Source organism: Gordionus sp. m RMFG-2023, chromosome 2, assembly GCF_954871325.1.
Source record: "Gordionus sp. m RMFG-2023 chromosome 2, tfGorSpeb1-WG-v2, whole genome shotgun sequence".
NCBI classification, from domain to species: Eukaryota; Metazoa; Nematomorpha; class Gordioida; order Chordodea; family Parachordodidae; genus Gordionus; species Gordionus sp. m RMFG-2023.
In genome coordinates, this window is record NC_088776.1 from 54970505 (window position 1) to 55092400 (window position 121896).

At 27.3% G+C, this 121896-nt stretch overlaps 9 protein-coding genes across 10 annotated transcripts; 8 read left to right on the forward strand and 1 right to left on the reverse strand.

Annotated features, from left to right (window-relative positions):
* The first annotated feature begins 2186 nt into the window (after nucleotides 1-2186).
* Nucleotides 2187-17846, forward strand: LOC135925224 (lysine--tRNA ligase-like). The gene is made up of 15 exons (XM_065460447.1): nucleotides 2187-2236; nucleotides 2475-2640; nucleotides 3232-3472; nucleotides 4470-4574; nucleotides 4630-4710; nucleotides 5537-5640; nucleotides 6054-6179; nucleotides 6674-6793; nucleotides 11198-11360; nucleotides 12828-13118; nucleotides 13912-13997; nucleotides 14484-14569; nucleotides 16950-17076; nucleotides 17199-17342; nucleotides 17687-17846. The coding sequence occupies exons 1-15, from the start codon at nucleotides 2202-2204 to the stop codon at nucleotides 17768-17770; spliced, it is 1959 nt and encodes a 652-aa protein (XP_065316519.1). The 5' UTR covers nucleotides 2187-2201; the 3' UTR covers nucleotides 17771-17846.
* Nucleotides 17847-31074: 13228 nt separating this feature from the next.
* LOC135923525 (synaptic vesicle membrane protein VAT-1 homolog-like) lies at nucleotides 31075-43366 on the forward strand. Its single transcript, XM_065458324.1, has 10 exons — nucleotides 31075-31187; nucleotides 33387-33635; nucleotides 34323-34452; nucleotides 36897-37112; nucleotides 37667-37812; nucleotides 38816-38919; nucleotides 39128-39244; nucleotides 39585-39736; nucleotides 42136-42210; nucleotides 42817-43366. The coding sequence occupies exons 2-10, from the start codon at nucleotides 33448-33450 to the stop codon at nucleotides 42925-42927; spliced, it is 1239 nt and encodes a 412-aa protein (XP_065314396.1). The 5' UTR covers nucleotides 31075-31187; nucleotides 33387-33447; the 3' UTR covers nucleotides 42928-43366.
* Nucleotides 43367-50839: 7473 nt separating this feature from the next.
* Nucleotides 50840-56503, forward strand: LOC135923623 (density-regulated protein homolog). Its single transcript, XM_065458469.1, has 2 exons — nucleotides 50840-51541; nucleotides 56239-56503. The coding sequence occupies exons 1-2, from the start codon at nucleotides 50891-50893 to the stop codon at nucleotides 56407-56409; spliced, it is 822 nt and encodes a 273-aa protein (XP_065314541.1). The 5' UTR covers nucleotides 50840-50890; the 3' UTR covers nucleotides 56410-56503.
* A 9672-nt stretch (nucleotides 56504-66175) lies between these two features.
* Nucleotides 66176-70524, forward strand: LOC135924476 (uncharacterized). The gene is made up of 4 exons (XM_065459532.1): nucleotides 66176-66275; nucleotides 66642-66793; nucleotides 68577-69914; nucleotides 69965-70524. Exons 1-4 carry the CDS (start codon nucleotides 66176-66178, stop codon nucleotides 70415-70417), a joined length of 2043 nt encoding a protein of 680 aa, XP_065315604.1. The 3' UTR covers nucleotides 70418-70524.
* Nucleotides 70525-74913: 4389 nt separating this feature from the next.
* Nucleotides 74914-75345, forward strand: LOC135924477 (uncharacterized). The gene has a single exon (XM_065459533.1). The coding sequence runs from the start codon at nucleotides 74914-74916 to the stop codon at nucleotides 75343-75345; it is 432 nt and encodes a 143-aa protein (XP_065315605.1).
* A 7670-nt stretch (nucleotides 75346-83015) lies between these two features.
* Nucleotides 83016-84129, forward strand: LOC135924726 (signal peptidase complex subunit 3-like). The gene is made up of 5 exons (XM_065459831.1): nucleotides 83016-83225; nucleotides 83270-83343; nucleotides 83388-83464; nucleotides 83507-83637; nucleotides 83721-84129. The coding sequence occupies exons 1-5, from the start codon at nucleotides 83071-83073 to the stop codon at nucleotides 83863-83865; spliced, it is 582 nt and encodes a 193-aa protein (XP_065315903.1). The 5' UTR covers nucleotides 83016-83070; the 3' UTR covers nucleotides 83866-84129.
* A 3027-nt stretch (nucleotides 84130-87156) lies between these two features.
* Nucleotides 87157-87531, reverse strand: LOC135924478 (uncharacterized). The gene has a single exon (XM_065459534.1). The coding sequence runs from the start codon at nucleotides 87529-87531 to the stop codon at nucleotides 87157-87159; it is 375 nt and encodes a 124-aa protein (XP_065315606.1).
* A 4155-nt stretch (nucleotides 87532-91686) lies between these two features.
* Nucleotides 91687-95753, forward strand: LOC135923971 (STING ER exit protein-like). Its single transcript, XM_065459010.1, has 5 exons — nucleotides 91687-91860; nucleotides 92075-92237; nucleotides 92467-92620; nucleotides 94050-94139; nucleotides 95409-95753. Exons 1-5 carry the CDS (start codon nucleotides 91740-91742, stop codon nucleotides 95607-95609), a joined length of 729 nt encoding a protein of 242 aa, XP_065315082.1. The 5' UTR covers nucleotides 91687-91739; the 3' UTR covers nucleotides 95610-95753.
* Nucleotides 95754-99492: 3739 nt separating this feature from the next.
* Nucleotides 99493-114349, forward strand: LOC135923426 (zinc finger CCCH domain-containing protein 18-like). Of its 2 annotated transcripts, none has more exons than XM_065458159.1 (15): nucleotides 99493-99552; nucleotides 99618-99800; nucleotides 99908-100157; nucleotides 101094-101143; nucleotides 101451-101561; nucleotides 105783-106294; nucleotides 106867-107248; nucleotides 107328-108190; nucleotides 108520-108635; nucleotides 111854-111926; nucleotides 112441-112500; nucleotides 112746-112795; nucleotides 113231-113355; nucleotides 113605-113712; nucleotides 113963-114349. In XM_065458159.1, the coding sequence occupies exons 1-15, from the start codon at nucleotides 99508-99510 to the stop codon at nucleotides 114236-114238; spliced, it is 3204 nt and encodes a 1067-aa protein (XP_065314231.1). In that variant the 5' UTR covers nucleotides 99493-99507; the 3' UTR covers nucleotides 114239-114349. The 2 variants fall into 2 exon arrangements, with proteins under 2 accessions (XP_065314231.1, XP_065314233.1); XM_065458161.1 differs by having other exon boundaries at nucleotides 106870-107248.
* Nucleotides 114350-121896: the final 7547 nt, after the last annotated feature.

Below are 121896 nucleotides of genomic sequence, written 5' to 3' on the forward strand. Positions count from 1 at the left end.
ATAATAAAAAGTTTTTTTTATTTAATATTTAGTTTTTTTAATAGTTCATTTTTATAATAGTAAGTAACATGTTCCTATTTTCACGTAACTAGTAACGATAACGCGTTGCTTTTTTTAAATATAAAAAGTTAAGCGTTTCTTTTTTGAATAATGTCTATAGCATTAAGCCTAAGCTATGAAGATATGTAAGAATAAATTTTACTCTTAAATTAGATAGTAAATTGCATTATACATCATAAATAGAGAAAAAAAATTCAACTTTAATATAAGACTGGTCGTCCTAAAAAAAGAGCATTTGGTAGCCTAAGCACTAAACCAAAAAATTTAAACAGAATATGCTACACATGCTCTAAAATCACCTTTATAAGAATTATGTTTTATATTCTTGTATTTCATATTTTAATAACTTTACACACAAACACTTAGCTTAAGGTCATCATATTATATTTTGATTTTGGTGTCTTTGATTGCGCAGATCAGACTAAACACTAAAGTATGATCTAATCGCACAAATGCAGAGGACCAAATACAAGATACGCACTTCGTAAATATAAAATTTTATCTAAAATTCATTTAGTGCATACAATAAAATTAAAAAAGCCTTTAATGTATAGAAAAATCAAATGCCAGAGTGATAAAGGCTATATATCATATCTTAATACATATAGAAAGTTGTTGCCCCCTATCGTTGAAGGTTCATTAAAGCTACGCTATATATTCCTCATTTCCATCTAACTGAAATAAGTTTGTTAGGTGTAAATTTAAAAATGAGTAACCCTTTACACGTATGTGTACAGCCATAGGCGTAGCCAGAATTTTCCTAAGGGGGGGGGGGGATTATAAAATATCTGGGGGCTTCGTCCCCAGACCCATATGAAATATATTTTTATTAGTTTATATAAAATATATTTTTATTAGCTTATATAAAATATATTTTTATAATAAATTACTTGCATATACATTAATATAAAAACATGGTAATAATTTATTCCAATGAAGTATAAGAAATTTATTTATAAAAATTAGGTTGACATATAGTTGATATTCCACTAATTAAAAATACCAGGTAAAATTCCACATTTACAGACATTTTTACAGTTATATAATATATTTCAGTTAATATTTTAATAAAATTACTAATCAATGCTCTTAATAATAAATATAGCAACATTTTGCATCCAATTATTTAGCCATCTATTTATTTTAAACCACAATGTCTTTAAAAGATATTTTCTGATGTCCTTATCAATATTTTATAGATTTGTAAAATATATATTTCGCTATATTGCTAAAAATTATTTGATTGTCATATTATAATTGATAAAATTAGATATACTGTAAATCTACGACATATAATATTCCACTGTTTGTATTGTGCTTTAATTTTTTTATTTAATTTATGCTTTAATTTTATCAATAGTTTTATAATTATATTTTACTTTTATTAAATATAAATTAAAATTACTCACTCTTTAAAAAATTATATTTGATTATTATGACTTATCTTTGGCTTATATTCTATTTCTTAAAAAACATTTTTGGTTCACTTTTTTATATATATAAATGCTTTTTCCAAAAATGTATAAATTATGATAAATAGTTTTATAAAAAATATAAACTTTTACATTCTTTCTTTCAAATAGTTTAAGTTATATGCATACATTTTAGGGGGTCAGGGAGTGGGGGGAGGACTAAGGGGGATATTTTTTATTAGCTTAAAATGATATTTACAAAAAGTGATAAAATATTGAAGGGGAGATTTCCCCTTGCCCCCCCCCCTTTTCTACGCTTATGTGGGCAGCCATAAATACTTGTATGCACATCAGTTCAAAGACGGTTATTTAAACATCTATAAGCTGGGATATAAATAAAGGGGCAACAATGACTATACCCGTGTGTATATATTTAACTACTTATTTTACCATATCTTGTTATACAATAGGTAACAAAATTTTTTATTACCGACATATAATAAAAATTTCTTTATCAAATTATTTAGACAACATGTATGTAATCATGAGAAGTAAGTCAATAATATAATAGTTTTACGATTCTTCATATTTTTTCAATATTATTACAAAAATCTCCATTTTATAAATAAAATTCGATATTATGGTATAACGATAATATTTTCATCATAATTTTCAATTTCCCCACATGTGCTTTGCGAGGTTCTAAAAAAAAATATTTCAATTATCGTGATGGAAACTACGGGTGATACCAAAATTAGTAAAAAGTATACCTATTTTTTAAAAATAATATATAACAAACTTTTATTAAGTTCATTTTTGAACTTTTTATTTACAAATGTATAAAATCATAAAGATTTCAAATGATTTTGCAAAAACATCAGCTTTAAAAAAATCTACTTCAATTTTAAGATATTCTTACTTTAATCGGTAAACTTGTTTTTAACAAGCATCTTATTCATTACAATAATATTACAAATTTAGATAAAATATTTTTATATACAGTGAACTTAAAAGAAGATTAAAAGCTGAACAAAAAGCTAAATCTAAAATTGAAATAGAACAACCAGACTTAAATGGTCCAACAAACACTATACTTAACTCAAAGTGTAAGACAGATGATTCCAAAAATAAATTAAAGGGAGATGAAGAAGAAGCCATTGATCCAAATGTAATATTTATGAATTTACTTTACAGTATGATATAATAGTAAGTTCTGGGTACTTCTTTTGAAGGGAGGTGGTTATGAATCAAGATTATAATTGAGATTGATGTGTTGGAGGAGGTATAGGTTTGCCATTTTTATTTAGATATCCTTATTACATTTGGAAGGTAACCAAACTAGAAGCAGCCAATAAGTTTCTAAAGACAGGGTTCAGGCTAAGGCTCACTGACCTTGATACCTGTTAGTTAAGATTGCAACAAAAATAAGGGTTGGTGTTTATATTAGATAATGAGAAATACTAATTTTATTAAATATCAAACCCACTAGATTTGGTAAAATTTAACAGATACTTAGGGTTTAGCAGTATTCTAAAAAAATATTATTATAAAAAGTTATAAGATTTTTAATTTCCTCAAAATAAAATATATATATAGTACATTGAATCTAAATCTTTTTTTAAAATGAGTCAGTAAATATTATGCATGATTTTCAACTTTAAAAGGCTATATTGTTCCTAATGGTTTCTAAGCTTATAATCCTATATTATTCAATTAAATATACATATCCTATCTATATACATACATATTTATTTCATAGGAATATTACAAACTTCGAAGTTTGGCTGTTCAAAAACTCAAATCATCTTTCTTAATTGATTATATGAAATCATTTGATAGCAACATTAACAAGAAAGATACCAACTATTTGGCCAATCCTTCCTCTCATTATCCCTACCCACATAAATTTCATGTGTCCATATCTCTCAAGGGCTTTATCGACAAATATTCTTATTTGCAAAATGAACAAGTGCTACAAAATGAGATTGTCAATATTGCAGGTATTATTATGATCAATTTAAAAAAAATTATTGATAAAATTTGTTCTCATTATACACCTAATTGAATAGGGGAAATATCATTAGACAAACAATAAAACCTAAATTTTTCCCATTTACTAAACTAAATTGATTTTGCACTTTCTATTCATATAATTTCGTTTCTTGTGTTGTTTCTTTCACAACATTACTAACCATTGTTAAAAAACCTTATGATTTAAAGATGTCGCTGAAACTATTCCAATTTCATGTAAAATGATTACAATTTCGCTATAAAAAATCCTATTTAAGAAAAATTAAAAAACAGTTTTTACCACTATCTGGATGCAATCCATTGTCCTATATTGAGGCCTGAAAGGGAAAAGGAAGATTATGTCAGGTGTTAATAGAAATAAAAAATTTAGAATAAGATAGATTTTAGTATGATGTAAATATAGATCATAAGGAAAAAAAATGAAGTCTCAATTTAAAGTGGTTGTGTGATAGAAAAAAGGTTAATTTGAAACTGATAAAATTAAGTGGATAAAATTTAATGTGGTAAGAGGTAAGATACTTAATTATTAACCACATTTGACTAGATGAACACCAGTAGGAAAAATAATATGAATGATTAATTGAAGGATCCTAAAAATGACATGCACACTTTATATATATAACGCTTATAATTAAATAAAAGTGTCATCACTGATAGTTTATTTTAATTATTCTTTTTGACACAATTTAACAGCTGATGTATTTTAAAATCCATTTATGAGTTCAATTTTTCTTTATCAAAATCAATAAAAAAATTTAGATTATTTATCATGAATAAAATTAAAATAATATTGATCTTTGTAAAAGATTTTTAAAAATCAATCAGCTGTTAAATTGGATTGGAAATCACTATGAATCTCTGATTAAGCACTGGTCACCTTACAACATTTAATTTTAAAATGGCCCTGCAGATTAAATTATTATGCTTTTGTTTTTTATTAATTAATAATTATAAATTTGAATATAGGCAGAATTCATTCCAAAAGAGAATACGGCGCCAAATTAGCCTTTTATGATGTCAGAGGAGAGATTGATGCCAAACTTCAAATTTTAGCCAATGCTTCATACTATGGTTTTATATTTTTTATTATTGTATTATTTATTTTTAAATTATTTCATTTATTTAGCTGACAGTGAATCATCTGCTTTTGCCGATATAAACGAAATATTGAAACGAGGTGATATAGTGGGTGTTAGGGGATATCCTTGTGAGTAATAATCGTTCTTTTAAAAATATTTTATAAGCTAAATTTCATAAAGTGACTAAGGTTAATTTAAAGTGCTTATCTTGTAAATGTCATATATTTTGTTGCCTGGTTTAAATTGTTGGTAAATATTTTTAAGGAGGTCACAATAAAGTGGCATTTATTGAGAGGTTTTTATACATATAATTTATTTATTTACTAATCAATGCACCATAAACAAGACATATTGGGTCACACTCATTAAAATGAAATATAATTTAAGTGCTCAATAATTATGAGTTAATATCTTACATTATGTACGAGGTTGGCAAACATTGTAACAGATTTCTCTAAAAACGAATAAATTACGATTTTAACCAAACATATTACTTAAGCCCTCAAAAATTTGCCAAAAAATGGCAGAAAGATTTGGCTCTCTTTTGGCAAGACCCCTGAGGCTCAGGTAATATTTGTTGAAAATATTTATTAATTGAAGTTTTTATTAACACTACCTACGAGATAGAACAATAAAAGCTTTAGATGGAAAACTTTGCATAATATTTTTATGGAGCAAGCAACAAGTTCAATTTTTTTAACCAAACTTAGGCAACTTTATGTTTTTTCCCTTCATAAAAAATATTACTGTCCAAACAACTTGTACAACATTATTCTACAGGCAAAACAATTCACCATCTGGACTGGAACCCCTTTTTGGAGATTTTTATGGGCCAGTTTGGGCTGGGCCTTGCTGACCTTGAATACACATATTGCAATATAATTTTGTGTAGTAATTATATTTATATTATATTCCTTCGTTCACATTTAAAAATGAATAATTTAATAAAATTAGCTCGATCTAAGAAAGGAGAATTGAGCATAATCCCAATACAAATGACTTTGTTATCTCCGTGTCTTCATCAAATACCTCATTTACACTATGGACTTAAAGATAAAGTTTTGCAAACATATATTTTTATATTATGAACTTGAAGAATAAATATGATAGAAGATAATAATATCGGTATTAATATATAAGTGCTGGATTTAACTGGGATGGAAATAGTGAAGTATCATTTTTAGAAGTACGGGCTAGCTCAGGGGTGATGAGAATTTGTTAACGCTATATGTCTTTACATATTATTGGGTTGATTTCTATTATATTAATTACACAATGAATCAATAAAACCCTAATTCAGGATTTTGATATGCCTTTTACTCCCCAATTCTATTTTTTTTATCCCTAATTTTTGTAATTTTACTGGGAAACAAAAATATTATTTATACAATTTTTAAATTTTATAACTTCAATGTGATTACGTTTATAAATTATATTATTATATGGAATCTATACATGTATATAACTCAAGGAAACCCGGTTTAGACAAAGATATCTGGACTTATTAATCAACCCATCTGTGGCTAACAGATTCGTGTCTCGAGCTAAAATTATCAACTATATAAGAAGGTTCTTCGACTCTTTAGGATTCCTGGAAGTAATATAATTTTATAATAGCCTTCTTTTTTTTTGAATAAATTTTTGTTAATTTTACAGTAATTTTGCTTGTATTTTTTGCAAATTGTTTCGAAGGGAAATCTGAAGATATAATTTCACAATTGATTAATGATAAAATTTTATTTTTCCTAAAATAGTCCTGTCCCAGAGGTTTAATTTACTTTTGAAATTTTTAAGCCCAGCTTGAATTTTTTTAACCATATTTCATTCTGAGCTGAGCCTGCAGAATGTGGCTTAGTTGGCATCCATTAATATAATTAGTAAAACCTGCGTTTTTTTAATTTAATGAAATATCCCTTAAATTTGCTGAAAGTCTGAGACCAAACTGATGCCGAAAAACTGAACCCAAACTAAAAATCGATATCAAAAGACCCGTAAATTACATTTGAATTAAAACAATGAAAGGGGACAGTATAAATTGTGATTTATTCATAATAAAAATTAAGTGTGACAAATTTGAATTTTATTTTAAAGGTCGAAACTCCTATGATGAGCACTATAGCTGGGGGTGCTGCCGCGAAACCATTTGTAACCCATCACAATGATTTGGATATGCACCTTTACATGAGGGTCGCACCTGAGCTTTATCTAAAGGTCACACCATATTTATAAATTTTTTAACTATTATATTTAGTCGGAAATATATTTAGGGAACAAATTATATGCTATATATCTCAATTAAAAAGTTATGTTTTTTTAGTGAAGTACTATGTTTTTTTTCTAAGTTTTATTGCTAAGTTTTTAAAAATGTTTTGCTATATTTTATAATGTTACGTAATTAATTATAATTGCAAATGTTGATTTATTATTTGCCATAGTTTAATAATGCAAATATGGCAGATTATATTTTTTAAGTTAAATTTTTTACTTATAAAATTGTTTATTTAACTTTATTTTAATCTCAATGTTATAGTTTTTTAATAATCATGAGAATATTAGATATGTGTTAAACGGAAATAAGGATAGTTTAAGTGGAAAAAATCTTTAAATTATTTGAACTGAGATTAAAACCGGGAGTAATCATGATGGATCTGAAAACCACAAATAACTTTGCTTAGCATGATTGAACTTAGAATTTTTTTAAAAAAATTTAGGCCATCAATCATCAGTTTCGGCGAGCTGGGGGATTGGCTAAACTTTAATTCCACGTTACAGGATGAACCTTATCAATATTATATAATATTTCTTGTGATAAATCAAATTTCACTTTTTTTTATCTTGTTTGAATACGAATAATACAAATAATTTGAAATCAGGGCAATAAATGGATATTGTAAAATATTTTTATTGTATTTGTATCACATAATAAAATTTTAGTATCTTCGATTTCAGAAAAAATTCGTTACTGATGAGTATTTTTAATTCTGAACAATTAAGAAAACAAAATTTCGCGAAATAATATTAATTTAATATATTATTTTTATAAATTTATACTGTTCGTGTTCGATAATTTCTATTTTATAAGTATTTATTGTTTACTCTTGAAATATTTCCCTTCTTTTTAAGTATCTTTATTTTCCAATAGCATATGGGTTACAAATATTCTCTTTTTTTTACACACAAAAATTTCTTAATGATAAAATAAAAATACGCGTTTTTATAAGCTTTTCTTTATTTATTTTTGGTATTACTATTTTTACAAAAAAAAATAACAACAAAAAAAAATATAATTCTTTATTTATTTTCGGTATTATTATTTTTACAAAAAAAATAACAACAAAAAATAAATAAAATTCTTTAATTATTTTCGGTATCATTATTTTTACAAAAAAAAATTAATCAAAAAAAATATAATTCTTTATTTACTTATAAAAAAAATAATCAAAATTCAGCACATGTTCCCACCAAATGAGATCCAAATCCTATCACTACAATCCCAATAATTCTTCCAATTCCTGAGCTGACAGTTCTATCATAGGCCAGCTATCTCTTCCATCCATCTCAGAATCATTATAGTCTCCCCAATGTAGGGTTCCACGACAGCCATCGGTATGATTGTATCCGGCCCGCTGGTTCCCCTAACCTCCGGCGTCCTCCGTCTCGTTACTGGTGGTAATACCTTACGTACCGGCCGTATTTCCTCCCGACTGTCGTCTCGGCTCCTCTCCCTTATTCGTTCATTATTTTCCCAATGGCGACCGTTGGTTCTTCTATTACTCGGTCCACGGGGGCACCGGTCCTGCAAATGTTCTTTCGATCTTCATAGATAGCACACTCGTCTTTGGTGCCGCAACCACGTCTGTCTGGGTTCTGGCAACTCCGGACTACCATTCATTATCCTTGTCCCCCTACCCGCCATTCCAGGTCGTACATTTGGCTGTCTCCTATCCGTCGTTCCGCTCCCCGATGTTCTCTGCACAGCTGGTCCCTGTCTTAATGGAGGTAATTGTTGGCCCTCCTCATCCACATATCCCTGGAAAACGGCTTATAAACAGCGATGTACGCCTGTCATTTCTTTAAATTCTTAAATTAATCCAGCAAGGTATTTCCCCAATGGCGACCGTTGGTTCTTCTATTACTCGGCCCACGGGGGCACCAGTCCTGCAAATGTTCTGTCGATCTGCATAGGTAGCACACTCGTCTTTGGTGCCGCAACCGCGTCTGTCTATGTTCCGGCCAACAATTACCTCCATTAAGACAGGGACCAGCTGTGCAGAGAACATTGGGGAGCGGAACGACGGATAGGAGACAGCCAAACGTACGACCTGGAATGGCTGGTAGGGGGACAAGGATAATGAATGGTAGTCCGGAGTTGCCAGAACCCAGACAGACGCGGTTGCGGCACCAAAGACGAGTGTGCTACCTATGCAGATCGACAGAACATTTGCAGGACTGGTGCCCCCGTGGGCCGAGTAATAGAAGAACCAACCGTCGCCATTGGGAAAATAATGAACGAACAAAGCCGAGACGACAGTCGGGAGGAAATACGGCCGATGCATACGGTATTACCACCGGTAACGAGACTGAGGACGCCGGAGGTTAGGGGAACCAGCGGGCCGGATACAATCATACCGATGGCTGTCGTGGAACCCTACATGGGGGAGACTATAATGATTCTGAGATGGATGGAAGAGATAGCTGGCCTATGATAGAACTGTCAGCTCAGGAATTGGAAGAATTATTGGGATTGTAGTGATAGGATTTGGATCTCATTTGGTGGGAACATGTGCTGAATTTTGATTATTTTTTTTATAAGTAAATAAAGAATTATTTTTTTTTGTAAAAATAATGATACCGAAAATAATTAAAGAATTTTATTTATTTTTTGTTGTTATTTTTTTTGTAAAAATAATAATACCGAAAATAAATAAAGAATTATATTTTTTTTTGTTGTTATTTTTTTTTGTAAAAATAGTAATACCAAAAATAAATAAAGAAAAGTTTATAAAAACGCGTATTTTTTTTTATTTTATCATTAAGAAATTTTTGTGTGTAAAAAAAAGAATATTTGTAACCCATATGCTATTGGAAAATAAAGATACTTAAAAAGAAGGGAAATATTTCTAAACAATAAATACTTATAAAATAGAAATTATCGAACAGTATAAATTTATAAAATTAAAAATAACAACAAAAAAAAAATATAATTCTTTATTTATTTTCGGTATTATTATTTTTTCAAAAAAAAATTAACCAAAAAAAAAATATAATTCTTTATAAAATAATCAAAATTCAGCACAATTATAACATTTAAATCATACCCATATATTCCACATATCTTTAATATATCTTCTTTTAATTTCATTAAATGTATAATGAGTCCAAAATAGCCTTTTCCCTATGATTTATCGATTGGACTCCCTCATGCTCACCTTCTTACTTAATTTTAAGAAAAATTATATTAATTCTTTATATATAAAAATTAGTGCTGTAAACATTTTTAAAAAAATCGAACGCGTTCGCGTTTAACGTTCATTGATTAAAATCGAACGCGTTCACGTTCAAATTCAAAAAAAGGAACGCGTTTAAGTTCATGAACGCGTTCATACGTTCAAAATTTTATGATAAATTATTTTTTAAATTTAATTTAATATAAATAAATGCCTTATATTTTTCAACACAATATATTAGCCATGATAAAAAATAATAGTTTTATTTTGATAATATAATTATAAATACAATATAATAGAGCGATAAAAAATAAATTTATAAAAAAATTTTCTTATTAATTTTTAATAATAATTGTTTTTCAAAATTTTCATCTGATAGGCATGAACGCTTGTCAGTTAATACAGCGTTAGCTATACTAAAAACTCGCTCAACAGGGGCTGATGAAGGGATTGCGGTGTTATACTTGATAAACAATTCTTTTAAAAGGGGGAATTTATTAAAAACATTTAATGTTTTATCCATTGTTTCAAAAAATTGAGCTATGTTATCATCCTCCAATCTGCCCTCTTCTTCCTCGTCAAATAAAAAGGATATCTCGGAATTGATTTTAAAACAGTGAAATATTTTTGATATTTGGGCCATGGTAATTCTAATTCATCTAATATTGAATTTTGATTTTCAGAATCTGATGATGAAATATTTATATCCATGCAAATGCTAATCTATTAAATTAAAATATAAAATATTCAAATTAATAAACTTTAATCTTATCTTCTCTAGCAGTAGTACTATGGTACGTTAATTGCAATATGAAAAAGGAAAAAGTAAAAACAGCTGATTAAAAAATATAAGACTTTTTTGTTAAAAAATTGGATTAAATATTAATTTTTCAAATAAATAAAAATATAAGACTTTTTTGTTAAAAAATTCAAGATTAATATTAATTTTTCAAATAAATAAAAATAAAAAGTGTTTTTAAAATTGAACGAACGTAAAATTGAACGCGTTCATCAAAGAAAACGCCGTTCAATAAAAACTTGAAATGCAATTATTATCCGAATGAGGGAATGTATGAATATGAATGAAAATTTAAAAAAAATTCTAGGTAAAACTATTAAGGAAAAAATGATAATTTCAAGTGATTATTATTTAAAAAAATAAAATTAGATGTTGGTGGTTGGCGGGTTGGATCGAGTTTTCGAGATTGGCCGGCTATTCCGTAACGAGGGCATAGACTTAACTCACAACCCCGAATTCACTTCTTGTGAATTCTACATGGCTTACGCCGATTACAATGACCTCATTGAATTAACAGAACTATTGTTATCAGGTTTTTAAATTTGGCTATATTAAAACAATTATTAAATTTTATAGAACAAACGTTTTTTATATATTTTAACCTAATCCATATCTCTCAAACCTTTAATTAACCCTAACCGTTATCTCTCTAACCACTAATCCTATGTATTAAATATATTTCATCCAGTTAATTCCTTTAGTTGGGTTATTATCTAAAGAAATATATTTTAAAGTGAAAAGGTGAGGATGATTTCTTTTAGACTATACTAGATTTGTTTCTTTAAAAGGTTCTACAGCCGATTTAATAAATATGTTAAATATATATGTAAAAGGGAAAAAATTGTTTTTACCTTGCCGTGTTAATTATGGATTGATTGAAATGTCTTTTATTAATTATTTTTTTATGAATGAACCAAATTATTTATAAAAATATTTGAGCAAATCATATTTCCCAAGCTTCACATGTCTATATTGAATGTTTTGTTATATTATTGATGTTTAGCAATATAGAGTCGATTCCTCTTGGGATTATATCATCTCTTCATGTAATGTAAGCTAAAGCTATGTCTCTTATTTTTTTAGCAATTAATTTTTTTTAGGAATGTTTCTTTTATAACAACTAAAGAATAATATATAAATTTAAAATTAACATTTATAATACTGCATTCTCCCACTAACCTCAACTTTACTAATGTGATTGATAAATAATATCTAGATTCTAGAACCATATGTTTTATGATTTATATCCCGCAAAACTCGACTATCTCGCGAAATAGTTAAATCCTAAAATCCTGCAAAGCTTAATAATATTGCAAACTCTAATACAAAAATATTATCAATGTAGGACTCGAGCAATAAATATTGTTTCCTAGTATGCAGATAATGTTTCATTTTTGTAAAATTCAATGCATAATGATGGAATCTAATCTCATTGATTCTGCAAATAGGTTGTATTTATCATATGCGGTCTAATGTAGAAATAAGGAGTAAGATATTTTGTCGTGATATAGGATCAATAACTAGAAAATATTGCAAATATCAATGGATTAATGAATAAAGTAAGAAATCAAAAAATATACAGTATTTATGATATCGAATGGACAAAACATCTAAAGGGTGCCTGATTATCTTTTGTTCTGAAGTTAATTTTTAGCCCTTTTTCATTAACACGTGCAGCAGAATATAGCGGGCTTATTCTAGTCATATATGTGCTCGTATAACTATCAAATTGTAAAATAGTTGTTGCCATAAGACTTCATTTATATATGAATGATAAATGAATAATGAAATGAAGTCTGAAAAAAACTTTGCGATTAAACCTCAAAATTATATACAATTCATTAAAAAAAAATTTGTCATTAGATGCATACTACTAAAAAAAGCTATGTTAAAACAAACATTTAGCATCCTAGCAACTTTGATTTTTGGTAAAAGAGATCATAACCGCTTCCCAGTTCACCTTCAAATATTGATTTTTTATATATTTAATTTAAAACAGGGATGGTTAAGTACCTCAACGGAAACGACTCTTACAAGGTCAAATATCGCATGCCCGTTCTCCATTCTGATCCACATTCTATCGATGTCCAAACGGCAAATGATGTTGCACATAAAAATGAGATAAATAGCAAAGATTTGGGGGATGTGCCAACAGGCGACGAGGATGAAGCTGTTAAAACTAAATGGGTGGAAATAAACTTTGAACCTCCTTTCAAGAGAATTAGAATGATTCCAGAGTTAGAAAGACTCACACACCGAAAATTTCCGCCTTTCGATTCCGATCCTGAAAGTTGTTAAATAGCAAGATTTTTAAAAAAAATAATATATTAAAAAGAGCACAAATGTGAGCCTTAGATGTTTTAGCCTTAAATAATTTAGCTATTTTAGTTCTTGAAGCTATTTTTTATTATTAGCCACTACCTTGCTAAATTTTTGGTTATGTCCAAAAAACAAATTTTTTGAAAATTTGTAATTTAATTTTTTAAAAAATTTTGGAAATTTTTATGAATTTTTCTTTTAATTTAGACAGCTTTAGAAGAATAAAAAACTATTGAGTGTTTCTCATCTCAAAATTTTATATGTCTAATTTGGGTATGACTTGCAATCTTGTTGCTTACAAAGAAGTATGGCCAAATAGAGCCCAAAAATTTTAATCTGGGTGGGCTGCATTAGATATTTACTTTAAAGTAAAGTATTCTCATATCAACCCATGTTTCTTATAAAATTTTGTTTATCAAAGTCTACTAATTGATTCGATAATTAATTTTATGGTCTACTCAGTTACATTATTACTAACAGAAACTGAAGATTCAGTTATTATAAATGGACACATTGAAGTCAGCAGTAATCGATGTCATTGTCTGTCGTCTGAATGCCTTTCAATGGTGGATTTCAATGTGTGTACACTTTTCATTCTAGTGAATGAATCAGTATTCTAGGTCATTATAAATTTAATTGGGTCTACCTGCCTCAATCACTTTCATTTATCACTCGTGACCCTTATTAATTATCTTGTAAACGTTATTAAAGTATCATGGGCAAATTTTGTGATAAAATATATATATTTTTTTAAATATACACAGAGATGAACAAATTTTTGGACGGTATATGCATTGAACACGGTGTGGATTGTACTGCTCCTAGGTCGACGGCACGTTTACTTGATAAAGTAAAGCGATTAACTAAATTTATTGAATTATGTTTAATTTATATTTGCTTTTTTTTTCGATAACGGATCAGGCCTGTGAAACAAAATTAGGTGTCAGGAATCAAACTATGATTAGCGGAAAGTTTGATGACACAAACTTGATCAGAACCGTTTTTGAACGGGAGCCGAACTATCCCCGGTTAATTCCTGCTATCTGGTTCTTAAAATGTCCAACAAAACATTTTTCAATTTGTGAAACCTAATTTGAGTTTATAGACCCGAAAATTATTAACCAATATTCGATTCAACAAGGATCGTTTGGTGGGGAATAATATTGTAATGAAGCATAATTATATCTATTTTTTTTAAACAAAATTTGATTGTTCAGATTATTTTGTAATAAATTAGAATATCCGTTTCAATCATTTAATAAAATGTATCGAATAGAATTTGCATATCAATTAAATAACTCATTATATAATATACATTATAAATCAAATTCATTAGCTTGTAGGTCACTTTATAGAATCGCAAATAGTCGATCCTACATTCATTACCGAGCATCCTCAAATTATGTCACCTCTGGCCAAATGGTTAGCTTGATTTATCATTCAATTTTATATATTTGTACCCTGGCTATAAAGTGGAGTGCGCTATATTCATTTTATCTTGAAAATTTGTGTTAAGTCTATTATGAATATTGGTTAAAAGATTTATTTTATAAATCCAATAATTATGTCTTTTTAAATATTTTTTTAAAATTTATCGCTGTTTAGCATTATTAACTGTCCTATTTAAATAATCTATGAAAAAATGCCTTTTATGACAAGTTTGGTAAGGCCTCCATTTTTAGGCTCTTATCCCATTCAAAAAAAAGGCTTATTACTAAGTTTTTCGTCCAAAATCTAGCACCTTACCTTCGAGGGTTTTTGATCTCTCCACCTTGGAGATAGTGAAAAATTTATTGACTCTTCCTTAAAGCTTAGCTAAAAAAAAATACACCATGCGCATGATAAGCTGATTACTAAAATATTGTTTACTAAGATATTTGTAACTATCATAATGTCTATATTTTGAATGTTTTAAAAATAATAATAAAGCGCACTTTAATTTCTAAACAGCGAATAATATTCTCAACTTTTTTTACTGGGTTCGCCAAAATTTTGCAATTGTATTGCTAAAGTTGCCAATTTTACAACATGTTGAGGTTGGCAGGGAGTTAGACAAAGATTAAAAAAGTAATTTTAAAATTTTTATTTATTAAATTTATTTAAAAAATATTTAACTAAAAATACAATATATTTTCCTCTTTATAAAGTTTATAATATCAATTTATATAAAAAAATCTATTAAATAATTTATATCAAACTATTGAGTTAATATTATAAAATGAGTGCTTGAGGTTAATATTAAAGAATAAAAAAATCAATCTTTAAGGTTAATATTGAGTTAATAAATAGCGAAAAATAAATATTAAAAATATCAATCAGGACATCTCAACATTCCACCCTTTAAGAAATGAACTTCATTCCGGTTCTTCTTGGATGTAAATCTTTTAAGTTCATAACATAATTTCGATATCGCGCAGGCTACGTTTTAATTCTATTCGTTGACTATCAAGACTCTTGTATCCTATATTTCGATTTCCCGCTGGTTCATCAGCATTTCTTCCCCTTTTATTACTTAGAGTACAAGGTATTGTATTATTGGTATTTGTTTTCATATGTGTCATTTCATTATTAAAAGGTATGATACTCGTTGACCTTTTTTTGATTTGGTCTAAATGTCTTTTAATAATTCTGTTTCCTGTATCTATCTCATATAATAAATTCCCATTTGTGCGTTTTACCGTGCCTTTGTCCCATATATAATCCTTGAAGGTTTTATACCAAACTTTGTCACCATTCATGATATTTCTATTTGACGATAAATTACGATTAAATTCATTCACTTTATCTTCTTGTAGTTTGATTAAATCCTATCTGGTTCTTATGGTTCTGTTGAACATCACTTCGCTTGGTATCTTGTTTGTTGCGTTTGGTGTGTTATGATAATTGATAAAACTTTTCTAAAGCTATATCTAAATCTATTTTATTATTACTTTCCATATAAATTTTCATGCCTATTTTCATTGATCTTATCATTCGCTCACACTGACCATTGGACTGTTGGTGATGAGGCATGGTGAGAATGTGTTTAATTCCATGATCATCGCAAAATTTCTTGAATGTTACTTGTAAAGTTAGTACCATTATCACTGACTATTTTATTAGGTATACCAAGTAAGCTGATTATTTACATCAATTCTTTAATTGTTGACTCAGTGGTTATGCCTCTCATTTTTCTAATAATAGGAAATTTGCTAAGTGCGTCAACACATACCATAAAATTGCTACCTTCAAATTGCGCAAAGTCGATGTGCACACGTTCGAAAATGGAGTTTTCTTAAAGGGTGGAATGTTGAGATGTCCTGATTGATCTTTTTAATATTTATTTTTCGGTATCTATTAGCTCAATATTAACCTTAAAGATTGATTTTTTTATTCTTTAATATTAACCTCACGGACTCATTTTATAATATTAACTCAATAGTTTGATATAAATTATTTAATAGATTTTTTTTATATAAATTGATATTATAAACTATATAAAGAGGAAAAATATATTTTTAGTTTTTTAAATAAAATTTTGAAATTTCTTTTTTAATCTTTGTCTAACTCCCTGCCAACCTTAACAACAAAATGGGCTAGAACCCTCTCCGGTTCACAATCAAGTTGAGTGGTTGCCCAAAAATCGCTTTCAGCTCTTAAAGATGTCATTTCATAAACTATTGATTTTAGGTGGAGTGTGATGGCGTCTCTTTATATATATAAAAAGAGGAATTTACCTTTATTGCGCCTAAAATATGTTGGTGCATACCCAAATAAATCAACAACCATACAAAAATATTATCTTATTTCTAACTAAATTTAGGCACAGGGGCATTCCTGGCTTGACAGAAAGGTTCGAATTATTTGTTTGCGGCCGTGAAATCTGCAATGCCTACACTGAGCTCAACGACCCATTCGTTCAAAGGGAGTTGTTTGAATTACAGGCTAAGGTAATCCTAAACTCTATTTAGACTGAGATCAATTGGATAATTATTAATTGCTATTTCATATTAAATTTAAAAATGAATTATATTTTTTTCCAAACTATCAAATGTTAATTAAAATTATTTAGGAAAAGATGGCAGGCGACGAAGAGGCCCAAGGAGTGGACGATAATTTTGTTCGAGCTTTGGAGTTCGGTCTTCCGCCTACTGGAGGGTGGGGCTTGGGCATAGATAGATTAACTATGCTTTTAACTGATACCAGGAGTATTAAAGTTATTTTTTTTTATTTCTTTCCTCCAGAAATTTTCCTTATAATTTTCAATTATTATTTATATATAAATAATTCTATTGTATATTCCCTGATCCCTGTCGCCCCACACTTATGACTTAATAAATTCAAATATTTTTTTTAAAAAAATTCAAAAAAACTAGCAACAATATTTGAAATCTCACGTTATTAACATTGAAAACTTATTTCAGTTATTATATAACATCTCAAGTCATTTTTTTTAAATCATGCATTTATAAACCTATTACAATTTTAAATGACATTATATAAATATTATATTTATCCTACAATTAAAATATATATATAATAATTTATACAAATTATTAGGAAGTTATCCTATTTCCAGCAATGAAGCCAGAATCAAAAGATATCGTTCCCCAAGAACTACAGAATAAACCAGCTCATTCTTGATTTAATATTATTTGGAATGTGTTTTGCAATAAAAAATATGTATTATTTATGCTTTTTTTTTTAAAAAAAAGGATTATAATAGTCCATTAATGTGATTTATGATTTTTTTAAATAGTTAAATAAATAATTTTTTGGTGCAAATGCAAACATACACTTTTAAATATTTCGCTGCAGATTTTATAGAATCCAAAAACGATAATTGATTAGAAATATTTAAAAAGAAATCAATCATTAATTTTGAGAAAATAAATTTGTTAAGAAGCGTGAACGGCCCAAAAAGCGACTTATGGAAGGATATACAGAAACTACTACGCAGAGATAGACGTATGTTATCGCGAGGAAAGCCTTTGACATTGATAGGGATATGAAGGAAAACAGGATTTATGACGCATATAAAAAATTAAAATATTTTTGTAAACCTAGTAGCTTTAAGAAACTTCCCGCCATTGTCTTAAGGAATGGGAAAGTGATCATAGATCAAGATGAACAAATAGCTGTATGGCTTGATTATTACATGACAGTCTTTGATTCAAGGAAAGCAACCCCACCAGCTAGCTTAAATACAATTTTGGTCTCACCCCCATCTGGCTTTTCTATTGATGAGATTACTAACATAATAAAAAAATTACGCAGAAACAAAGCTCCGGGGCCTGATGACATAACAGCTGAGTATCTGAAAATTGCACCTAGGACTGTCTCTTCCTTCCTTTTGACCCTTTTTAACAAAATATGGGAAAACTTTGGAGGAATGGAATGAATCATTTTTATGTAATTTCCCCAAAATTGAGAATCCAGGGAATTTCACAGATTATCGTGCCGTCGCTCTGACATCATGTGTATCTAAAATATTTATGACGTTATTAAAAAATAAAATTGTGAACTCGAAGCCCCATCTTTTCCCCAAATACATTTGTGCTTATAGGCCGAATAAAAACATACTAGAACCAATATTAGCCTTGAAAATAATAATGCAGAAATGTTATAAATACAAAATATCATCCTATTATACTTTCATCGACTTTAGTAGAGCTTTTGATAATGTTGATCACGGAGCTCTTTGGGAAACGATAGCTGAATGTGGAATAGAACCTCAAATAATCCTCATCTTAAAAAACCACTACTCTAAATTAGTAGCGTGTTTTAGAATAAACGATAAAATATCTCCCTGCTTTAGAATCAAAAAAGGAGTAAAACAGGGGTATACTCTATCACCACTCCTATTTAATATGATAATTAATAAAGTTATAAGAGAAGCACTAGGGGCAGCTGATCTGTTCCGATAAGTCCATATCTTTTGTTAACAGAATAATATCTTATGCTGACGACATTGTTGTAATCTCCAAGAGCATAGATGAAACCAAAAATTTATTATACTTACTAGAGACCCTAAGTCAAAGAGTTGGACTTGAAATAAATTTCAAAAAAACTGTTATTCTACCCTCCCCAAATGCTCCACCAATGGACAATCTTACTTTTGGAAGAAAAATAATTAAGGTTGTAGATAAAATTAGATATTTGGGTATAACACTAGACAATAAAGGTAGTGGTAAAGAGGAATTGTCTATAAGAATAAAGGGAACCTTCTACAAGTATATGAAAATTTGGAAAACAAAAGAGATCTTTGTTTTTACCAGACTGAAGTTATTCAACTCGACAATTGTTCCGATTCTATTATATGGTGGGGAAATTTGGGAAGCAAATAAGACGGAAATGAGACGATTACAATCATTTATAAATAATTGCCTACGTACAATTAATGGCATTTTCTATCCAAGAGTCATATCAAACCAAAATCTCTGGAAAAAATCTAATCACACGCCAATTAATATCACTGTAAAAAAACGCCGTATCCAGTTCCTAGCTCATAATAAGGAACTCCGACCACAATTTAGCTCATGACGCCATAGCATGGCTGTACACACATAAGGGAAAACAATATACAAAATATAAATCCTTATGGTACTATAAATCCATAAAAGATATAATGGATTTAAATATCAATATGAAACAATTCATAAAACTTAACAGATCCATCAAAAAACTTTTCCGCTTCAAAAAAAGTTACCTCAAATGAAAACGTATTTTATAGTTCTTTGCTCACATATCATTATCTAAAGGTTCCCTATCAACAATTATTCAACTTTTTTGGAAGTATTCTTTAATTTTTCTTACTTAAACTTGTATTAAATTTGTAAAATTATTAAATTAAAAACGATCCACCGCCCACCCTTAAAGTAATTAAATTATATTGTAGTTCATGGGTATAGGCTTTTTCTTTGTCCTACTCCTTTTAAATTAAAGCCTATATAGAGGTTTAAGCAACATTTTTCGAAATGTTGTGCCTACAAGTACGTGCGGCTTGCCCACAAACGTGTGGAGGGCTCCTCATATTTTTACTTTTATACCCAAATTAAATTGTTCCAATTAGATGGAAATGAGGAAAACCTAGCGTAGCTCTGTTGAATCTTCAACGCTAGAGGGCAAAAGCGCTATATATCACGTATTTTAAGGAGATGATTGTAATATTTACTATATTGTACAAAATAACTATAAATATCCTGTTATAATTTATTTTATATTGTATTTCATTGACTTATTCAATTATTATAATAAATACATAAAGTAAAAATCATTATATATTATACACATAGATATAAAATAGTTAATAGAATTTATTTATTTTTAGTGTGAATATTTGAAATTTTACTAGGGTTTTATATTTTAATGGCTGAACACAATTTAAATATTTTAATTAATAAAAAAAAATTTTTTTAATATATAAAAATATTTTTTTATTCACTTATATAATTTAAAACATGGTTAATATATTATGTTAAGACAAACATGATGCATTTCCTGTAAAATCAGATTTTTAAATTTAAAAAAAACCTCAAAGTTGAAAAAATAACACATTGCCTTTAACATACATATGTAATAAAATTTATGAATTTGAGATTTTCCTTTTGAATTATGATTAGTTTCTTTTAATTAGTATTTTTTTCTGAATAAAAACATTTTATTTTACATAAATAGTGAAATTTTATTGGAACATTCCGAGAACCGAACCTGAGGAAATTATGAAACGGGGACGGAGTGGGAACGGTGATAAATGGGAAAGTTCGAAAAATTAATGTATGTAGATCTGTGCCCGACGAAATTATTGGCTGCCGGCGTGAATTTTAAAAATCGAATTGCGGCTGACAGCATACTGCTTTTTAGCCGCCGTCAAATAAACCTTTTATAATAAAATATATACCAACAGATGTTCTTTCATTGAGAAGAAAACTAATTATAAATCCAAACCTACTATTGTAAATTTATAGTTGTATAAAAATAATTTTATTTAAACTTGCCAGACATAAGGATAATATTATGGTTCTACCGATATTAAATATCGGATCGGAGATGATATTTCGCGTAGTGTTGTTAAATGGCTCGTTTTGAGCCGATTTTTAAAAACGGCTAACTCAATATTTTGTCCAGAAAAATATTATGCAAGCCTCAAGATTTTGCTCATAGAAGGAACAAAGGTCTGGGCATATATCATCGAAATCTCTAGACTTAGGCAATATTTTTCTGGCTAAAATATTGAGTTAGCCGTTTTAAAAAATCGGCTCAAAATGAGCCGTTTAACAATACTAATTTCGCGTATTTTAACCGGGCCGATATTTTAAAAAAAAACTAATCCGATTTATATAAAATTGTTATTTTTACACATAATTAATTTTATAATAATAATAATAAATTAATAAGCGAATACTCGAGGTTTCGTTGATAGATGTATAAACATTTGTGCTATCTATGACCTAAATCCTCAGGCCTGCTTAATATTTTTCTGGCTAAAATATTAATACTAATCGGGCTGATATTTTCCAAGGTAACCTATCCGATCCTACCTTTTCATTTTCCTCGGTTATTTTATGATTATATATATCATCTTTAATTTTATGCATAATTTTTAATTTCCTGTAAATAGTAAATGAATAGAAAAATTATACATTTTATTTTTATTTTACACATAATCTTTAATTTCCTATCAATAATAAATGAATAAATCACAAAATATATTTATATTTTTAAAAAGAAATAAATTATTAAGGAAAGAAGTACTTATAAAAATATGAAAAAACGATTTACATTCGGCAATAAAAAATTTTAAATTATTCGTGTTAATGTGCTAAATACCGCCTCACGAGAAACGAAAAATTTCAGTGCTTCCTACAGAATATATTGATTTTTTTTAATGAGATTTTTTCCATAGATAAATGGTGAATTAAAATCAATCTAAATATCGGATATAGGATAGGTTTTGCATGAATATCGAATCAATTAAAATTTATGGATCGGCAGGGCCTTAATAACATTGTTATATTTATAGCCACTTAAAATAATTCTATATCTGTTGTAATATTCAGATGAATACTTTTAAACAAAAAATGGCCTATTCAAATTAGAAGAATTATTACGATATTAAGATGAGAAACTATGTAAATGAGGATTAAAGGAAAGATATATATTTGAGATTTTGTGAATATTATAATACTTTCCAATTTTGGGAAGAATTCTTTTTTATTTTACTTTTTATTCTTTAAATTAATAAGTTTTTACTGTAATCTTTAATAATGTTAATTTAGTATATTTTTACTTTATATAATTTATTATTTTATAATATTGAGATAAATAAAGGAAAACCAATGACATTAATTTTGTTATTTGTTTCATTCTTTATACACTTCATTATTTAATTATCTTTTTATTTAGATATAAAGGTTATCTTCTACAATGGTGCTCAAACTTTTCAACTTTATACCATCTAATTATGAAAATGTGATATCTGTATCAAGATCAATGAAATACCTAGACACAATGTATTCATAATAATACATTTAATGCGTTGTTGAATGCAAATCAGCTGGACCCGCCATTTTGGTCCATATAGTAATTATTCTCATGTTAAAAACTACTATAAAATTGATAACTTGCTTCCTTATTATCTCGATGATCAGGCAATTCTTTAATAAAGTTTGCGTCAGACTTAGGAATAAACTGGTATCTCGTTTAAAATTTTTAATAATGATATGGGTAACCAAAATGGCTTCCCCATCTGTTTTTATTGATGTACGCTTTTAATGAATGCATCGTTAGTCTAGGTATTATTATATGTCATTGATCTACACATTTATAAAAAGTATATTATCTTAATACTATTTTTAAAGGCTTCTATATCTATTTTTAGATACGTTGTCTTAATTGTTATTACTTGTTAAATTTTAGTATGCAAATTTTATTTGTTAAATTTATTATAAATAAGTAATATTGTGAATGTTTAAAGGAGAAGATCAAAGATGTATATCTTTAAATTATCAACTTTTCACGTTTGTATTAAATAAAATTAGATTAAAGTTTTAATTTTGCAATTCCTGTTCTTTGGTAAAATATATTAAATTAATAGAATTAATATCATTTAGATTCTTAATTTACAACCTATGTCATAATATTATAATTTTGATAATTTTATTTTATGTTTTTTTTATATTAAAAGTAATATTTGAATTAAATTCATTAATAATGTCCGAATTTTACAAAAATAAACCAGACAAATTTTATTTTGCTCAATGGATGATGACAACATGGTAAATTAAGATTTGACACTCATAAAATTGTGAATGATTTTTTAAAAAATGAGTGTAGGAATTTTATATTTAATGATTATTCCATTATTAAGTTGTTATTCGTTAAATATAACAACCATTCTACAATCAAGTGCCCAGGTAGGAAGAGTTTATTGTGACTAAATCCCTTTATATATTTTGCATTGTGAATTATTGAAATCTAACAATCATTATTCTTAATTATATATTTTGTTATAAGTTTTAACGTAAAATCCTAATACCTAAGTGTAATAAAAAATTGTAACTCTATCTAGATTCATTATTAGACGATGTATCTATATCAGAATCCATTTGAAAAGTATCTTTTATTAACTCTGAAAATTAAGATCGTTATATTATAATAAATGTTTTAACGTTTCAAATGGATAATTAAAAATTGAGAAAACAATAAAAAGTTCTCATTTTAAAATAGTTACATAAAATTTTCTTACGTGATAAACAAAACAATATTCTTTCGTAATTGGGCGAAATGGGCTAGGAATATTTTTTAAACATTGGGCTCAAATGGGCTTGTATTAGTATATTTTATAGGGTCGTGAAAAATAAATAATAAATTAGGCCTGCGCTCAACTTTAATATCAAATAAAATATTGATATTTTTCTGCATTAGTGATAATGACTGGACTTGCCAACTTTCAATTTTATAATCTATTGAGGAGGATATTTTTAAAAATAGGCTTTAGGTTTATGCAACATTTCGTGCAAATATCTTTGAAGATTAACAAAATTGGAGATTTTTTTTAAAATTGTGATTTCTTCTCGAAAGATTTTTATATGCATAAAGATTGAAAAAAAGATTTACAAAAAAAAGTGATTTAGAATTTTGGGCAAAAAAGAAATTCTAATTTGAGCATTCTCAAAAATCTTCATTATTTATGGATTCTTCGGAGATCAAAAATCTTTGTAAGATTAAAATTGAACGCAAACAAAATTAAACTTTTTAAATATTATATAAATAAATTTTAACAAAAATTTATGTGACTTGCTTATCCTGCGTTTGTGAATACAGGGTTACCTATCAGATTCTTTCATTATTATGAAGGTCAATTCCACTATTCCAACCCTATGTAATGTACCACCCTAAAACTATATTGGTTCCTTAAAATTCTATTATAAGTGTTATTTTTATGAAGGTTAATTCCATTATTCCAACCCTATGTCACCTTGAGATTCTGTTGTTTCCTTGGAAACCTATTCTAGAAGCTAATTTTATGGAGAAAAATCCATTGTTTCAACCATATGTAATGTACCATCTTAAAGTTATGTGGTAAATTCTATTATTCCAACCCTATGTAATGCACCACCTTTAAATTCTCTTGGTTCCTTAGAATCCTATTCTAAGAGTTATTTTAATTAGATAACTAATGGAGAGCTTTAAATGTTAATACACACAAATTTATGTATAAAAGTAAAATTGAGTTTTTTTTTTTAAAAAAAAACATTCTTTTAAAATTATTGATTTGCCGCAATTATTTTTATCAAAAAACGGAAAAACCCGAATAAACAAAGAAAACATTTGCTTATGTAAAAAAAATATATCAATAATTTCCTTTTTTATTTAAAAAAAAAATTATTATCGATTTCCATGATTTTCTAATGGTTTTACTCTTGTTATTAAAAGATGTCGCGAACGCGATTTTCAAAATGAAATTCATGATATTGTTTTTTTTGAATGAATTTGACTTTAAAAAAAAAAATTTTAGTCGATTTTATTAAAAAAAATATGGAGAAATGAATAATATCATTCATAATTACCTAACCCACAAAAAAAAATATGTTCGATCTAAAAATAAGGCGCCTTATTATTCAGATGAGAGCTTCTACCAGGAGGGCGGAGTATAGGGTTATGATGCAAGCAGGTCATTAAAATGAGAAGGATAATCGATTCGCTTAAACGAATCGAAAAATTTAATATTCGTACAATTATAAAATTTACTTATTTGAATTCGATTCGAAAAATATTATAAAATAATTCACGCGAAAATATATGGATTAGAATTTTTTAATATTTTGCGTATCTAATTTTGAACAGAAAAAAAAAGTTATTATGGATAGTCTGATTTTTTTTTAAAAAAAAAGAAAGAACCATGAGATCCTGCAAACGTTACTTCAATAAAGAAACGCGTTACTCGAGAGGAATAGTAATAGGGTTACTCGTTAATTGAAAAATTTAATATAATATTTATTTATATATATAATTTATAAATAAAATAATATATTACAAGATAAGCTATTTTTGGTAATAATTTTTTATTTATTTTTAACAACGGTTGATTTTTAAAATTTTGATCAGGTAAACAAGAATGCTTAGTGTTCAACTTTCGCTGTGCTAAACACAAGTTCAACTGGCACAGAGGATGGGAGGATTGTATTATATAGAATAAATAAACATTTAAATTGGGAAAATTTATTAAAAATTCCTTTATTTTGAAAAAAAGCTTAGTTCATCGTCAAAATCTTCATTCAAATCCTTATCCAATTTTTTTTATCTCTATTAGAAAATAATCTCTACCTCTGTTGTTTTTTTTAAAAGGAATCAAATCTGTCTTTTCTTTGTCAAGATCTTTTTTTCAAACAGGAAATAAGTTCAAGCTTCCTTCCTTCGCTGTAATCTAATTTAACGAAGGCCGATCTGATTTAAATAGTGGATTAATTATTACCGATATTATATATTCAATTGAAGTAAGATTAACAAAATATAAATTGTAAACAATACCTTCAAATGTCTTTGTCTTGTAGAATTGTATTAATAAATAGTTTACTAAATGAAATTATTTAAAGCCATTTTTTTTATTATTATAATAGTTATGGTAGGAGTAAAATTTCCAAATTCATTTTTTATTCTCTCTATAAAATCGAAAGAGCGGTATAAAATCATATATATAGCCATGCCATATTTACCAATCAACGACTTTTCATTGACTGAAAATCTCTGTAATTTGGATATATCACAAGATTCGTCAAATTTGTGCAATTCTCCTTAATAAGACTTTATTAATTTCACGGAGTTATAGAAAGAGTTCCCATCTTGTCATAACCAGTTTAATCCGATATCCCATTTTTTCCTTAAAAATAGCTGTACAGTTTGGAGGATGCCCATGTTTGTTCCACAATTGAGGTTGAATTATTTGAGTTGGGACACAATTTACACTGACAAAGTGTAACTTTGTAGGGGAAATGTGCCATGAATGACCATGTTTTTGCTTTTTTGAAAAAGAGATATTAAAATTTATGTTTAACCAAACAAATTTTATATCAATGTGTAGCCTAAATATTAATCTTTAAAATAAAATTTTAATCAAAGCTCTATGTATAATACTTTATGAGCTAAATGAGATTATGTGAAAGTTGTTTTTCTGGCCATATACTATGTGTTAACTGGCCATAATACAGTATTTAAGAATTTTATTATAAATATGAAATAATACAATATGAAATACTTGTAAAAGACCTATATTGATATTTCTACATTTTTTAGTCAATTAGTATTTAAATCTCAATTTATTACCACATCTATTTAATGATAATATTATAAATTAATATCTTAATTAGCATTTTACTAAACATTCTTAAGCTTGTTCATCATTTTATTTCACCAAATGTTGATTTGCAAGAGCTTTTCATTTTAATAAGAATTGTGAATGTACGAATTGTGGCCAATCAATACATGGCCAGTCAATACTCACACCTCTCTATTATTATTAAGCGCCTTATATGTCTATTAAATAAAGTTTTTAAAGTCTAATTTTTTGTGTGAATAATGCTACTAAATGCCTAAGGATAATATTTATAAAAAATATCAGTAATCTAAATTAGGAATTTTTTCACCAAACAAAAAAATGTGTAAGGTGATTTTTCCAAAAGAGGTACTAAAAACAATTTATTTGAAATATTTTTTTATTGAATTGCTCTATTTAATAAGTGAACTTAGGTAAGGTACATATCATAAATATACACATTTTGACCAATTTTGAGAATTGGTCCAATAGATAAAATGTTAAATAGTGGTGGCCAGTCTTCACACATGGCCATTTATGGCACATTTCCCCTACCCTTAGTTTTCCTTATTGGTGTAAAAAATGTTTCATATTGGGGTTATTCATCTTCAACTGGAGAAAATGTACAATTGACATAATATTCTTTATAAAGTAAATAATTATAATAAATAAATTTACATACATTAATTGATTCAATATTAATTAGATTAAACAATCTTGACTGAAAATTTAACAACTAAAATTTAAAATAAAAATGAAGAAATTTGGTGGTTGATGTGAAATTAAAAACTCGGGTTAAATTATTTATAAAATTTAAAAAATAAATAAAAGTAATTTGATAATACAATTGTTATTTCTTAAGAAAAATTTGAAATAGCGTTACCATTACTCAAAAAAAAACACGTTACCTTTACTCGTTCGTTACCTCTAGAAGAAGGTAACGAATGGCTTAGTAACGACGCTACTTTACAGTAATACACTACATATTAATATTAATTTATAATGCTAAACCAATTTTTAAGGTAAAAACTAAAAAGTTTTTCCTATTATTTCTTCTTTGTATATGACACGAGATTTATGAGGTTTCAACTAGAAGAAAAACCTTTCACAAGCCGTTTATGTATATATGCATATACTATATAAATATATATACCTTGTTAATCACATTACCCATTAGATTGACGATAGATGAAATCACAAATGATTAAATTTCATTTTTTTTAAAAAAAACAATTATTATTCCGAAATATTCAAATATTCGATCAAATAATTCGAATACAACTAATTAGTAGAATATATGAGTTATTATAATAATTCGTCGATTATTCGGATTATTTGTTTTATTCGAATCGAATAATTTGTATTCGAACAGAACGAAATTTACTATTCGATTCAACTTATTCGAAGCGAATGGACCCTAATCGTCAGCAACAATAATTTAGAATAATTTTTATTTATGTTGTTTATTTTTTTATAGTGGTTTTTTATATTTTTTATAATTTTCATTCAATTGTGACGTCTCCTTATAATCATATCATTCATATAAACATAATTAAATGTAAAGTTTGCAAAATGCTAATATCCTATTTACTAATTATTTTATCCATTTAAAAAAAAAATATCTATTAAAAATTATCGGTAACTCATTGTGCTTCTTCTATTGATGTAAAAAAAAAGATATCAGGAGGAGGGCGGGTGGAAAATATTCTATTTTTATCGATTTTAATTGGGGTTCACCATTTAAAAATATTATGTAAATTTTTAAATTTATTATTTTTCGAATTGTTTTCAACCTAGGAGCAGATTATTTATTGGTAAAAAGGTGGTATCCGGAGAAAAGCAATTTTTGAGTTCCTCTTTTGTCCCCGTTTCAGCCCAAAATATAGACTTCCTGTTCCAAATTTCGAAACATATTCCAGAAATATTTTTTATATATATTAATATACAAATAGTCCTTCATAATTTAATTCAATTATTTACACCCGACCATTAATTATATTATCCCATTAAACAGTGGGTGTAAGTAAATATAAATTTGAGCGCGCGAAGACCAACTTTTAAACATTTAACTTGGAAAACAAATTTTGTAGTCTATTGAAATTTATAAGGTTTTTTTTATCATATTAATATCGGAGACCTGCAGAGGTACCATTTGCAAGGTCCGGCTCGGCCTGGATATTAAAATAAATAAATTTCAGGCCCGGCCCGTGTATCCAAGCCGGGCTTAGGGCTGGGTCTGCATGTCTCTGATTAATATAATTTAATACTATTACAATTAGTTTTTAAAAAAGTTTTCCCAATCTTAATCACATATAAAACTAAAGAGGAAAATAGTATTGTTATGTGAAGCAATTTCTAATATTTTTGAAAAAAAAGGAAAACGTACTAAGCCATCGTCATTTTTGAATATTTTAGTTGTAATTATATAAAATTTTTATATCGTTTCTTGGTACGATGCGGAATCACCGTTCCCGTTCCGCTTTCAGAATACTAGGTTTCATCGAAACGTTACGTTCCACGTGCCTGAAAAGGAGTACTTGGTGTAGATAATACCTTGATTATTATTATTATCATATCTTTTCATATATAGTTTCTGCAGAGAGGAGAAATAAGGAAGCAAAAATTTCCTCAAATAGGTTTATGCTGCTACGCGAAATCGGCAATTTGGCCTCAAGTTTATGTGGAGAGAGAGAGGCCTTATTGAGATATTTATTTCTTTTAAATACCCAGTTTAATAATAGTTGAAAGGTAGTGGAGTTGTTGTGATGATTAGTAGTCAGCAGTCAGTACATTTAAATTTTAGTCATAAATATGACTAAAAAATTTCCGATTTTGGGCCAATGTTAATTTTTTTTTTTTGAGTTAGCTGGAAAATGAACATGGTGGATAAGAACAAGATAAATTAATATAATGTATAAGTTTAAAAGAAAGGCTTATAAAATGGTAATATTTAGGAATATGATGACTTGCTTAATTAACCTAAGGTAATCAAGTCATATTTATTATCTTGAGTACGTTATTGTTGCTAACAATAATAAAATAAGCGGTAAGCATTCATGGCTTACCCGGGGGGGGGGGGGGGTTATCACGCTACCCCATATTGAAAGAGGTTGGTAGTTGTAGGATGCTATCATCATTTGAATAAAGATATAAGAGGTAAGGGGTAAATAAAAGTGAGGTGGGGCAGGATGGTAATTTTGATATGAATTTATTTATTTATTGCTAATTTTGATTTTAATTTCCTCATTTTTGTTTATATAGGGGATAGGGTAGGACGTATAGGAGATGGACAATTTTATTCCCATATATAATTTATGAAATTGCACTACTTATAGAATTTAAATTATATGGAAGATTAACGTTGAATATTCCTAAGAAATTTTATGAAAACTCTTATCCCTGATTTTTTTTTGGCTAACTAATAAAATTATTGTATATTGCCATTCTGAAAATTAGAGAATTTTTGTCACCACTAAGTAGAATGGAAACATATTAAAATTACAATATAAATACATATGAATGTGGATTGAATGGTTAACACTTTACCCCCTATTACAGAGAAAATTATTTTTTCTAAAAAAAAATGAAAGCATTGGCTAAGAAGATTCAAATTCTATTTATTTATAAATGATAGAATAGGCAAAATCTGTATTCAGATGAGCAATCTATTCAATTCAATAGATTATTTCCCAATTAACAAAAACTCTTATTTTTATTTTGTCATTTTTTTTTTTTAATTTTATTTATAAATAAGTTTTTTGTTTCGCGGAATTTTAAATTTAAAAAAAAATTCACTCCCAGATATACAAGTCCCCTCCCTCTCCTCATCCTTGAAACAGATTTTTGGCTATTCGCCTCATTCAATTAAAAAACCATTTACTCCTATTTAATTATTAGAAAGTCCCCAATTCTGAATTAACTCCCTATTCTAAATCAGAAAAGCTATACAGATTTTATAGATCTTGACGCAGCAGAGTAAGAAAACCCCTAAAATGTTTTTTTATTGTAATTTATTATATACTCGAATTTATTATAATAATAATATTTTATATTTTTTTTTAATTATCATTATATTTATTCATTACATTTTAAAGAGAGAAGAAGCTGCGCTAAAAACAAAATACGAAAATCAATACTTTTTTTTCCTGTCATATGACGATTTATTGGTTTTTTTTTAAAAAAATAAATTTTTTTTCTAAAATAAAAGAAAAAATTGGCTAATTAAATTTACAAAATATTCAATACAAGGTAAAATTTATGGTGTTTTTTTTTAAAAATAAAAATTAGATTATAATTGCAATATTTTCATGCGATTTTGATTAGTTATTGATTTGATCAAAAATGTTAAATTGATATTCTAGTGTCCTTCTATCACATTGTACTTTATATTACAAATCCAACGCCTGTGATATGTGTTACACTTAATATTTGTTAAAAAGGCTCGATTTTGCCAATGTTTTAAAGCAAGATTTTAGCCAAAATAGTATTTACACAAGCCTCGATATTAGTAGGGCTAAATGTCCCGATTTTTATAAAACGGCTAACCCAATATTTTACTCATAAATATTTATGTTATGAGGAAAATTTCCAGGCTTGAGTAATATTTTAATATGGGTCAGCCGTTTTTAAAAAAAATTCGGTAGTTTAACAACTCTAGAAATTTTGTTAAAGGTGTTCGAAAATTATATACCATCTATGAGCGAAATTTCCAGGGTTGAGTAATTTTTCTTTTTGGCTAAAATATTGGGTTACACTTCTTAAAAAATTGAGCCATTTTTGCATTCCATTAATTTTAAATTTAAAAAATCATAAATTTTTTTTAAAATTTACCCAATTCTTATAAATTTATTTTTTAAATGCTTCTAAATTTTGAAAATTTTTTTTTTTTCAGCACACATTTGTTTTTATAATGGTCCTCCACTTTTAACTATTCCACCCGATTCCAAGAACGGCGGAATCTAATTTATAGCACTAAACTATACTCAGTCTTGGGTTCTAACTTTTCACCCGATTTTGTACATTTAATCATTTATAACGCATTTTGGTACATAAATTTATTATGAATGCGCTTCGGTATTTAGCGTTATAGAAATCACAGTTGATTCTTCAGAGCGATAATAATTTTTGAAATATACATCTCAACATATGTTTTTACAAATTTTATCATAGCGTTTCCAACGTTTCGCTTCATATTTATAACTTTTATCATCTTGATTTTGTAGATAGCGTCGCATTAAATACTGCATTCACTATAAATGAAGCGTTAGATATTATTAATTTATATAGTCACTAAAAAATGAACGATATTTTAGATATTTTCATAAAGTTTCCCGTTACATTTGAAGGCCTTTTTAAAATCCTTTTTCTTCTGTTATACTGTCTAGATCTAAAATGTTTTTTTTTAAATATATTATATGCCTTTCTTTTTTATAAATCTTCTTCTTCTGTTACGTTTGTCTGCCTAAAATCTCTTCCTAAATATAAATTCATTTTTTATCTTAAAAAAAATTAAATACTTGTTTTATTTTATTTTACTTTTCAAAAACAAAAACGAATGACCCCATGGAAGCCCATCTTCCAACTGTATAGAAAAGAAAGATTTAAATATTTTCTGGAACAACTTTTATCCAAGTCTTATTAGTTTATCTTCTGTCTTCTTTTTGGTTTCATAATATTTTTCACAGAATTAAATTTCCTTCGGCATATTCTCACACAGGATATTCCAGCTGTAAAAATTTTTTCTTTCCGCCTCATTTATATTAAACGCGATCTTTACTGCGATGCGAAATTAAAGTTAATTCGTCATCGCTTTGATATTATTTTAAATATAGGTAAACAGCTGTCGCGATTTATAAGTTATATTTTTATTGGTTTGCTTTTGTAAATTACGCGGTGATTGATTACGCATCGCTTGGGCAAAGTGCACTCATAATAAATGAAGCGAAAGACGATCTAAAACTATTATAACGAATAAGAATTATAGTTATGTATGTATGAACTTTCCACCTTTCCAATTTACTACGCATTTATAGATGATAATTAATATTTAAAAATAATATACGCATGATGGCATCTTAATTTTAAAATTCTAAATATAGAAGCAAACTATAATATAGAAACAGACTATAATATAGAAGCAGACTATAATATAAAATAGAAAAAAGAGTTAAATATAATTACACGAACCAACAGTTATGACAATTTCAAATGGAAAGAGAAAGGAATTTAAAAGAATTCTCTAGGTTTTAAAAATAACATAAAAATTTCGGAATGAAATAATAAAGTCGTAAACTTATCCTATTTATTTTTTTAAATCTAAAAAATCACATTCTAATTCAGACAAATATTTATGACCAATTAGGATGCAGCCTTATATTTTAAATTATTTTTTAATATCAACCACCATTTTATTTTATCCTAATTTTTGCTTACGCGATATTTATCTAGATTAGTAGTCCAAAACTTATTAATCGTAGAAATTCAACGGAAAAGAAATATATGATCTAAAATGGCGGACGATGATGATGTATCGGAAACTGCTATATATAAGCTGGAGGGGGGAGATCGTGCGACAAATGGTAAAACTCACAAAGCTATATTTCAGACAGGATTCGGTGGTAGTAAAGTTTACATTCTAAAGGAAGTCCCTACACCCTTGGTTGGAAAATACGAAGTTCAGATCAAGGTTAAGGCTTGGTAAGCTTCTTATAATAAAAATAAGATACTTTGCATTATTAGAATGCAGGGGATAGTTGCCTATCCTACCCATTCATTCCTAAAATAGTAAATTATGATTGGTTGAATTTTTTTAAACCTAATTTACCATTTTTAATCATCATGTGTTTTTGCGGCTATATATAATAGAAAGGTTATAATTCATTATGAACCAAGCAACTTTTACGAGAAACAATATAAATATTATCTTTAATATTATAATTAGATTTAATGTTGAGTTAATCCAAGGTCCGGATTTCCCTGCATTCACAGTTAGCTCGAATTAGCGGCTTTTTACCACGAATTAGCGCTAACTATGAATAAGGGGTTAAGGTTAGTGTTTAGGTATTAAATTTTTTTAATAATCAAAATTTTCTTGTATTTTTATACCATATTTCATAATATATTTTATTTTTGAAATGATAAATATATTTCAAGTGTATAATACCCTAATTTAAAATGTTAAAGAATGTGGATAGCCTGGGTGGAGGCTTGTAGTTCAACCAACCATAACATATCTAATCCAAGAGGGAGAGATATGAGAAGGGAAAATAAAAAGGGGAAGATTAAAAGAAATAAATTTAATTTTGATGAATCTGAATGTAGTAAAAAGTGGATTCCATTTTTAGTCAAAACTAAATGGCTTTTTTTCAAAAAATTTTTTTTAAGCGGAGTCTCTTTTCAAGATTTGGTGATTCAACAAGGGGCTACAGAAGGATTGCCCAAGACCCCTTTTACCCCTGGATTCGAATGTTCAGGAGATATTGTTGCTATGGGAGATCAAGTATCTGGATTCGCTGTAATTATATATACACACTAATTTTATAAGCATATTTTTACATACTTCGATTTTATTCCATAATCTTTCTAACCTAGAATCAGTGAATTTATCAACTTTTTATTTATTGTGAGCCCTTTTATTCGTTAAAATTGAAATTGTCTCTTTAAAATGAACGTTTAATTTTTAAAACAATATATAATTATTATAAACTATAAAAACTATAAAAGTGTGTTCTAAAAGAAGAACCGTATACTTATTTTGTCTATAAAGAAAGGAAAGGAAAGGAAAGGAAAGGAAAGGAAAGGAAAGGAAAGGAAAGGAAAGGAAAGGAAAGGAAAGGAAAGGAAAGGAAAGGAAAGGAAAGGAAAGGAAAGGAAAGGAAAGGAAAGGAAAGGAAAGGAAAGGAAAGGAAAGGAAAGGAAAGGAAAGGAAAGGAAAGGAAAGGAAAGGAAAGGAAAGGAAAGGAAAGGAAAGGAAAAAAGGGAAGTTAAGGGAAGGGAAGAAAAGAAGAGAAAAGGAAAAGAAAAAAAAAGTAAGTTTAAAAAATCCTAACCTCGTTTGTAAAAGTGTTTAATTTTGTGACCTAATGTTTTTAAAAACTTTGAAGTGACTGGCGAAAAATGGTCGTTTGTTGATGTTACAATGGGGCTAAAATAAATTTTTAAAATTTTTATATTCATTCAATTTTTCAATTCTCCACTTGTGTTCATGGAACTGAATTAATATTTAAGGGAAATGATGATAACATCATGTAGGGGAAGTCAGGATAAAACGATTGGTATTTTACATTTTTACTATAAAATTTTGAAACAAATACAAATATGGAGCAAAATCTCTCATCCACAAGTTAAAAAAAGTGTAGCTCTTTACCTGTAATAAAGAACTAGGATTTATTAAGTGAAGTGTCTCAAGTTCACTAATTTGCCCCATACCCAGGGTAAAAGGATTTAGCATCAGGGTTAAGTAGTTAAAATAAAATTGAACATAACTTTATTGGTTTATTTGAACAAAATATTGCAATTTTTGTAATTACTTTTAAGTATAAATTATTAAATACAATACAGGAATATAACCAAATTAATCAAAAATAGCACTTTTTGATTGTGTCCGTTTTCGGTGCATTTCAATTATTCTTCCTATTTGCGACTATTTTTAAAATTATTCCAAATAACGCAAACTATTTATTAACGTTTCTTTTTGCTGATAAATACTTTTTTTATATGGTGTAGATTAATATTTAAAAATTAGCTTTTAACAGCTTTAATCAGAAGAAACATTTTAACCTTTTTACCAATAACAACTTTACACCAAGATGATATATTTTATACAAATCGTTATTGCGTGGCTTGTAGTTTAGCTATAAGCTTGCGATAAAATTTATTTTATATCTATGACTTTGAGGAATTTGTCAAATTTTTAAATTACGAGCTTTAATATATTTTGCTAAAAGCAAAATAAACTAGAGGGTGATTTTTATAATTTTTGGGTAAAAAATAGTTATTTGGCAAAATATGTCAAATCGGGAGGGTTTTTCAAAAGATGAAGATAGGTAAGAAATTAGATTTAAAAATATATCTTCACACCAAATTTATATCAAAGGGTTAAAAAGTTATTCGCGTTAAACCCCAAAAATCGTTTTGCCCCGGTCTACCCTAATCCCAGGTGATTTAAAGATTAAAAGATTCTTGTTGATTGGGCTTATTGCCACAGAGAAGGTTTGGCTGGTTAAACGGGTTATAGCAACATGAAGCTGGTATTTTCTTTGGCTACAGTTAAGACCATTTTTCCCTTTAAAGTTTTAGAGTTGAGAACCAGTAAATTAACTACAGGTACAGGTGTGAAAAAAACGATACCGCATCCAAGTTTTAGGCCTATGATTACTCTCAAATTTGATCTAATAAGAGTATACCAAATGGTTACACCTTGGATGGACTTTAAGGTTCGACTCATTCATTATCGCCTAGTCTGTCATTCGATTAAAGAAGATGCACTGAATTGGAGGAAGAATTCGTCAAAATGATTGTCTGGAAATTTTGTATTAAGGGTGTAAAAAAGTTTTTATGGTAGTAACTAAAAAAGATTATCAAATACAAAAATTTTAACAACTTACATTTCACCCCAGAAGTGACTTCCACAAACGGCTATTTTTCGCCATTAACTCATAAGTTTTTAAAAAATCTAGGTAATACGGCTTTTAACAAACGAAACTAGAGAATTTTTATACATAATAATGGTTCCTTTTTGGGAACTCCAATTATAAAATTGTATTTTTAATTATATAGTTTTTTTTAATTTTTATAGTATTTTAACTTGTTCTTATATTATATATAATAAAAAGTTATAAATTTTAAAAGAAAAATTAGACAAATGTAAAGTATATTGACAATTTTATCAATAAAGTTAATGAAATCATTTTTGAAATCTACCTAATTATGATATAAATAACCTATATTTTGCAACAGGTAGGAGATATGGTTATGGTTCTAACCCATTACCAAGCTTGGGCTGAGGTTGTAACAGTTCCATCAGTGTACGCCTTTAAAATGCCTAAAAATATGAGTTATGAGGAAGGAGCAGCTTTCCCATTGGCTTATACTATGGCGCATCTCATGTTATTCCACGTGGGAAATATACGACAGGGTATGAAAATCTTTGCACATTCTCTGGGAGGTTCTATCGTAAGTATTATATTTATAAATTATTAATTATCTTCCTAGTTATAATATTATCATATTAAGACAAATTTCGAGTTTTGCCAAGTTAAATCTTTTATATTTAAGAAATGTTTTTTATCGATACAATTTTTTCTTTCTATTATTTAAATAACTTTGGAATGTGGATATATCTTTACCTACTCATTTTTAGAAATTTTCTAATTGGCGTCAAGACAAATACATGACGCTTATTATCTTCAACTTACACTTTCAATAGTCTATAGTCTAGTCTAAGGCCTTATTTATAGTTAAAAGCCTTATAATTAAGTGTTGCATTATTTAATGCAGCGTTATCAACAAAATCAAGCCTATAAATATGTTTATTTACAATTTATAAATATGGAGATTTATGATGTTAACGTTAAAATGTGAAAAACATATGTTGAGACGTATTTTTCAAAAATTATTAACGAGCTGTGATTTCGATTGCGTTAAATAACGCAATGCTTTAACATCGCGTTTAATATAAATGAGGCCTAATACTTAGATTCATATTTGTAAATGTATTCGCCACTAAGGGAATCGCTGTAGCCCAAATATGCAAGAATGTTGTAGAAGAGGTAATCTTACTTGGTACAGCATCAGCCCACAAACACGAAAAACTCAAGGATTTGGCTACAGTAGTCTTTGATCTCAGCGCTGAATACGTCTTTGATTCCAAACAGTGTTTATAATTTCCATTTTATGATTTAAATTGAATTTATACCATATACATAATGTATAAGATAAGAAAAATTATGATATAAATGCTTTAGTCATATTGTGTGACCAGTATAGTTGGGTAATGGCTAAATGTCGGTTGATTCGACTCATTCTACGGGCGCACGCCGGTGAAAATCCGTTAACATTAAGGGTTGGGCCACTATATTTTTAAGAAGAACACCGAGACCAAAGTGATTCGGCTAGTATCTCGAGTTAGCCGATTTATTAGCGGTCTAAAAATGGGCTTAAACGAATAAAAATATACAAATTACCATAGAGCAGTAAGGAAAAATAAATGAATGTATAAACATTTCTAATAGGCTTGGAGACTATATATATTTATTAATTTTAAATAATTATCTATTCAGGAATACCCTGTTCTCAAAATTTTGTATGTGCGTTAGTTTTTTTAAAAAAAACTTCATATAAAACTCAGGTAAGTTAGAATTGGATAAGTAGGTCGAAAGAGGGAAAGAAATCAATGAAAACCCCGAAATTATTAAAATTCAATAACTAAATATTATATTTATAAGTAAAATTATTATTTTACAGTCATGTGAAATAACCTTGTCTTAAATTCATTGACTTGGTTCATAATGTAGATTAGATTGTCATTAAGAAAATTCGGGTATATTTTAGCATATATATATCTTATCTATTAACAAGCTAATCTCGATTGTTAAAATAATATTTTTCAAACAATATGGCTTCGTCATAGATCGTTTTATTTCTCTTTTAAAATTCTAAATAGCCTGTCTGAATAGAATATGATTTTTGTTGCACCGCGTATTTTGGTACTATATGTTTTGTCAGAATCTATAATTTAAAAAAAAAACCAAAAAATGGTTGCCTCAACTTTCTGGATATAATGCACTATTTTGAATTAAGAAAGAAAATTGAGACGAAACTTATATTTTAATAAATAGCTAATATTTTTATTATTAAAATTTCTTTTTTTTTTAAAGGATGTATCCAGAGGGTTTAGACCTCGTGCTGGATAACAGATATGGCGAAGATTTTAACAAAGGATTCGCATTATTAGCACCGCTTGGAAAATATATACTGTATGGTAAGTTCTGACATTAATTTTATTTATAATAGCAAAAAACTTATTTCTTACTTATTATATTATAAATATGTATCTAAACTAGTGCCATGGAATAATAACTCTATTATCGAGCTTTCGAATTGGCTAATATTTCGCTTATTTTAGCTACTTTTATTCTGAATTTTCTCATTAATTCGAAATTTTAAACATTATTATGTACCGATTAAAGGATCTTCATGCTTGGTGACACCTGAAGGTAAAAGTATCTTAAACTTCGCAAAATCCTGGTGGCACGTCGATAAAATTAACCCGACCAAATTTATGGAAGATAATCTGTCTCTCACGGGTTATTTTTATATACATGTATGTATAGTTTTTTTTTAAACATCTAACCTTTTTTTCAAAAAAAGGGAAACTTCGTCCCAACTATTTTTATGAAAATGAACACTATTTAGCCTAGAAAATCTATATTTCAATATAACTTTGAAAAATATTAACCTCATTACTTACATTATAATTAGCTTCAAATTATAAGTTGATAATCTTTTGGATGCCATTTCTGGCTTAAGAAATTTAAAAGCTATCATGCCAATTTTCAAGATTTGAACGGTCGTTAAATAAATTAAACCCCACATATTTTCGACGTATTTATAAATTTTATACGGATAATTTTTATATAACATAAGGTATCAACTTTAGAAAGTTATTTTTTGCGTTTCCCGCAGAACAAGGGGATCGACCCATAGTGCTTTTGAGAGGTATCATGAAACAGCTGATTGAATGGTACAATCATCACAAGATTAAACCGATAATCGATTCTATATGGGCATTTGACGAAGTTATTTTTTTTTAAATTTAAATGTATTCAATTCCTAATAACGACTAATATCTCCTCAAACGGTAGTTAATTAACTTATTTATTGTATACATATCAAGTCAAACTTTGATAGATGTTTTATCTTTCAAGTTAAAACGACGGGTAAATGGGACATATTTACATGGGACATAGATGCATGGTACATAAGACATTACACGGGGTATATAAAACCTTGTCCGAAAATGGCTGCCATACACTTAAGATTCAATAAAACTCTATTTTTTACATAATATAAAAATGTTCAGATTAAAGATATCATAAACGTATAAGCAAATATAAATTTGACAAAGACATTTATTTAAAAAAAATTATAATGCCATTTTATTACAATTTACACACATATATCTATTAATCATTTTGGGCACGTCGAGAATAAGTCCGATCAAACCGCTCTTCATTTTGAGGATTTTTTTATGATCTTTTAAATAGATTATATTCAATAAACATGGTTGACTATTTATTTTTTTCCTAAATGTATTTTCATATTTCTTTTAATAAATGGAATGCTCGCCTAAATCAAAATCATTCAAATCCTCGCGTAAATATTATCAAAATCGTTCAAAGCAATAAAATAGTATACCATCTCATTCAATTAATGTTATTTGCTCCAATATAACTGTCATTTACATTTTTAAAGGTTGAATTCTAATCGCTAAAACAATGAAATGGTATAGTATATCATTTATTTTGTCATGTTGCTCTATTTGAAAAAAAATACTATTTAGCCAATAATTACATTAACCATGACTATGTTCAAAATCAGTTTAAACAAAGCAAAAATGTATTTTTATGATGCTAAACAGACTTTTAATGACATTTTTAAAAAGTATATCGAAACCGATTCCGATATATATCCTAAAATTTTGGCTAATGTAATTAAAAAAATCAATACAATTTCGATACAAAAATTTAAAGTTTTTATAAAGGAAGAGACATTCCCTTATATTAGGGATAAATAAACATTTTAAGAGAGCCACCGAATAAGAGCTCTACCAATGTGCACCAAAGAATTGTAGTATTATATTTTACAAATATAGTTTTTTTAATATTTGGAAAATTATCAAAATGGTAAAATCTTTAGTCTTTATGTGAAAAAAATGATCAAAGGTGTCTATTACATTAAAAATATTTTTATCATATTGTAGCATCAACTCATTGAAAAATTTTTAAATTTTTGGCAGATTGAATATGGGAAACTGAAACAGCTGATGGTTCCATAATTAACACTCAGCAGCTATTCTTTTTTTTTTTAAATATTAGTGTTTGATTAAATCTCATTCAAGCTTAAAATATGGATAAAGCCGGTGCTCTTTATCTCCCTGAGCACTGATGCTGAAACCCTGGAAGTGTAGTCTAGACTAATTTTATCTTATTCATAACACTTTTAGCTGTGCATCGAAAGGAAAGTTAATAGAAATTAGAGATTTGCAAATGCTCGGCTTGGTCCATTTATTATGGGTTTTCGCTCATATATCATATCTTGAATTTTAATTTAATCTTAAAACATGGTCAAATCATCATTGGCAAAATAGAACATATTATATATATTAAGCTTATTGATGAATTCTAGCTCTGTAAGCTTACCTAAAAATCAAACGCGTTCAACGTTCACCTTTAAAAAAAAGAAACGTGGCCACTGGCCACTGAACGCATTCACATTCGTTCAAAACTTTATTAATAAATTTTTTAAAAAAATTTCATTTAATATTTAATTTAATAAAAATTAATAACCATATATTTTTTCATTTTTAAAATTAATAAATTTTTTTATTTATTAAAAAAAAAATTTCTTAATCGGTTCAAATTGAGCACTTTAAAACACTACTTCATACATCTATTATAATAATTTAATAAGCCTATAAAATACAACATAATAAGATAAATTATTAACGGGTTACTTATAGTTATATTATATAAAATAATAAATATTACAATCAAATCAATACCGCCACTAGACGGGAGGGACAGAGGCTCGAACCCCCTGAAAAAATAGCCCCTTAAATTTTGATATTTTTTTTATACCACTAAATTAAAAGGTAATTTTAAAGAATGTTTAGCTAAAAAAATATTAAAAAATAGGTATTTTTGAAAATTTTTTTAAGTCGGCTGAGATTTGAATTAAATGTCTCTTTAAATTAGAACTTGAAGATTTTAAAACTTATACTTTTTGGACACATCTCTCCCTTTTCTTGAATAACTCGAGAATCTAATCGAGTAACATATTATTTGCATTCGTTTAAAAAAAAACAAATACCGATTTAATTTCTATTTTTCGAGAGTATATATATATAAATATATTTTTTTTTACTATAAAGCTAAAAAAATATAATTAATCAAAAAAATTAATTTCTGTTACAAAGCTTCCAGAAGCGATGCACAAATTGCACAATAGAAAGAATATAGGAACCGTTATATTAGATCCCACACGCGAAAAAGTTTAAATATTAATTATTTTATTTTCTTTATCTTGAGTGGACCTAACCATCATTGAATTGAGTTAATTTAAAACCTACTGTTTTATAATCTTAATTATACAAGCTCTTACCCTAATCGTAAAATCTAAATAAACCCAAAGAAAATGCTTTAACGTTAATTTAAGGCCTTCCTCGACTTGTCATAATGGATAGTTTCTTAGACTCTTCTTTTATTTTAGTATAAATTGCTGAATGCTTAATTTATCAGAATATATTCCTTTAGTTATGGCAGGAATACTTTTTATTCTTCAATTTTTATCAGATATAAAATCATTTACAATAATTTTCATAAAAAAAAATTCATTATTAATATAATATTTAAGTATTTCATAAATAATATTATTTTTTAAAATATAATAATAATTGATTGACATTACATTATGACAAATATTTATCATTTAATTTGTTTTAATTACCTAACTGCGACAGAAGGGTTTTACGATTTCACCTTCATTATGGTTTATTGTATTCAGGGGCTGGAAATATATTTTATTTACTATTTCATTTGGCAAACCATATGAACTGATAATATTATGTTTTGTTACTTTGCATAAAAAATCAATTAAGTTGATCGTCGAAACGTCACAATTGCATCATTCCAAGCCAGGAACTGCGGTTGATCCAAAGAACGTGGTTGAAGGAACTGTTATCGGGAACGTTGTAATGGACAATGATTAAAACAACGAAATATAATGGAAATAATTACCTAACATATTAAAGCTGACACTTCCTCCCTCTTTGTATATTAGTTTGTTTTTTTTTAAATTTTAAGTAAGAAAAAAAATGTTGATGTTAGAATAATTGGTATGGTAATAGAGTCTTAATTCAAAAAATATATAAATATATATTTCGAGTTATTTTTTAGTCATCTGTCCATCATCTATAATTTTGAATTATTTCGATTTTTTGTTAAATAAATTTAATTTGCAAAACACATTTTAGATATATTCTTTATCACAATTATTATAAAGAAATATATAAGGCACTACACTATGCGATGAAAGTAAATACACTTTATACAAAAATAAATTGCAAAAATATTTATATCATATTATATACAAATTACTTGACTGAATTTCGCACTTTTCTGTAATGTTTACACGTCACAATAATTTTGAGATTAGAATACTTTCAATATTTTCAATCATTTTAATCTTCTTTTTTTACACATAAATAATATTAATTTATTTTTAAATAATATCACGTAAAACGTTTAGTATTATAATGTAGAGAATTTACGAATAAAATATTATATACAAAAAATAATTATTATTTATTGGATTTCACTATAACGGACAAGGATTTGGAAATTTTTCCTACTTCCTAAAAAAAATTGCATTATCTTCATAAAATTTTATATTCTATAAATGGTATGAATTGACTTCGATAACAATAATAAGGTTCATTAACACATGATTTGAGACTTTATATCTATATAACATCTGATTTCTTTACAACAAATTGTTTTGAATATATAGAATGAATAATAATTAGAACAAACATTTGTTATTGGTTCTCATTTTAGGTTTTTGATATCGTACTAGAAGTTTTCATCAATGAAATTTATTTTTTTTTAAATATATTTTTTTAGATTTTTATAAAACTTTTTTTTTACATTATGGCAAAATAGGAACAAAATACATTATGTATTTTGGTGAAATGAGTCAAAATATATAAAATGTTTAATATCCAGTTTATATTTTGGTTCAACACGGTCTATTCAAATGACGGTAGCGTCGTCATGAACCACCCCCCCCCCCCACCTCCATAGTACAAGGCCCCGATTGTTACTATAGCCCATATCTGAATTCAATCCAATAATATGGAAAAATTTTGCCAGAATTCAAAATCCTGATAATGAAGAGTAATTGATTAATTTTACGATGAGCATTGAGAATAGAAGAAAAAAAGAATAACCAAAGGGATTGCCAAGACACATTTAAAATATGGAAACCTATGCTCCGAAATGCAAGAGACGGGAAATTATTAGCCATTAATATCTATTCTTGTTTCTTATATATCGTAATTGTTGTGAAATATATATATGTTAGCGGCAATGTGTTATTTTTTCAACTTTGAATCATTTTTTTAAACGTATATTTTTTTAAATTTAAAAATCTGATTTTACCGGAAATATATTTTATCGTGTTTGGAATACCTATCCTATAAATTTCAAACAATTTTACTATGAACTTTTGAACTTAAAAAAATTTATATTCGTTTTTCCGTAGATTTTTTTATATAAATTATGAATGATTCAAAGGTTAACTACAAAAATTGTCTACAATTCATACGTTAATTATTCTAAACATGCTGAAATACATTCCCGATAAAATGAGATTATTACATTTTAAAAAAATGCGCTCAAATAATTATTTAAAGTTGGAAAAATGACGCATTGCCCAAAAACACATTCATGCCAACATATTACAGACATTTAAAAAAAATAGAGTGCATATCCAGGGCATTGGATTAGCATCCACAGTTTGTAGTAATTCACCATACTATCAGGACCCGTTTATTTATAGAGGGATAACTACCACTTTAAAGAGTGATCATACATATGAGGTAGTTAGTAAATATAGTGATGATTAATTAATTCCAACAATGGCCCGGATAAATAAATAAGTAAAATATAATCGTTAAAATTATGTGTTTAATTTTTTTATAGATAATATCTATAAGAGGTATTAATAGTTTATTTAGTTGTTGTTGTTTGTGTTTCCTTTGTTATGAATATTAATTCTAAAAGCAGAAAAAAATAGCTACGGCAAGGCTTTTATTTCGGCCGGATTCCCCAATAGTTTGGAGCCATTAGGTCTCCTAAATGCGGATGATAAGCCTCCCTACGGCATATCTTTGAAGTCTTGGCACGGCGGCAAAAGACTTGCCTGGGATGTCTCGTGTGTTATCCCCTTTCCGGCTAATGGAAATACCGACCCTTTGGAACTTCAAGAAGTCAATAAGCTTAATAAATATAGATTCCTCCCTAATTCTTTTATATTTAATCTTTTAGCGTTGTGGGAAACCCCGGTCCCCAATCCCTAAAGTTCTTAAATCAATTGGGTAGAAGAATTTCATTAAGGACAGGGGTCAAAAACGAGTACCTATCTCTTAAACAAAAAATCCAATAAAAAAAAGTTTTTTATAACAAAAAGATGATAATAAGTTTATGTCATATGTTTTTTAAATTAATTTACATTATTAATCAATTTTGTATTTATTTTTACTAAAAATTATTATTATTTTCTCCCAAATTTTTTTTTTGTACACTGCTTTTTTTTGTGCCTTCATAATTGTATATATTACCTTTCAAAAAATTTAATTATTATTTGATATATATAAATATAGACAAAATTTATTTAATATATTAAATATCGTTAAATATATTAAATATCGAAAAAAAATTTATTTTAGAGAATATAAATTAAATTTACCTTGCTAGATTACTTAATATTAATTAGATTAACAATCTTGACTTTATAAAATCCAACAACAAAAATTTAATAAATAAAATTGAAATGAAGATGGTAGTTGATCTGAATTGAAAACTGGGTTTAAATGTAATATATAACAAAAATATATAATATAATAATAAAATATATTATCCCCATATTTTGAAAAAATTTAAATCCCCCAAAAAAGAAATGCGTTACTCATTAACCTTTGATACAAGTAACGAACAAATTCCTTAAAAATAGGAAGATCTTTACTTTCTTCGACGTTACTTTTACATAAAATTAAGGAAACTTAAAAAGTTGGAAAGAAAAGGAATAATTAAAAGTTAAAAAGAAATGACATTTCTAACTATTTTATTTTTTTAAAATAAAATTTCTCTTTTTTGATTAAAAATTTTCCATTTCTTTGAGACTTTACCTTTATTTGATCGAGGCTTATATTTTTCGTTCGAAACTTTTTAATTTTTTGATTGTCTCTTTTTCTTTTTGGATTGACACTTTTCCTTATTTGATCGAACCATTTTCTCTATTTATCGGAGCACCTTCCTTTCTTGATTGGTCCTTTTTCTCTTTTGATCGGACTTTTTATTTTTTTGACCAAAACGTTGCATTTCATTTATAAGCTAAATTAAATCTTAAATCATTCGTTTAATTCAACTTTATATATGCTCGAGGCTATTATTTATTTTATGGATAGTAACAAAGAATTGAGTTGATCATTACCAATCACTGTTTATATATATATTCCACGCCTATAGTTATAATTTTGCTTATGTTTTTGATGGATGAAGGTTATAAATTGACTCAATTAATTTGGTATTTATAATAATTTATTTTATATTTTTTTATTTAATGTGGAGAAAATTGCAGCTGAAAAGTGTGAAATTTTTCGCGTAGATGGTTAATAAACCTGTTATGTATACCCTGGCTTCAAAATATGGGTCATGATCCGAAAGGATATGTGACTTCCTCTTTAAAATATTACTTATAAAAAGAATCTATAATTGTTAATATATTTGCTAACGATATAATTAATATATATTAAAAATAGGGCAATTCATTAAGTTTAAACGTATAGGGGAGTATATAGACTTTTCCCTTTGGTGGTGCCAAATTATTTTGTGTAGAATTTAAGTGGGAGGGTTAGGGGAGGGCATAGTTGGGGATAATTGTAAGTATACCATATTAAATTAATTATATGAGATTATTTCATTACAAAAACAACAGAGACAATTTTTTTTTCACGCAATGGGTAATAACAAAATTTTATATTGTCATGTATATTTATTTATATTCATTTATCATAATCTATAGGTTAATATTTCTAGACAATATCTGAAATCAAATAATTCAATTATAGAATTTTAGGGCACCCCTTGATAATATAAATAATGGTATAAGTTTGACAATCATCAAATTTTAAATGATTTTTTTTTAAAATGAGTGTCGAGATATTAATATATTTATTGATTAGAATTTATTCATTAAATATAACAACCACTCTGCCCTCGAGTGCCCTAGTAGAAGGAGTTTAGTGCGGCTTAAAATGTTCTAACAGATAAATTTGTTTGTTTTAATAATAAAAATTTAGAGAATGTTTTATTATTAAAATCTAACAACTATTTATAATCATTAAATTATATTTATTGTATATGCATTATTAAAATCGAATAAACATTATTTTAATTATATATTTTATACATAGATGTGGTATCAGTTCAATTTTTTTTTAGAAATTTCATAATATATGAATTATAAATATCAATGATGGATTTTTTTAAAAAAAATAATATATTAATTGAGTTGAAAATATAACAACTTGGTCCGATAATTTGGATAAATCTTTTTATCTCATTAAGAGTAAGATTCAAGGATATTATTGAAACATAGCAAATGTATTCATTAGTACAAGAGTGAGTTGGGCATAATCGTTTATATAAAATGTCAAGGGATTAGCCCTTAGGAAAATGGTTTAAACTCCATATTCCTTCCCCTCCTCATTACTTAAGGTGACTTGGCCTAAATAATGCCTATTCATGTTTAAAATAAGCAAATGAATGATGAATTATTACATATTTATTATTTTTGTACCATTTTTTTTATATATTTACATTTTTTTTTAATAGTTATAACATTTACTAAATTATAATATTTTTGGACCGTGGGTGATAGGTAACCCATGTAAAAAAATATTGGTGGTGATCAAACTAACATTTTTTCCTCTTTTATGGTTTCCTGAAATCACAATGCCCTATCCTAATTAATTAATTGTTTGTGCAAAGCCCAATGGTCTGCAGATGGCGATACAGAAAGCTACTTAATAAACAATAATCAAATACAATCCAAAATCTTGTCTGGGTTGAAGCAACCCATGCTAATAATTCTTTGGTCAATTATTCCAGGATAAATGCAATTACATCATTGAAATTTAAGAGCAGGATAAAAGATGAACGCTCTTAGTCAACATACATCGTTAATATGCATTCTGGACCTTGACCAAATTAGCTTGAAGGAGTTTAGAGGACTTTGAATTAGGAATAGTCTTGTGAATAAATTAAGTATCGACCTTATTTCATTCATGAAATTCTTCTTCTAATATTGGATATTTTTAAGCCAGTGTTTACAAGATAAAAAAAAATAATTTAGAAAAAACATGTCCGATATATCCCTGTCCTCAGAAATATTTTGATTTTCTGCCCATTAAAAGCTTACTCCCTACATATTTTAAGATATATAGAAGCAAATTGCTTTTATCTCTGATGAGTTAGCATTAGGGTGTCATTACCCTTTACAATCTCAGGGGGCTCAGTTAAAACAAAATTTATGGGGGGCTTCGCCCCCCTTACTCCCCATTTTGCGGGCCTTGGGCCGGGTTTTATATTAATATTTTATACTTTTTAAAAATTTGCTAATTTTAAACAATTATCCTGAATTCCATATTTTGTCATATATTATATTTTGCATACAAAATAATCTAGCATATAAATAATCAAAACAATACAAGACATTTCTAAAAATAATATTTTTTAATTCAAACTCTATTCTTAACAGTGATTGCTAATATAAAAAAATTTTGCGTCTAAAGAATTGCAAGTGATAAAAAAAGGTTGATAATGGAAAAACCACATAAGGCTATATAATTCTTAACAAGTTAAAATGACAAAAGGTCATGAAACTTATATAACTCTCTGTCATTTTAGACAATGTTTTATAGAATGGACTAATAAGGATAAATTTATTACCTAAACCAAATCAACAATTCTCGAAGAAGAGAGTATAAACGACCAATCCAAATCATAAAACTATATGGTGGTTAGAGCTTCCTCTTATATGACATGATGGAAACTAGATAAGTAATCGAGAAAATTATTAGATATTAAATTTCTAAAAGATTATCTTTCATTTTTAATGGTATATAAAAGACTGCACAGTTGACCATTATTGTTTATCTAAAATATGCAATCATATGCTCTCGGCGGCTGTAATAATAATCTTAAATTACATAGAAACACAAATATTATGCTGGTTAATTTACAATCATAGCCATGACACTCACGATGTAAACTAATATCAGAATTTATTATGTTGGATAAATTAATAAAATAAAAACACTAAAAATCTTTGGAAGAAAATGCAAATATATTGAAGCCTTGAGTTATTTACACGGCAAGGATGCCATATTAAAAATAAAATTTTCTAACTATAAAATAAGGACCAGTATGATATGATGAAACAATTAAGAAATTTATATATTGTCCAATGATATATCATTGATATTCTCGCACCACCTCTAGTTAGTATATTTTAACTTAAAATAATAGTAGTTTGTAAAATATCAAAAATATATTCGTATTAAAAATTTAACTCAATGTTTTTCAAAAAAGAAAATTAAATAGCTTTTCTAAAAACACGTAAAAAAAGTGAAGAATAGATATTTAATTTATTACATCCATTGTGGTATGAATAATAAGAGATTTAATTTTTATATTTATAAAATTTTAAATAAATAGATGGCATTAAATAACTGAATGCAAATGTTACTTGTATTTATTATCAAAAGCATTTATTAGTAATATTTTAAAAATATTAACTGTAATATATTATATAGCTGCCAAATACGTCTGTAAAAGTGGCATTTTACCTAATACTTTATAAATAGTTATATATTATAGAGGATATAAACTATATGTCTACTTACTTTTTGTTATTATAAATAAATCTCCTATACTTATATGGATTTGGACCTTGTTGAAAATAATTTTAGGAAGAGACATAATAATTAAATTTAAAAATCAATAATTTAGATGATTAGTGATTTGAACTCGGCTAATTATAAATTTTTTAATTATCAATTAATAAATAATTATATTTATTTAATTAGGGTTATATAATAATTTAAATAATAAAAGTCAATTAAGCTACAACGGTTAATGCTAAATTAATATTTAGTGAATGATATTGATATATTTTTAACACAGAATTTGATTGTAAGCTGACATAGTGAAAATATAATTTAATATGTATTAATATTTTCTAATAATTAAAATAATATTCATTAAAAATTTAGATTGTCTTATTAATTTTTAAATAATAAAATTAAATCTATATATTCCTCAATAGAATTATAAAAGAAATCGTTAAGGGGGCAATTAAAAAATTTTATTTTTAGTTCAAGGGGATATTAAAAAAAATTTTTTTGCTTCAGGAGGCTATTCAAATTTATTAGGGGGCTCGAGCCCCTGCGCGCCCCCCTCCCTAGTGACGCGACTGTCTCAGGGAGCTCGAAAAGTTTTTTCCACTGAGAGTTTACAATTATATTATGTGGACTAATTTAAAAAACGATAAATGCTTTTGTTGTGTTTAATAAACCCTATTATCTTTATTCTTAATAATATATATTTGAAATTACCTTTACAGTTACTACCCACACTTGTTATATAGACCATGGTTTCAGAAAGAAAAGAGTAAAAAATAATTGATAAATGTGATTCGATTTGAACTCGAAGTTTTAAATAAATTGGTCTATTTTCGCCTAACGTGTAAGAATAGCCATTTTCAATAATAAATTATATGGAGCATCAAATAGACATTCATTTATATTTTAAAAAAATGTGGAATTATATATACATTCATTGATATCTGAAATAAAAAGTTTTTTTGACTATGACTCAAAATTTTCTTTGATGCCCTCTCAGCAACAGAAGAATAAATTGAAAAATCTTAACAAACAGCAGAAAGTACATATTACCAAAAATCAACCTTCAGATAATACAGAAAAAGCATTAGAAACAGAATTTTTACAAGCAACACCTGATGAAAATATTACTGATGACAATGATTCAATTGATGAGGCAATAAAATTAAATCAAAGTACAGATTTTAATGATGAAGTGGAGGAATCGGCTTTAGATATCATTGATAAGAATGAAGTCCCTATACAAACTAAAAATAAAACACATGGGAAATATCCTCTACAAGTTCAATATTGTGGTATATGTTCTATGCCTTATGAATATTGTCAATATTCACCTACCTTTGACCAGTGTCAAAAATGGTTAAATAAAAATTTCCCAAAAGTTTATCAAGACTTATACATGCCTTTAATTAAAGATACACCTGATATTAATTTAGAAGCACTTGTCCTCAATGAAAGTGATGAAACCAGGAAAAGACAAACCAGAGGAGGGAAAGGAATGAATAGTGCAGCTAAGTTGGGTAATAAAGGCAAAATTAATCCCTCAAATTCATTTATCAAGGTATTTAATGCACCAAGAGGTAAAAAGAAATCAGTAACTGTTGTTACAGGGCTTGAAGATTTTGGAGTAGATATGAAAGTTAGTCATTATATTCAATGATAAATTTATTAAGCTTAAAATAAAATTATTTTTTTAGTTATTAGCAAAATATATCATAAAGATAATTAAATCTATTCTGATTGCATTGATATTGATTGTATAAATAGTAGAGATCTGTGATTTAAGATTTTTTGCCAATACAATACTTAACTATACTATCCAATTCATATATTCCATTATTTGTTGATTGTTTAGGTCTATCTTATAATTATTTTATTTTTAGATGCTTGTTTTTATTCTTAATTTACAATGCTTGTTTTCATTCTTTATAAATTAAATATGCACTTATACACAGAAATTATCGTTTAATAAAAAATATTTTTTATCATGAGCAGATATGCAAATAGAGGTCTGCACGGGTTATCCATAGCCTGAGCTCAGGTTGGGTTTTGGTTTAGGGTTGGGTTGTAAGAGGTGTCCAACCTAAAGGACCCAATAAATAAATATCCTAAATAATCATTTTAATTCATAATGTCAATTTAATATCATGTTATTTTTTATCTAACACACTTCGATTAAAATATCAATCAGAATAACATATCATTTTCAATTATTATTTTACGTAACATCCTTTTACCAATATTATATTTTTGTGTTATTATTACATACTTTATTTACATTATATTCTATCAGATTAATTAAAATATATTTATCTAATAACTATTTAATTAAATAGCCTCAAATTTTCAATATTTAAAATTGTTATATTTTATAAAAGGTTATAATATTCAACATTATTTGAATTACAATAAAATAACGTATTTATATTTAAAAGGTCAATCTAATTGAATACTTGTAGAAATTAAATTTAATAATTCTAAAATAGTATATATGTATATACAAGAATTTAAAATAAAGATACCAATTTGTTTTGACCATATATTTTGGATATAAAAAAAATCATTTACCAAATCTTAAATTGGTGGAAGACTTATCAAAAGAACTTTCCCAATTTACTTGATTTGATAAAATTCCTGCTTCCTCATGTACCAGTGAAAGAGCACCTTCAGTGGCTACTAGGGCCTTAGAAGATAGGAGAACTTGTTTAAAGCCTGACAAACTCGACTTTAGTGTTGCTAAAAAATTTTGGTCGATTTTAAAAAATGGACAGATTAAGATTTTAGTTAAAATAATATTATGTAAGGATCAAGATTTGGCAAATAGATGTCCAAGCATTTCTGCCAGCTGTTAACAAAATATTTAAACTTACATAATGTTATTTTGGTTATAATCTTAAACGGGCTGGTTTTTTAAATCAACATAAATCATGCTTTCACTACTTGACTCATTATTTAAATATCACAATTATTTACTATGTGATACAATTGATAATGATATTCCTTTATAATATGTTCATTATATTATGCACATTATTTATATATATTTAATATAAATAATGATTATATTATGACTTGAATAAACTTTTATTTAAGGCAATACATATAATTTTTTAATTGTTTTTGGATATTATAATATTCACACTAAAATTAAAAAAAAAATTAGTGGGGTTTGGGTTGAAAAAAAATTGAATTTATTATAATATATAAAAAAAATTATATATCTTATAAATTACAACTTCTAATGATTCCCGAACAATCTTTTATTCCATATCAAAATCACATGATAAATTCTAAAAGAACAAAGAATAATTATTGTTCTTTATCTTTTATGTGAAATCAATTGATAAAATGTCTATAAATGTCAATTATATATCAACAAATACAACAAGCTCGGGTCAGGCTTGAACAAAATTTTTTTATAATTTGGGCTTGGGTTATAAAAAAAATCCCTTTGCAGACCTATATATGCATATACTACTTCTTTTTCACCCTTTAAAGCAAACTTTTTTTTAGAAAGAAACAAATCTTTTTATTATATATGTAGTTAATATACTTCCTATGCTTAAAATTTTTTATATCAAGTTTATTTTATAGTGTATATATGAAAATATAATGACACTAATTGGAATCTGCAAAAATACAAATTGAATATTGTTTGGAATATAAATGCTAACATAATAATAAATTGTCAGATTCTGATTCCAAAATCTAAATGAAATCTTTATAATTTGGCCAGAATTATAACTCAAAAATGATGTTAAATTAAAAAATCAACAAAACAAAATAAGTAGGGCTGTACCAATCTACATATTTTTCTCTGATATTATCTGATTCAATATTTATATCAGAGACCAGCAGAGGTACCATTTGCCCAGCCTGGCTTTTTTTTAAAAAAAAAATTTCAGGCCTGGCCCTTTTTTTAAAATATATTTCAAATATTTGTTTTTAAAATATATGGCCCGGCCTGGATATTTTTTTATAAAAATTTTTAGGCTTGACCCTGGTATATTTAAAAAAAATTAAAATACAGCTCATCTGGGCCTGCATGTCTCTGATATATGTAGATTTTATTTGCCATATATATTTGAGCTGATTTCATGAAAAATTAATATTCACTATTCACAAGAAACTCAACTAACTTTCATAATAATTAAGTGTATTTTATTTTTTAATTCTCTTTCATAATAATTAAGTGTATTTTATTTTTTAATTCTCCAAAAATTAATCTATCTTTAAATTATGATCAATGTTTATGGCCCAATATAGTGTTAAATGACTCAAGTTAGGCAATTTTTTTAAGTTTAAAACAAGTCAGCCAAAATATTATTACCTAAGCCTCAAATTTTGATAATAGATACCCAAACCTTTCAGTCATGTGTGGACAAGATTTTCAAGCTTGGGTAATTTATTTTTGGCTAAAATCTTGAGCTATGCATTTCTAAAAATAGGCTAAATCGAACTATTTAACATTTTAGCTAAATGTGACTTGTTAGATTTGTTTATTTAAATCCTTTTCATGTTGCAGATAATATTACAAAAATAATATATAATTTTTGACTATATTCTATTTATTTTTAAATTTACATAAAACATAATTAAAAAATTATAATTTATAATTATATAATTAAAAATAAAATTCTATAATTGAGTCCCCAAAAAGGAACCATAATTGTGTCTAAAAATTTCTATTTGAATTTTTTGTCGAATAAAAAGGAATTATCTGGGTTCATTTGTCAAAAGTCGTATTTTATTACCCAAATTTTTTAAAAACATAAATGTTGAAGGCAAAAAATGCCCGTTAGTAGAAGTCACTACTGGAGTGAATATGAAGTTTTTAAAATTTTTGTATTTGTTTGTCTTTTTAATTTCTGCCTGTGTTATTAAATTGAAATTTATGTTTGAAGGGAATGATGAGACACACGTGCAGTCCCATATGAGTGATTTGCCGAGAGCCCAAGGTATGGTTGTCATACCATCAGGTCTTAAACCATCTACTTGAGATAAATTTGATGCTTCAAGATTGTTTGGAATGTGTGCAGCTGTTAAGCTTCTATTTATTATATAGTTTACAGCTGAGTGGCATTGATGTCGCCTTTGACTAAAAATACAATTTAAGCCATGTCTACCCTTTGAATCAATGGGTGATTTGCATTTGATGCAGGCATGAGGCTGTACTATATCACAACCTAGACATAAAGCAATGGTTTATAATTTTTAGCTATTAAAAATAATTAAAATTTTTGTTCCTTTTATTAATTTATTTTTATAAATTATGTATAAAACATAAAATTATATGATCAGTTTCTTTTAAATGGCCTTAATCTAATACTTAATATCGACACCGCCAATATATTATATATATATATTTATATTATGATGTCAAATTGAATCAACATATGTTAAAATTGCTTAAAAATAAAAAAGTTGAGGGTGCCAAATTAGATCCCGTCAAAGGATTAATACACATTAGAGGTCTGCAAATATAAAATTTTTAGGCCCACCCCTGTTGGAATTTAGCTTTTAGCCTGGCTGGAATTTTTTGCCCCAGCATGGCCTGGACAAATTTTTACTCGGCCCAACCTGTTTCTTTTTTTACTAAGGTTACTTGGCTTGGTTTTTTTTAAATACAAGGCCTAACCCTAAATATATGTGGGTGACTGAACACCAAAATAAACAAATATGGGAAGTGGTTTTTTGCCTAGCCTGACCCAAATAAAAACATTACTTGACCCATCAGCCAGGCATTGCAGACCTCTAACACAATTACTAATACTGTTTGGTATCAGGGGATACCATATATACCTGGTATTAATAATTAAATAGATAAAAAAAATTACTGAGAAAAACATAAACAATAACTTAACCATATTTTATTTAAATTAAAAATATATGATATAATAAAGTGCCATTTTCTTTACTTTCACACCTAAAATTATTTTACAATGTAAGCACTGTCAAGTATTTTTATTGTAAAGTATAATAAAATTAAAAATTGTAATTAGATTTTCTAATCACATTCCTCTTGGATTGTGATTAATTTTTTTTTTATATTAAGGTCCCAGCAATGTAAAATATGATAAAAATTTCATTTCTTAGAAGATTAGAATAATTTTTAAATAGATATCTTTAATTTTTTTAAGAAAGATTCAAATTTTACTTAAATGCGTAGCAAAACATTTCTGATTAAACTTATGTTTCCTTAAAGTTTTATAACTTTAAATTTACTAAAATAGATTTAAATTTATGGCATTTATTATTTACCACGAAATGGCCATTTTTATAATATTATATACAATTTTTATAAATGATGATTATTATTAACTATTTATTAAAAAGGCAGCGTCAAAATGTTTTGCCTCCCGTTTTTCTTGTGGAGCATCAGTGACTGCTACGGATGAGATAGTAATCCAAGGGGATGTCAAAGCAGAAATTCTGGATTTGATTTGCGAAAAATGGCCAGAAATACCTACTGAATGTGTTAAAGATTTCGGTGTTATGAAAAGATGAAGTGTCTATTATAAAAAATATTTCAAGAATTATAATGTTTCGTGACTTTAAATATTTTGTTGATAATCTCGGCATTTATGGAGAGGTAGAGAAATAAAATGAATGATTGAAATGAAATCGTTGATTATTTTATAACATAAAGTTTTCAGAATATAAATTTTTTTTAAATCGTCTGCTAATGTAAAGAAATTATGATTTGACAAATTTAATACTTATTCAATTCTCAATCCTTATGGTAGAAGGGTATGAATATACGAGTGGAATATATAGAATTAACAATTAGAAAATAAATCGGTTCTTAAGTATTTTAATCGATTAAACATGATACATTTAATAAAAATTGATAACGTGTTAGCGTAACATAACAAGGTTTTGATTTAGGAACTTTTATCCAACCTATTTTAGCACAATCGAACACATTTATGAGGTTTTAAGAATGTTGATCAATCAATTTTCTGCATTATATAGGATTATTTAGCAAGCCTCTTTTTACAATTTTTTAATTTTCTTCAAACTAAGACTAGATTCACAGTGGGATTTAATCCAGCACAATTTAATAGCTGGTCAATTTTTAAAATCAGTTTATGAGAATAATTTTTTAAAATTAAAATCAATAATTCTTCGATTATTATCATAAATGGAGTTAAAAAAATTAAATAAATAAAGAAAAATTGACCCCATGAACAGAATTTAAAAATATGTCAGCTGTTTCCGGATCAGGTCCTACTATGAAGGTAGCCTAAGCACGAGAAATAAATTGATAAAATAAATATTCATCAATCAACTCATTACATTTACTGGGTTTTGTTGTCATAAAAAATTATTACCTCTAATAAATTATATGAAAAAAATTCTTTTTGTTCACTTTAATTTTACCTCATCTCTCGAAAAAAATGCCTAAAAATTAAGTTACATTAAAAAATTTGGCTGACATTGATATATAAAATATTTCCCTCACTTCACTACTCACCAAATTTGGTGCTTGGGCCTGCTATGAGCACGAACCCCAAGCAAACCCTGAGCAAAAACCTATTTATTTATAAGTATTTTTTTCTTGATGAAAGTAATTGTAAAACATTTCCATACATATATGTAACAACTTTCTTATAAAATTGTTTAACTTGTATTTGCTTTTATTTAAATTATATCAATATGTTATTTTTACAATAATTAAAGAAAATTAAACAATTTTATGAGAAACAAAAACGTTTTATAACAAATCAGATTATTATTTATTACAAATTATGGTGATTCTTAAATTTGTAATATGTGATATTTTTTGAGAGATGCGAAATTGCAACAAAAACTACATCATTTTTTATAAAGGACCAATTTTAAAAAAAAATATGTAAATTACTTTGAAAAAGTTAAATAATGAATAAAATTTTAACTATCTTGAGCTACTTTTTGAAAAAAGTGAAAGAAATTGACAATATAAGTAGGGGACACCAGGGCTAGTCGGCACAAGGGGCTTGTCGGTTCAAAGGATTTTATTTTAAAACCAGTAAATTAAAAATTGAAATTTAGTTCTAAAATAGAATTCTAATATCCATAATTGGGGATGAAAATAATTTATAATATTTCGCTATAATTTTTATCCATTATGACATGTTTTTGATGTAAAAATTACAATATTTTCACTTAATATTATTAGGTTGTATTAAAAAACTAAAAGTTTAAACATGACAAAATGAACATTATATGAAAGTTAAATATCTTTTTTAATATTTGGGAAAATTTCAGATTGATATATAATGCATATGTTAAGATCAAATTAGTATTATTACCACCATTGAGGTAAGTAGAATCGTGGCTAGTCGGCGTGATCAGTCAATTTTTATTATATAATTATGGTACCCTAATATATATGTGAAATTCAAAATAGTAAAATTTTTATTAAAAAAATATTATTAAGAAACTATAAAACTGTATGAAAATGATATCTCATTAAGAAAAATACCATTTATTACAGGTTAAAATATAATATTTTATAAATGTAATATAATAATAATTATTATATTACATTTATTAATGTGATTGATTTTTCATAAATACATTTCAATTTTAATATAATGTCAGACCTAAACAAATATCTTACAACTAAAATCTTCATATGCATATTGTGATAATATATTATATATTGTTACAGATATTATATATATTGCATATATAAATTTTAATATATATATATATTTTTTAATTGACAATATAATATAATTCAAATTAATACATTCTATTAGATATGAACATTTTAGCATATAAATTTTAGCCTGAATATCAATATATTTAAAACGAATTATATCTAACAAACAAATATTTATATATATATCTATTTTAATTGACAATATAATATGATTCAAATTAATTCATTTTATTGGATATGAACATTTTAGTTATCAGATTATATTTAGCCTGATAATAAAATCAAATGATGTTATATAAGAATTAGATAAATTTTGAGTAAATTTATTATTAATAAAAAATAAACATTAATAAAAAATTAATAAAAGATGTGTGTATTATATGTAAACAGGGTTATAAAAGTTTTAATAATTTTGAAGATTGCAATGTAGAGTGGTTCTCTTTCAAAAAATATTGTTATTTTATTTGTTATAATTGTAAATAGAATATTATATAAATATCCGCCAGAAATATGCTGATAATGAAATTATTGAAACATACATCTCACGTGTGCATGTAAAATTGAGATCTTGAAATGAATATTATTTTATGTAAAATATTAACCAGGTAAAGAGTATATATGCAATTTATTGCAATCTTGCAAAATACTTTCTTCCACCCAAAATTTTTCAAAATTATATAAATATTGTATTTTTTTATACCAATTAACTTATTCATGCCTAAATTTCATTCGAATATTATAATAGTTTTTTAATGTCATAAAAAATTTAGTATTTTTTTTTAAAACTCGTATTTGGTTTTTATTGCGTTTTCGAATTATCTTAAAAAAACCCGCTTCACGATATCAGTTATATAATATTTATTTTTTAAGAAAGTTCAATTTTATTCTGGTAGTTTTAACCTTGACTAGTAATGGATTAAATTATCTATATTATAATTTTCAAATATTTTTTTGTTAACGAATAAGTCAGCATGGAACACAAGCTAATTACAATGGCGTAACCCCTTCCCCTTTTTTTAATAAATAATGTGTAGAGATAAATTATATATAATTTTATTGCATTAAATTCAAAAATTATTGCAAGGTTTGCGCCCAAGATGGCTCGATCATGTTTTAAACATTTTTTAAAAAACTTAAATTCTTTGGAACTAGTTTTGTTAAACGGCTCGATTTTAAATTTTGGTTTTTAGTTAAAATAATATTGAGCTGAAATTTCGTAAATAAATGTCCGAACTTTTCTGCCACATATGAGCAAAAATATCCAGGCTTGCATAATATTTTTTGGCTAACATATTGGGTGAGCCGTTTAATAGCGCTATTAGGAACGGTTTTGTTGATCCCTACAATGGTGGCGCTAAAATTTTAACTATATGGTGTCCATAAAACCCTATAGCTAATTATATCTATCTCTCAATCTCATCATAGCCAGTTCCTCCTACCCCTCCCTTAATCTTTACTTATGACGTAAGCACTCCCACCCCTTCATATAAAAGCTATGCCAATTTTAACTTAGCCTAGTTTAGTCTAAACTAAATTTTACCATACTTTTCAGCAGTGTTATTAAACGGCTCTATTTTATGCCTAACTTACTATTTTAGCCAGAAAAATATTGCCCAAACCTCGAGATTTTGCTAATAAATGTCCAAATCTTTGTGCCATCTATGAACAAAATCTTCAGGCTTAAGTAATATTCTTCTGGATAAAATATTTTACCCTTTTTTTAAAATCTTCGCACATCGAGCCGTTTAACAACATCATCAGTCTCCCTCTCGGCTGTTCATCGATAATATGTATCTATATAAAATTAATAGTTTCTCAAATCTGATATATTATATAGCAAACGGTTAAAATTAAAGAATGGTCAGGCGTTATCGTCACTACTTTCATACCCTAAATTCACAGTTAGCGTGAATTTACGGTGAAGATTAAAAAATACAGCATTTATATACTTCCCTGCGAATTCAAGGTTCTATAATGTATAAATATTGTTAGAATTAAATTGTTCATAAATATAATTTAATAGTTTAACTTAAAAAAGATTAAACAAAATTCTTCAATATCAATATTTTCCATACATATCTTTGTCATAATATTATTATTTTTGGTGTTTATTTTTTTTGTCGTGAAATTATTTTATATTTTTGTTAACGCGGAATTATTTGTTTTAAGAAAGAGAAGACTCATGGTGAGTCGAGGATATTTTTTTTAGTTAAAAAATATAATTAGTAATTGAAAATATATTTTAATTTTTGGAATAATTTTTAATTTTTATAATTTTGTTAAAAATATTTTATTTGTTTAAGAAAAAAATAAATAGACTAATTAAAGTTTCGGTGTCAATTTGTTTTAAGAAAAATAAAAGTAAAATAAATTTATTCCTGAAAGGGGTTCAATTCGTCAGGAAGGTCATTAAGTAACGGCGCAACGTAATAGTTGGTGCCGTGACCAAAAAAATAGGTAAGTTTTATTTTTTATATTATATATAATTTTTTTTAAGGTATAAAAAATAAAAAGGAAAAACTTAACATTTGTTAAGGGCACAATGGATTAACTGTGGTATTGAATTTATATTTTAAAGGCACAGGGGTTCTGTGGAATTTTCTTTTTTTGAAAAAAATCGGTAGAGTACAGGGATTGTTATTAAGGTCACAGGGGTTCTGTGGAATTTTTTTTTTGTGGAAAAATTTAGTAGAAGTATCGGGATTATTAATAGGGATAGGAAAAATTGTAATTTGGGTTACAGTGGAGTATAAAAGGGTTTAGAGAGTCTGATGTACTGTTGTGTTATTTCGGTATTAATTGTATCATATTGTTTAACTCTTCAGGTAGTTAAGATTTTATTAGTTAAGTTAATTATTAACTTTTTGTAGGTAATATTTTGAGATATATTTTATTTTGTTAAAATAGTTAATATAAATTAATTAATTTAGAAATATTTTTAAGTTAATTTAGATATATTGTGTTTCAATAATTTGATTAAAATTTTTTTCTTAAAGTGAAATGAAGGGTTTTAAATTAACTAAATATGTAGAGATACAGTATAACATATTAGGAGCGATAGTGGTATTGCTGATTTGGTTAGGTAGTTTATATTTCGGCAGGAGAGAACACCGGAATAGGAGTATTAGGATACGGGGGCAGACGTTATTGATTGAAGGACATAACGGGGAAGAAGATAGATATGGTAGGGTTACGTCGTTGCCCGTGCAGGAAATGTTGCAAGGATGGGCAAGTAATGAGGATTTACAATAGAGCGGTAATGAAAAAGGAATTGAAGATGGAAGAATAGGAATATATAGAGGTCGAGGAGAATTGACAAGGTCGTTTATGACGGAAGGTCCGAGAAATAGAAATATGGTATGTTATAAATGTGGGTTAAAAGGGCATAATAGCCATGAACTGTAGGGACGACATTAAATGTTTTGAGTGTGGCCAAAGTGGTCACATTTAGACATATTGTCCGGGTAAAAGAGAGAGATTACGATGCGCTGGATGTGGAAGATTTGGACATGCGGAGAGTGATTGCAGAGTGGGAAGAGTGGAAACCAGAGGAGGATTTCCCCAAAGAGGAGAGAGTTCGAATGCTATTAATGTGAGGAGTATGGCCGAGGTTTCAACAAGAGGTGAAATGGGGGCCGATTGCAAAATTATATGTTTCAAGTGTCGTGAAGAAGGGCATTGGGAGAGAGATTTCGACAGGGGATGACTATATGATTGTGGGGAAAGGAGAATTCAGGCCAAGGAGGGGTGAGCGGAGGGGCGAGAAAGGGTTATGAAAATGTTGAAGGAAGAGGGTAGAGAGGAAAAAGTATATTATCCGAGTCCGAAAGTGTGGTTTTATATAAACGGGAAAATGATATCCATGTTGTTTGATAGGGGAGCAGCTATTTCGGTAATGGGATATGAAGATTTTAGAAAACAATGGCCAAATAATAATTCGGGAGAGGATTCAAGTGAGGCAGTTTGATGGATCCGAAATGGAGATGATGGGAAAAGTGAAAATAGGCGATGTCGGAAGTGACGAATGCCAAGTATTGGATTTGTGGATAATTAATAGATGTGTAGAGCTAATGGGATGGGACTGGATTACGAGTGTTGGGCCGGAGTATAATTTTTGGTAAGTATTTGCACAGTGGGGAGTATTTCTGGCCGTCAAAGAAGGCATCAGGGAGGTCGAGAAGGATGAAGAAGTTTGCCGGAGAGATGGTGAATGGATGAAAAGATCTTCTTTGAAGATTTTTGAGCGAGATCTCGCTCAAAAATTTGAGCAAGATCTTTGAAGATCGTAAAATTTGAAGATCTTTTACTTTTAAAAAATTTTGAGCAACGATCTTCAAAGATCGAGATCTTTTGAAGATCTTTTATTTTAAAAAATTTTTGAGCAGCGATCTTCAAAGATCTAGATCTTTGAAGATCTTTTATTTAAAAATATTTTAGATCAAACGATCTTCAAAGATCTTCATATTTTATAATGTTTTATTTTTTTGATATTATTTTTTGAACTGCATGTTAAATTAAAATAAAAATTTAATAAAGATGTACCGACAATTTTCATAATCGTTATTTTTTTAACTTTTTTCGACATATATGGGTAAAAAAAAATTTATATTATAATTTCAATGAAGATGTAATGTATTAAAAAGTGGAAATTGTAATAATCGTTATTTTTAACTTATTTGATTTATTATATCCTAAATTAAATAGGTTATAATTATTAATATTAAGATGTAAAAATAAAATTTCAATGAAGATGTACCATAGAAAAGTGACAATTGTTATAATCGTTATTTTTGAAAATTTTTTTATAGCATAGATATTGTTAACATGTTAAATTAAAATTTCAGTGAAGATGAACCACAGGAAAGTGACAATTATCATAATCGTTATTATTGAACTTTTTTAAATTTTTTTAAAGCAAATGGGTAAAAATAGATATTGTTAATATGTTTTAAATTAAAATTTCAGTGAAGATGTACTACAGGAAAGTGACAATTGTCATAATCGCTATTTTTGAACTTTTTTGAAATTTTTTAAAGCAAATAGGTAAAAATAGATATTGTTAACATGTTAAATTAAAATTTCAGTGAAGATGTACTACAGGAAAGTGACAATTGTCATAATCGTTATTTTTGAACTTTTTTGAATTTTTTTAAAGCATTTGGATAAAAATAGATATTGTTAACATGTTAAATTAAAATTTCAGTGAAGATATACTACAGGGAAGTGACAATTGTCATAATCGTTATTTTTGAACTTTTTTGAATTTTTTTAAAGCAAATGGATAAAAGAAGATATTGTTAACATGTTAAATTAAAATTTCAGTGAAGATGTACTACAGGAAAGTGACAATTGTCATAATCGTTATTTTTGAACCTTTTTAAATTTTTTTAAAGCAAATGGGTAAATGAAGATATTGTTAACATGTTAAATTAAAATTTCAGTGAAGATGTACTACAGGAAAGTGACAATTGTCATAATCGTTATTTTTGAACTTTTTTGAATTTTTTTAAAGCAAATGGGTAAAAATAGATATTGTTAACATGTTAAATTAAAATTTCAGTGAAGATGTACTACAGGAAAGTGACAATTATCATAATCGTTATTATTGAAATTTTTTAAATTTTTTTAAAGCAAATGAGTAAAAATAGATATTATTAATATGTTAAATTAAAATTTTAGTTAAGATATACCATAAATAATCTTTATTTTTGATTTTTTTATATATAAAATTGAAAACTGATAATTGTCATATGTAATATTTTTAAACTCTTTTTATTAAACAAGGTTAGAATAAAGATATTTTGAAAATTATTTATTATTTCAAAATTATTAAAAAAATATATTGTTAACCAGGTTTGTTGTTAATAAGGTCCTATCCCATTTAATTTAAAAAAATAACCGATCTAATTTTTTTTAATAAAAAATATTGGCTCATTATGTTTCTTAAATTTTTGATGGCTTTTAGATTGTAAAATATTAAAAAGTGGTGCCTTCTAACTTCTATAATTTGAGCGTTATTTAAGTAAAGTCGTGCTTTTACAATGTACAACGACATTAAACAGCAAGAACTCAAATTTATATTACGAGCCAAATATATTTATGGATTGTCAAATTCTTGGTTTTTTAGTTTTGACAAAATAATAGACCTGACCTAACTTATTCAATTGGATAGATTTAGTTTTTTTTATACTGAAAATATTTTATATTTTTTTTATTTTAGTCTATCAATTCGAGTCGCGAAAGGCAGTTTTAAATATGAATATTTATTGTAAACCTAGCATATAAATATTTCTCCTTTTAAAATTCAACCCATACTTTTTGATCCTTCACTATAAAGGTGGAAAAAAATCCCTTAACTACAAAGGTGGGGTCTATTTTATCCCAAATTTTGATTAATATCTCAGAACATATTAAAACTTGAGATCTACAAATACAATTTTGAATATATATTCAAATATTATTGGAAATAATAAATACAAAATCTTAGATTAATAGTTACTTCTAAAAACAGTTATGCAAATTTTACTAAAGTTACTAAAATAAAAATTTTTTTCTGAGACCTTTCTTTAATTATATTTTGATCACCATAAAGTATTTAAAAAAATGCAAATTTTATTATATATTTTATTAAATGAATGTCGAATATAGATAATTATATAAATTTTATAAAAAGATATCAAATATTAAATAAAATACTAATCATCAAATATCATGTAAATTTTTGTACTAACATTCACGACAAAATGTATGCATATGATCTAATGAATTTTTAACAATTTAAACAAATAAATGTTGTTTTTACCTCCTTCACTCTTGGACAATCTTTACATACTCCCTTTTTATTAGTTGGAATATGTTTTTCATCAGTTATATTGAGAATATCCCCAATGTTGTTACGTATTAATCTACATATACTACTCTCTAATTGTCCCATACATAATATTTCTCTATAAAATCAAGATCTACAAAATAATTCTCTACAAAATAATTCTCTACATTCATTTTAAAATCATTCTCTATAAACGACATTCTCTATAAAACCATTTGTTATAAATGCATTCTCTATAATTGTTTTCTTCTCTATAAATGTTTCTCTATAAAATACATTCTCTATAATGGTTTCTCTATAAAGACGTAAAACCACATTATTATTATTAAAAAAAATTTTATATATAATTCTTTTTATAATAAAAATAAAAATAAAAACTTCACCCTTCGCCTTCTATTTTATTTGAAAAAAAATTAGTTTTAAAATTTTGGGTTATATTGATGGGGGATTTCTTAACATGTGATGTTAGTGAAATGGGGGATTTATTAAAAAAAATTTTAAGATTATATAAAAATCTCTCTAAAATTCTTTCTTTTTTATTAGTTATTCAGAGTCAGATAAAATATAACATTATATATTTTTTTTTAAATATATAATTCTTTATATTAATAAAAAGAAAAACTTCTAACGTTTCCTCGCCTTCTATTTTTTTTCCTTAAAAAAATTTTAAATACCCCTTTATTATAAATCATACATATACATAATCATAATTTTCTTTTTCGTTTTATTTTTTCTTTCAGATTAAGATATATGAAATTTTTTCTTTATTAAATAAAAAATTTTTAATTAATAATATGAAAAAAAATTCTCTTATATCTAACTTCTTTTTATTTGACCAAGACAATATTTTTGCAACATGCAGCTCATGCCATAAAAAGCTCAAATCAATTCCATGTAAGATATTTTAAATATATTTTATTTTTGTTATTGGTTTTTTTACAACATCTTTAAATTTTGGTGATCTAAATTTTGCTTCACAATTAGGTATATTATCTAAATTTTTTAAGCTAATTCTTTTTAAGATACTTTGGCCTTTTTAAAAATTGAATTAAAGGATAATTAAGAAGAATATTATAATTTTTTTTCTAATTTTAAAGTCATTCAACATACTACAAAACCTATATGTAACAAATGATTTATTACGGAATTAAAATAAGTTCGATACCAATTATATATACCCCACCAATTGTTTTCTTTTTATATTAGGCCTACCTAGTTTAAAAATGACTTAATAACCTACTAATTATATGCATTTTAAAGCGAATCTTAAAAGACATATTTTCAGTCAACATCCTAATATTGCAGCTAATTTAAATTCAAATGAAGTTAACAATTTAGATATATCAACATCAAGTTCGCAGTCAAACGAGAAGACATCTCAAACAATTAAAATTGTCATGAGCAAATCGAAAGTATTTTTTATTACATACATTATTAAACAATAAAACACTACAATTATGATTATTGTTGGTAAATCGCAGAGTTGTTAAAATATACTTTTTAAATGGATCTAGGTAGAGAAATAAATATTAGTCTAAAAAGTTATAGATACAAATACAATTTTAAAAATGTATCTTGTACAGATACAATTTAAACAATTATCAAGATTGTTGTATCGATTATGTTTTTAAAAAAATTATATATGCTTTTTATATAATTATCTAATTTAACTATTACAATTATCCAATTCAATTGATCTTAATAATTAGAGACCTGCAAAAGTTTACCGGCCTCGCACAAGCAGTATTCGGGCCGTGTACGGGAATAATTTTAAAAAAAATGGGAATCAAGCCAGACTAGGACCTAATTTTTTTTAAACTGGGTGGGGTCGGACCATGTAATTTTTTTAAATACACCTAAATTTATCAATTTTATAATGAATTTTTTATGTAATATTAAATTATTTGATTTTTATGTAAAATTTAATTATTTGAATTTTATTTATAGAAACTAGACGCCATATAACATATGTCTTATATTTTGAGTAATTTTAAAAATTAATTTCAATATTTAAATAAATTTATACCGGGCCGGTCCTGCAAAATATTTCGGGCCGAGATTGAGATACTATACATTATGCAGATCACTATTAATGATATACTGAAATTTTCAAAGGATTTTAGCATGACAGAATATTAATTTTTATTGTTCTTCATGGCAATTTGCAGGTTTATCCTGGTAAGCCAGCTTTTTTCCCTCTGATTTTATATTAAATTAAGATTTATAGCAAATTTTAAACACTCTTTTATAATTTGGGAAAGTTATGAGTATTTATTATATCTACATATTATTTCGATCATGATTTCTTAATTTATATGGGGCTTGATAAACCATAAACATCAATTATGGCACTTAATAAGTTTTAATATTTTATATATATATTTTTTATTAAAGTAGTTTTAATTTTTTTTAATATATATCAGACACCTGCAGAAATACCATTTGCACGGCCCCGTCAGGATTTTTTTTAAAAAAAATTTTAAAATCCGGCCCGGCCGGTTTTTTTTTAAAAAAATTTTTGGGCCCTGTTCGGAATTTTTTAAAATCATATTCGACCTGACATATACAAAAATTTACCTATTCGGTATTTTATCATATTTTTCGGCGAGTATTATCATTTAATATGCATATTAGCTAATGTTGTTAAACGGCTCGTTTTGTGCCATTTTTAAAAACGGCTAACTCAATATTTTTGCCAGAAATATATTAACTATGCCTCGAAATTTTGAAACTATATGTCCAGACCTTTGCTCCTTCTTTGAGCAAAATTTTCAGGTTTGCATAATATTTTTCTGAATAAAAAACTAATTAGCCGTTTTTAAAATCGGCTCAAAACGAGCCATTTAATGAAATAAAATAAATTTTGCATTAAATTATTTTTTATTTATTATTAAAAAGTGTATCAAAATGTATCTTAGAATGAATTTCAAATCAGATACAGTTACTTCTTAAATAATATCTAAATACAGATATCTCATTTTTATATCTAGATATTTTAACAACTCTGGTATCGTATATTTTAATTTTTTAAATGCTATTTGACTCAGATTTACGTTCAGATAAAAAATTATCTGATTGATAACAAAATAAAATTAAAAGGTATTTTTTAATCTGATTTGATATGAAAGTTGAATTTTGCAGGACTTTAATTATTAATCTTATCTTAAATCTAAATAATTTTTAAAAAAAATTTAGGTTTACGAATCGGTTGTGGGATTAATTGCTATTAACAACTTGCCAATCAATTTAGTTACATATGAATCATTCAAGCTATTATTAGATCCAATAGTCCAATCATTGAATATGACTTTAAACAAACACATCGTAAATGATAAAATAAAATATGCGGCATCAGAAATAAGATGCCTAATAATGCAACAAGTAAAAAATAAGCTCATTTCTTTGAAGATAGATACAGCCACAAGATTTCAAAAATCAGTGTTGGGGGTTAATGCCCAATTTATTATAGATGATAAGATTGAAATACGAACTTTAGGCATGTTAGAAATTGTAAAGGCGCACACGGCGTCTAATTTAAAGGAAGAAATAGAAAATTTATTAAAAAAGTATAATATATGTTTGAGCCAAATATACAGTATCACTGTTGACAATGGTGCCAATATGATAAAAACCGTGGAAATGATAGCTGAAGAACAGCTAATTACTCATATCGATCTTTCTGAAGATGCATTCTCAGAATATTTGTTACAAAATAGCGATAATGAGTCCTCGCAGGAATATAACGACTCTTCTCAACCAAATAACGATTATAATAATATAGAGATCACCCAGGAAAATAACAGTGATATTTCAAATATACATGATAATGATTCTTCTGGGGAGTATATAATAAATAATCTAAATCAAGATGATAACATACATTTTCAACATGATAATCAAGAACAAATAAATGATGATATGGAAAATTTATTAAATGATCTAAGAAAATCATTTGGGCTGATTTGTGTGCGATGTTGTGCCCATACTATTCAATTAGGAGTTAATGATTATATAAAAAAATTTCTAAAGGAGGATTTAGAAGATATAAGATCTATTCTAAAAATATGCAAATCACAAAAATATAAAAGTTTATATTCATTAGAAAAAATTAACAAACCAGTGCTGGACACTGTTACTAGGTGGAATAGCACCTATAGAATGCTAAAAAACCTAAAGGATAATAAAATATTTTACTTAAAAATGGGCCATATATATTTAGAAACTTTTATAAATTCAAGACTCTGGGATAGAATTGACGCATATCTCACCGTCTTATCTCCTGTTAATTTATGTACCATTAAACTGCAAGAAAAATCTTGTACAATCGGAGATTTTTTTAAATTATGGCTTGAATGCAAATTAGATTTAGAGGAAATAAATAATGAATCCTCGAATAATTTGATTAATTGTCTGGATTATCGTCAAAAATATCTTTTTGATAATAATGTTTTTAGAAGTGGGATCTACATGGATCCCAGATTTAATTATCAGAATGGAATCTATCCATCCGAAAGTGATAAATTGCTGGCCAGGGTAAATTTATAATATATAACTTTAAATTAAATAAATTTATTTTATTTTAGGAACATCTGATGTCTACGTGGAGACAAATACAAATTTTTAATAAGCCAAAAGATAATCCAGCTCTGAGTGGCTCTCCTTTAATCCCTGTAAGTTGTAAAAAAACCAGATTAGATGTATATTTGGAGCGAGAAAGCGCTAATGCTCCAATATACCAAAATATTGAAATCCTTGATATGAAGACCAAAATTAATGCTTTAATATATGGTCAAAAATTGCCATCTGATCAAAATATTTTGCAATATTGGCAATCCAAAAAATTTCAGGATCCGGAATTATATGCCCTATCGCGAGTAGTTCTAGCCGCTCCTTGCTCTCAAGTATCTGTTGAGAGATCATTCAGTGCTCTGGGATTGGTCCTTACACCGCTACGAACAAGATTAGAGAAATCTATATTAAATGATATTTTATTAATTAAACTTAATAAAAGTGTATTAAATAACGTTATATTTTGATTTTTATTATATTTATATAAAATTTTTATTTGTATATATTATATCATGTATTATTTAATTATATATAATCATTTTACTAATTAAAATACGAATAATTGAAATACAAAATAAAATTGTTACCCAAAATCTTGAAGTACTGAAAAAAATCTAAATTCACAAATACTTGTTTTAAGTGCTGAAATTTTTAAAATTGAGGTCTTTATAGTCCCACCTTTCTTTTGATGAAAGATAAATTTGTTTTATTAAATCATGTTTTTGGGAATTTTATATAAATCTAAGTGCTAAACTGCTAGATTTTCAAAAAGGGCTAAATTTAATAAAGAAAAATACTAAATATATTTGAGGGGAATTAAATATTTTTAACTTACCTAAACCTTGACATTTCGCTGATAAATGTCCAAACTTTTGTGCCATCTATGACCACAATCTTAAGGCTTACATGACGAGGTAACGTTTGAAGTTTTTATTAATAAAAAAAATATTTAAAAAAAAATATATTTTAATGTTATATTTTATCTGACTCTGAATAACGAATAAAAAAGAAAGATTTTTAGAGAGATTTTTATATAATCTTAAATTTTTTTTTTAATAAATCCCCCATTTCACTAACACATGTTAAGAAATCCCCCATCAATATAACCCAAAATTTTAAAACTAATTTTTTTTCAAATATATCTGAATCTGAAAGAAAAAATAAAATGAAAAAGAAAATTATGATTATGATTTATAATAAAGGGGTATTTAAAATTTTTTAAGGAAAAAAAATAGAAGGCGAGGAAACGTTAGAAGTTTTTCTTTTTATTAATATAAAGAATTATATATTTAAAAAAAAATATATAATGTTATATTTTATCTGACTCTGAATAACTAATAAAAAAGAAAGAATTTTAGAGAGATTTTTATATAATCTTAAAATTTTTTTTAATAAATCCCCCATTTCACTAACATCACATGTTAAGAAATCCCCCATCAATATAACCCAAAATTTTAAAACTAATTTTTTTTCAAATAAAATAGAAGGCGAAGGGTGAAGTTTTTATTTTTATTTTTATTATAAAAAGAATTATATATAAAAATTTTTTTAATAATAATAATGTGGTTTTACGTCTTTATAGAGAAACCATTATAGAGAATGTATTTTATAGAGAAACATTTATAGAGAAGAAAACAATTATAGAGAATGCATTTATAACAAATGGTTTTATAGAGAATGTCGTTTATAGAGAATGATTTTAAAATGAATGTAGAGAATTATTTTGTAGAGAATTATTTTGTAGATCTTGATTTTATAGAGAAATATTATGTATGGGACAATTAGAGAGTAGTATATGTAGATTAATACGTAACAACATTGGGGATATTCTCAATATAACTGATGAAAAACATATTCCAACTAATAAAAAGGGAGTATGTAAAGATTGTCCAAGAGTGAAGGAGGTAAAAACAACATTTATTTGTTTAAATTGTTAAAAATTCATTAGATCATATGCATACATTTTGTCGTGAATGTTAGTACAAAAATTTACATGATATTTGATGATTAGTATTTTATTTAATATTTGATATGTTTTTATAAAATTTATATAATTATCTATATTCGACATTCATTTAATAAAATATATAATAAAATTTGCATTTTTTTAAATACTTTATGGTGATCAAAATATAATTAAAGAAAGGTCTCAGAAAAAAATTTTTATTTTAGTAACTTTAGTAAAATTTGCATAACTGTTTTTAGAAAACTATTAATCTAAGATTTTGTATTTATTATTTCCAATAATATTTGAATATATATTCAAAATTGTATTTGTAGATCTCAAGTTTTAATATGTTCTGAGATATTAATCAAAATTTGGGATAAAATAGACCCCACCTTTGTAGTTAAGGGATTTTTTTCCACCTTTATAGTGAAGGATCAAAAAGTATGGGTTGAATTTTAAAAGGAGAAATATTTATATGCTAGGTTTACAATAAATATTCATATTTAAAACTGCCTTTCGCGACTCGAATTGATAGACTAAAATAAAAAAAATATAAAATATTTTCAGTATAAAAAAAACTAAATCTATCCAATTGAATAAGTTAGGTCAGGTCTATTATTTTGTCAAAACTAAAAAACCAAGAATTTGACAATCCATAAATATATTTGGCTCGTAATATAAATTTGAGTTCTTGCTGTTTAATGTCGTTGTACATTGTAAAAGCACGACTTTACTTAAATAACGCTCAAATTATAGAAGTTAGAAGGCACCACTTTTTAATATTTTACAATCTAAAAGCCATCAAAAATTTAAGAAACATAATGAGCCAATATTTTTTATTAAAAAAAATTAGATCGGTTATTTTTTTAAATTAAATGGGATAGGACCTTATTAACAACAAACCTGGTTAACAATATATTTTTTTAATAATTTTGAAATAATAAATAATTTTCAAAATATCTTTATTCTAACCTTGTTTAATAAAAAGAGTTTAAAAATATTACATATGACAATTATCAGTTTTCAATTTTATATATAAAAAAATCAAAAATAAAGATTATTTATGGTATATCTTCACTGAAATTTTAATTTAACATATTAATAATATCTATTTTTACTCATTTGCTTTAAAAAAATTTAAAAAATTTCAATAATAACGATTATGATAATTGTCACTTTCCTGTAGTACATCTTCACTGAAATTTTAATTTAACATGTTAACAATATCTTCATTTACCCATTTGCTTTAAAAAAATTTAAAAAGGTTCAATAATAACGATTATGACAATTGTCACTTTCCTGTAGTACATCTTCACTGAAATTATAATTTAACATGTTAACAATATCTTCATTTACCCATTTGCTTTAAAAAATTTTAAAAGGTTCAAAAATAACGATTATGACAATTGTCATTTTCCTGTGGTACATCTTCACTGAAATTTTAATTTAAAACATATTAACAATATCTATTTTTACCCATTTGCTTTAAAAAAATTTAAAAAAGTTCAATAATAACGATTATGATAATTGTCACTTTCCTGTGGTTCATCTTCACAGAAATTTTAATTTAACATGTTAACAATATAAAATCTATGCTATGCTTTAAAAAAATTTTCAAAAATAACGATTATAACAATTGTCACTTTTCTATGGTACATCTTCATTGAAATTTTATTTTTACATCTTAATATTAAAAATTATAACCTATTTAATTTAGGATATAATAAATCAAATAAGTTAAAAATAACGATTATTACAATTTCCACTTTTTAATACATTACATCTTCATTGAAATTATAATATAAATTTTTTTTTATATAAATTTTTTTTTACCCATATATGTCGAAAAAAGTTTAAAATAACGATTATGAAAATTGTCGGTACATCTTTATTAAATTTTTATTTTAATTTAACATGCTTATGCTTACTAATCCATTTACTTCAAAAAATAATATCAAAAAAATAAAACATTATAAAATATGAAGATCTTTGAAGATCGTTGATCAAAAATATTTTTAAATAAAAGATCTTCAAAGATCTAGATCTTTGAAGATCGCTGTTAAAAAATTTTTAAAAATAAAAGATCTTCAAAAGATCTCGATCTTTGAAGATCGTTGCTCAAAATTTTTTAAAAGTAAAAGATCTTCAAATTTTACGATCTTCAAAGATCTAGATCTTTGAAGATCTTTTTATTTTGAGCAAATGTACAACTCTGGGGGACATCCATGTTTTGGGGAGAAAGTGAAGTGATGACAATTGAGGATCGTGTAGAGGCTATGAGAGAAGGTCAAATGTTGATGAATAGGAAAATGGGAGAATGTTCAAAAGTAACAAAGGAAATAGTTGGACCGCAGATGCGAGGTATAGAAAATGGAAAATTACAAGGGAAGGAGTTGCCGGAACAAGGAAGAGAAGTAAATAGACCAGAGGAGTCTGTGGGGGAATTGGAAATTGTGAAAAAAGGAGTAGGGCGGTTAGTCCAGGAATATGATAAAATTTTTAGTGAAGAGTTGGGTTGTTTGAGGGACTATGAAGTGGATATACGGATAAAGGAGGGATGCGTACCAAAATATTGTGCTGTGCGTAGAGTACCTTTTGAATAGAGGCAGGAAGTAGAAAAAGAGTTGGATCGGTGGGTAAAGGAGGCATAGTGAGTCCGGTGGAATACAGCGAATGGGCAACACCTTTGGTACCCGTAAAGAAGGCCAATGGGAAGTTGAGGTTGTGTGTGGATTTCCGGGTAACGTTGAATCCATGTGTGGTGGAGGTGAAGTTTCCGTTACCCAGGATAGAGGAGATATTGGCCAGTTTAAAGGGGAGCAGATATTTTTCGAAAGTGGATTTTTCGAACGCGTATTTGCAATTACGGGTGAAAAAGGAGAGGCAGAGGTTGTTGACTATAACAACACCGCTTATTTGCTTTTAGAAGGTTGCCGTTTGGATTGAGTGTATCGGCGCCTATATTTCAAAGGACGATGGCGGCAGTTTCAGGGATTAGAGGGAGTTTTATATTATATGGATGATGTATTAATAACGGGGGTTGCGCCAGAGCAGCACAATAGAAGATTGGGAAAAGTATTTCAGAGGATCCGGGAAAAGGGATTACTGGCGAGTAGAGAGAAAAGTGTCTTAGGAGTAATGGAGGTTGTATATTTGGGACATCGGATTAATGGAGTAGAAGTTAGACCACTAGATAAAAATATGATTGGAATTGGAAGTATGGTAAGACCGAAATTTAAGGCGGAGTTACAATCTTTTGTGGGAATGGTAAATTATTACCATCGATTTATCAAGGATTTTGCGGAAATAACAGCGCCGTTGTATAAATTGCTGAAGGCAGGAGTAAGATTTGAGTGGGGAGATGAGCAGGATGCTGCGTTTGAAGGTTTGAAGAAAAGAATTGGAGAGGAGCCATTTTGGTCTGTTTCAACAATGAGTTGGAGGTGATTAAAGCGGTGGATGCGTCCAGCATATGAGTAGTAGGGGCGTTGTTACGTGAAATAGATGGAATAGAGAGGCAGGTATTATTTTTCTCCAGGGGAGACGAGATATTCTGTAATAGAACAGGAGGCTTTGGCCGTTATTTTTGGACTGACAAAGTGCCGGGAATATTTGATTGGGAGGAGGTTTATTGTATATACGGATCACAAACCGTTGATACATTTATTCAAGAAGGATAACAAAGAGTTGATGATGCCTCTGCGGTTGCAGAGGTGGCTCTTGTTGGTAGGAAGTTTCGATGTGATTAAAATATCGAAGAGGACGAGAAAACTACTTCCCGGACATTATGTCAAGATGTGGGGCCGGAGAGGAGGTTGAAGACAAAAGGGGGACAATGGTGTAGAAAAATGAAATGGCCATGGTGAGGGCGATGCCAAGAATTTAAAAGGTGGCCCGGTAAATTGGGAAGAAATTCGGACGGCGACGTTGATTTATGTAGGATAAAGAAATGTATAATGGGTCGAAAACCCTGGAAAGAGGGCGATAGAGTTTATAAAAATGTTGGCAAGGAATTGACAGTGATGAACGATTGTGTAGTGCGGGGAAATAGAATGGTGGTACCGTATAAACTTAGAGAGGCAGTAATGGGAATGTTACATGCGGGACATCAGGGAGTGAAAAGGATGAAACAATGAAGGCGAGAATATGTATGGTGGCCAGAGATGAATGAGGAGATTGAGAGATTGGCAAGGAAGTGTGTAGTATGCAATACTTGGGCTAATATGCCAACAAAGGATAAAGGAAGTACGTGGCCTAAAGCATCAGGACCCTGGGAAAGAATCCATGTGGATTTCTTTGAATTTGAAAGGATTGAATATTTTCTCGTGGTAGATGCGTATTCTAAATGGGTTGAGTTTGAGATGGTGGGGGATTGACCACGAAAATTGTGGTTAGGAAGTTTAAAAATCTGTGGGCGAAGTTAGGAGTAGCGAAAGTGATAGTTTCGGATGGCGGACCGGCGTTTGGCAGTGAGGAGTTTGAAAGGTTTTGCAGAGAAAATGTGATAAAGCATATTCTAGCTCCTTCTTATCATCCGAGCTCCAATGGACAGGCATAGCGGATGGTTGGAATAGTGAAGAATTGGTTAAGAAAGGCAAAGTACGGGAAACGAGAGGTATGAATATCTGTGGCGTACTATAATAATAGTAGGAAGGGAGAGGAGATGTCGCCGTCAGAGATATTCTTAGGACGCAGAACGAGGATTAGGTTGGATGCTTTAAAGCCAGGGTCAGATAGGCCAGAAATGGAACGAAAGGAGGAGAATACAGTGAAGTTCACGGCGGGACAAACAGTGTGGGCCCGAGTATATGGGGAAAGGAAAAAGTGGCAGTCCGGAGTAGTGATGGAAGACGTGGGGAAGAAGTTGAGTAAGTACCAGTTTCAGGATAGAAAAGTGGGCATGCGGCATCAAACGTAGAGGGGTCGACCCGGAGCAGCAATAGAGCTCAGGCCGGATGGACATTAAAAAAAATTTTTTTTAATGGGGTCAAGGTCACGGATGATAGTCAAGGGGATGTCTTGCAGAGGATGGTAAAGGGATGTTAAAAAAAAAATAAATAATAAATAAAATATATATATGTAATTGGTAGTAAAAAGATAAAAAAATTTTCTTTGGTATAAATGCTAAATTATATAGGTAAATTCAAATGGTATGGGGAAGAAATTGGTAACATTTTTTTTTTATAATAAATAAATTTTGTATTATAATCAAATTGTAAGGTAAAATTGGTAACATTTTTCTCATAATTATTTAATTGTATATGAATATATTCCTCCTTAAATTATATTGTAATAGCTAAGAAAAAATATGATGTTTCAGAGTACCTCTTATCCTGAGAGTCTTAGACTACTTTGCGAATTCGATTCTTAATTTTCCAAATTAGTGTACTCTTATAGTCAAAGTTATATATTTTATTTATTAAATGAATATTATTTTATTTTATTGCAGACTTCTGGAGAAACACTGTAAAATTAAGAACTAAATAAAACAAAAATTATTTTTTTTAAATAAGTAAAGTATATTACAAACATGTATATTGAAATAATTTGGGGTGTAAATGTAGGGAAGGTGAGTAAACCGTTAGGGATTTATAGTTTTTTTTCTTGACCATATATTTTTTTAAAAAATTAGTAATGGAAAAAAATATTTAAAGTAGTATAAGGTAAGTTTAAGGGGTATGTCATTTTTGCAGTTTGGTCAATTTTGGTAAGTGTGTAAAAAAAAAATAGTAATAATAGGATATACAAAATAGTTAAAGCTTAATTAATGTATAAATGGAAGGTTTACTTTTGTATTTGGGTTTTAAAATTCTCATAAGAATCAGAATAAAAACGGAATCAGATTGCATTTTTGTGTTTGTTTTTTTTTGAAAAAAGGGGAAAATATAAATTGGATCAGATTTTATTTTGATTATATAAATTTGTGTTAATGTTGTTCTGGTAAAGAAATTTGTTTTTAAATGTGATTTATGTTTAACGGGAGCAAGAGTAAGGTTAAGCGAATGTTAGTAATATTAAGAAAGTTTTCATAAAACAAAACGAGAAATTGATTTATTTGTAAAGTATGGGGTTGGTGAAGGGAATAGAAAAAGTTTGTTTTGAAGTAAAATTCATTAAGTTTTGTGTTGAATTAAAAATTAGTTTGGTTTTTGAATTAAGATTAAAAATAGTATTCGCTAACATATTGGAGTTATTCTTGAGGGATTCAAATAAAATGCCCATAGATAACCGGTAAGTATGGATTATTTTATATTTTTGTAGAAAGGGTTAAGAAGTTTGTTATTTTTTTTTCCCATAGTTTTTGGAAGAGGAAATGAAATGTGAAGTTTTTTTTTTAAAAAAATATATATTTGTAGATAAAGATCATATTGTAGGAAATAATAATTCCGAAAAAATATATATATTAGTAGTGGGTAAGGTTAAATACGGTAGAGGGTAGTAGGAGTAATAAAATTTATATATGAACCTATTATTGTCGTGTCAGTTACATAGAGTTAGGGTCGCTTATGATTCGAACGACTATAATTAGCAAAGACATGGAGCCATTGGTGAGTGAGTGGAGAATGATGTCCATAGATCAGGATCCAGGAACTTCTCGGCTCGGAGTGCAGAACCCCGACTAATGATGCAGACGAGGTGATAGGCGAACAACCTGTTTTCGATGCGGAGTGGAGGACATATGCAGCGGGACTGCCCTCAAGGAAATTTGCCAAGGAGACGAGATATGTATGGAGAATTGGGAAGGCCCCAGTCCCGAACAATGGCTCCTCAAGGAGGACCGGATATATTGAGAGTAACCCCGCCGCCCCGGCAGATGATGCCTACAAGGCCGATGCCGCCGCCACGGCCGGTGCCATCAAGTAGATCGGGAGCCTTTGAATTGCCCTCCACGTCATCGCAGAGGCAGCCAGTGGTGTGGGACGCGCCCGGATGGCAGGCAGTAACGGAGGAAGAATTTCTGGAGGTTGGGGTGAGCACGAGGGAGTTAGATGAGTTGTTTGAAGACTAAAGACCCTTACCCCCCCCCCTCTAATAGGGAACTTTGGAGTGGGGAGGGGTGGAGGTGTCATAATATTATTTTTTTTGGTGTTTATTTTTTTTGTCGTGAAATTTTTTATATTTTTGTTAGCGCGGATTACTATTATAATATACGCGGAATTATTTCTTTTAAGAAAGAGAAGACTCAATTTTTTTTAGTTAAAAAATATAATTTGTAATTGAAAATATATTTTAATTTTTCTGAAATTTTAATTTTAATTTTTGAATTTTTATAATTTTGTTAAAAATACTTTTTTTGTTTAAGAAAAAAATAGATAGACTAATTTAAGTTTCGGTGTCAATTTGTTTTAAGAAAAATAAAAGTTAAATTTATTCCTGAAAGGGATAGTTCAATTCGTCAGGAAGGTCATTAAGTAACGGCGCAACGTATTCCCCCAAAAAAACTAATTAATTTTTTTACAAATTAAAATAAAAATTCATGTGTAATCCCATTAAATGAATAAAAACTGTTTGAGTTATGACACTAAAAATGTGAAAGTTCGCAGAAATCGTTATGATTTTAAAAAAATTTTTCCTCTGGAATAGTAACACTGTTATCACCATTAAAATGCCTGTATTTTATCAATAATCCTTAACGTATTCATTAGTTCATTTCCCTCTGTAAATAATCTTATTGGGAAGGGGGGGGGGGTTTAGTTGTCTCCTTATATATTCTGAAGAGCAGTAGACTCCTAGGGGATAGGGAGTGAAATTTTTTTTAGGATAAGGAGTAAATTTGCGCCTGCTGCTTCCAAATTCTTTTGAAGACACCTGACAGATCCAATTAATTGAACTATTAATTACTTGTTATTGAATTCGTCTCTTTAATCTAATAATTGTATATGAAAATAAATTATAAATTATAAAAATAATATTTATTTTAGCCAATGGCTTGAGTATGTTTTTAATAGCTATACTTAATACTTGTACGTAAATAATATCTTCAAGATTTAGGCTTGAATGCCTTTATTTAATGTGTTTAATTTTCAAATAACCTATAAAATATATAATTTTTTGAAATGCAAAATATTATTTTAAATAATCTATATTGCTAGCGAAAGAAAGAAACAGCCTATCTTTAATTATTTTTTATTTTTAGCCCCATTATCAAAATTTGAGAAGGAGCTGAATCCCATTTCCTCCGCCAAAAATTTTTTATATTTTTTAAAAAATGTTAAGTTTGAATCACTTTAATCCTTATTGTTTTAAAATTTTATTTTATAGAATCAAAAATCTTCATACTAATTTTATAGCCACATACAGCATCTACATGAGCGGGGGATGTAAGAACACTTTACATTCAATTTTTTAAGGAGGTAGGAAAAATTTATTGGGGGATTATCTAAATTTTATGTGAAATATGGCCAAAAGTGTTAGTAAAATTAATATTTTTATTATAAACCTATTAAAACACAATGATATTGCTAAAAGTTATTAAATTATGGTGTAAAATCAATTATTGCTTTGTCATAATGACCAAAAAGAGTTTGAATTTCTAGGGTGGCTTTTGTTTTGCCCAACTCTTTTTATTAGCTTATAGACGTTTACGCAACAGTTTTTGGACCGTTGTACTTACTAATACGTGCGGCCTGCTCACAAACGTTTAAAGGGCTTCTCAGATTTTTTCCCCTAAATTCTTTTATTAATCCTATTAGATGAAAATGAGAAACATACGCTTTATCACGTGGATAATTATTTGATATCTCTTTAATTGTTATATAAAAGAGTCAGACATTCTATCAGCAAACTTATATTCATGCATAACATACTATGATAATATATTAATTGTAAATAAAGAGGGTTTTTACTTTTATTGAATTCATGCTTACATTCACATTATTTTGATAGTTGGCAGAGTATAAATTATTTAAGTTATTCTTTTTAAAATAAAGAACACTTATAATTTGAGATGTAAAAAAGGCGTCGAAGGCTGAAAAAAGTTTTAGCAGAAGAGATATAGTATTTTGAGGGGGGGGGGCTTGCATGAGTGAATATCTTGAATGTGGATGCTGGCCACATAGAAGACGGAGAAGCAAAAAGTTTGATTTTTCATAAGTCGTTGTCGCTTCTACTTTTTTTAAAGTATCATGTAAGTTTCACCACCAACAAATAGTGATGATAAATAGCTCAATTTTAACAGGTTTTTAGCCAATTTTAAAAAGGATAAACCAAATTTTTAAGCGCAAACTATAATCATAACCTTGATTGAGGTTTAAACTTATAGGATAGCTCAATCTTGAAAAAAATATACATCTTCATACAAGGTTTAGCGAATTTTTTTTACTGTTAAGATTTTGGATTTAAAAACACTATAGGCAAAAAATAGATATTTTTCAAATATTTGAGTATTAAAATTTTTAAATAGGTAGGATGTTATAATTTATTATATAAAAAAAAAATTTTGGCTGCTTTTTATCAGGTTCCTTGGTATCCTCTTGCCAGTTTTTCATTAAATTTTTATTGACTGAAATATAAAAAAATAACTATTCGGAACTTGTTGACAATCATAAAATTTTTTGTATCAGCGTTTACATGATAGAAAATTCATTGGAGGCAAACACCATATCTATCTCTAACAACTAAAAAAGTTATGCCCTTCGGCCTTGATATTTGACCACCCATTATGTTCTACCAAGACCAACCCCATGGTATTCATATAAGAAATTTTATAATGTATCACCATTTATAACATTAGGCCTTTTGATATTTAGGCTGGGAATAACACTTAAACATTAGTTATTGATAATAAACTCTCATCGAGAACGTTTAGAATATTGTTAGTGTAGAGAATATAAGATCGAGTTAGACAAAAAATTAAAGATATTTATTTAAGTAATAAAATAACCATTGGTTGTCACAATTAATCAGTATATATATTTCGGTAAAAGTTAATTGTATATAATAAACATTTGAATATTATTTCAACAAAAAACAAAGTATATTATCAATAGTATATATTATTATTTAGCAAAAATAAATTTATTATATAAATTTTGCCATATGTTAACTATAGCCGCAAACAATATATAAAAAGAAAATATATAATATTACTCCAGTTATAACAACTAGTTTATTATCACTGTGCATGTATAACTTCAAACTCAACTAAAGTGCTATCTTTGAATGAATGATAAATAAATATTTATTAATAAATTAAAATTTTTTTATCAGATATTTTCATTTTTTCTCTATTAATTGTTTATTTTTACTTTACCCTGTCCCCCTTTATGTGCTTACCCCCTTATATCTTCAGAAAAACAGGAGGAAAATCACCTCCCTCTCTCATGTAGACGTTGTGTAGAGGTAAATATTGTCATATAGCTCAATTTAGAAATTCCACTTTTATTTTAAATTAATAAAAAAAAATTTAAACTAGTAAGATAAAATAGAACAATTAATAATTTTTTTGAACTCGTCCTGCTATCCCGTCTAATGGATTTAAAACAATAAGAGATTTAAAAATTTTGAGAAAATTATTATATTTATTTTTAAAATTCTTTCAACATATTCCATATCCAAAAGAAATTGCTCTAAAAACCTAGATGCGCATTTGGCGAATAGCTAACAAAACGATTTAAACCAAATAAATATGGTAGCAGGGAGATTGACAATATATAGTTGAAGATATTTATGAAATTTTCTTAACTGTGATGATACCTATATGTTCAACATTGGGCATTCGATATCGAAATGATTTCTAGATCTATGTCATTAATATAAAATTTATTATATTGAATGGAATTTTATTATCTAATAAAAGCTTTTATTATGCTCAACTAAAAAAATTTTTTAATTTATTAGTTAAGTTAAAAAAATGTTTAAAGCAATAATTTTTTATTTCTATAAATTACAGAAAAAATATTATAAGATAAAGGTATAACTTTAATTTTTAGTTTATTTTAAAAAAAAAAAAGATTTACCCTTATTTATACAATATATAAATTTTTTATAAATGTTATGTTTTTATCTATATGTTGATATTTATATTATAAATTTTTTTATATTTTTTATCTAATAATAAATAAAATATACGTGATAAAAATATAGTTTTCATGATATTTCGTTATTTATATTTTCTATTTTATGCCTTTGTTATTTTAAGATAATTTCAAACGTGTGAGACGCAGCTAATAAATGAATTCTGCCTGGACAAGATTAAATGCCATTTTTACATTTAGCCTTTGTGTTTTAGCTCTGTTAACATTCTGCTGTTTTGTTTCAACATGTTTAAATGATTATACCTCAGCAACTCTTACCCCTATCAAATTAAATGCCGATAAAATATCTGTGTAAATTATTTATATTATGTATATTTAGATATATAAAATTTCAGGAGCTTACTTTCAGACTTTACAGGTAATGGTGAACCTGCAGATTTAGGATTTCTAACTTTAAATATCAAAGCAGGTTGAATATAAATATTTTATGCTTATAATTATTTCTACCGCTAGATTTAAATCCCTTATTTAATTGGAATGTAAAACAACTCTTTATTTATGTTATTGCTGAATATACTAGTGAACAAAATGTGTTATAATTATATGAACTCAAAATTATTTTTAAAATTTAGGTTATTAATCAGGTAATATTATGGGATAAGATTATTGAAAGAGATATATACAACACTAAAAAGGCTATTATTGATATCAAAAATCTCAAGCCTAAATATTATGTATGGGATGATGGTGTTGGTGGATTAAAGTAATATATAATTGATTTTTATTTTATAAAATAAATTTTATATTTTTATTCTCTATAATTAACACAATATTTAATTATTCTAGAGGAAATGAAAATGTTACTCTTAATATGTATTGGAATATAATACCAAACACAGGGCCAATATTTACTTCTGGATTAAATCTAGATACAAATTCACCTAAAAATATTATCAGGTTCCCACATTCCTACGCCACAACAAGACATTAAATTTACAATATTAATTAAAAAGATGAAATATTTTGAATAAATCTTATCTTTTGATAAATTTTATATATTTTATACATGTACAACATGAAACTTTAAGACCTAACTAAAGAAAATCATTTAACTAAATACTACAAATTATAAATATTTGTAATTTGTTAAATTAATGTATTTTGGATTCAATATTATTACCAAAGGCTCAGAGATCCGTTGGCACTGCTATTCATTTTATAACTTAGTATAGCGATTGTGAGAATGTTCACTTTTTTTTGAGAATAATAAATACATTAACTATAAATATGAAAGTTAATCATAAAATAGGTAAAAATTAAAAAGTATTTGAATGAAGATGAGATAACATTTATTTAAAATTTATTTTATACCATTTCTAGTATAAGTCTAGGCAGAGATTAATAAAAGCCACGTTTTTTTAAAATTTATATGGTACCCATACCAATATTAACACCTTATAAGATGATAATACTAATTCCAAATGCTTATATCATATTTATGTAGTATAATTTTTGAAAACAAATATAATTTTTATGAAACTTATATAAAAATTATAAGAAATAGAGCATAGCACCTGCTTTGGTCTAAGAGATATTTACATAAATTCAGAGCATAATGTTGATAAAACTTTTAAAAAAATATTATAAATTATTATTACCAACCAATCCAATAATTTTTGAAACATTGTGTGGGTTGTATAAAGGTCTATTGACTAAAGGAGTATTTGACCTGATCAAATATGACCAAATAATAATATTATTGGTGAATAAATATATTGATATAATTGCCTAATATATATAAAGCATGTTTTTTTTCTCTCTTTAGCTTTCACCTTTTCTGACAGTAAGCTCCTTCATTCTCTCTTTCCACATTATGTTATTCATACTAGTGATCTGCATTGGTCCTAATTTTGCAAGCATGGCCCGGGTTGAAATTTTTTTTAAAACAGTTATGCCGGCCCGAACACGAAATTTTTTTAAAAAAAATTTACCGATCCGGCCTGGCCCGAATTTATTTAAATATAGAAATTAATTTTTTAATTACTCAGAATAAAAGACATATGTTATTTGACGTATAGTTTCAATAAATAAAATTTAATATTTTTATTTTACATAAAAAATTCAATATAAAATTGATAATTATAGATATATTTTAAAAAAATTGACCCGGCCCGAATTTTTTTTAAAATATTAGACCTGGCCCGAACCCGATTATTTTAAATAAAATTAAGCCCATTTGGACCGGGTCATGCCAAACTTTGCAGATCTCTAATTCATACTATTTTTTTTATCTAATTTATACTTCTTCATATTAGCTCTAACTTTATGGCCCCATTGAAATTTTGGCCTTCCTCTCTTACGTTTACCCATCACTTTCAAACTCTCAACCTTATTTCTTATGTAGTTCATAGGCCTTCTCATTGTATGCTCATACCAACTAAGTCTGTTTACCATTATCTTAGTCATAATGGGCACAACCTTTATACTTCCTAGTATTCTTGTACTTCTAACTTTCTTGTTAACCCAGCATCATCCTCAGCATTCTCATCTCCATAGTTTGTAGACTTCTCTCGTCTGATTCTTTGGTTGGCCATGTTTCCGAACTGTATAGAATAGTTGGTTGTACTATGGAACTGTAAATTTTTCCCTTCAATTTGTGTGGGATTCTTTTGTCAAAGAGCACTCCAGATAAAGATCTCCACTTTAACCACCCTTGATTAATTTTACTCTCTTTCTCTAGCCCAAATATTTGCAGCTCTCAATTACCGATATCTGCCATTCATTTATATCAATACTCTCTGTTTCATCTCCTATCACCATACACTTCGTCTTTTCTCTATTTACTTTTAGTCCGTGCTTTTCTAAGATGCTTATCCAGCTCAATAATCTTTCTTTCATTTCATCCTTGGATTCGGCAAGTATCACAATATCTGCAAATATCATATTCCACGGGACTGTTTGTGGTATAGACTGTGCTAATACATCTATTACTGTTATGAAGAGAAGTGAGCTGAGAGCCGACCCTTGATGAACTCCCTCAGCTATTGTGAAGCCTGTTGAAGTACCAGTTGTGCTACGGACCATTGTTGTATGGCCTATATACATATCCTGTATGATTCTTATATATTTTTCAGTAACCTTTTTGTGGCGTAGCGCCCACCAGATAAGTTTTCTTGGGATTCTATCGAAGGCCTTTTCTAGATCGAGAAAGACCATGTATAACATTTTGTTCTTTTCCCTGTATTTTTCACTTATTTGCCTATTTAGGTGGATAGCATCAGTTGTTGATTCCAGGCATAAAGCCAAACTGAGTCTCTCCTATTTCGATTATGTCTCAACCTTTTTTATATTATTTTTTCGAAGAGTTTAAGACAGTGTGACATTAGTTTTATGCCCCTGTAATTTTGACAATTGTGTGGATTTCCTTTATTTTTGAAGATAATAACTAGATAGCTCAGCCTCCATTTTTGAGGGATCTCTTCATTTCCCAGTATTTTATTGTACAGATTTGTGAGGAGATGTATTCCATCATCTAGTGCTTTAAAGCTTTCTATTGGAATATCATCTGGACCCCTAGCTTTGTTTTTCATAATTGGTTGTACAAGGTTTTGACATGGGGAGTGATCATGATGTAGTATATGGGGATTAAAGTTGAGAAGCTGAAAATTCTTTCCATCTATTTAATATTTCTTTTTCCTTTATTATCAATTTCCCATCTTTATTTTTGATAACTTTCGGAGTTCCGTTTATATCCCTAGAATTTTTTTCTCGCTGTTTGGCTAATCTGTATATTTTATTTTGTCCTTATTTGGTATGTAGTTCTTCATACATGTCATCGTTAGCCATAGCGTTGGCCTTAGCCACCCCCTTTGTAGCTATTCTCTTAGATTTTTTTAATTTGGGTTTTTGGATTTGAACCATATTTTATATAGGGCTTTTTTCTCCTGTATAGTGGTTTGTACCTCTTCATTTCACCATCATAGTTCTTTGTATGAATTGTTGCCTTTCCTTGTCAAGCCTAGTGTCAATTTGGCAGTGTCTACTAATCTGAATGAAAAGTCTGCCCACATTTTTTCACTATATGTGAGGAATCTATTGTTTCAATGTTTGCATTGATTGCAAAGGCATTTGTCATTGTTTTTAATTTACCCCATTTGATGCATGGTTCAAGTTTTATCTAATTTTGATTGGATTTATTTGAGATGTGTAATTCCATGACTAGTAGTTTTTGTTGCGCCGCTATATCTTCTGGGTTGACTTTGCAGTTTATTACATCTTTTAATCATCTGCGAGAGATTAGCATGCAATCTATCTGTGTTTTCCTTGTACCACTTTCATATGTTATTAAATGTCTGTCTTTTTTCCTATAGTAGGTGTTGGTTAAGGCTAGGTCTAAGGCTTGCACAAATTTAAGTACATGCTCTCCTTCATCATTTCTTTCTCCAACCAACATGATGCCTTTTGTAGCTATTGATTTTCCCACATGTGCATTTAAGTCACCACCTATTATGACTAAGTCATCCTTAGGAATTTCCATTACAGCTTCATCAAGGATAGCTCTAAAGTCATCTTTCTCCTCTTCTTTGCAACCCGTTTGAGGAGCATATACTGAAAGGATGTGTAGTATTGATTGACCAATGCAGAGTTTTATCTTCATTATATCAGAGATCCTGTTGACTTCTACTACTGAGGAGGTTAGATCTTGACTGAGGATGATGTCGACACCGTTCCTATTGCTAAAAATTCTCTTATAGTACAATTTATACCCATCTCCAATCTTTAAAGTTTTCTGACCTTTCCATTTCGTCTCTTGTATGCACGCTATATCAACTTTTCTCTTGTTCAACATTGATGCCAATTCTCTCGTCTTACCTTTAAGTGTTCCAATATTTAAACTTGCTAATATTTAAATCATGTTTATGCCAATCTAATTAGGTTACAATTTATTTTAAAATATATTTATATCATCAAGGCATCGATATAACTATAATTTATAATAAAATATAGGGATTTCATTTTAAAATATAAAAATAAATGAATTTTTCTCGTTATTAAGATTGGATCTCAATATATAAATAAATTTATGAATTTTGCTAATGAATGGTTTGAGAAAATTACTAATTATCAATTTATATTATACTATTTACAATAATCCAAACAAGATGGGTATCATCAATAGAATATAAGGAGCAAATACAAATATGCAAGAAAGCTCTGAAAGCAGCTGTTAAAGAAGTTGGATGAAAAATTTAAAATTTTAAACTCTTTAATTAGCTATCTTATTGTAAATGCAAAAGGATAAATGTACTTTGGCCCACATAAAAAACTAGATGTGGAAAACGCAAAATTCAATCATTCCATGATTATATAATTTCTCCACCTGAAGAAAAACAAATAAAGATACTTAGAAAAGAGAAACAATTCGAATACATATGCTCACACTACTGATTATTTATTGGATGCCCAATATATGGGGAGAATCTTACTAGTAGGAGTTTAATGAAACATGTGATATAATACAAAAATTCAGCATTCAAAAAGGTGATGTTAACCAAACTATTTTAAGTGATATCATAAATTTCAGAAGTAAAAGTGACAATATTTTTTTCCGAACTGTATTATGGGTAGTGGGTAACTCACTGAAACTCGGGGTAATTTTTAATATTATTTTTTTTATTGTTTGGTTTGATAGGAAGAAGTCTTTTAATTTTAACAATTTAGCTATAACTTGTTTAATTTGGTATTTCAATAATTTGAGCGATATAATTTTAATAAAATTGTAATAACTGAAAACAATATATATATGAGTATCAATTAAATTATATTTAATTTTATGGGTCATTTAATTTCAACGATTTCAAACCCTATTTCTTTTTTGAAATATAACCCTTTATTCACAAAAAACCATTTATTCTAATAAATTGATTAGATATTATTTAGTATGTGATTTAATAGTCCTAACTTAGTACCTTCATATTACATGTCTTTATTGTAAAATTAAAGAATTATGAAAATTTTCACAAGTTTTTATAATTTTTTAAATATATTCCGTATTTATTGCAAAATTTTTGAATTATGATAAAAAATTTCCACCAAAATCCATACGATCATTTATTTATTATTTTTGAATAAAAAAAAATCTAAAATTACGCCAATTGAACGAAAAAAGTATGCAATTTTTAAAACTTTTGAGTAATGAAGCTTTGAATTATTATTACATCAAAAAATTTCCACCAATATCCAGACTTTTTATAAAAAAAAATTTTTTTAAATTTAAAAAATAAATAATATTAAAATAAATAAATAAAAATAATATTAAAAATTTCCCCGTGATTCAGTGATCTACCAAATTATGCTATATTCAATTCATTTTTGAATAGGCTCAGCATAAAAAAAAATGGAGGCAAACTGCCAAAATTTATTCTTTACTCCCCTCAGATTTTTTATTACCTACAGAGTTGTAAATTGCTCAAAATAAAAAGATCTTCAAAGATCTAGATCTTTGAAGATGTAAAATTTGAAGATCTTTTATTTTTTAAACATTTTGTGTAACGATCTTCAAAGATCTTCATGATATTTATTTTTTTACCCCTTTATTAAAAGCCCAGATGTTTTTCAATTTTATTAATATAATATTTCTTTTATGTTTTATACCTCTCCTCCTGCCTTGATGAAAATTGAAAAACATCTGGGCTTTTAATAAAGGGATAAAAAAATAAATGGATTTTTGAAGATCGTTGATCGCAGCGATCTTGATATTTGAAGATCGTTACACAAAATTTTTAAAAAATAAAAGATCTTCAAATTTTACGATCTTTAAAGATCTTGCTCAAATTTTTGAGCTAGATCTCGCTCAAAAATCTTCAAAGAAGATCTTTTGTACAACTCTGATTACCTACCTTCTTATATGTCTACCACATGTAAGAATGGAGGCAAATGGCTCACACCCCTGTTTATGGGTAATGAATAAGTCTAGTAGCAATTAAAGTTATATGCTTCTTTTTGAGTAGTAAATTTTATAGCACCCCTAATATGTTTGAATAGGGTACTTAATTAAATCAAAAATGAAATGTTTCAAAAGATTTTTCGTTTATGATTTATATTTCAACATGGCAGATAAAAATTAATAATTTTTTTTTAATTAAATGATTGCTATATTTTTAAAAAATTAGCTTTATATGAAATCTATTAATCTATCCCATATTGCACTTGCTAATTAAAAACACTTATGACATTTTAAAAATAATTTCACGCGAGGAGCAATCATCTGTGATACTCAAAAAGTCTGGAAGATTAGATTACCTTCAAGTACCAAAATGTAAGGCTAGTGAGTTCTCATTTAGCCAATTTGATAATTAGAATAAAGCAAAACAGAAGGCATAAAAAATTTTAGGGAATAAATAATGTTAGAGTTAAATAATTTTAGAGTATCATCTAAAATTAAATTGGGATAGATAAAAAGTAAAAAAATGCTTACATTTTTTATTCTTTCATTAAATAAAATTTTTTTTCCCTGTTTTACCCTGAATTTTCAGTTAGTGCAAATTCGCTTTAATGAATACAAAATATTTTTATATACTTTACTGCCAATTTGAGCTAAATGTGCATGCAAAAATTTTATTCGAAATATATTTAGTACATTTGAGCAGCACTATTTTCTAGTGATCTGCATCGGGCTTAATTTTTAGAGCCCGGCCCGTCCCGAAATTTTATAAAAAGTTTTGCCGGTCCGAACCCGAAATCTTTTTTAAAAAATTTTATCCACCCGGCCAGGCCCGAATTTATTTCAAGATAAAAATTAATCTTTATAATTACTCAAAATAAAAGACATATGTTATATGTCGTTTAGTTTCATAAATAAAAGACATATGTTATATGTCGTTTAGTTTCAATAAATAAAATCAAATATTTTTATTTTACATAAAAAATTCAATATAATATTGATAAATTTAGATATATTTAAAAAAATATTCAAGGTCCGACCCGACCCGGCCCAAATTTTTTTTAAAGTATTAGGCCCGGCCCGAACTCGATTATTTTAAATTGACCCGGCCCGAAGTCCGTTTAACCCGGACTCGGGTCGGATACAGGCCGGGCCTAACTTTGCATATCTCTACTATTTTCTATCTTTAATTTACTAAAATAGGGGAAAATAATATTTAGAGCGAAATAGGAAAAAAAAGGAGCGAAATGGGCGTAATATTAAACAAAAATAGGGGAAAGTAATTTTAAGAGCGAAATGGGCGTATTCAAGAGAGAAATAGGTGGGAAGGGAATGATATTAGAAGCGAAATAAATGGAAGTAATTCATATAGCTTTAGAAGTAAAGAATTGTAGTAGAGAAATTTTGAAAGAGTAATAAGGGAAAATAAATCTAGAAAATAGGTAAAAATTACCAGGGGAAAGTTTGACTTGCAGAAGAATACCGTGTTATTAAAAGAAGTGAGGAGAAAGGACACTCCAAGGAAAGAAACGTATGGCATTATCAAGGAAATCGAGATGTGATGAATGCCGAGTTGCATAACAGTGAAAGAGTTGCCATTTAATGAAAAAGATGGAAAGAAATTGGAAATAACCAGAGTGAAAGGGAGTTCGGAGATTAGTACAAAATTATAAAGAAATTTGCAACAAAAATTTGGGGTACTTTAGAGATTATGAATTGTATATAAATCGTTAAACTTGTATAATGTTATTTTGGTATCAATTCTATTCGGGCCGTTTTTAAAAATCAAGCAGAATCGTGCTCTTTAAAAACAAGAGTTATGCATTTCGTTATTAAATGTGGTCGTTCTTTAGCATATTAAAACCTCTAATAGTTTGGACAAATATTCAAGCTAACTAAAAAAAAATAAGGAAAAAAACAATATGCCAAGAATAGTATCTAGAAGTATTGTTGTTACAGATATAAAGAATAAAGAAGAATATAGGCACGAAAAACCTTTAAATGTATATTATTGCATATGTGGGAAAATGGTACTTATTCTAGGTTTCAATTTTTAAATATTTATAATCATATTCTGAATAAGATATTTATAATATTAAACATACCTTCAATGCTTTAAACACTTGTAAACTGAGAATATACTAATCTTATTAAAATTAAGTGTGAAAGAAGAATAAATTTTTTTAAAAATGAATAAAATATATACAATATATATTAAAAGTAGGGAAAAATTAAACTATATTTTATATTTATGAAGATTGTACAGTGGAAAAACTCCCCTTAAGAAGAAAAGATGATGCTCGTGTCATTGATGCTTCAAAGCATGTATTTAAGATTACATATAATGATGAAGAAAACGAAACTGTATATATAAGAAGAGATGAAGGAATTGAAAAATTATTTATAATGAAATGTAAAAAGTAATCACAAAGTTGATCTATTTAACTTATAGATATCAAAAAATGATTATAAGCTTAAGGTGTTTTTAAATGAAATTTATTGTAGTTTAAAATAATATTAATCAATGTATTTTTGATATGCTTTGGATCTTGCCATATTAAAAATAAAAATCACTAGATGGATTAATATAATTAATTTAGATGTTATTAAATGCTAGATTATATCTTGTTATTTTGAATTACAATTTAGATGCTCTTTACCATTATTCTATCGACATAATCCAGCCAAAAATTTATCAATTATATTTATAATTGCCAATTCCATCTTCAAAACAGGCAAAGATTATGTTCAACAACAAAAAGATAATAAAAATAAACAGAATAAGTCCAATGAAGATAAACAAGTATTTACTTATATTTTTTATTATAATGACTGCATAAAAATTTATCTAATTATGAATAATTGAAAGGTAGAGGACTTAAATGGGAAAAAAATGAAATATTTTTCTCTATAAGGCTATGTCCTAAATATAAAAAATTTAACCTAAAAAATTATGCGAATTTTAATGAAAAAAAATATAAGCTTGTTTTAATGAAAAATTAAAATATTGGCTTAAATGATTTTTTCTGAATGTTTTATGATTCTTAAAAGTTTTATGAATTGGAAAATTTTAATTATTATATCGTTAAAATTTTGTATTTGTATAATTTTTATGAAAATCACTTAGATCTTTGCAAAATTCAAAATTTCATGAAAGGTTTTATATACGTAAAAAATCTAATTTTTTATTTAAAATCTTTTGGTAATATTTGATCAAAAATCTTTCTTCCTGAAAAAGATTTTTATTATTTGTAATACTAATAAAAATAATTAATGTAATACTATATCATTTATAAATAAGCAATGTTTAATTTGTATATTATATGAATTATTTATTTATAATTAACCAATCACTTTGATCAACATTAAATTATAAATAATGATAACTAAAATGATTTAAACATTATTTATTTTTTGCTCCTTTAAAGAAAAAATTAGAGGAATGTATAAAACTAACCATATTTTTGCTTTAGTATCTTTTTTCTGGTACCAAAAGAAAACATCATTTGCTTCTTTTTTTTGTAATTATAAGAGGTTATTACTAGTGTTATTAAAGAGCCTGATTCGGGTCAATTTCTTAAACAGCCCGATTAAGATTTTAGCCAAAATAATATTTCATAAGACTCAAGATTTGACAAGTGGAAGCCCAAACCTTTCTGCCATCTATGAGCAAATTACCAGGCTTATAAATTATTTTTGTTATAATCTTAAACACTAGTCATTACATTATTTATCTTATAAAATTAAATAGTATAATTTTTTATAATCTCATAAAAATTATCAAATGGCAAATAATGTTATAGTAATTAGAATTGACATGATATTATTGTTAATAAATTATAATATTGGGAAAAATTGAAACAAATATTATTTTTAAGATAAACTTCACTGACGGCTGGGGGAAAGCGCAAAAGTCCCCTTAACAGTAGTCTGGGGGGAGCCCTTGCTTTTATATATGGCAAAATTCCTACCTCTGCCACTGGATGGTCGAAAGATTTGGACTTTAAATATTTATTAATAAAATCTCAGACTTGCATAGTATTATTTTGGCTAAAATATTAATTTAATATTGACTAAATCGAGCCTTTTAACTATACTACCACTTACATCCTATATGAATGATATATAAATAACTTATTACTTTTAAAAAAGGAATACAACAAGGTGTTCCTTATTTTTCTAACTGTTATATTTAGACCTATATATTATCTCTCTATATATTTTATATTAAGGTTACCATAACAAAACATACCCATAATACTGGGAAGTTTAGTTCTGTCACAGTTTCAACTATCGATGATGAAGAAGACGAATTAGAAGCGGTATACATATTAATATTCTTCTTTTTTTAGAACTTGAGCAATTTAAAACTATTTATATTCAGGAGCTTTGTTTTTTCTTGTGGAAACTAAATGGTGGCTAAATTCTTTCCTTTTTTTTAAAAAGAAACAAATCACATATTTTTGCTTTATTTATAACTAGAGCTGTAGGACTTTAATTTAAAAAAAATAAAGTTACATTTTGCCATCGGCGTAAATAATAACGACAATATGTTACTTTCCTTTTTTTAAAGTATCGAATACTACGGAAAAATGTTGTGTAAATTGTTTTCATTTTCTTTCATCAATCGATACATATTTATTTTGCAATTCCTAAAATTTAAATAAATAAATAAAATTGGACAATTTTTTAAAATATATTATAATTTTCTTGATATATGTAGATTTTCAATTTTTTTTAAACCATTTTAACGGGAATTTCTTTTTAGAGTTTCTAAGATCGTTTTTTCTCTCAACGCCACTTACGAGTGTTCACACTCGTTAAATAGATTTAATACGGATGACAGGGATATATTATTTTTTATAAAACATGTAATTTTTGGAAATGGTTATTTTCTCAAACTGGAATTGATAATTCATCATGCTAGTTATGACATATTTGTCGGATCATTGAACAAAAAATTCACGGATTGAATTGATCGGACAAGAATTTTAAAATATTTTCTCGAATCAGACCGACTTAAAAATAGGTCTGCCCTTAGTAAAATTCTGACTTATATAAATATTAAAAAATAAATATAAGTTATATCTGGGCTGAAAAGTGGGCCAAGGACCAAAATTATCTTACCCCCCCCCCCATTCCGCATATGCTAGGGTTAGGATATCAAATGGTATGGGCTTCAATGAAGGATTTGGTTTAATCTATAGATAAAACAGTTATTAATACCTGTTTATGGGTTTAGGGTTGGTTCAGATCCCTGATTTTGGGTTTAAAGAATAAAAACTACTTGAAATTTGATTTGTTAAAATATGTAGCCCTCATGAAATTAAACAACTAATCATAAAATGACTCATCTTATATATCTTTTATGACCAATAAAAATTATTTCATTTTAATATTTATTTTTGCAAACCGATCGTGATAATATGATAAATAACTTGTATGTTGTCAAGTGAATATTAATTTTCTCATTTCCATGACCTACGATATATATTATATATAAACTTGAATAGTTATTATCAAAAAAGATTAAAATATTTAGTTTTAAATTTGGTTAATGGTATCCATAATCCCCATTAATTTTTCAATAGAAAGAAATATCCGATTCTTACACCGCCAACGCTATTATCATAGAAAATCAATTGAAATCTAAGAAGAAGTACACTACGATTGGTTCGGCGCTCACTCCTTTCGACTCCTCAAAACATAAATCATCGGAGCAAGAAATTATCCTAACACCTGCTAAGAGAAACAAATATAAAGGCACACTAATCGATAAATCTATTGATTAGACGATTAAATGTTGATAAATATTTTATCTTGATTATTATATATACTTTATCATTTTGGCAAATATATATTTATTTGAAAAATTGGAAAGAACATATAATATACAGCGCTATTTTATATTGAAAATTATATAACTATCAAAGTAATAGTAAAATTATCTGTTCAATGTCTTGTATGTATTATATTGTTCAAATATATTTTCTGGAATAATTATTTATTAAATAAATAGATTAATTTTATATATAATGTATATAATATTATCATTTGTTATGTCTAGACCTAAGCAAATTTAATTTGCTATATAAAATAAAAAGAATAAAATCTTTCAAACCTCAATCCTTTTTTCTATTTTTTCCTATGAAAATTTAACAGCACTTATTTATCAGTTTATTCCACTGGAGGGTTTAATACTTGAAAGTACAGACCTTCCATTATGCCTCCTACTAAGAACTTATCGAATATACAAATGAAACGCTTGGCTTGTAGAGGTCAATTGAGAACTCATTTTGTGAAAGTGAATGAATTTTCATTGGTTCTTTTGGTACGGTGGGGTTTTGGAACCTAGAGCTTATATGGGGCATGATGACATCATAATGTAGGCATAATGTTAAAATGCCACCCTTGTCTCTGTTAGAAACTATTTTTATCTAGCTCACGTCGCATCTATTTTTGAAATTAAATATTTATTATCATGATATATTACCTACCCTTCCCCCTTCAAAAAAAAAATAAAATATTTTAATCTATCATTAATTTACTAATAAATTTTTTTAAGTTTCATTAAAATAATATATATTGTTTCAAATAGTACGCTTTTAGTTCAGCTTAAAATTTTAAATATTTAACATTTGGATAAATCTCCTTAGTGGCACCTTAAAAATATATCGACTCAGATAGGTTGATTATAAATGCCATGCACTAAATTTAAAACCATGTTCACAATTTTGTTAAAAAAATTATTTACATATTTACTCAAACATTGTTTCAGCTTTAATGTCAACCTATATTTTTTTGTGCGTTTAATTAATTCATCAATCTCTTTCTTTATACTTATATATTTCTAGCACGGGTATAATCTAATTCAAAACTTCTTATTTTGGCTTGGAGTAATGACTTATAATCCTGATAATATAAATATCAAATACTCCATTTATTACTACTATCAAATAAAATTATTTTAAAATTAACATATTAAATATAAAAATTTTTAAAACAAAATCTAATCTTTAAATTATTTTAACATACCTAAAATCCTTTACGCCCTGAGGTCCTCTCCGATCTTTAAATGCCATGACTTGCTCGTTTCTCATGAAACCCAAATTAAGGGTTCCCTTAAAAACATATTAAACCTTAAATTTTCCAATTCATCTTGGCTTCAGGCCACCCTTCCCAGTAAGTCTGGTGGTATTGGTATCCGATCCCCGATACAACTTTCCCTCTCAGCCTTTATCTCATCTCGTCTCGCTGCACAATCTATTATCGATAATGGATACACTCCTTCAGACACTGACCTCTCACAGGCCTACACCTTCTGGGAGAGCAACTGCTCACCCACCCTTTGCCCTCCGGCTTCCAGCATTCAGAAAGACTGGGATGCTCCTCTGATCGCCCGTTCCGTTGAATACCTTATTTCGAACAGGCCCTTTGAGGACAATCCCAATAATTTAGTATTATATGCAAGCTCAGGTTACGAATGGCTTGAAGTCATCCCTAGTTCCAATCTTGGCCTCCTCTTGACTGGAGAACAGCTACGCATTTCCTTAGCCCTCCGCCTTGGCTGTAACGCCGTGGTTCCCTCATTTTGCATCGACTGCGGTCATCCTATCAAATCGAAAGCTCTTTGCACTGCAAGTTCTCTCATTAACGACAACCGAGTCATAAATCTATCAACAATATCCTCCTAGCTGCTCTTAAAAAAGTTAATATTCCATCCACTCTCGAACTAGTGGGCCTCTCAATGAAAACGCCATACGCCCCGATGGCATATCTTTCATTCCCTGGACTAAGGCTCTCCCCCTAGCTTGGGACTATACCTGTGTCGATTTTGCTGCCAAGTCCAACCTCTAATTTTCTGCCATCGAAAAGGCCGAAATCCTAAAAAAACAAATATGCTTGCCTCACCAATACCGTGTTTATCCCAATTGTTACCAATAGCCTAGGCATGTTCGGAAGTGATGCTCTCAATTTCATCAAAACTATAAGGAAAAAAATGAGGCAGATCTCAGGGCAGCGTCTACGTGACAGGATTTTCATTGGATGCAAATCCCCTTCAAAAACTTTTGCCTACCCCCCTAAAAAATCCCCGCTGCCTTCGGCGGCGGTGTCTCTTTATTTTTATTTTGACCTTTATAATTATATTGATACTCTTTAAGATAACTTAAATTAATCTATCTCTACCAACTAATTTTGCGATGATAAAGAATTTATTTTTTAGATAATAAATTCAATCAAAACCTCCATTATTTTTAATTAATTAATTATTATGGCATTATGAGCTTGCTGATGCAGAAAGTTTTATTTGGAAAACAATGTGTATGATTGTTTGCAATATATAGATTTGGTCGATAATTGTATTATAATAATTCTATAATAAAAGTATTAATTTTTACAGCAATAAATTTTGTCCTATTTCATCTTAAAATTTAATAGATAACCCCCCAAAAAATTTATCCTACCCCCATTAAAGCAGCTTACCCACTACCCCCTCAAAAAAATAGGATGCAAACTCTTCCTACCCCTCCCGCTCATGTAGACGCTGTCTCAGGGGACCCCAATAAAGGATTTTACCTTCGCCAGCTTTCCCTGGAAATCTGCCGTTCCAATTTTTTAAGAATTCACTCTTCTCCAGGGTGATTTATACCTTTTTTTAAAAAAAATTTATTATTATTTTTTTATCTCATTTCTCTTTTATACATACATATTTTTTAATTCATTTTTAATATATTATCAGTTTTTTAATCTACAAATAACTATTTTAAAATATGTTTTTTGGGAACTTCAAGTCCCACCTCCGTTTTTATAAAATAATGTTTTATTTTATATTTTATTTTATATTTGATATGTTAAATTAAATATAATTTTATTTGATAGTAGTTATAGTATAAATTAATTCTGTCAAAAGTCTCTGTACCCCAGATAAAAATTATGGGCAAAAAATAAATTTAAAATTATCAAATATTTAAATCTAAAAGGGAAATCAAATTTTAATTTGGTCTATAAGGAAATTGAATCATTAATATATAATAAGGAAAACTATCTTATGAGCAAATTTTTAAATAATTTGTTAGGTTACCAGATTCGTATAGCATGGATAACATTTTGCAAAGTGGTGAAAGCAACAATCGGAAAAAAAATGTTGTTTATTAATATATAATAAAAGAATAATTTTTATTAATATATAATTTTTTATTTTTATTCAAGACAAATGACAAAATTAGTTCGTTTGTTTTTTTTAATCAATACATACATTTCAGACATTGCTGGTATTTAAAAGATATAAACATAATTTTTATAAATTATACTCATTGTTGTAAGTTTTATAACAAAATTATTAATAAATATTTGTGGCATGTTGTTTTTATACGATCTGAAATATGCTAAATTTATTAAACTTTTAATTTATACAAAATTAAATGCAACATAATTCCATAGATTTTGCTTTGATATATATAAAAGAATCCTAATTAAATCAAATGTTATAAAAAAATAATACTCATTTACATCCAAATGCCTACAATGTTCTTTTTATATTGATATATAAATAATTCCAAATGTGTCTTAATAAATTTAAATTTTATAATTGAAGTAATTATTATAAATAATGATTATAAATCATTACAATGTCATTAAATTTCATTTTTTATTATTATTTTAGCCTTTTTGGTTCATTAAATATAATTAATGGAAACGTTTTCAAATCAAGAACATTTATCTTCTATTGATAGAGTAAAAAAAATTTAAATAAAATTAACTTAAAATGTAAAAAACAATACTAATTATTATATCATCAGATATCTTTGAATGAAGAAGGGGAAATACTTTCTGATAATGAAGAAGTCGATGAAAAATTATTTATAAACACATCAAACAATTCTATATTAAGTGAATCTAATGATAATCTTATTGTTCCTTTTGGTAAATTTGAAGATGATAGTCTTGAAGTTGACCATAATCATTCCAAGGATAAAAATCCAGTTATAATTTTTTATTTCCATTATATTATAATATATATAAAAACAAATATAATAATTTTATGATTTTTTTTATATTATATAAAACTTAAAAAAAAAAATTAAATTAGGAAAATAAACAAAATGACAGTATAAAAACAAAGGTGTTAATAGATCTGGAGGAAGGAGAATTATCTGATGATCCTAATATAGGAAATACAAATATATCTTCAATTGATCAGAAAATAAAAATCAGCTACCACAATAATTCTAGTCAGAATTTGACATCTACCAATAAAATAATGTGTAGGTTTTACATTAGAGGTGGTAATTGTAACTGGGGAATGGCTTGTAGATTTTTGCATCCTGGCATGAATGATGGTATATTATTTATTCTTTATATAACAATGAAAGTTTAACATTTAATTGACTTATATCTGTATGTATTTTTGACATTTAATTTGTTTATATACCTTAAATCAATATTGTAGTAATTCAAAATTTTATTTATAAACTGTAGGTTTTTATTAAAAAGAATTTATTTTACAGTTGAAATTAGTGTTGTTAACAATTTAGTGGATTTTTTAAAATTAAGATTTAACCAAAATAAAAATACATTTGAGATTTTGCTAATACATGTCCAAACCTTTTTCTAGAGTTAAATATCCAGGCTAACATAATATTTTCTGGGTTAAAATCTTTGGTTACATTTTTAAAAATCAATCTGGTTAATATAGTTGAATGGATAAATATTGACTAATTATCCTCAATCTACAGATGTGTGCCAGAGAAAATCTGCTAGCATTTAGGCATTTTTATTTATATTAAATCAGGTTACTAAGAAAACAAGCTGAGGCCAATGTGATAATTTTAATTTTTTCCAGATAAGAATTGGCTTAAATGGCTAAAAATATAGTAATTACCCAACTATACTGCTTAGCAGCATTAACTTTGAAATGAGAATATTCAAAATTTAGAACTGTGCATGATAAGTTGGCTCTTAAAATAAATATTTTTACATATTTTTTCTAAATATGATAAAGGTATTTAAGACTGTCCAAACCCATTTTAAAAAATTAGAAGTTTCAAAACTCACGTAAAATTTTCTAGGATTATGTTTTGGATATGTTTATATTTTTGTTGTAGTTAAAATAGCTTATATTTATTTTTGTAAGTTTGTATAATAAATTTTTTAGATGTTTTGGACACATCCTAATAATATTAATGAGATTATAATATTAGTTAATATTGGGTTTTTTTGGAAACAAATGGATCAGTGCATATTTAAAAAAAACTAAAATTTCATATTTTTGATAGGCTCTAGAAGTAGATTTTCAACACCGCAAGTAAAAGATCCTATAGTACAAGTTTGAAAAATATAATTTATCAGCAATATATTTAAAAAAAATTGATCGTAAATATATTTTGGTTGCTAAAAATTTATAAACTTTAAAGAAGGTATACAATAAAACTTGATTTATATCATTCAAGCATGTATGTCTTCAGGGATTAATTTAGTAATTGATTTATTTAACCATACAAAAATGGTCAAATTATTAAAGATTAAAGGTTATAGAGATTTATTTGAATTCAATTTACAAATATTCTTCACCTTTCTTTTTTAATGAATATATTTCCAAATATAAAATGAATACATGATAATTTATATTTTAGATGAAATCACTACACCCCTTGGAGGATAAAAAAATTACAGAATCAACCAATAATTTAATCCTATCTAATTCCTCCCTGGCCAACGATATAAATTCAAAAATACATAAAGAGGTGATGACATTTTTCTCTGTTTTGATTAATTTTAAGATTTGATTGGATCTAATTTATCATCAATTAAGGTATTAGACTTGATATTCAATGAGAAAATTACTTTCATAACCTAACTTCACAATATTTTTTTAAAAATGTGGTTTTATTTTAGTCCTTTTACATTTAGGCTTTATTAGGGTCATTCCACGTCAAATCAACCAAAAAAACGCGATTTTTGGACGACCATCTTTAAAATAAACGAAACTTGGCATGATAGTTATTTATTTTGTATATTTTTGTAAATTCTAAATTTTAGAGTGCTAGCTCAACCAAATCTAAAGATATATGCCTTCAAAGTAGAGAATCGCATAATGCATGATTTCTTAAATCTTGTTTTTCTTAAAAAATACTTAAGATAAAATTACAAATAATATATCATTTTATAGCCCTTAAAATTTTACATTGGAAAATATTTAAAAAAATCAAAAAATTTTAAGCGTTTTTGTATTTCCGGTAAAAATAAAAAATTAACATTCCTGGGAAGGGATATTTTTTTGGTGTTGATATTCTCTAAAAATGTTTATTACCTTTATATTAAACTATTTAATGAAAAATCTTGATAGCCATTTTTGTTTTTTTAATTTTATTAAAATTTTTATTATTTTTATAAATAAAAAAGGATAATATAGTGGTGTTATATTAATTTTAATAATAATATAAGGAATGACGTAACATAGGTGGAATTTTTCTAAAAAAAGATTAAAAATTCTTGAAAAGATTTTTTTATTGTTTCCAGATTATTTACAGACACCCACTGTTTAAAGGATATATGATCTATGTCATTTTGGGCAAATACAACATCTAATTGTTTTTTAATTGAGAATGTGCCTGGACAATAGTTACAATCTCCTAAATAACAAATAGGGAGTGCTGGATTGCATATTGTTTGAGCTAAAATATTTTTATAGTTATGTAATGGATATTCTGGCATAGCTAGTAGTTTTGCCAAATTAGCATCTACAAAAATAAGCTTAAAATTTTGATGAATTACACAAACACACACACTGTGTGTTCCACTGGCTCCAGCCAGAATACAATTTTTTGGCCGTAAATCTGTAAATTTAGAAAATTCAACTTTAATTATCGGGTACCTCTCTTTAAATCGTTCATATAATTCTTTTAAATTGTTTAAAATTAATCTTTTTGAGACTGCTCTCTTTTCCCCTTGATCATTATGGATTTATAGTCTTTTTTCCCGGGCATCGCGCGACTGACTTCATCAGAAGAGTAAAATTTTTCTATAATATTCACGGTTTCCTGATCAATTGTTTGCCCAGGTTTTATATTGGGAGATGACATAAATCCTTTTAATTCTATTAGTTTTTTTAATTTTCTTACCAAGTAATTCGTGGCTTTGAACTCCATCTCAATTTTTTTAGAGGTCCAAGAAGGGGGCAATATTTAAGGAGTTGATATTTTTTTTCCTTAGAAATAATTGGATAATGATGTTTTAAATTTTGAAGAAGTTCGTCATTTTTATTATTTTGTATATCAAACTCAGGAAGGCTGCTTCTTAATATGTTTTGACTTAATGCTTTTGTTATTTTTTTAAGTTTTTCTTGTGGATATTTCTTTTCTCCTATTCTTTTCTTTTTTATTGGGGATTGGCCTATTTCTTCTAGCGATACATTTATTATATCCAAAGTTGAAGTGGATGGGGCTAGTTCGGGCTCTTCATTTTCAGATATATCCTCAATGGATTCCATATTTATCAAATATAAGCGACATGAGTGACATAATGATTGGCCTATTGTTAATAAACCTTTGGATTTTTTAATCATCTTTGGTGTAATTTAATATTATATATAATAAAAATAATCAAGATATCCAATAATAAAAAAGATATTATATTAGTAAAAAATCCAGAATCCCATAATATAAATAAACTTACCTTTTGTAGATTTTTTGAAATAGACTTATGGCCTTCTCTAATGAATGGATTACTACACAGTGATTTCATTATTACAATTTTTTAAATTTAAAAAAAAATTTTAAGTAAAAAAAGAAATATTTTTTTAATCCTTATGTTCTTTTCAATCATGATTGATAATTAAAAATTTAATAGAAAGAAAGGAATGAAAAATAAAATAAGATGATAAAATCTTTAATTTCAAATAATAACGATAGTAGATCCAGAAGTGTGAAATATATACAAATTACGGCCTCAAGAATTTCTATTTAAGCGCAAAATGGATTGCGATAAATAGATATATTTTTATAATAGCTTGAATATAATTTTAAAGTATCTTTATAAGAGCCGCTTCCTCATTTATTGCCCCAGGACATCACACTGGTTACACTTAATCGATTTCTTTTGATTTTAATACCGCTATAAAAATATTATTATTAAATATAATATATTATTAATAAATTTAGTATAACGCCATCTATATTATCCTTTTTTATTTACAAAAATAATAAAAATTTTAATAAAATTAAAAAAACAAAAATGGCTATCGAGATTTTTCATTAAATAGTTTAATATAAAGGTAATAAACATTTTTAGAGAATATCAACACCAAAAAAAAATCCCTTCCCAGGAATGTTAATTTTTTATTTTTAGCGGAAATACAAAAACACTTAAAATTTTTTAACTTTTTTTCAATATTTTCCAATGTAAAATTTTATGGGCTATAAAGTGATATATTATTTGTACTTCTATCTTAAGTATTTTTTAAGAAAAACAAGATATAAGAAATCACGCATTACGCGATTCTCTACTTTGAAGGCGTATATCTTTGGATCTGGTTGAGCTGGGGCTCTAAAATTTGGATTTTATTATCATTTACAACATAAATAACTAACATGCCAAGTTTCATTCATTTTTGAGATGGTCGGCCGAATCACTGGTCGATTTGTCATGGAATTAATTACCCATTAACATTTTTTAAAGGCTGAATATTTTTATAAAATAAATTTAATAAAATATTTTTGCAATTAATATCTTTATTTTAAAATTAAATTGTATATAATAATAATAAATGCCATATTTTAATTATTTTTTTTGTGAGATATAAAAAACTATCCAATTCATCTGCCTTTTATTTTAATATTGGTTTCATCTTTGACCCTCAGCCAATATTAATATGAAGCCTTAATATGTTTTCCATTTTTAAATGTAAAAATAAAATTTCGCCAATTAGGATGAAATTTTGTAAGTCTTGCAGCTTTCAGATATGGCCAAATCAATTTATTAAAAAATTGACATTTCTGATCATGAATATTCCAAATATAAACGAAGATCTTAGAAAATTTAATATTGGCTTTCAACAGATTTCTTATTTGAACCTGAAATTAGATTTATTTAAAAAATTCCCCCAAAAAACGTCAATATATTGTCTAATTTATTTCTCTCATTGGCCAAAGGCCACCTGAATTTTTATTATGTTTAAAGCAGATTGTGTATATTTTTTTGATTTTTTTATAGAACAGCTGTCCATATTAATACATTATATCGTTTTGTATAAATTTTTTTAAGAGATATTAGTTTTGTTTACATTAGGTAACATGTGGTTTATTATTTATAAAAAATAACATCTATGCGTTATTGACAATTAATACTAGAGATCTATGCAACAAGAAAAGGATTTTAAAAGATTTATTGAGTCACATTCATCTTATATGGTTAAACAGTTCGATTTTGCCAATTTTTAAAAATGGTTAATAGTGCACACAAAATGAACGTTTTAACTCAGTTTTTCAAAACGTAAATAAAAAATTTGAAACGTAAATTGAATTGTTATTTTTTTAATATGAAACGTTTAAATTTAAAACAAAAAAAAATACTGTCCAATTTAAACGAATGCATTATTTGCGTTTTAAAATGCTGCCTTGAATCGTTCAATTTGTGCACACTATAACTCAAGATTATGGCCAAAAGGAAATTACTCAAGCTTATTTAATTTGCCCACAAATGCCAGAAAGGTTAGAAAAATTTTGAGGTCCAGGTAATATTTTGGCTAAAATCTTGATTTAACCCTTTTTGTAAATAGTAAATATCTACAGATCTATATCAGTACACCCTAATAAATAATAAATATATACTGATCTATAACAGTACGCCACTAATAAATAGATATATTGACTTTGTCAATTATTTGTCCTCTCAAAGTTTTGATCAAAAAATATAAAATATAATACTCAATGCCATACCCTTCCCCAATACATAAATAAAAACTTCAGTCTCCTAAAGAATCCGCTTGGGAACGAGGTCTTCGTCAAGCCAAGCAACTAATGAAACGTAATATTCCTCAAGTGACACTACCCTCATGCCCTTCGCCCAATCAGCTTGCCACACCTCGTGACTTTACTCCTCCCCCTTCAGCGGTATCTTCTGCACCTCTGAATAAATCGAATGGTGAACAGATTGTCCTGCCCAGGAATGACAATTTATCTGTGACTGTTACTCTAGAAGGAGTTGGGCCATCTCCCAGATTTGGTAGTCGGGGAATCAGGCATCCCCCACCTACTTACTATTCTCATCCTCCACCTAGAGCCCATCACCCCAGAGGATACCCACCGCCTCATAGCATGCCACACCCTCCAAGAATGAGGCCATACCTAGGTGGCCGCGGACCTCCTCCACACCCATATGGACCTCCCCCACCACACATGCATCCTCTTCATCACCCCCCTTTGCACCCTGCTGGACCTCCTAGAATAAGATCACATCCACCACCCATACATCATTACGAGTAAATCATATTTTTACTAATATCTAATTAACTATCATATCCAGCAATTATTATCCTTCTTTTTCTAAACTTATGTTTAGGAATATCTATATAAATATTAGAAGTCTTGTCAAAAATCTATAGCTTTAGAGCTCTAAATTTCAAAAAAATTTGTTTAACATATTTTTAGAGATGAATAAATTTGTAATTATTCTCTAAATGAAATATCTTGTTACATAGCTATTAATATGTATATAACGTGGATTGTGATAAATTCAGAATCAGGATGTCTAATAAACTATTATAATTTTCTAAACGATAATCAAATCGTTATAAGAAAATTTAAGAAAGAGAGAACCAAGCCATTATAAATACTTTTAAACCACTTCATTCATAGCGGTTTTTTCGAAATATCTTTATTACATTATCAGGGTTTATAAATTTTAAAAAGTATAAAATTTATAAAAGGAATTTAAAAAATCTATTCAGACTTCTAAATTTCTTCAAAAACAACTGGAGTGGAACCCGATATATTTACTGGTTCAAAACTTTATTAAGAATTAAACAAATTTATTATTTTTTTAAAACATAAGAAGTTATGGAGAGTCGATGGAACCATCTTACTATCCCCCAGATCTTCAGATGGTGGAGGAGCCCCCACATCCTGGATATCGATACCCGCCACCTCCAGCCTATCCACCTCCTTCTCGTTACAAGTATCCTACTTATCATGCACCACCTCAGGCAGGCGATTACTATGAGAGAATAGACGAGTATTATGAGGAAGCTAACGATGTTTACGAAAATACAGACGATTTCTATGATTATCCAAAAGCAGTCGATACACAAATGGAAGGTGTAGATCTTAGGGAAGCTCTAATGCGGAAGCACCAGATGAAAAGGGCTCAACCAGTTGAAGAATATGAAAGGGTTAGGATTACCCAGCCACCCCAGTATAGAGAGAGAATGTATCAAGTATACACATTTTCCATTACTTAATCTCTGTTAGCTTTGAAGATTACAATTATAAAATTTATATCATTTAAATTATCAGGGTTCTGAATCTCGCAGAGGTCTTCCATATCATTCAGCTGAACTGCCTTACACCAGACGAACAGATGATAGGGACATCAGTAAATATCGCCTTGTAAGAAGAAATACTGCGAAACCTGAAGTACCTCCATCAGACTACAATTGTGAAAAGCCAATTACATTGCATGAAAATAGAAAGGAAGAAAAAATCAGACGATTGGAACTGGCTGAGGTTGTTCCGGAAGTGATGGTATCTAGAATCGTAGCAGAAGAAGATTGGCATGACCCATGGCTGAGGCGTAGGAAAAAACACAGATCCCATTCCTCAACTCCTTCCTCTATATGTTCCAAGTCTCCAGCACCCTCTAAGGCCATCAACCCTTCTGTTATTGTCATGGATAAACGCTCCAGGGGAGAGGCATATGAACCCCATCATCATGCTTATCCTTCCTCAGCTGTTCGAGGGCGGCGTGAACATTATTACAGCAGGCGCCCACTACCCACTTCCAACCGTTTAGCGTCGGCAGTAGATGAAAACTATTATGAACGCAAGTTTCGACGCACTCGGAAGTTGATGTCATCTACTTCACCTCGTCCTGTTCTTCGAGTAACAGAAGATAATTTTATAAAACCAGAAATGGGAATGAAAGCCAGAGACGATGATGTGATGCCCATCGATGATCTAAAAATTCCAAGTGACGAAAAAAAAGGCGAAAAAAGAAAGAAAAAGATAGCTAAGGGTAAATCGTCTGTCTCTCGTTCGAGCACGGGATCAGAAGGGTCGTCATCTTCTTCCTCTGGCTCTTCCTCCTCATCATCAGGCTCGTCAGGTTCTTGTTCATCTGCTTCACGCATCTCGGCCAACAAATTGTCTAAGATTAATGAGTAAATATTTAATTTATTCCATAATTATTAACCTCAATAGAGTGACCATATATTTTCTATATAATAAAGAATTAACCTTGTTATAATATTTTGAGTAATGGCTAAAAATAGTATTCATACATCCACAGAAAATCCGGTAAAAATTGAAGCAGCTTTATACATTTATTTTTTCAAAAAAAAGACCATGAGACTGAGGTTCATTTTTTTCCAACTAAAAAGAGCAATTACCCACCCAGCTATAGTTTTTAATCTTGTAATAAAAGTTTGATTTACTATAATTTACTTAATTCAATAGTCTTAAAAACTTTTAACATTTATATTGCCTGCAGATCCAACAAAAAGATTTTAACGGAACCTGAACAGATTACTATATTTGAGCCTGAAAAGAAAGATTCAAGATCATCTACTCCGTCCTCTTCTTCTACTTATCGCCACTACAAAAGAAGTTATTTTATACATATAATTGAAAATTCTAATTTTGAATTTCATTTAAATATAATCTAAGATACAGCGATGGGAACTATATTCTAGTTACTTTGGTTGCAGTAAAGGTGCAGTATTTCAGGGGTTATAGTTCTGGTGCTATAAATTTTAAAAATTTTGGTTCAGTTAAAGTTTTTAAAATGTATAGTGAAATACATGAATTTGATATACTTGAAGAATCAAAATATGAGTATATCTTATTATTTATTTTAATGGATATTAATGTGTATTGCTGGCTCAAAACCACTGTTACAAATGTTCAATTTAGAATATGATGTCATGCAATTCTTTTTAAAATGCTATTTAGTCATACTTATCATATATTATAAATTTAAATAGTTTTGCACATATTAAATTTTTTTAACATTATGTCAATTTCATTTCCAAACATTCATTCGTGCAATACATTTTGATGGCCACATATGAATTAAAACTTTGTATATATTTCATAACTTTGAATTAACAACGTTCTCTGATAATAATATAATCAGTTATGTGTGGGTTGGAGATGCTCTCTTAAACTAATTTTGAATATGGAAAATATAAAAAGCATCATAATAATTTTGCCAAAATTGGAAATTGGCTTTGATGAGCCGCCCACCACTCTAATAAATTATCCACCTTAAATGTTTCATCTATTTTTACATTTAGCTAATTATTAAATTCATCATAGAATATTGACATATCAAAATTACATCGCCCCATTTGTCTTAAAACGATTAAGTTTGTTTAACAGCAGTCGTAATTCGACTGGTCGATAGTAGTTCATTAATTTCCCGAGAGTCTTGTAATTATATATTGTCTTTTATGTAGTTTTCCGCCATCTTGCGATCTGTCCCTGACAACACACGTAATTGCCTGAAATTGGGACAGAAAAATAGAAATAAATTGATACTTATGTAAAACAAATTTTTCATTTAATAAATGCTTTATATTAAAATCAATTTTATCTCTCCTTTTTCGCTTTGAAAGGTATTACAAACTTCAAGAAGTTCATAATACCAAATTACCACTTTAAAAAGAGTACAAGAGTCCAACTGTAACTCAACAATAGCTCTATTAAATTCTCAAGAATTTTGACTAGATCATGAAGGATCGGAAAGTCTATATTATAATACTTTTCTGATCCCCCATGTTCTTGAAGAACTTTTATAATTTCTTCATTTTGAGAATAAACAGAATTGAGCATATTGTATTTAGAGTTCCAGCGGACTTCTATATCTTGGTAAAGGGCTTTTAAATGCTGGCATTTATTACTTTTTTAAAATGCCCCACTAATATTTTAGTATTATCTATTGTTGAACTAATGGGACATTACTTTTCAAATATTTAATGTTAAATGAATTTTTTAAAATTGTGTTTAATAAATGACAACAACAATTTAATCGTTCATTTAACTCCAATTCTTTTATAATATTTTTACCCTGGTCTCATTAATTTCCAGTCATCTGATATATAGTGCATGTTAACCGTTATTAACAAGTTCTTTTTATGGTCATCGCACAATATATCAGTGAAAGCAGCTATAAATCGATCTTGATTACTGGGGCAATAATGTCAACCAAAATTTTTCTTATTTTATTACATTTTTCTTTAAGGTGATACAGTGGTAGGATATGAAATCAATATATATGAAGATCAATATATTCTTTCTGCAATGTAAAGGATAAACTACTAAAGAATTTACAGAATTTTAATATTGACACAAACGATTTTATAAATATAATATTTGTTACAGACCAAGGAAAAATATGATAAAAGCATTGGAATTAAATGAAAGATTAAATTGTTGTCATTTATTAAACACAGTTTTAAGAAATTCATTTAACAATAAATATTTGGGTAATAATGCTCCATTAGTAAATTCAACAATCGATACAAAATATTAGTGGGGCATTTAAAACAAAGTATTAATGCTAGCATTTAAAATCTCTTTATCATGAAGTAGAAGTCCGCTGGAACTCTAAATATAATATACTCAATAGTGTTTATTCACAAAATGAAGAAATTATAAAAGTTCTTCAAGAACATGGGGAAAAGTTATATATTATTGACTTTCCGATTCTTGAGGATCTTGTCAATATTCTTGGAAATTTCCACAGAGCTATTATTTAATTACAGTCGGACTCTTGCACTCTTTTTAAAGTGGTAATTTGGTGTTTTGAACTTCTTGAAGTTTGTAATACCTTTCAAAGCGATAAAAGAGAGATAAAATTGATTCTTACTTAATATAAAGCATTTTTTAATTGAAAAATTTGTTTAGCATAAGTATCATTTCCTCTGTCCCAAATTCAGGCAATAACGATTAGGTGAATTTTTGAATGCACCAGGTCGGATATAATTTTTAAAAATCCAAGCTGGGCCGGACCGTGCAAATGATACCTTTGCAGGTCTCTGATATATATATATTCATATCTTAAAAAAATTAAATGTATTTAACTTTTATAGGATGTTACTGTAAAATATTGATCATATTTGGGTCATAGTAATGTTAATTTATCTGATTTTGAATTATCAGAAATATAAACAATATTATTATTACTAATAAACTATAGTAATGACGTGTTAAAAAATTGAAATGTGAAAAAGGAAAAACAGCTGATTAAAAAATATGACTTTTTTCTTAAAAAATTCGGATTAATGTTAAATTCGAACGTGTTCGTCAAAAAAGTAACACGTTCAAAGTTCGTCAAAAACGAAAGGAACGAAAATTAACTCGTTTATATACAACACTACAGATACAACATTTTTAAATCTAGATAGGGAGTCTGCACTAGACGGGTTTTTAGCCAAAAGGTCAGCCCACTCGTTGTTTTGAAATTTTTACCCCCCCCTTCTCCGCCCTGCTTATAATTTTTAAGAAATCATTTTGAGGCTGGTTTGGTTCTTTATTCTTGTATTTCTAATTATAATATGCAATTTATGAAATGAAACTATTATTTTTAATAAATTGAAGTTTTTTCTGCTCATTTCTCCTAATATCAAAAATTCACCACCCATGCCCGCTTATTACTTAAAATTGTTTTAACCAGCCCGCTACCCACCCAATGTTGAAAATATTTTAGAAAACCCGACCACGCCCGTCCGAAGTATGGGCGGGCTAAAAACTGCTTAATGCAGACCTCTAATCAAGATACTTTAACAACTTTGCTAAATAATATTATTTCCATTTTAACATAGTTAACAAAGAATCCAAATTTCAAAATTCGAAGGAAAATAAGCAAGGGATTATTCATGACATGCATTCACTCAAGTAAATATTTTTTTTCAAAACACTATTATCATTAATTAGCCTGAATAAATATTTCATTTTCCATATTTTTATTTGTAATTTATTCCGGAATTGACCTTGGCTTTAAGAAAAGTCAAACTGGTCAAAACAAGGGGTTTTATAGGGCTATATGTAAGAGATCACTTATAAAGTTAGAATTAATCTTTTCATATTGTATAGAATGTTATTTATAATAATTCATTCTATTTGATCAAATTTTACCTAGAAATGCCAAATTTTTTTTTAAAAAAAAAGTATTTTGTAATATAACTTTCATATTTTTTTTTATATGCATAAAAAATCTTTCAAGATAAAATCAAAAAGACAAATTTTGGTTAAATGTTGTAGCTTATTTAATCGTGTATAAATATTAGAATTGCATTCCACCTTTTTAGGTCGACTAAAATTCTTCTCTTTATATAGAGTTTATTATATAGCAAAATTGTGGCCACCCTTATAAAAATTATTATATTTATCTTTATTTTCTTGTTTACAGAAATACTCAAGATTTTCTTCCTGAACAACCACTCAAACAACGTTCCAACAGTTTTTCTAGGTTCTTAAGTGATTATATTTTTAAAATTATTGCCTTCAATTCCATACATTTAAGATTCAGGCCTTAAAACTCGAAAGTTTTACCTATAATTCTTGAGATACAATTAATTTTAGATTATTTCTATTTTAAATGAGTGCATGAATACAAGTAGACTAGTTTAAACTTAGAAAGGCCATTATTTATAGAAAATTAAAATCATTTACATATAGATTAAAATTGTTCTTTATTAAAAAAATATTTTTAAGTATTTCTTCCTTTGAGAGCTACGAAAAGATTGAAAAAAATTCCATAAAAGGTATTAAAATTGTTTATTAAATCTTAATACATTATATTCCTGTAAAATCAATTTTACATATTATTTATGATTGAGAAATTAATCAAATGCTTCTTAATGAATAATGATATATTTTGTAATGAAATATTTCTTATTTAAAAAAAACTAATTGAAATAATACACTGTCTGCTTCCATTTTTTTCTTTAAGTAGCTAGCCAATGAATCAAATCAAGATTTTGAAACGATTATTTTACCATTCTTATCAGAATATTATGCTATTTTAAATAAATACGTCATGAAAATTTTTCTTGCTCATACATTTTCGCAAAATATAAGCTTTATTTTAGGAATTTTTTGCATTAATTAGAAGTCAATATTATTCAGACCTAATATTCTTGTTTAATTTTAAATAATTAGTATAAATTTATGATTATAGATAATTTATAAATAAATAGTGGAAAAGAAAGAAAATGTATATGTTGAAAAATTACTCAGACCAGTCAAAATAGAGTCTACATCTCACCCAAAAACATCGATGCCCACTCAACAAATCAAAATGAAACTTGTCAGCAAGTCCAAGGTTTATTTATTTAATTTTTAATTGATGGTTATAAATCACGATAATTATAAAAAAAATATTCATAGTTCATGAAGATAATATCATAAAAAAGAGTATATACAGTTAGCTCGTTTTTCATGTTAGAATTCCTATCTAGGGCTTACTTATAAATTTAAAGTTTTAGCATTCTAATTTTGGATTTGAATAATGGGGTCAAAATATGTAATTTATTAATTGATAAAATATATTAATTTTTTTAAATTTCGAAAGGATATCAAAGGGCTATCCGACAAGCATTTGGTTCACAGGGCTAATAGGGAAGTCTTTTCTCCCCTTTCCTCCTCATCATCCAATGATGATCATGATAGTTACAAACACGTAATCAATAATATCTTACATTCAAATGCCATGCACTTAGATTGTATTTCTATCTCTTTTTTTATCAGAGATTTATGTGACATTTTATCTTTCGTGAGTGGAGTTATATGGCAATAACGTAGGATATAAATTGATAATTTCTAGGCAAGATAATAATTTTTTAAAATGTATTTACCCAAAACTGTATAGATAGTGTAAATATTTTATATATTAGTAAATTTTATTTGTTTTAATGAATAACTGAATTCAGAAAAATAACGATAGTCAGACCAAGAAATTTATAACTGAGCAACCGGTTACTACCAATAAGCTAAAGCTTCAACAACATAAACATTTGCCACCATCTAAGCAAAAGGAGTATATAACTTACGATAAAATGAGCACTGTATACCCTACGCTTTCCAACACCTCTAAGGGTAGCTCTAGTACATCATCTCAACAGCTACAAGCCGTGAATAGAAGGGAAGAATTATTGAAGCAGCTTAAGGCTGTCGAAGAGGCGATCGCCAGAAAAAGAACCAAATAGCACTTATTATTTTGCGTGTATTTATTATAAATTTATTCATTCTGTTTCTCAATTTTGTTGTTTATACTTAAACATGTAGACCTTCCCTCTCCTGCAAAAAATTATTTTTTATAATAAAATCTATTTTTTTATATATTATATTTTTTTAGAATTTTTTTAAAACCCTTTTTGCTCTTAAATCGAATCTATTTAAAAAATGTGACAATAATTAGCATTTCAAAATATGTATAATAAAAAAATTAGCTAATATTTTTTTTACAATATTATAATAAAATTCTTTGCATAAAAGGCGAATCATTTTATATTTTGATATTATATAGAATTTGTATTATCTGAATTTGTTCATTGTTCAATCATATCCCATTAATTATTTAATTTAATAACTTATTAAATTATATAAAGAAATTATATGTCGCATATTTTATAATAATAAACTAGGTTAGCTTTACTGCCTGTGTTTACTTCTGCCCTACCTTTTATGAATTTCTTTTTTTAAAAAAATCTTTTCGATAATAAATTTTTCTTGCGGAACGAATTAAGAAATGTAATAAATTTTTTATATAAGCCCTAAGAAAATGAAATTGGATAAAAATTAACAAAAAAAAGTAAATAGAAATTAGCAAAAAGGAGATATTCCAAATCAAATTAAGGAAATTAAAAAAGAATCAAGCCAAAATTATTGATTTATAGTCTAATTTTGGCGGAGCAATATTTGTAGGGGGCTAACTTTGATTTGATATCAGCCCTAAACATTTTTTCATTTTATATTTGAAAAAATCAACATGAAAACTCTCATTTGGTTTAGTTTTCTTTGGGCATGTATTGGCATACAATTCATTCTCTGAACCCCCGCATACAACATCGTTAAAGGTACTTTTGATTTAGATAACACCTTGTAAACCACAATTGTTAACTTTTTTCGGTTCTTAAAATTTTCTATCCTTTCCACCAGTATTTTTTTCTCTTGCTTTTAGCTGACCGAATACCCATTCCCTCATCTCTGACCACTCTCCTAAGGGTAAGAATTAAAGCTTAATTATTTTCTTTATATTTCCTTCCTCCAGTTCTTCACCATCTCCCAAATGTGACAACATGTCCAGCGAATAAATTTTTTAGACAAAATTAATCATAAACTTTTACCTCTTTTATAACATAAATTTTTTTTCAAATTTGATCTAAATGAACTAATTTTTAAAAGCAATAACCTTTATAATATTTCGCTCTTGAACTGTAACCTTTAAACTTTACCATTATTTATATATAGTCGGGTCAATATTTTAATGTTTGATATCCATCCCAATTGTTCAGAATTCTTTTTAAAAAATTTACAAGGTCTATTTTTAATAAATAAACGTTAAATTTTTTTTATCTGATGAATAACATAGCTTACCCTAAATTAGTATTATCAGAAAACCTTTTTTATAATTTTGAAAAATGAATAACAAAAAAATGAATTTTATATCCAAAAGTACAAGTAACTTTTTATTCCAAGATAAAAAAATATTTAAAAGTATAGCTGCATTTTAGAAATCACATTAAATATTTGTTATTCGATTGGTTGGTTTGAATAGGGAACATTATAATAAAGCAATATTATGCAAATTAACAGAATCTGTAACTAATATTGTTAATAAAAAAATTACACAATTGTGAATATGGATTAATATAACACATTATTGTAAATAAGTTTCTGTCAAAAAGTGCATGTAAAACATAAATGTTGACACGACTACATGTCATTTGAATATAAAATCAATCTAGTCGAAATCTTCATCTTAAAAAATTTATTGAATTTTAAATTTGAATAATCTGATTTGCCCATATAGATATTCCAGTATATGTATAGTAATTTCAACAATTTTGCTGTAAACTATTGAACAACTTTAATTTTTAAAATTTCTTCTAAATTAAAAAAATACACAAAAGGTCATGGGATGATTGTTTATAGGTTAGATATTATGTGCTTGCTAGAATACAACTACAGTTAAATCAGATTCTTAAAATTTATATATAGCCCCTCAATATTATTTTATAATTTTTGCTCAAATACTAGAAGTTTTTTATCAACAAAATTATTATTTTTTTTTTATAAAACTGTTTACATTTTTTTTTTTGCACTGTATAAATTTTGGCCAAATAAGAAAAAAATACTATATATTTGGTAAAATTAGAAGAAATATGACCAAAATGTAGCTCCGTGAAGTGGCCGAACATTTGAAAGCACTAACAATGAAACTTATATCATTCTTTAGTGCTTCGTTAGTATGACTAATTATAATACACACCAAGCCGTCACAATTTTCAATGATTTTCATAAATTACCAAGCACATCAGAAACGTCATATATTTATTTTTTTAATTGATGTTTTTGTATATCGTCCCTGTGTGTGATGATGAAAATGAAACCGATAGATCTGGATTCGATTCCAACAAAGTTCATGATTTTTTCTGTCAACTTGATGGTTTAGATCAGACTCATCCACGTGATTCCGTTAATATATTTTAGAAAATAAGTAAGTCTTATTATATTTTGACACATTATCTTTTTCTAGAGGTAATTTGTATCTTTTTTGAGCAATGGTAATGCAAAACGTTACTTTTTATTTCACATTTTTCTTAAAAAATATGGAAAAAACATATTTTATTGCATTATAAAACTACTTTTATTTATTATAAAATTTTATTAATAATTTAAGTAGAGTTTTTAATTCACTCCATCCACCAAATTTCTTCATTATTATTTTATATTTTCGTTGTTAAATTTTCAAGCAATGTATGTAAATTTATATTCTTGCTAATATTATAATTTATTAAATAAAATATTGTACATTTTCTTCAGATGAAGAAGCTTGCCTTGACTCCAATATGAAACGTTTTTTACCAATAAAAAAAACTAAGGGTACAAGTCTCAACTTAAATATTTTAACCTGAATTGTAGAATAAACTTGGGCATCCTCCAAACTGTGCAACCATTTTTAAGGAAAAAATGGCATATGTGATTAAACTGGTTATAACAAGATGGAACATCTATAACTCCGTGGAATTAATATATTTTTAATAAAGAGAATGGTCACAAATTTAACGAATCTTGTGATAAATCCAAATTACAAAGATTTTAAGATAATGAAGAGAAGTGACTGCTATAAAATAAAAGCTTGAAGGCTCATTTAAATTCAATAACAATATGGCATGATAAAAATCTTAATATAAATAAGGATACTGAGTTAACAATAATACTAGTAAGCCAGCAAATTAACCGTAATCTTTTAAATCAATATTTGATTTGATGCTACTTCTTAGCATACAGGAGCTACCTTTTAGTGGGTAGGTTAGAAAAAAATACGGATCTTGCAAAAGATGAAAACATAATTTAAATAATGAAATGAATATCCAAAATGCACAATATACATCATCCTAAATTCAAAATAAAATCCTGCCCCTCCCCCAAACATGTTCCCAGAAAAAATCTTTGGCCCCCAAAATGGCCCTCATATATTCCCCCCCCCCTCAAATTTAAAAATATTTTTGCAATTGATTTCAAAAAATATGTCTTGTTTTTAAATTTCTTCCTATCCTGTTTTATTGATTCCAATAATAAATCATCATTCATTCGTATTTTATTTTTCACGTGTGTTTGTGTATAACATTATATAGGATCTTAATTATAACGTTTAAGTTGTAGTTATTTGTATTTCAATTATAATTATTTTATTTATTATGGTTCAATCACAAAATTATTATCTTTTGAAGGTCTCTGATATAGATCTGGGTGCAAATCATGAAAAACCGATTGATATATATATAAAAATTATTCCTAACCCCCCCCCCCCCAAGACCTCGAACCCCCATTTAGAGTGATAATTATTTACGATCAAAATCTAAAGAAACAGATTGATACCGATTCGTAAATATTTATTAAAATAAAAACGGTTCTTATTAAATTTTTATAAAATTTGGTAATTATATTGTGCAGTGTTGCTAAATAACTCGATTTGGGCCGATTTTAAAAAATGGTTCGATTAAGATCTTAGACAAAATAATATAATATAAGCCCGATATAATTAGTTATTTGAAACAGCGGTGAATATTTTAGCATTATAAAGAAAATAGTGAGATAACAACAAATTAACCGTAAATCTTTACGATCTTAAATTAAGATTTCATGATATTTCTCAACATACAGGAGCTACCATTCCGTGGGACTGGTTCAACAAAAATTACGGATCCTGCAAATGTAGAAAACATAATTTATTCATTCTGGATTAATTATAGCAATGTTTCATACAACATCCAAAAAGATCCTGTTAAATAAAAATACGAAATTTATATAAAAAATACGTGATATACATCACCCAGATTCAAAAAGAAGTAATATCTATAATGGTAGATATGGCGCTTGATTATATTTCAGATATATATTAAAAGTGAGATGCCTTAATTTTTGTCTTTAAGCTGATGTGACAAAAGATGTATCAGGTTGTGAAAACCTGAGAATAATTATTAATATCTTTTCTGGAGAAGTCCAAGAAAATTAAATAGGGATTATTAATTTACAGTGTCTTTCTGCTGAAAGCATAACTAATTGCATTTTAAAGCAACTTAATGAGTTAAATATTAATTCAACGAATATGATAAACCAGGCATATGATGATGCAAACGTTATGTATGGCCTAAATGGTGGAGTGCAAACCCTTACTTCAAAAAAGAATTAATAAAAAGTTCCTTTTATAAATTGCTACAACCACATGTTGCATCTTGTGGTTCAAAATTGTTATAATAATATTGTTATCATTTCTAATTTTTTTAAATATATTCAATGCATTGCATAATTTTTTAGGCGGTTTAACGTATCCTGTAAATATGCAGGCCATACTCTTAAACTTTTAGACCAAAGGTGGACTTGTCATTTAGAAACATCTCGCATCATTTATGTTAATTTTGAGGCTATTGGTGAAGTATTAGTTTACTTTTCTAATTGAACTCTTAATTCAGAGGTTTTCACTCATGATTCTGTCGAAGCCTCTGGTTATTTACCCCAATACGTTAATAAAAATTACGTTATATTAGCAATTATAATTTATGAGATATTAATAACAATAGATCCACTATATAAGTATCTACAGTCAGTAGGTACTTATCAAGTGGATGCTAAAAATTGTATTGATTCCACTATCAATATATATAAAAAATATAAGAAGCAATAATTCTATTGATTTGATTAGAATCAAATCTGAAAAACTTTTAGCAAAATTTAATCTCACTCCCCACAAATCATCAAGAATACGTAAAACGCCTATAAATTTTCAATTTTTTAGTCGAGATCAAATTATAATTTGATTATGAAAAAGACTCCAATTGGAGTTCTTTAAAAAGGAATATTGATTACTTTGTTGATAATTTATTAGATAAATTTACACAAGATGATTATATTCTTCTAACAAGTTTTAATGCATTCTCCCCTTTTGATAGTGATTATTTTATATTAGACAAAATGACCCGATTAGGATAATTATTAAACTTAAATATTGAAATTTACATCATAAAATGAAAATAGCTAAAGGATAATTAGCTGCATAAGTTAAAGAAACACATAATTGAAATAACTTAAATATTATGTATAAAAAAATATAATCATGCATTTAAAGAATTGTATAAATGCTACACAGCAGCCATCATCAACCAACGGCTTGGGTGGCTTCTCTCTTTATAATAAAGAGAGTTCTATCGAGCACTAGAGGATCGATGAAAGATAAAATGTAAGCAAAATTTAGTATTGATCAATGACATATAATAATACCTAGACTGACAATTCATCCATTAAAAGTGTACATCAATACAAATCAGCTAGAGACGCCATCTTGGTTACTGTAATAAATATTAAAATTTTAAACGAGAGCCTAATTTTATATTATATCTGATGCAAACTTTATTAAAGAATTGCCTGATCATCGAGATAATAAGAAAGTAAGTTATCAATTTAATATTAGTTTTTAACATGAAAATAATTATTATAAAGGTTACCAAAATGGCGGGTCCAGCTGATTTGCTTTTAACGACGCTTAAAAATGCATTTTAATGAATGAATCGTCAGTCTAGGTATTATTATATGTCATTGGTATTGATGGCTTATGAAAAAAAAATTAAGACAAAATTTATCCTTTAATTCTTTTATGTTATAATTTAAAAATAAAAAATCGTCGTATTATATTATTTTGTATGTTCATATTATAGTACTATTTTGTATTCATATAACATTAATAATTTTTTAATAAAAATAGCAAAAAATTTCTATGAATGCTTAAATATTTGTTTTATTTAAAAAAAAATAGTGGCCCCCCTAAGTAAGCAGCTGACCTCCCTAACTGAAATTCCTGTCTACGGCACTGAATCTATGGCAGATATAAATATATCTCAGAAAAACATAACAAAAAGTAAGATGCCTTTTTTTATCTTAAGGCTGTTGTAACATCTTATATTAAAGAGAAAATTGGAGTAGTTGTAGAATAATGTATTTAACACATTCTACAATTGTCATCAAGTCAGCTTTATTAAATCATGTTTAAAAATATATATCCCTTTTTTGTCAACAATTTAAATATGTAATAAATCAATAAGTAAAAAATTATCAATCATTTTAAGTTACGCAATAAAATAAAATGTTGAATTTAAAAAATGTAATTTAAAAGAGGATATAAATTGAATTCAAGTTAAGCATAAACTAAATATAAATACAAATCGTATCAATGATATTTTTGTTATTGCCGTAAGACATTAAAACTTTAAAATTAAACTAAATATCATTAAAATAAAAGTTAAAATAAAAATATATAACAAGACATACGATATATCAGGTTAAACTTGAGCATAATTATTCATTTTATTTTTTGTGGTAAAATTTAAGAAAATTAATCATTAATTTACAATGTCTTTCTACTGAAAGCATTATTAATTGTATTTTAAAACAATAATGAAGTAAATATTAACACATCGAATGTAATGAGCCAGGAAAATGATGGTGCGAACATCATGTCTGGCCGAAGTGGAGGAGTGGGAGGAATACAACTGTTTCAAATAAAAATTAATAAAAAGTAACTTAATAATATTTTATTTTTCAATTTATCTAATGCATATTTATTATATACATTTTTTAGGCATTTTAACGTTACTTGCAAAAAAGTAGACCATACACTTAAGAGAGTTTTAGGAGGGGAACTGGCCATTTAGAAATATCTCATATTATTTAGAAGATTCGCGCTAAGTCTTTACCTCACATGTAAAACTCATTATTATAGCTAACTGATGGAAGAGTTTTACTTGAGTGTGCCGCAGTTTTATTATAATTTAAGTTTATTTCATTAATAACTTTTTCATTTTAATTTCGATTGTTAAACTGATTTAAGCATAAACCTCTACCGAAGCAATAAAGAATGATATGTGATTCATTATTAGTGTTTCCAAAATGTTGCTGGCCTAAATTAGACTCAATAACATTTATTTAGCGTATAATTTCCATAAAACAGTTAACCGAATTTAATACCGAAATTCAAATATATTAATCAAGTACTAAATATTAATGAAACCATGTGGCTGCTTTAGGGTTTATTTTGGCATGCGACCATTTTTTTGTTTATTTTGTTAATACTATTTTATTTTAATTT

Excerpts from the sequence above, each read along its gene's own strand:
- LOC135923971 (XM_065459010.1), top strand. The coding sequence starts at position 91,740 with ATGCCAAGAATAGTATCTAGAAGTATTGTTGTTACAGATATAAAGAAT. Across the intron at positions 91,861-92,074 it reads GAAAATGGTACTTATTCTAG|ATTGTACAGTGGAAAAACTC; the intron begins GTTTCAATTTTT and ends ATATTTATGAAG. Across the intron at positions 92,621-94,049 it reads AGTCCAATGAAGATAAACAA|GTTACCATAACAAAACATAC; the intron begins GTATTTACTTAT and ends TTTTATATTAAG.
- LOC135923525 (XM_065458324.1), top strand. The coding sequence starts at position 33,448 with ATGGCGGACGATGATGATGTATCGGAAACTGCTATATATAAGCTGGAG. Across the intron at positions 33,636-34,322 it reads CAGATCAAGGTTAAGGCTTG|CGGAGTCTCTTTTCAAGATT; the intron begins GTAAGCTTCTTA and ends ATTTTTTTTAAG. Across the intron at positions 37,113-37,666 it reads ATTCTCTGGGAGGTTCTATC|GGAATCGCTGTAGCCCAAAT; the intron begins GTAAGTATTATA and ends TTCGCCACTAAG.
- LOC135924477 (XM_065459533.1), top strand. The coding sequence starts at position 74,914 with ATGGATGATGTATTAATAACGGGGGTTGCGCCAGAGCAGCACAATAGA.
- LOC135923426 (XM_065458159.1), top strand. The coding sequence starts at position 99,508 with ATGGAAACGTTTTCAAATCAAGAACATTTATCTTCTATTGATAGA. Across the intron at positions 99,553-99,617 it reads ATTTATCTTCTATTGATAGA|ATATCTTTGAATGAAGAAGG; the intron begins GTAAAAAAAATT and ends TTATATCATCAG. Across the intron at positions 107,249-107,327 it reads ATAGAGAGAGAATGTATCAA|GGTTCTGAATCTCGCAGAGG; the intron begins GTATACACATTT and ends TTAAATTATCAG.
- LOC135925224 (XM_065460447.1), top strand. The coding sequence starts at position 2,202 with ATGGAAACTACGGGTGATACCAAAATTAGTAAAAA. Across the intron at positions 2,641-3,231 it reads AAGAAGCCATTGATCCAAAT|GAATATTACAAACTTCGAAG; the intron begins GTAATATTTATG and ends TTTATTTCATAG. Across the intron at positions 4,711-5,536 it reads GGGTGTTAGGGGATATCCTT|CTCGATCTAAGAAAGGAGAA; the intron begins GTGAGTAATAAT and ends TAATAAAATTAG.
- LOC135923623 (XM_065458469.1), top strand. The coding sequence starts at position 50,891 with ATGCCCTCTCAGCAACAGAAGAATAAATTGAAAAATCTTAACAAACAG. Across the intron at positions 51,542-56,238 it reads ATTTTGGAGTAGATATGAAA|GCAGCGTCAAAATGTTTTGC; the intron begins GTTAGTCATTAT and ends TTTATTAAAAAG.
- LOC135924726 (XM_065459831.1), top strand. The coding sequence starts at position 83,071 with ATGAATTCTGCCTGGACAAGATTAAATGCCATTTTTACATTTAGCCTT. Across the intron at positions 83,226-83,269 it reads AATGCCGATAAAATATCTGT|GAGCTTACTTTCAGACTTTA; the intron begins GTAAATTATTTA and ends ATAAAATTTCAG. Across the intron at positions 83,465-83,506 it reads AATATACTAGTGAACAAAAT|GTTATTAATCAGGTAATATT; the intron begins GTGTTATAATTA and ends TTTAAAATTTAG.
- LOC135924478 (XM_065459534.1), bottom strand. The coding sequence starts at position 87,531 with ATGAAGATAAAACTCTGCATTGGTCAATCAATACTACACATCCTTTCA.
- LOC135924476 (XM_065459532.1), top strand. The coding sequence starts at position 66,176 with ATGAAAAAAAATTCTCTTATATCTAACTTCTTTTTATTTGACCAAGAC. Across the intron at positions 66,794-68,576 it reads TTGTCATGAGCAAATCGAAA|GTTTACGAATCGGTTGTGGG; the intron begins GTATTTTTTATT and ends AAAAAAATTTAG. Across the intron at positions 69,915-69,964 it reads GTGATAAATTGCTGGCCAGG|GAACATCTGATGTCTACGTG; the intron begins GTAAATTTATAA and ends ATTTTATTTTAG.